Raw genomic sequence first — 107,027 nt, 5'->3', positions numbered from 1 at the left:
AGATCTCTCGTGTTCGTTGTGCCGCCATTTGAATCGAAATGAACTAAACTTGTAAAATGGTCGTATTTTATTTGTTCGTGTTTGTTGGATGATAAAAGTCCCACCTCGGCTCATTTAGAGAATGATCATTAGTTTATAATCAATTAATACTGTCTCCATTGATATGAGGCTTTTTGGAGAAGCTCAGCAAAGTCATGAAACATTATGCTCAAAGTGGACGGGTATTTAAATAAATAAATTATTATAATAAAATAATGTTGGATGATGGGCTTACATTCAAGCCCAATAGCTAAGGCATAGGCTTTGTCTTCTACTTAGTTGGGCCATAAAATCTAAGCCCAATGGGCTTTAATGAGAACGAATTTGTGGGCTTAAATTGTCGTCGTGGACGGTTATGGGCCCGTCAATGAAAAAGTTTCGTAATTCATTCACTATATTTTATATAAATTAATATAATAACATCAGATATTTAGAAACTGCAATTAAAAAAATAAAATAATTTCTTATTTTAATTTTATTTTATGCGTAATATAAAGGAATTTAATTTAAGCAAATATATATATATATATATATATATTTCCACGTATTAATTTCTCTTTCTCATATGGAATTAATTTTTTATTGTTTATATGCTATTTATATTTTAAATATTTATACTAATTTATAAATTTCTATTTTTCTTCGAGACCGATTTAAGTAGTATATTGATTATGTCATAGAATACTAACGAACGGAACAAAATCATGGATGCATAACGAGTCGTTGAAAGAGACAAATGACATATCTCTATCATATTAATCAACTAACTGAATTCATATAGATAAATATTTACTGTATGGATATTTTGTTCGACCTTAATTATGTCGAACAACAACCAAAAAGAACGTGTTTATCTCAAACAATCAGTTATTGAAAGCGACACATAACATATCTCATACTATATTGATCGACTAATCATATCCATATCGATAAATTTTCATTTTAAAAAAAAAAATATGTGTATAAAGTTTCAAACATCATCATCATCCATTACTCCTAGTCAAATTAAGCTCGAGCTTTCATCCATATCTCATTTAATAGACTCGTAAAAGAACATTCATTGAATATAAGTTATACGCTCGATCGAAACGTTGACTGCTAGATTAGATTGCACTAAATATATATAAAGGAAGTAAAAACACGGATATTAATAGATTCACATATGTAATGATATACGCTTTGATCGTCTCTAAATATACTCTCGAACACTGAATAAATAACCGAAAAGTAAGGGTATTATTGTAATATCACATCAAGTAGGCGTAAGGATTTTCAACTCTTTTTTTTAGGTTGCATGAGTAGGAATGACGCTGAAATGTTTTTCTTCTTATCCATTACTACATATCAAAGAAAGGCGATCCCAAATTTAGTTGTTTCGAAAGCCACATGACAGCTTCTCTATTAATCAATTGCACGTTGACATATGGCTCCACTCAGACAATGACACGTGGGTCCCCTTTAATTTAATTCTCTCCCCGTTTTATATTAAAAAATATATATTTATCCATTTCCATAATTGAAAATTACTAAAAGAGATAACTCATTAACAAAAGATTTATATGAATAAAGTTGTTTTTGGAAAAGAAAAAAAAAAAAAAAAACCCTTTTTACTTTTTCATAATAAAATAATTAGTGGGTAATTATTTTATAAAATTAAATTAAAAACTTTTAATTTTTTATTTTATTTTAGTCAAAATTGAAGAGCCCAATATTAAAAATAAAAAATTAAAAGAGCTTTTAAGAGAGGGAGTTGGACCATACCCAAACCCATATCACACCTCCATTTTTAGCGTTTGGGTAAAGAACCGAACTTATTCTTCGAGTTAGGTGAGAAGGTAGGCAGTTGATAAGCTTAACTGTTATACGTACGGTTATTATTTAAATTTTGATGAACGTTCTTAAAAATATTTCAGACATTAATTTCGTCGAAAAAAATGAATAGTCCACAAATCCTGTGCGTATAAACATAGAAAAAATGTTTGTTGTAACCTCAATTTCTCGTACCTAATATTGATCCACATTATTAATTAATTTCCATGCTAACACGTCCTCGGTCAATTATTATATGATTTTTGAAAGCAAAAAATAAAGGGAGAAAAGTATATGCTAATAATTGATGATATTTTAGAGTAAGGGTGAAGGATAGTTAAGATGGTAACAAGTTGCGTGTGGTATCGAATATTAGAAGGCCCTTTGTGGTCCTTTCATGGTCTACTTTTTCATTATTATATGCTTTCTACAATAAATAAATAAATATTTATTTATTTATTTATTTGGGTTATAAGATAATTTCCAAAATTAATGGTTTGTTTGTTTTAATAATCAATGATCGTGACATATCATAATCATTATCCATTTTCACATAAAATATATATATTTTATTATTATTATTATTAAGAGGAAAATTTTATTTTTATTTATTTGTTGGTTTAAGTAAAAAATGTGATTTGAGATATGGACACGAGTTGGGCTTGAGGGAATAAAGTAAAGGTAATGGGCCCAGCCCATATAGTAGAAGGGTAAATTAATAGTAAAAATAAATATAATATTATTTATTATTATATGGATAAGGAAGTGGGGCCCACTTTCTTAGGTGGCTGCTGAAGCACGCATTTCTCTCTTTTCCCAAAAAAAAAAAAAAAAAATTGATAATTATAAACCATCAAAGTTTAATTATAAAATTATTTAAAATATATTTTAAAAAATTGATGGGTAGAAATCAATGTAACTGACTTATGTATCAAAATTGGAGCATGACGTTAATTAATGTTTATTTTTAATTATTTTTTTACGTTATAATGATTACTATGATGAAATGTCGTCATCTTCATAATATATATTTTTTTGTGACGTTCAAAAAATGTCATTTTGTAAATAAATATTTTAATTAATTTGGTTTATACGTTCACTTATATTATTTGTATTATAGTGATTGTAATAATGTAAAAAATGGATGTTTAAGTATCATTTAAAATTTGTAATTATTATTATTATTTTTTCAAATTAAATGCTGGAAAAAATAAACCAGACTCATGTAATTATTATATTAAAATATAGATGGAATGTTGACCTTAGTAGCTATTTTTAAACAACAAAATTATATATATATATATATATATATATATATATATATATATATATATATATATTTATTTATTTATATTTTTAAATTATTGCAAATTTGAGATGTAATATTCTGATTTTATGAAATATAAACCTACGTATGGGCATGGCTATTGTGTTAGGACTAAAATTTTATTTATTTATTTTTCAAAATAAAATTAAAAAAGCATTAAATTAATTTTAAATTCTAATTGTGGATATTGCAATATTGCATTAGAGGGGGCGGCAGCCTAGGCAACCAAATAAAGGTTATAAATAAATAAATAAATAAATAAATAATCCTTTAACAACCGCCATTGTTGAACTTACCCACAAAAATCATCACCAAATTCATTATATCAATTATTGTTCTTTTTATAACACTTTCCAATTTCCCACTAATACATATAATTATTCCTCTCATTATTTCAAAATTATCAATACTATTTTTCATTTTATTTTAATCTAATGTATATAATTATTTATCGATAATTCTATTGATTTGATTGACTAATATTTAAAAAATTCAGCGATTAAAATATTTACCTTTTTATTTAAATCTCGAGATTCATTTTTCACTCGAGAGTATGGTAGTTTAGTAAGTATAAACAAAATATTAGGGATAATTCATATAATAATAATAAATGATAATTAAATTAAATTAAAACATTCAAATTAAATATAAACATTTTGTCAAATACATGTTGAAAATAATTCTATTTCTAAAATTGATTTAATATTTGTATAAATATGGAGTGTAGTTAGCTAATTAATTAATTACCTAATCATTTTTTTTAAAGTAAAAAGGAAAATTAAATTTGTTCATACTAAACCCTCGTGGATTAGTTGGAAGTTAGCGAGACTAATTTGAAAATTGGACCCAATAAGAACTTGCCACGTGTATGTCACGGTAAATTATAATTTGAACTTGATAACCTTCCAGTCAAAGCAGCCACGTCAGTAGGTCGTGCTGACGGTGCGGCAACTTGGCTTATCTGCAATTTTTTTGTGGTGGCCCCCACCTATTATCCTATTATCCCAAAACGCGTTGTGTGTTTTAAATTTTTAGTTTAGTTTCTATAAATTAAATTAAATTATTATTTTTATTTAAAATATTAAATTTTATTTTATATTTTAAATTAAATTTTTAGTGGGATAGTTTTTCAACTCAATTTAATCTTATTTCATACCGAACTAAAGTACGATTTAAGTAATGTTTGAAATATGTAACACCGAGAGTATAAAAGAAAATAAAATAAATTTAATATATTTATCATATCAAAGGTCGATAAGTTAATTTTCAACCGCGCAGTCGGCAACTGTTAGCTGTAACATTCTTGTGGAATGATCATAATCAATAAAATTCTTATGATATGATTTATTTAATCCAAAGTTTTAATCTTAGAGAATTACTTCTGAAAAATGCCACTTTGGCTAAAGGTAGTTGAAAATGGCAGACGCAGAAGCATTTCCTCAAAAAAGACGGTGAAAATGGCCCCACCCTGTTCTTCCCTTATGCTTCAAATGCTTATAAAGCAGTTGGCTCTTGTACTAACCCCCTCAATATTCCCTGAAAATCCTTACATTTCCATTACTTTTCTGTTTCTCTCTGTTTTCTTCCCCAAAGAATCAGAGTAAAAAAAGAAGAACAAAAAGAAAATAAACCCACCCTTTTATATGTTCTTAAGAATCGGTGTTCGAAATGTTCAAAATGTTCAAAATGTCAAAGATTATGGTGTTGTTTCTGGGTTTGGTTTTGTGGGTTTGTTCATCAGGAATGGCCTCTGTAACTTATGACCACAAAGCCTTAATCATCAATGGCCGGAGGAGAATCTTGATCTCTGGCTCTATTCATTACCCAAGAAGCACTCCCCAGGTTCGAATAGCTCCAATGTGAATCACGGGTTTGTTTATTTATCTCTCTCTAATCACTGTTCTTCTTTATAGATGTGGCCGGACCTTATACAGAAGGCCAAAGATGGAGGGTTGGATGTTATTGAAACATATGTGTTCTGGAATGGCCATGAGCCTTCTCCTGGACAGGTAGAACAGGGAGTAATTTTGTTTTTGCCATATGGGTTTTTCTGGGGTTGGATTGTATTGATTCTTAGTGTTGTTGGTGTAAAATTTTCAGTATTATTTTGAGGATCGATACGATTTGGTGAGATTTGTGAAGCTTGTTCAACGAGCAGGCTTGTATGTTCATCTCCGGATTGGTCCATATGTTTGTGCAGAATGGAACTTTGGGTAAGATCTTGTTAATAATTTGTGCTCATGTGGCTCTGTTCTGACTGTTTTAATGCTTCAGTGGATTTCCTGTTTGGTTAAAGTATGTTCCTGGGATTGCCTTTAGGACAGACAATGGACCCTTTAAGGTAGGAAAAATTCTCTGTTCTTTTACTCTCTGTTGAAGCAAATGGTTCTATGAGTGATGGGTTTACTTGTCTTTAATAAAGGCTGCTATGCATAAATTCACCGAGAAGATTGTGAATATGATGAAGGGGGAGAAGTTATATCAAAACCAGGGAGGACCCATTATTCTGTCTCAGGTAACTTCCCACAAACACATAAACAAGAGGGTTTTATTGGATTAAAAGCTGGGTTTTGAAGTTTTTGTTTAGTTCTTCATTCGTTTTTAATGTTTTGGGTGATAGATTGAGAATGAGTATGGACCGGTGGAGTGGGAGATAGGTGCTCCTGGTAAATCTTACACCAAATGGGCTGCTCAAATGGCTGTAGGTCTTGACACTGGAGTGCCATGGGTGATGTGCAAGCAAGAGGATGCGCCTGACCCTGTGGTATACTATTCTGAACCCTTTTAAGTCACGGGCTTCTTTTCTCTAACTGAGATGCTCTCATGTTAAGGAATATGTACTAGAATGTTTGTGTGACTGACTGTGGATGGAACAGTAGAGAGTTGTGAGATTTCACGTCGGCTGGAGAGGGAACGAAATGTTTCTTATATGGGTGCAGAAACCTCTTCCGAGTAGACGTGTTTTAAAACCTTGAGGTTGATGGTAATACGTAACGGGCTAAAACGGACAATATATATACTAGCGGTGGGTTTGGGCTGTTACAAATAGTATTAGAGCCAGATATCAGGCAGTTGACCCTCAGGTGGTGGATTGTGAGATCCCACATCGGTTGGAGAGAGGAACGAAACATTTCTTATAAGGGTGCGGAAACCTCTCCTAGTAAATGTGTTTTAAATCCGTGAGGCTGATAGCGATATGTAACGGGCCAAAGCAGACAATATCTGCTAGGCTGATGCTATATGTTTTATACACTTAACCATGCTCTCTTCTTTATATTCGTAACATTTCTATCTACTTGGTTCTGTTTCAGATTGACACCTGCAATGGATTTTACTGTGAAAATTTCTGGCCGAACAAGAAATATAAGCCCAAAATGTGGACAGAAGCCTGGACTGGTTGGTAAGCAACTTATTTGTAACAATCAGACTCCACATTGGTTGGAGAGGGGCACGAAGCATTCCTTATAAGGGTGTAGAAACCTCTCTCTAACAGACGCGTTTTGGAATCGTGAGGCTGACAGCAATACGGGACAATATCTGACATGTTTTTCATTTGTGAAACATTCAAGGTACACTGAGTTTGGAGGTCCAGTTCCTTACAGGCCAGTTGAAGACTTAGCCTACTCTGTAGCAAGATTCATACAGAATGGTGGTTCTTTAGTTAATTATTATATGGTAATGAGCTACCAAGACTGTTCATAAAGATTGGTTCATTAATGGAATGATATCACATCCTTAACTCTTTCAAACTCTTCTCTCCTGCCAGTACCATGGAGGAACCAACTTCGGTCGAACTGCGGGCGGGCCATTCATTGCCACTAGCTACGACTACGACTCTCCGATCGACGAGTATGGTAAGCATGTGAAACAGTAGCTTTCAGAAGTAGATTCTGAGATGTTTTGATTGCTAATATTTGTTGGATATGGCAGGTCTATTAAGGGAACCGAAATGGGGTCATCTAAGGGATCTGCATAAAGCCATCAAGTTGTGTGAGCCTGCTTTAGTGTCGGTAGATCCTACTGTGTCATCGTTAGGTAGCAACCAAGAGGTAGGATCATGATTTGGCTGATGAATGGTTCATTTTTGTTTAGAAGATGGTCTGATTTGACTCTTTTTATGATATCTAAGGCTCATGTCTTCAAGACAAGATCAGGGTCATGCGCTGCTTTTCTAGCCAATTATGATGCATCCTCTTCTGCTAGAGTCAGCTTTGGAAATAATCAATATGACCTACCACCTTGGTCTGTCAGCATCCTTCCTGACTGCAAAACTGCCATTTTCAACACTGCAAAAGTAAGACAAAACACTTTTCAAATCCTTCAGTTTCATTGCGTGGATATCTTTTTTGTGTTAGAGGATTGTTCGGGGAGTCCCACATTGGTTAATTAAGGGAATAATCATGGGTTTATAAGTAAGGAATACATATTCGTTTGTATGATGTTTGTTGGGGAAGTCATGAGAGCTTACGCTCAAAGTGATATCATTGTGGAGGGTCGTGATTCCTAACACGGTATCAGAGGCATACTCTCAACTTAGCTATGTCAATAGAATCCTCAAATGTCGAACAAAGAAGTTGAGACCCTCGAAAGCGTAGTCAAAAGTGTCAAACAAAGGGTGTACTTTGTTTGTTCGAGGGCTCTATAGGCATCAAGGGAGGTTCTATGGTGCACTTTGTTCGAGAGAAGGATTGTTGGAAGAGGAGTCCCACATCGGCTAATTAAGGGGTTGATCATGAGTTTATAAATCCTTACGGGGAAACAAAAAGCAAAACCATGAGAGCTTATGCCTAAAAGGATGAAATTTGATGAGATGATTCTTTACAGGTCGGGGCACCGAGCACACAGATTAAGATGACGCCGGTTAGTTCATTTTCATGGCATTCATACAATGAAGAAACTGCCTCTGCTTATGCTGATGATACAACCACCATGGCCGGGTTAGTGGAGCAAATAAGTGCCACCCGGGACACAACAGATTATCTGTGGTACATGACAGAGTAAGTAAAAGCTTCATCGTTTACCGCAGTTTTGCTCTCTATTGAACACTGATTTACTCTTCTTCACCCCATGAATGTCCTTCCCAGTATAAGAATCGATCCAAATGAAGGCTTCCTGAAGAGCGGACAATGGCCTCTCCTCACCATCTTTTCAGCAGGCCATGCATTGCATGTCTTCATAAATGGCCAGCTATCTGGTACATCAAGATAGATACTCATTTCTTTTTCCTTCAATATCTTCCAAACATCAACTAAATGATTCTAATATCATAATCTGTAGGAACTGTTTATGGGAGTTTGGATCATCCCAAATTAACATTCAGTAAATACGTTAATCTAAGGCCAGGAGTTAACAAGCTTTCCATGTTGAGTGTTGCGGTTGGTCTCTCGGTAAGTGTTTCAAGTTCTTGATTTCCCCGTTTCGTTTACATCGTCATTGATTGTAAACTCGACATATGTTTTTCGTTTGCTCGATGTCAGAATGTCGGCGTGCATTACGAGACTTGGAATGCTGGTGTTTTAGGCCCTGTCACTTTGAAGGGACTAAATGAGGGGACAAGAGACATGTCTGGATATAGATGGTCGTACAAGGTACATTACACTAAACCAAGAGACATGTCTGCAATAGTACTAATGTTGGTAAAAACATGATGATCTTAATTATACTGTTCTTGAGCAGGTTGGCTTGAAAGGAGAAGCCATGAATCTTCATTCTGTTAGTGGAAGTAGCTCTGTTGAATGGGTGACAGGCTCATTGGTGGCTCAAAAACAGCCCCTCACATGGTACAAGGTGAGACAACCTTAAATTTAACCTTAAATTTCTACAGCTGCTCTATGGACAGACTTTTATGATCTTAACATTACAGACAACTTTCAATGCCCCGGGAGGCAATGAACCGTTGGCTCTAGACATGAGTAGCATGGGTAAAGGACAGGTATGGGTTAACGGTCAGAGCATCGGGCGCCATTGGCCCGCATATACCGCACGGGGTAGCTGTGGCAAATGCAGCTATGCAGGAATCTTTACTGAGAAGAAATGTCATTCTAACTGTGGAGAACCGTCACAGAGATGGTAAAAAAAGTTATTTATAAGTTTCGTTTTACCTATTGTTTCTGCACGTTCTTAACGATTGAAACTTTTGAAATTTTAGGTATCATGTTCCTCGTTCTTGGTTGAAACCGAGTGGGAACATATTGGTGGTTTTTGAAGAATGGGGTGGCAATCCTCAAGGGATCTCTTTGGTTAAGAGATCCACTTCCCGATAATATCAAGAATCTTTCAATTGAGGCTACCTGCAGCTAAGCTCAACCGTGCCTCGTATTTCTCTCTGGTTTTACTATATACACTTAGATGTCTCAACATATAGTTCATCCCGAGTGGCGTAAACCGATTGCCAAACTTAGGTCGATAGCTTTGCGCCTCGGACCATATAGCTACACCGACATAGTGTTTGAATTCGCAAGAGAATAAGTGGAGAAGAATACCAAACCAAACACCATTCTTATGCCAAATGTAGATAGTGAAGAAGTTTGCTATGTACATAGAAAGAAAATCTATTCTTGAGTTGAAAACTTTTATCCCATATTCCGACCTCGAGTTATTTATCTGGGAACTCATGTAAATGATTCGATCATTGGTCGAGATTGTAATGTTTGAATACGATACAAATAATAAGTAAAGTACATCATCATTATACTTTACTTTTTACATTAATAAATTGAAAGTGACCCTATTGAATGTCTAACTTCTGATACCTCACTAAAGAAGCGATGAACCTTTGATCTCTTTGATGAGAGTATGTCGTATCTAATTGAATTATGCTCATGATAGTCGCTTTGATATAATTATTATGAGTTAATTCGTAGGTTTTCCTTTAAGTGAGAGCTTTGATCTATATTAGAATTTAGGTATAAATATATAACAGTTCAAGTCCACCGCTATTAGATATTGTCAGCTTTAGCTCGTTACGTATTGTCGTCAGTTTCATGATTTTTAGGATGTGCCTGCTAGGGAGAGATCGAGCTGTTACAAATGGTATCAGAGTCAGATATCGGGGGTGGTGTGCCAGTGAGGACGTTGGGCCCCGAAGGAAAGGTGGATTGTGAGATTCCACTTCGGTCGGAGAAAGAAACGAAATTTTTTTATTGAGGGTGTGGAAATCTCTCAGCAGTAGACGTGTTTTAAAAATCTTGAAGGTAGTCAAAAAAAGGAGCGGACAATATCCGCTAATTTCTTAAATAGTCATAAATTAATTAATTAATTAAACTATCGATTTCAAAAATTATCATAAATGGAGAATCGTTATTTGTAATTTTAAATTATTACAAAGAAAAAGTATTTAAAAAAAAAAAAAGTTATTTTAAACTTAAAATTTAAAATAAAATGAAAGCAGGTAAGAAGTCAAAATTACAACTTCACGGTCAAAATTGGTCATTTCAATTCGGACCAACTTCAGAGTCCCAAGTCTCCTCTCTCGCTGCATTTGATGGTGAGTGAAATTGATTATGATTCAATTGCGCGGCAGCACTTTCCTTTTGATTTCTATGATTTCTGCCATTTCGCATTTTGTAATTCGTCGATCATGCTTCTGCAGGCTCCGAAACCTGTTACGAGTCCCGTTCCTAAAGCGTGGTACTCAACCATTGCGCTCTCAGTGATCGCTCCGATGGCCTCTTCGTTGCCGCTTCGATTTTCATGTAAGTTCTATTGAAACCGTCTCCTGAAGTGTAATGACTTCTGTTTGATGTTAACTATTCTGTGTGAAACGATGGGATTGCCCTATACAAGTAGATTAGAGTCTGTTTACTTTCACGGCATGATAGGATCTGGAATGCTTCCTTTAACTTAACCATCACATAGCTTTGTCAAACCCTTTTTCCAATCTGAATAATCTTTCACATTTTCAACCAAAGTACTGCTCGGTTTTTCTCCTCTTTGGCTTCAAATGTAAATGCTCCGGTTAATATCAACTATTCAAAACATATCATAGCAACCCCATCCTAGCTTTCCTTATTTCAAATATTGCATAGCTTATCATAACATACCACCCTAATATCATTTGGCATATCATATAGCAACATATACATAACATCATATATCAAGGCTTATCACACGTATGACACGTGCAAGGCTATCGAACATGTGTCATCATACATAAAGTAATTCTTCAAACCAAACCGATAGTAGAGTCACTTACTTGGTTGGCCTAGGCTGAAGCTACTACGACTCCTCGATGCTAGCTTAATGTTGCTCTCTGAAATTCAATTCTACCTCAAAAATCCCACCATCATATACTAAAATTCTACTATGGAAATTGACTCATCTAATTTTACATAAAAATAATTTAAACTAGCAAAAAGGTAATCATACTAACCTTAAATGCTTCCAAAGAGTTGAAGCTGTTAGGAATCACGGATCTCCACAATGGTATGATATTGTCTACTTTGAACATAAGCTCTCATGGGTTTATAATCAAGGAATACTATGTCCATTGGTATGAGACATTTTGGGGAAGCCCAAAACAAAACCATGAGAGCTTATGCTCAAAGTAGACAATATCATACCATTGTGGAGAGTCGTGTTTATCTAACGAAAACAGATCAGTTGAAAGGAACTACTCAAGTTGGAGGAAAGGAAGTAATTGTTGTAACTTAGAAAACCGAGACCTCCCTTTTATAATGAAGTCCAACTCCCTACTTTCTCAACCTAAGACGTGACGGATGTTGTGTTCCTATTATTCCAATAGATTAAATCCTAACTATCATCTTCTCTTGGAGCCTATGTTTGGGGTCACTCTAACCATATTGAATATTATTTGCAGCCATGAAGCTACATCTTCTAGAAAAATCCGTATTCTGGCCAAGGAACTTACTGGAGGTGCAGTCGCCTTTGTCTTCTTGGTATGCATCTTTCTGTACATTTCTCTTATCAGTTTTATGCACATTTTTTCACCCACCAAACTTACTATACCAAACGACCTTTATTACTCTTTCTTACATTGCCTTTATTACTCCAAATCCACATTAGGAAATATTTTTATGCATTATTCAAAATTTCCAAATTGTCTGATTTTTTTAGTAATGATTTTTTATTAGTTTCTAGTTTCTTAAGTTTAACTTGTCTGTCTTTGGAAAATCTGATAAAATTTGAAATAAGAAAAATAAGTCAACAACACTAAAATTAAATCCATGAACAACCACAATACAATTATAAAACAAAATATGAAAGACCCCTAATTAGGAATTGAGGGTAATATGACAGATTTACTTTAAGGGTTGACTTTGATCAATTTTCTCAAAATTTCACTCTTGAGATTTTTCTAAACATTTTTCTCTTCTATTTCAGCTTGAAATTCGGTCTCTAAAACTCTGAATGAAATCATGTAAGTTCGACTTTAAAAGAAAAAATCAAGTTTTAAATTTTTCGTTCTCAAGTGTTACAATTGCAAAGCACAACGTTCATAAAATTACCAAAAACTGAGAACTTATCGATGAAAAATTAACTTGTCTATTGACAATTATATTTGGTGTATTTTTCATCTTTTGCAAATAATTTTAAAATTTTAAAAAATTAGGGAAGAGATGGATTATAAAATGAGAAAGTCATTAGTAAATAGCGTCACTTTTCACCAATCGGAGATGTTTAATGTAAGTCATCAGGTTTGGGGCTTTCTCTCTCCCCCCTTTTCTTTTTATAAATTTCACACTTCATTGAAATTGTTTCTTTTTTTTTTTTTTTCTTTAAAAAGAAAATACTAAATAAGCTTATATTTTAAAATTACTTGCAGTATTTTTTGAGTTACAAGCTTAAATACTCTATCTTACACAAACAAGCCTTTATTACAATCTTACACAAAAGAGTCATAGAAAGAAAGTGTAGTAGAAACAATGCTAGACTGAACGAAAAATTACCTTTCTAAATATTTCAAAGCACAAATTGATCGTTTTTTAAAAATATAAAATTAGACCTTTTAGATTTCAAATGAAAATTTATTATATCAGTATGAATCATACTAAAATTGTAAAGTCCAGGTACGTTCATATTAGACATTACTTAAACGTGCTCATTGTTATAAAAACAACTCGTACCTTTATTCTTATCCAAAAAACAATTGTTACCTGTTTGTATCCATGTGAAGTGAAATGATGATGATCATAAAATTTTAAACGAATTAAATTCATGGCGTTAGTTCTAAAAAAAGCCAAAAAGATTGGTTTGAAATATTAGGACAATAGCCCATTGCTGAGGCAGTTTTCTAAAAAAAGACAGCGACAGCTTACCATCCCTACGTTTCTCATGTTTTCAAATGCTTAAATAGCACCTCACCCTTGCAGTGGAGCTCACCGTTCCTCGGTCACAACCGTTCCTCGGTCAAAACCGTTCCTCGGTCAAAACCGTTCCTCGGTCAAAACATTGATATCTCTTCAGAATGTCAAAGATTGTGCTGTTGTTTTTGTGTTTGTTTTCATGGGTTTGTTTTGCAACGGACTCGGTGACTTATGATCGCAAAGCCGTGATCATTAATGGCCAGAGAAGAATTTTGATTTCTGGCTCTATTCATTACCCAAGAAGCACACCCCAGGTTTTGAATACCACCAGCAGGAATTATTGGTGCTTTCTAATTCTCTTTCTAAAACTATTTCTGGGTGTTTGTGATGCTTGCAGATGTGGCCGGGCCTCATACAGAAGGCCAAAGATGGAGGGTTGGATGTTATAGAGACATATGTATTCTGGAATGGCCATGAACCTTCTCCTAACAAGGTAGAATGGGAAAGTTTTTGTTTTTTGGGTTTAGATTATATTGGTTTTTTGATATTTTGTTTTGCAAATTTACAGTATCATTTTGAGGATAGATACGATTTGGTGAAATTTATAAAGCTGGTTCACCAAGCAGGCTTATATGTTCATCTCCGTATTGGTCCATATGTCTGTGCAGAATGGAACCTTGGGTAACATAAAATGATATTACCAGAATCTTAATAGAATTTGTTTTCATGTGTCTCTTACGCTCTGTTCTGATTTGTTTTTTTTTTTTTCTTTTCCTCTTCAACAATTCAGTGGATTTCCTGTTTGGCTAAAGTTTGTTCCTGGCATTTCCTTTAGGACAGACAATGAACCCTTCAAGGTTAGAAAATTCTGAAATGTCCATAAAATCATGGACATAAATAATTTTATGGTCCATTTTTCTTTAATATAGGAGGCTATGCAAAAATTTGTTACGAAGATTGTGGATATAATGAAGTTTGAGAAGCTGTATCACTCCCAGGGAGGACCTATTATTATGTCTCAGGTAAATTTCAAACATATGAACAAGAATCATTGCTTGCAATTTTAAAGATTGTTTATTTGTTTGTTTAATGTTTTATGTGACAGATTGAGAATGAATATGGTCCAACGGAATGGGAAATAGGTGCCCCCGGTAAATCTTACACCAAATGGGCTGCTCAAATGGCAGTAGGCCTTGGCACTGGAGTGCCATGGGTTATGTGCAAGCAAGAGGATGCCCCTGACCCTGTGGTAAGCCATTCTAATCCCTCTTTTATGGCCTACGGACCTATATGATTGAGTCATAAGTTCATTCCATACTGGGCTTGAGTCATAAGTTCATTCCATACCGGGCTTGCTTGAGTCATAAGTTGATTCCATATCGGGCTTGAGTCGTAAGTTCATTCCATATTGGTCTTGAGTCGTAAGTTCATTCCATATTGGTCTTGAGTCGTAAGTTCATTCCATATCGGGCTTGAGTCGTAAGTTCATTCCATATCGGGCTTGAGTCGTAAGTTCATTCCATATCGGGCTTGAGTCGTAAGTTCATTCCATATCGGGCTTGAGTCGTAAGTTCATTCCATATCGGGCTTGAGTCGTAAGTTCATTCCATATCGGGCTTGAGTCGTAAGTTCATTCCATATCGGGCTTGAGTCGTAAGTTCATTCCATATCGGGCCAGACCGGAATAGGAATAGGCTTACGAACCTATCTGATTGAGTCATAAGTTCATTCCATATCGGGCCAGACCGGAATAGGAATAGGCTTACGAACCTATCTGATTGAGTCATAAGTTCATTCCATATCGGGCCAGACCGGAATAGGAATAGGCTTACGAACCTATCTGATTGAGTCATAAGTTCATTCCATACCGGGACTGGAATAGGTGGAATAGACTTACGGACCTATCTGATTGAGTCATAAGTTCATTCCATATCGGGCCAGACCGGAATAGGAATAGGCTTACGAACCTATCTGATTGAGTCATAAGTTCATTCCATACCGGGTCAGACCGGAATAGGAATAGGCTTACGAACCTATCTGATTGAGTCATAAGTTCATTCCATACCTGGCCAGACCGAAATAGGAATAAGCTTACGGACCTGTTTTTTTACATATCTCTCGACCTTTGGGCTTCTATCGAATCAGACATAGGTTTGATTGTCCGGACTTATTATATAAATTAGTAAATTTATGAATCTTGTGAGGATAATTCTTCTAGTTCTGCTTCAGATTGACACCTGCAATGGGTTTTACTGCGAAAATTTCAAACCAAACCGGGATTATAAGCCCAAAATATGGACAGAAGTCTGGAGCGGTTGGTACGTAACTTATCCTTTGTGGATTAGAAGATCAAGGTCTCCTGGAATGGAATTGACATTCTTGTCATTTGTTTAATATTCAAGGTACGCTGAATTTGGTGGCCCAATACCTTACAGGCCAGTCGAGGACTTAGCCTTTTCTGTTGCAAAATTCGTACAGAATGGCGGTTCTATGTTCAACTATTATATGGTAATAAGCTACCAAGAGTGTTCTGTACAGATTGGCCAATTAATGCAAATTATATCATTTTTTTTTACTCTTTCAGTGTTCTCTCATGTCAGTATCATGGAGGAACTAACTTTGCGCGAACATCTGGTGGGCCTTTCATTGCCACTTCCTATGACTTTGATGCTCCGATTGATGAATTTGGTATGCTTGAGAACTTCTGGAATAGGTTATCAGATGTTTTGATTATTCTGATGAATCTTTCTTGGATGTGGCAGGCCTAGTAAGGGAACCAAAATGGAGTCATTTAAAAGAGTTGCACAAAGCTATCAAGATGTGTGAACCCGCTTTAGTATCAGTAGATCCTACCGTTACTTGGCTAGGGAAAAATCAAGAGGTAGCTGATGAAATAATATCAAGCTATAATTGTTTGAAACGGTGTCTAATATGATTATTTTCAGGCTCGTGTCTTTAAGTCAAGTTCTGGGTCATGTGCTGCCTTCCTAGGAAATTATGACACATCATCTTCTGCAATGGTCAGCTTTTGGAACACCCAATACCACCTACCACCATGGTCCATCAGCATCCTTCCTGACTGCAAATCTGTAGCGTTCAACACTGCAGAGGTAAGAAATATTCAAAATCATTTAACTTATGTGATTCTTGATGATAATATATTGATGCGATGGATGTTTACAGGTTGGGGTTCGAAGTTCGAATATTCAGATGACGCCAGTTACTTCATTTGGGTGGCAATCATACAAAGAAGAAATTGTTACTCCTTATGCTCAGGATACAATAACCATGAATGGGTTAGTGGAGCAAGTTCATCTCACCTGGGATACAACAGATTATCTGTGGTACATGACAGAGTAAGAACAAATACCCATTTTGTTGAACATTTTGTCGAGAACTGTTGAAAACAAACTCAATTGTTTATCTTTCTCAGTATAAAAATTGATCCAAGTGAAGGATTCCTGAAGGGCGGAGAGTGGCCTCTTCTCACCATCTTTTCAGCAGGCCATGCTTTGCATGTTTTCATAAATGGCCAGCTATTCGGTACATTTTGATACACATGTTCATAATTTAATAATCTTCCAATCATTAGCTAAGTCATTATTTTCTGAATTTAGGAACTGTATATGGGAGTTTGGAGAATCCCAAATTGACATTCAGTAAATACGTTGAACTAAAGGCAGGGGATAACAAGCTTGCCATACTCAGTGTTTCTATTGGTCTTCCGGTTAGTTTCTTCATTTCTAATATCTTTATTATTGATTCTGAATTAACTCAACGCTCAATGTCAGAATGTTGGCCTGTATTTCGACACTTGGAATGTTGGCGTTTTAGGCCCGGTGACGTTGAAGGGTCTGCAAGAGGGCACGAGAGACATGTCGGGATATAAATGGTCATACAAGGTACATTGCCACATTACCATTACCAAACCAATGTAGTAGTGCTAATTTTAGAAGCTAGAGAATCTGATTACAATGTTTTCTGAGAAGGTTGGGTTAAGAGGAGAACTCATGAATCTTCATTCTGTTCGTGGAAGTAATTCAGTTAGATGGGCAAACGGGAAATGGTTGGTTGAAAAAGAACCCCTCACCTGGTACAAGGTAAGTTAAATTTGTTTTTGTATGGTGAAAAACTTGCTGTAACGTACTAAATTGGCAGACCACTTTCACTACCCCGGGAGGCAATGAACCACTAGCTTTAGATTTGAGCACAATGGGTAAAGGTCAAATATGGGTGAACGGTCGAAGCATCGGTCGTTATTTTTCGGGTTATATCGCGCACAACGGTTGTAACAACTGCACTTATCCTGGAATCTTTACTGAGAAGAAATGTCTTACAAACTGTGGAGAGTCCTCTCAAAGATGGTATTAACAGTTACTCCTTGGGCACTGGTTTCTAACTTTTAGTGTACCTATTGGCAATGAATAAAGGTTTTAAAATCTCAGGTACCACGTTCCTCGCGAATGGTTGCTATCGAGCGGCAACTTACTGGTAGTTTTTGAAGAATTTGGTGGAAATCCTGGTGGGATTTCTTTGGTTAAGAGAACTACGGTGTGATGATACCCACCCATAAGCATAAACTTTTTGCTTGCTTGTGTTCATAGAAATAAATGTTGTTCTTGGATTCAAAACTTTTGATCCAAAATTCAATCCGTTATGCATTTATTTGATCCATTTGTTATGTTTGAATACAATGTAAGTTTAATATATAGAATATTTTATGTATTTTTGTTAAATTAAACTATGTATAATATAATGAATAAATGATAAATTTATTGCTTATGGCTTTGAATTTGTTTTTGTGATTCATTCATAGAAGTTTATTTAACATATTTTGTTATGGAGTTCTATAAACTCATAAAAATGTGCTGCTTCAACCTCTTCGGATCAACGCAATTTAAAAAAAATAATCGCTTTTTCCTCCGTCTCTCATATGGGTTTCATAGGTATTTGTTCTATAAGCTATATGAGACTCAATGGAACTATTTTACAAATAATCCTTCATGAATTTTTTCGCGCTGCGCTTCTTTTATTGGCAAGAACAAGTTATGATATAATGGTCTTGTTTATCGTGATGAAATAGACAAAATAACTATTCCAATTCTAAAAATATTCGCGAAAGTATTCTAATTTTTTAAATTATAAAATTAAAATTTAATTTTCTTTTTCCAAATTTATAATTTAACCTACAATATTGTAAATTATATAACAAATTATCTTATTTTGGTTAAATTAAAATAGGTTTTAATATAATGATTAAATGATAAATTTAGTGGCTTTGAATTTGTTTCATAGAAGTTTTGTAAAATCATAAAATGAATTTTAATTTTTAAAATTATAAATTAAAATTTAATTTTCAACCAAATTTGTAATTTAACCTACAATATATTATAAATTATATAACATTTTAAAGTAGAATTTTGTAGTCAAAATTAGCCTTTTCATTTCAGCAAAATAACCCTAAAGTACTCCGTTCCCCAAATCTCTCTTCCTTCAGTCGTCAATTCCAGTTGACTAGAGAGAACTCCAGATCTCTTTGGAATCAGTTCTTCGCCCCCCACCGGATTTGATGGTGAGTGAAATTGAAGTCGATGGTATTCTGGTCGAATTGCTTTGGCAACAATTCCTTTTGATTTCGATGTCTTTAACGTTTCGCGTTTTGTAATTCTATGGATCATCATTTTGCAGGCTCCGAAACCTGTTACGAGTCCCGTCCCCGAAGCCTGGTACCCAACCCTTGCGGTCTTGATGATCGCTGTTGGCCTTATCATTACCGCCTCGTTTTTCATGTAAGTTCTATTGGATCTGTCTCTCTGTTGCAAAATGAAATCTGGTTGATGTTAATTATTCAACGTGAAATGATTGGTTTTCCCCCTTTCTCGTTCTTTGCAAGTAGATCAGGGTTTGTTTAGTCTACTTCCAGGCATTTGTTACTTGCTTAATTCTCTTTGATTACAATGGAGTTGTTAGAACATAATTAGTTGTGAAGTTTACAAGTTTCTGATCTTTGGTTCGGAAGTGTGGGAATTTCTTGATCCAATCAAGTACCATTATATTTTTGTACCATCCATACTGAAGTTGAGAAACATTGTGAAATTTAAGTTTGAATGTGTTGACATTCATCTATTTCCTTCAGAGATGTTCTTTAGTAGGCTTCAGGCTTTTCATCAAACTCACGGTGGGTCTAATTTTCATTATCCAAGCCTTTGTTTATATCGTCCAGCAGAAGGCCATTGGACCATCGATAGGAAAGTCCACCTTGCTCTCTTTCACAAGAATTCCTCCATTTAAGGACAGACGTTCAACCTTTAAAAGTGAACAATGGAGGTTAATCCCCGACTCTAGGAAGGTAGACTCCGAACTACGAGTCCTTTGCTTGACGTAGAGGAAGATTTTTGTTGTTTCGGGGTCAAGAAATTGTGAAGCTTTCCCCCTTCCGCTAAATTTCTATTTCTGCCACACTTTCAGAATTTTATTTCAAAAGAAAAATGGGGATAAGTACTCCCTTCCTTCAACGAAAGCGATCCTCCAGGAAGAGAATTTAGAGATGGATAGAATTAGTATCTTGATAGTTATCTTTTCCCTTCTTTGGTGATTCATCCAAGGACGCTCTCCGCAACAGATTCCCCTTTGGACTTAGAAATCGTCGAGAGGAGCTCCCTTTTCCAGCGACTTTCTAAAACTTCAGCTAGAATTTTATAAACACTGGTTATGAAACTAATAGGCCAAAAGTCCTTAACCTTGTTAGCATTCTCCTTCTCTGAATTAAGGCAGACAAACATTTCAGAGATAGAACTATTCAAGATTCCCTCTCAAATAGTTCCTTAAAAACTCCTTCCAAGTCCCCTTTTAAAAAAGATCCCAATTGTTTCGATAAAGGGCCATAAGAAAAACCATCAAGAACTAGTGACTTTGCCCTATCACTTCCGAAGACTTATTGGTTGATCTCCCCTAAAGTGAAAGGCGCTACCAAATCATCCTTTTCCCTTTCAGAGATAGGGCTCCAATCAATTCAAAATAACAAAAGGTTTAGGAACCACTTTGAGATCGTAGAGATTAGAGAAGTAAAAGAGAGGACCTCTTCCTAAGCTTCCCGTTATCTTTAACTCAGGGCCCAAGTTCCTACTTCTTCTGCCACTAAGCCCCCTTGTGGAAGAAGGAAGTGTTGCAATCTTCTTCCTTTGCCCATTTAATCTTGGATTTTTGCCTCCAAGTACAAGTTTCTTTTCTGATCAGCTCTACAAATTCCTCTCAACTTTAAAAAAATCAACCAAACGACTGACTACTTCTGATGCTTTATAATGTAGTATGATTTGAGTGATGAGTAAAGTCCCATTTCTCATGGACTGCGGGAAACTAATATGGTTATTAATATTCGTGTTTGGCAGTTTGATGATTTTATGTTTCTGTTTATTGTCACCCTTGACTTGATGGTGACGGACTGTACGCCATCACAGATCTTGTTTGTTGCTTTATGTAGTTGTAGCAGTATGCAAAGCACAAATGCTTCTAATGGAGACTGATTATAGTCTCTCTATTAAGATGATAAGCAATACGAAGAGAAAATTATTGAACTTGATTGATTGGGATTTGTAATTTGATCAAATTGATTTTTGCTGTCAAGATCTATAATACAATCAACTTTCATAATTTTCTGTTATGGTAGGAGCTGGATGACATTTTCGTATCATTCCAATAGATCAAATGTTACTGTCATATCGTTATGGAGTCTATTGTTTTGGCGCTCTAACCATATCAGCTATCATTTGCAGCTATGAAGCTACAACTTCTAGGAAAAACCGTAGTCTGGCCACGGAACTTACGAGAGGAGCCGTTGCCTCAGTTTTCTTGGTATGGATCTCTCTGTAGATCTCTTTAATCGGTTATGCAGATTTTCTCCTTCGCACTGTCAGTGAGAGGAGATTATCTTTGTTTTGAGATTGAGTATTGTACATCTCTGGTTAGTTATTGCCAAATTTGATGATGGAGCTTGATGTTATATATTTACAGCTCTACGTTGTTGTCTGTTGCAGGGTTTTGGATCCTTGTTCTTGCTGCTTGCTTCTGGTGTTTATGTCTAACCTATTAGAAGAAGATGTTGAGAACTTTTTTTATTTAGCGGACTCAGTTTTACATGTATGATGCCTGGGCTAGGACTACTTCCGTAAAAACAGTGGTCTATTTTTCCAATGAGGAATGAATATTTTCGATATTTTCTTTCTTAGAATGGAGCATTATACTCATACAATGCATTATGATTGAAGGGATTTTGATTTTGCTGACTCGAAAATGGCAGTTTTATGAACAAATCAGCTTTCCCCAGAATAAGAGTCAATTGAAAATGGCAATTGGAAGTAGCAAGGTTGGGTTGATATGGGCTTGCTTGATTCCAGCCCATATGTAGGGACTAGGGAGCGTTCCCAATCCTTGCTAACCAGAATTGTCCCGTAGGTTTGATTTGAGCCCTGTTCGTTAACTTAGCTCGCTTTTTATTTTCATTTTTATAATCCTGCATTTTGTTTTTTGTGTTCCTTTGTTTTGTTTTACATATATATATATATTAAAAAGCCAATTTGGAAAATCAAAAAAATAATTAAAAACTTGTTTTTATTTTTTTGAATTTAGCTAAAAAATCAAATATTTTGTTAAGAAATATGAAACATATTATATAGAAATGATGAGAAAACGAACGCAATTATTAAAAACTAAACGTTTGTAAAGTGAGGTTTTGGTCTTTTAAAAAATAAGTTTTATCTATATCATAGATTATTTGTTTATTTGTTTTGGTACCTACTTTCTAATGTAGAGTTATGAGAACTAAAAAAAAAAAAAAAAAAAAAAAAAAAAGTTTTAAAAAACTTATTTTTTTTAATTTTGCTAAAACTTCAAATGTCTCTTTAGTAATTAAATTTGGTAGGAAAACTAGCCTAAATTTATAAATAAATAAATAATTGATTAGTTACCAAATGCAGTAGTAATTAATATAGTAGGTTTTCATAACTAATATAGTAGGTTTTCAACTTTAAATTTATTACTTTAATTTTGTTTGTATCAAATCATTTCGTCACATCATGTAATAGGAATATCTTAAACTTTTGATATTATATTTCGTAAGTGAAGTTTTTAGTTATATATATCTCAATCAATTATCATTAGAATCAAAATTGAAAGTTTAATGCGTCAACCAACCGAGAATGAATTTGTTATTCTTACCAAAATGTAAATACGTAAAACAAAACTATTTGAAAGTTTAATGCATCAACCAACCAAGAATGAATTTGTTATTCTTACCAAAATGTAAATACGTAAAACAAAACTATTTGACACAGTTAAAAGTTTGTTGGATCATTAACCATTTAGTAAGACTGGTCACGGATTCTTCAGAAACTTCATTTTATGAAATTTATGAGAGATAAAAAAAAAAGTGTGATGCTTTATTTATCACCAAGTCAAAATGAATATTATATGGTAGCCACGGGAAATTTTTTGACCCTGAAACCACGTATCCAATAAGAACAAATTGTTCCAGCTCCATAGAATTATTGACTACTGAATGGGAACAAGTTCATCTTTTAAGTATTTTTCCCTTCCAATATTTTTCTATTGGAACTTCCCTCATTCCTTTTATCGAACATAATGATGCGAATCGTGCTTTGAGTTCTAATATGTAACGTCAAGCAGTCCCACTTTTTCGCTCGGTTAGAACGCCACGTGGCTCGAGATTCAGGGATTGCCATTATAATCACTATAATCTATTTATTGTTTTAAAAAGTCCAATAATCTATTAAATACAAAATTAAACACTATTTAAAAAAAATATATATTAAAGGCTCTTTAAAAATTAAAACCATAATTAAAAAATTGACTAATTTACAATATTACCATTTTTTTTTTTTTTTTTGGCCTCTGGATACGGAATTTAAAGAGTTGACAGCAAGGCAAGAACTAGTTAGTCCCTTAAAATAATCTAGATTCTGACACGTGTCACGAAATGGAGCGTAGATGGTAAGGGATCATGATCATGATCGATCCATTTCCAAAATGGAGCGAGGCATGATTTTGTCTGAGATTAGTATAATTTGTGCGTACAAGTTGGGAGACTTGGGTGGGGTCGCGTTTAGCCGCGAGAGCAAAAGGATTTAAAGCGAGAAAAATCGGACCCAAGCTCCAGTTAGCTATGGACTCTTCTCAGTCGCAGCAGCAGCAGCAGCAGCAGCAGCAACAGCAGCAACAGCCTCAACAACAGCAACAGCAGCTGCAGCAGCAACCTGTTGTGAAGAAGAAGGAGACCAGAGGCCGCAAGCCGAAGCCCAAGGACGAGAAGAAGGACGAGCAGCAAGCTAAGAAGATGAAGGCTCAGCAACAACCCTCTGTCGACGAGCGCTACACTCAGTGGAAGTCTCTTGTTCCTGTTCTTTACGACTGGTTCGCCAACCACAATCTTGTTTGGCCTTCTCTCTCTTGCCGGTACTCTACTCACTCTTGTTCTGTTTTGAAGAACCTAGTGTAATGTAGATGATTCTTTCTTTCTTTTTTCTAGGGTTTTCTGTTTGGTGTTAATTTGACTTGGGTTTCTCGTTATTTTTCTTACTTGTTGGAGAAAATCGCCTCCATTGGGTTACTGGATCTGTTGGTTGTAAGTTTTTAGGGTTTTACTATTTGTCCCGCGTCTGCTACTTTGAGCTTGTAAAAACGGGTGGATAAGCTGCTATTGTTATCATATTGCATTGTGTTTATTACTTCGCAGGGTAGGGTTTTTTCCATTTCGCTACCTCTACGGCTAGTTTGGGGATGGGGGTGTTTATATGGCGTTTCTTTGATTTGAGTTTGACTCTTTTCTGGGTTTTAGGTGGGGTCCTCAGCTCGAGCAAGCGACGTATAAGAATCGACAGCGGCTTTATCTATCTGAACAGGTAAACCACAGTCGAGGTCAAATCTAGTTTTTATTTTATTTTATTTGGCTTTATTGTTTATATGTTGCTGTAATTGTGCTGGAGCCTGAACCTATTGGTTAATCATGAAAATTAGGACCGAAACATCATGTGAGGAGAGAAACTAGTTATTTATGAATTTTTGATAGGAGGCTAGAGGTAGAAATGTTCTACATTTAGTTGAAGATCGTTCTGTAAGCGTTGTTCATAGTTTATTTATTTATTTTTCATTCCTTGTCGCCAGACTGATGGTAGTGTTCCGAATACACTGGTCATTGCAAATTGTGAAGTTGTGAAGCCCAGGGTTGCAGCTGCGGAGCACATTTCTCAGGTGTTGATCAATTTCAAAATTTAAAGCTCTATGGACTTTTGTCATGCTACTTAATCAATTTATCATGTGTTATTATTGTATTTCAGTTCAATGAAGAAGCACGCTCTCCATTTGTAAAGAAGTACAAGACTATCATACACCCTGGTGAGGTATGGATATGAAAATTCTCGAATAATGAAGTATGAAACATATTAAAGTATGAGCTATAATGAAATTCATATAGTTGTTTGATCCCGTCAGGCTGTATTTCCATGTTTCCATGTGATTATTGTTACATTATTTTTTCCTATTTGAGTTTTAAGGTTTTTCTCAGTCTCGAACATTTATATTGCCTTCTTTGAATAGTTGTAGCTGTTTGGTTGGATGTGGAAATTGACTGAAAATGACGAGTTGTATTAAAATTCTATTTTATTTCTAATGGTCTTCGTTGAACATTTTTCCAGGTTAACAGAATTAGGGAACTTCCCCAGAATGCTAGAATTGTTGCTACACACACTGATAGTCCAGATGTATGCGTTTTTAATTTTAGTTTCTCCATTATTCCAAGGAGTACATATATTCAACCACTATTGCTTTAAATCTCTTTGGTATTCACCATTCAGGTTCTCATTTGGGATGTTGAGGCACAGCCTAATCGTCATGCTGTCCTTGGTGCCACAAATTCTCGCCCAGATTTGGTAATTCTGCTAAAAACTCAACCGCCCAGACAGTTTGTTGCTGTCTTTTACGTGTTGCTATTATTCTAAAGATCGGGCGCATATCTCTTCTCCTTCTTGTTACTACAACCAATGAAGAATACGTAACATTGATGCTGAAACTATGGCTTGCATTAAAGCAAAACTGATGTTACCATTTTACTTTTTGGGCTCTGCATCATGATGGCGACTTTCACAAATTGCTGATAAGATGGGAGACATTATTTATACTACATTGTTTTAGATTCTCATTCAAGCTCTAAACATGAATATGGTGTCAAATGAGAGAGATTCAACTCTGTGCTTTGTCTTTTTGGGACTCTGAAACTCTTGAAGCCTCTTAGATTAAAATTTTGGGCTTGGCTGGATCCCGTTGTAGAAGTATAGTGAGATATTGACGTATCCAATGAGTTTAGTTAACTTTCTTACTGTTAAATGCTGCAGTCATGGTTGATTTATAGGCTGCCTAATTTGTTGTCTTGCGTGTGTAAAAGGTCCAAGAATTTCATAGTTTAAATCTGGGGGAGATTTTCCAAAATTATTATCTAGAGCTGAGGTGGCTTTCCAACCCTGTGACAAGTCATCTATAAGTGTAGAACTTCTTGTCTCATGTTACTCTGCTTAATTATTGCTCAACCTGAAAACTTTAAGATAAATTCTTCTGGCGTTTGTGGCATGCACATTCTAAATTTTCTTATTGTGAAACCTTCATCGTGCAATTTTGTGTTAACTTATTGTTCATTTGCAGATTCTTACTGGTCATCAAGAAAATGCTGAGTTTGCTCTAGCAATGTGCCCCACTGAACCTTATGTTCTCTCTGGAGGTTGAAAGCTTTCCAGTTTTTTTTTTCCTCTTAAACTTGGTCATGCTAATTAGACCCACTGTCAAAAGTTTTTACTCATCTCTATCATTGTTTCAAATTTAGATGTCCCGATTTTTTTATTTTTTATTTTTTATATTTTTCAGAGCCTATCCATTTATTTGCTTTATGGAGTTATGACTATCTTATGGTTTTGGGATGTTACGAATGGGGTTCCATTTCTCAGATGCATTTAATCTTATGGCAGGGAAGGACAAGTTAGTAGTTTTATGGAGTATCCAGGACCATATAACAACTGCCGCCTCAGACGCTGCTGCCTCAAAGTCACCGGGATCTGGTGGTTCTATCATAAAAAAGGCAGGAGAAACAAATGATAAAACTGCTGAAGGGCCTTCTATTGGGCCACGAGGAGTTTACCATGGCCACGAGGATACTGTTGAAGATGTTACCTTCTGTCCGTCCAAGTAATATCTTAGCTCCAATTTACGAGCCATCCCCGTTTTTATTTTGAGAATTAGCCATATTTGGACTTATTGAGATGGTACAGTAGATGGTGATTTCTATCTGGGGTGGTAGGATTTTGCCTTGGGGATGAGGGTTGGTTTCTGAATAAAAGTAGTGCTCATAAATCTCGATAGAAATAAACCATCAAGTAGTGAATAACTTTTGCATTATGCTGTCTTCACAAAACTGAAAATTGTGGAAAAACATAAATAAAATTGTGCTGTTTTAAACTATTTTAATTCACGCCTTCATGTTCATGTACAATGACTTTATTTCACTTGAGTGGATGTAAGTCTAATTTATAGTGCTCTCTTTTCCAAGTTTAACCAACAACCCCCTCCTTTTATTTGCCTTCTTAAGTGCACAGGAGTTTTGCAGTGTGGGAGATGATTCTTGCCTGATATTATGGGATGCTCGTACTGGCACTAGCCCAGCTGTAAAGGTCATAATTCTCTTGTTTAATTTTCTCTTTAAAGGGTTATTCCTTCACATATAATGTGGAAGTTGAAATGCGTGTTATAGAGCGTGCATTTGATAAAATTACAAACTTGTCATTCTCCTACTATAAGTAATTTTTTTTGTTTAATTATACTGGCGGATGTTAATAGGATAAGATTTCCATCGTGCTTCTTTGTAGTCTACCAGTGTTGTGTGTGGGAAATCCATCCTGCAAGATGAAATGGATGTCCCATTTTCTGATTTTATGTTTCATTGTTATATTTTAGGAGTTTTTCTTCATGCTAGTATATCTTTCATTCTGGTTGGCAGGTCGAAAAAGCACATAATGCTGATCTTCATTGTGTTGATTGGAATCCCCATGATGATAATCTTATCATAACAGGGTAAATTTTAATGTCTTATTTTATTTTTAAATACTAATGTTTATTGGAAAATGAGGCCTCATTTATTTATACAAAAAATATAATAAATATACTGATATAGGGAGTGAGTAGAAATATCAAACTGTACTGTGGTCTTACTGCTTTTTGCCCCGACTTAATTAGGCCGTCATGTACCATTTGGTCTCATCATTTGATTGACATTGCATTTAGAATTTAGGAGAATGGAATTTGTGAGGTGATGTACACTGTTCACATATTAGTTATATGTTGACACAAATTTCTCTTCAGTTCAGCAGATAATTCTATTCGCTTGTTCGATCGTCGTAATCTCACTTCTAACGGAGTAGGCTCACCCATCTATAAGTTTGAGGGTCACAAAGCTGCTGTTCTTTGTGTTCAGGTATTCTTTTTGTTTTAATCTGATTATGTCTCGTCTTATTACTTGCTAGTTTTATTTGAAATGCTTTTGTTATTAGCTGAGATCATGCATACTGGTTCATGTGTATTTACTCAGTGGTCCCCAGATAAATCATCCGTCTTTGGAAGTTCTGCAGAGGATGGGCTGTTAAATATTTGGGACTATGATAAGGTACACCGTTTGAGATTAAAGCCATATTTTATTTTTTATTATCTTGGTTCTTGTGGATACCTGGGGTTCATTTGATGCTGGAAGTCAGGGAAGCAATATGTTAAACTTGAAGATCTGATTCCATAAACTTCCACTACATTTGGCTGATACTTTTTAGCATATGTGATATGGGGCTGTAGTCCATGTTTATTAATCTGTCTTTTGATTTCTATTGGATATTTTGTAGTACAGATTCTAATGTTCTTTGTGGTCTCAACATATATGCATTCCAGGTTGGTAAAAAGACAGAACGAGCTACAAGGACACCTGCTGCTCCTCCAGGCCTATTTTTCCAGCATGCTGGGCACAGGTTTAAAATTGTTACTGCCTTTCTTGGTTTTTAGCATGAACTTTTACCAACAAAAGAAAAATAACTTTTTTTTAAATACCAGTTTTTTCCTTTATGGGAACTGCAACTTTTCTGTCAACCCCCAACAACAAATCCCTGTTTCTGGGCTTCTCTTTTTCGTTTGCTTTTGGTTACTGCTTTTTGTCATGTACTAGTGGTTAATCCGAAAATATTGTACTTCAATGTATACGTCCTTCTCATACGACCTTTTTGTCACATACAGGGATAAAGTCGTTGACTTCCATTGGAATGCTTCTGATCCATGGACTCTTGTCAGTGTATCTGATGATTGTGATACGACTGGTGGAGGAGGAACGTTGCAGGTCCACTAACTCTCTCTTTCTCTCTCCCCTTCTCCCCGACACCACCACCCACCCACACACATAAACACAAAGAGAAAAGAAATAGAATTGTATGGTTTGTGAGGGTAGGATTCAAATAACGAAGTTAGCATGAAAAAGGTTTGCACCCTTTAAAGCAAATACAAGGACCATGAGCTTTTTTCTCTAGGTTGCCTACACTGGATAGGGTCGGTTTTATTGTTAGTTTGGGGTTGGTTGGAGGGGTGCTAATTGTCTCTTGAAATTTTTATGAGTTGCAGATATGGCGCATGAGTGATCTAATTTATCGGCCGGAAGATGAGGTGTTAGCTGAGCTTGAAAAGTTCAAATCTCACGTAATTGAATGTGCTGCAAAGCCTTGAGAACTTCGTGAAGTTTTCTACCTTTGTTTTCTTCAGACAACACACTAGGTTGTAGATCTTGTCGTTGTCGTAGGATTTGAATTCTAGTCTATCTTAGTGTTTTATTCCTTTTTTTTTCCTTTTTTCTCTCTACTTGTGTGCAAGTATTTGGAATATCCGGTTCTCTCACTACCATTATAGTAGAATGAATATGGCCTACCGGGTCACCATCAATGAATTGAATCATCTTGTTTCCTTAGAATACTTGGAGAATTCTTTAAATTGGCTGTTTAAACTCGTTATTTCGTGTTTAGAAGCTGGGATTCTTATTTTTGCCTGAACCAACTCATTTAGCCAATCTTTACTCCCTAATGTGTATGTGTATTTTAATTTTGAAGTGTAGTGGATACTATATATGATATTACAGGTCAGAATATGTGAAAAAAAAGGGGAAAAAACTGAACAACAATTCCAACAAGATGTTGCATATATCATTGCAAGCTGCTCAGGAAGCCAGTTAGTCCTAATTAGTATGTGTTCATGTTTAGAGAGTATGAGATAATCTAAGCATTCCATGTTCACTCATGCTACTTCTCATTCTTTGCCAAAAGTTTCTTTTGCTTTTCTCGATTCTAAGAGGAGCGGAACTGAAGCATCTTCTGAGTGATCTTGATTCTTGCATTCCCATATCAATGGAAGTATTTAACAAGTCTGAAATCGAGAGACGTGTATCGATACCATCAAGACCTGAAATTGCGTTAGGTACTAAATATTCGCTATGAAAAGAGTCTAGCACAAGTTTTGAACTCGAAGCTTCATCATTCATATCCACAGATGAGTTCTTTGAGCTCGAATTAGTTTGCGAGCTTGTTTCTCGAACCTCATCACATTGGTTGCAAACTAGTTTCAATGCTTGAACGACTTCACTCATGAAAGGTCGGTGTGACACCTCTGGTTGCACACACATTGAAGCAATGGCTGCAACTTTGGCAATGTTTTCAAACGGAACATTGGAATCTAGTGATTTATCAATTATAACATCTAGACCTTCTTTGCTGGTGAGGAGTGGACGAGCCCAAGCAACGAGATTTTCTTCACCGGGTGGTTGAGACATATCAATTGGTTTCCTACCTGTTAATAGTTCAAGTAGAACAACTCCATAACTATAAACATCACTCTTCACAAGTAGATGGCCAGTCATCGCATACTCTGGAGCCACATACCTGAGTACACGAGAGACAATAAGTCAAGGAATACAAAAACGAAAGAAAACAAATCCATACCAATCACATTATTATTATGCATATTTGGGGTTTGTTTCCACAAGTACATCGTTGATGAGGATATGTCAGAGTTGCTACTCCTTAAGTTGAAATCAAGAATAAACGTTTACTCTAAGACTTGAATGTAATTAAGTTTGCTATAATTCAAGTTTTCAACATCTATTCAAGATTTTCATGATTCAAGCAAAATGTTAGCCTAGTTTAACTTAATTGCACTTGTAATAACATGTTCCAAATTCTATTTTGTAGCTTTTTAGGGTGGCTCAAGTTGAGACTCTGAGATCCCACATCGGTTAGAGAGGGGAACAAAACCTTCTTTATAAGAGTGTGAAAACTTCTCCCCCGCAGATGCGTTTTAAAAACCTCGAGAGAAAACCCGAGAGAAAGAGTCCAAAAAGGACAATATCGGCGGGCGATAGGCTTGTGCTGTTACAAATAGTATTAGAGCCAGACACTAGGCAGTGTGTTAGCGAGGACGTTGAGCCCCAAAGAAGGGTGGCTTGTGAGATCCCACATCGATTAGCGAGGGGAACAACATTGATTGGAGAGGGGAACGAGTGCCAGCGAAGACGTTGGGCCCTAAAGGGGGGTGAATTGTGAATCTCACATTGGTTAGAGAGGGGAACAAAACTTTTTTTTTATAATGGTGTGTAAACCTCTTCCTAGCAGACGCGTTTTAAAAACCTTGAAAGGAAACCCGAAAGAAAAGTTCAAAGAGGACAATATCTGGTAGCGGTGGGTTTAGTTTGTTACAAAGACAACGTGCATACATTACAACAAGCATGCTTAAGAGAAGAATGTGAAAAGTAAATTAACTACAGCAAACTCAACTTGGCTCTTTACTATATTTGGCAGGGTGAAATCCAAAAGAACTTCTAATAACGTTCAAAAGGAAGGAATGCTATACCCGAAAGTTCCCATGACATGTGTAGTTATGTGTCTGCTTTCCTCATCTGTTGCAGTTCGAGCCAACCCGAAGTCGGAAACTTTTGGTGTAAAATCATGTTCTAGTAAGATATTACTCGATTTGAAATCTCGATGTATGACTCTAGGACTCGAATCCTCATGTAGATAGGATAAACCCCGAGCAGCGCCCAGCGCTATCTTCATCCTGGCACCCCAATCAAGTAGGCCAGTTTCCTTATCTATACCTGACAGAAAAGTATAGAGAAAAATGGAACCATGCTGCTTATACTACAAAGGAAACGCATGAACATCACTTTCTTACCATGTAAATGAGATTCAACACTGCCATTTGGAACAAGTTCATACACCAAGGAACAGTTATGCTCCTCAGTACATATTCCAATCAACTTGACCAAATTTCTGTGGTGGAGGCGGCTAAGCATTTCAACTTCAGCCAAGAATTCTCGACCGCCCCGATGATCATCTCTCTTGAGAACTTTGATTGCGACTTCGATACCATCTTCGAGCGTGCCACTGTAAACACGTCCAAACCCACCCTCCCCCAGTATTCTTGAAGGATCAAAATTATTCGTGGTTCTCTCTATGTCAGAGGCACTGAAGATCTTGGCTGATCCTGAATATGAAGCAATGCTATATCCAAAGGATAAAGAGGCAGAACTAGGCATGGTTGCCATAACTGATCCACCAGCACCTGCAAGATTGTATAAACTTAAAAATGCTACAAGAGGATAGAACCACCGTTGGAGGCTGCATAAGTTGGCAATCCATGTTACCTGATGGCTTATTGAGGGCGGATAACGAAACATGTGGATTTGGTTTTGCATCATTGTGTGTAAAGATCAAAATCCAAGCAGTAACAAGACATGAGCCCACTGCAACAGTAGTTGATAGGGTGATGATAGCAATCATACCATCACTTATTCTATCTTTTGGCTGTCTGTTGTGCACATCGACACCGACGGGTTTTACTGTCCTCGCATTGTTAGTATTAGTCAAATGAGGCTCATTATCTAGCCCTGAAACTCCAGGAGGGGGCGATCGAGGCAAACCTGGATATCGAACGTATAACACTTCATAGTTCCCAAAATAGTAAGCATTGATAGAAACTTTTTTATGCCAAAACCTTTGGTAAGTCAAAAAGGCTGTAGTATTGTCAAATTTTTCCCCAAGTGGGACTAAGTCAATAAGGGCAACAGTCTTATCTGGTTGCTGATAAGCTGCATTGGCCTCAATAACACGAACTTGACTTCGCTTAACATATACTCCAGCAGCAATTTCAGCAGCCAGTTCTGAAACTAGGGGGAAGAAGGTATAGAGGGGAACACTGAAACGAAGTCGAACTTGAATAGGCCAAACACAACCACAGGGGGATCCCGGGGGAGTATTTGTATACGGATCGGTGCATAGGGTAGCCGAACAATCTAGAAAAGACAGTGGAACATGTTCTTGAATACTAACTTCATCTGTCTGTAATCTAGATGAGAAGAAACTTAAGTGGAAGTGGACATATACCTTCATTTGGCTGTTCAACATCATGAGCTTCTTGTGGTGGAAGAATTGGCTGTTCAGCATCATGAGAGTGTCCCATGTCCTTGTGAGGGGAAGGAGCTTCATAAAAGACACTAGAAAATAAGCAACAGGGAGAGAGTTTGTTTGTTCAAGAACAATTTAACAGGATACCTTCTTCCGGGGAATGATTCAGAGGTGGTAATGCATTATTAGGGGAAAGAGCTACTGCTGGGGAGATATAAGGCTCTGGAACATCAAATTTAACCAATCAAACAAAGAGTTTCAAGTAGATAGGATCAAGCAACCATGAAAATATTCCATGAATGAAGTTCAAATTTGTCGAACTATGAACTTCATGATTCTCCAGAAGTTCAAAAACCTAGATCCAGACATATCACATTGTCATTTCTCCATGATTCTGTATATTTTCACTAAAATCTTCGGTGTTGTGAATGAACTAAGAATTGGATTAAACTTCAAACAAGAACAGCAATTCCACTAGATCAACTCAAGTTCATTCAAATGTCAACTACTCAGATTGTAAAATCCAAATGCGAATAAGGAAGAAATGTACCCGCAATTTCCCGAAGCTCGGAAGCATGAACAGTGACCAAAAGAATCAGTAGGTGAAGAATGGTTGGAACCAGAACCTCCATCTCATACAAACTCAAACGACCATAAATTTATTCAACATCGAAGAAACAGAAGAAACAGATTCAAAGGAATGAGTTAGGGATTTAAAAGTTGAAGAAGCAAGAACAATGAGGAGGGCGCTGTATTGAAAAACCCAGAGCTCTACGAAGCATCCGTTTTGAATGAACGAGACCAAAAGAAGCGTTTCTCTGAAAGAAACTGACGCAAAATCTCTAAAGAATGAATGAGACCCTGTTCTTATTTGCTTCTTTTTTTCGATTTTTTCAACTGGGAATCAAATTTTGTTTTGGGTTTTTGAGATTGGTGCTCTGATTTTGTGCTTGGTTTTCAGAGCTTCCTGTTCTTCGCCATTTTTACGGATAAAATGTTATTTTATTCTACTTTTTGTTTAAAAATGGTAGAAATTGCTACTTAAGTTTCTGCATCTTCACAACTTCAATCACCGACTTAATATCTAAATTGATGGGCTCAAAATTCCTCAATCAAAAATTTTTTTTTTTTTTTTTTTTTTTTTTTTTTTTTTTTTTTTTTTGAATGGAGAAAGAAAACGGTTTTGAATTAATGATCATTTATAGCAAGATTAAACTGGATAGAGTAGTTTGTAGTTTTCCTTTGCTTAAAAACTGTTAGGAAAATAAAAATTATTTCAAAATTCTAAAAATTTATTGAATCTTTTCAAAAATTCAGAATATTCTGTTTTAGTTTCTGTATTTTAATGAATTTTAATTTATGAATTTTTAAAATATACAAAATAGTATTTACTCTATCAAGGCAAAAGTATCTTCTCATTCGTGGCCACATCACACTCCCTATTTCAGACGTTGGTAGATCTCTTTTTTTATCATTTCGTTCGGTCAATGTTGTTCCATTTCAATGATGCTGTGTTAGTTCTTGAAGTTAGACTCGATTGGACAACTTTATAATGATAGCTAGAGCTATTCCATCTTTACTGTATAAATCTAAATTTACTAAAACTATAAATAAAAAATATCTTAAAGTAGTTGATAATGATATAAACACATAAATTGTCCAAATCAACTGGCTTTTGAAGCTCAATATAATCGAGCTAAAATAAATATAACTCAACAGTAACCGCCGTCATTTTCTCTCTCATTTTCTTATATTAAATGTTTGAATTCTCGTACATACAACAAAGAAATGGATGCAAAATAAAATTATATATTTTTTTAAAAAAAGAATTGCATACAAAAAGTTGAAAAAAGGGTTAAAAAGATGATAATTCAAACATCAGCAATAATGAATAAATTGAAGTCATTAATCGAATAGCCCAAACCATATCAAACAGCCCAAAAGGCCTGTTGGCCCAACTTACTTGAAATGGATCTGGGCTAATCGAATGGCCCAAACCATATCAAAGAGCCCAAAAAGCCTGTTGGCCCAATTTACTTGAAATGGATATGGGCTAATCGAATGGCCCAAACATATCAAAGAGCCCAAAAAGCCTGTTGGCCCAATTTACTTCAAATGGGTCTGGGCTAATCGAATAGCCCAAACCATATCAACAGCCCAAAAAGCCTGTTGGCCCAATTTACTTGAAATGGATCTGGGCTAATCGAATGGCCCAAACATATCAAAGAGCCCAAAAAGCCTGTTGGCCCAATTTACTCCAAATGGGTCTGGGCTAATCGAATAGCCCAAACCATATCAACAGCCCAAAAAGCCTGTTGGCCCAATTTACTTAAAGTGGATCTGGGCTAATCGAATGGCCCAAACCATTCAACAGCCCAATAAGCCTGTTGGCCCAATTTACTTCAAATGGGTCTGGGCTAATCGAATAGCCCAAACCATATCAACAGCCCAAAAAGCCTGTTGGCCCAATTTACTTAAAGTGGATCTGGGCTAATCGAATGGCCCAAACCATTCAACAGCCCAATAAGCCTGTTGGCCCAATTTACTTCAAATGGGTCTGGGCTAATCGAATAGCCCAAACCATATCAACAGCCCAAAAAGCCTGTTGGCCCAATTTAATTCAAATGGATCTGGGCTAATCGAATGGCCCAGCCCATTTCAATTCTGAAGCATCACTGTCCCACGAAAAAAAGAGTAAGAATTTTAAGTAAATATTAAAAAAAAGAGAGAGACAGAATATGGTAGGTGAAGATTTTAGTTGGTTTTTTTAGCATTAAAAAGGTAATTTTGAGACATTGTCAAAGATTACGTGTAGGATTTTGTTGTCCGACCATAGGTTGATATTATACTGACAAAATCTCAATAATTAATGTTTGATTTGATTTTTTATTATATGCTCATAAATCTACTTAGTCTCACCTCCCATAGTCAATAAAAAAGGTACCATATCATAAATATTTGAAGAAAATAATAATGTTTGTAATTTGGATAATATTGCAAATTCAAAAATCAAATTTATAGTAAACTCAAATATTAGTTAGTATCATAGTATATAAAGTGATATATATATATATATATGATATCATGAAAAAGTGGATGTTTGTGAAGAGACTCTATGTCACTTCATCTCTCAAAACTTAGGTCCAATATCTTCCGAATTCACGAGCTTAAAGATAATATCTTTATATGGAACTTTCTCGTTTCGAGTCTAAAACTAAAACTCAGCGAATTTAGAACAAACAATATCATACTATTACGAAGACGTTTGTGTACAAGCATAAAAAGTAAAAGTTAGGTTAAATTTGATGAGATAGGGACGGCCACATGAATACCAAAGTCATGCATATGGAAAATGAGTGAAAGTGATATTTTCTGTGAGATCCCACGTTCATTAGAGAGGGAAACAAAACATTTCTTATAAATTTGTGGAAACTTCTCTCTAGTAGACACATTTTAAAAATCGTGTGGCTGACGATGATATGTAACGAACCAAAATGAATAATATCTACTATCAGTGAGATTGAGCTGTTACATTTTCAAAGATACAAAAAATAAGACAATATCTTAGATTTGATTTTACTACTCTATTTACATAAATCAATGAATAATATATACTTCAGGTCTTGTTTGTCATATCTTCAGGTTCTTAATTAATTTCTTCTTGAAGAAGAAGAAAGATATCTTGATAAGTCTTCCACAAAATCTTGTATGTTTGCCATTATTTTCTAAGAACATGCACATTGGCCTCAATCTCGTCCCTACCCTAATAAAGTAGCTAGCTTATAGAACTGAGACAAAGACAACGACAACGACAAGACTTGGGATTGCTTCGTAATCTAATCCATCTTGTTTGGATTTGAACCAAATGGGTATTTTACTTTCGTTCTAGATTCCCTACCAAGATTTTCTAACCCAATAATCTCCATTTTTTTCAAATATCTTCTCATTGTTATGATACGACAATCTTTTTTGCTACCCCAAGCAACCGTATGACTTTGACTTCAATTGCTTATCCCATACGAGTTAGTCTTTGAGGCAATCGAGTCAATGCTATAAACCTACTTCCAACCACTAATATCGGTCAAAAGTTAAGTTAGGTATAGCTTTTATAATATATAGTTTAGTTAGTCATTTCGTTCTTAAAAAATGCAACTCGTGAAAAAAGATACGAATTTGATGTCTTAAATATGAAATAACGTCATACTTTATCCAAAATAATAATTGAATCCCTAGTGTCACGATATCTTTATGCTAATACTAATACCCAATAGAACCTGAATATAGGCTCACGTGTACAAATTACTTTAGAGGGATCGAAAAACGAGAAAATAAAAACGCTCGTGATCTCATAACTATGCCTAAAAAAAATATATGCTATGAATATTCTTGAACTATATATGTATATATTAATGTAAGTGGGTCAACTTATTATATAAAAACGTTTTTCATGCATTATTTATTTATTTATTTATTGGGTGAAACATGTGACATAATTTAAGGATATGAACTACCCCTATTGATTTAGGATAGGTTTGAGACAGCCTAGTTTTTAAACTGGTTTTTTCTTTCGTTATTTTTAATAAAAATGGTGTGAAAAATGTGTTTTTATATTTATTATAAACTTTTAATTTACTTATTTTATTTGGGGAAAAAAAATTAAAATTTCAAAATTAATATGATTTTTCATAGATCAGATATGGGTTGACATACAGACATCGGAATAATACACATAACCAAATACAAATCAAAACACTAAAAAGACTAACGCCCCTTAAGAACTTTCATTCCCAAAAGTTAACTGTAATAGTTCGAGACCACCGTTAGTAGATATTGTCTACTTTTGCTTACGTATCATCATCAACCTTCACAGTTTTAAAACACGTCTATTATGAGGAGGTTTCCATACCCTTATAAAAGAATGTTTTGTTCATCTCTGTAACTGATATGAGATCTCGATTTAACTTAGTGCTCTACATTCCATCACGTGTAAAGAGTCTAGGGCATGTGCAGAGCTTAGAAACATAAAACATGTCTTACACGACATTTAAGTTGAGGGATACTTCTAGCTTGTAGCTACACGAATATTCTTAGACCCGACAATCTCACATTTAGAGAAGAAGTTAGGCAACACCGAATGAAAAGCTAGAAATTGGGTTGGTCGGTCACGCATGTTCGAAATTATATATAAATATAATTTTATTAAAATAATATATTGATTATAACACTCTTTTCCCTAATCATTTTGTTCTTCCATAATAATTAATAATAATTAACGAAACAAAATGAAAACAAAATGGCTCCAATTGACAACATCCTTTTTTATAATTTTATAATTCTTAATTTCGTGGACATAATCACATTTTTAAAATTAATAATAATGTTTTTAAAAATAATAAAAAAAGAACATTAATAAACTTTTTAGTATTATACGAATCATGATTTTTGTAGGGCATAAATGTACTAAGGGGACAGGCCCCCCACGTGCCTTCTTAACTTACTATTATTATATCCCACATTTATACTTTTAATGCAATAATTACGGCTGCCACCTCACATTTTAATTCTAAAAAAGATTATGGGTTAAGTATATTATTATTATTATTATTATTATTTAATAATCTAACAAAATTTATACGAGGAATACCCTAACAAAAGACAGACAGACAGACAGACAGGATATTATAATAATAATAATAATAATAATAATAATAATAAAAGAGTTCAAGGGTTGAAAATGTTCTGTCCTGGAGACAGAATCATTTTGGGATCAAACTCGTTCTTCTTCTCTTGAATCCATTTCCATTTTGATCCATAATGATTCGCCCAATCTTCTTGTGTTTTGTAATGAGGAAGATACTGCTTGATCTTCATACCAACACTGTTGCAGAACCTTAATATCTCTTTGTTTTGCTCATCCATGGATTCCCAATCATCGAACCCGCTTGAATACAAAAAACTAATCGTGTAAAACACGTCTTCGTCTGGTATAACCGCTGACATTTTGTCATCCCACCTATTTTTTTTTTTTTTTTTTGTCAAACTTTAATTAGTCGATCTTGTCGATAAAAATCAAGAAATTTGAAGAGATTTAGTAATTACTTGCTCCGATTCATCGGGTAGGCGAGTATAGGTCCTGTTGTAACTTTTCGTTTGAGAATGATATCCTTGAAAACACCTGAATCAAATTCGGCAATACCGGATTTGGGTACGAAGAGATTTAGCCATGGATGAGGAACATCCCATAACCCTTGAGACCGAAGACTCAATTCTCCGTGTCGAACCCTATTTAGGAAATCAATGAACGATACATCCTTCTCGAACTTGTACCCAGGTAAAAAGTTTAGCCCGTCAAACAAATCATCGAGTTCCTACATAAGCGAGAAGAAACTAGGGTTTAGATCAAAACCCTAAACGATGAAAGTAGTATGGATGCGAGGACGATTACGATGAGTACCTTATCGACTGTATCGAGAGAGGGATGATCGTAATATTTGGCGACTTCCAAACAGTAAATAATGGAATGTTGATTAATCAAAGAGACGATTTTGGAGTGATGAGAGGTTGGAAAAAAGGAGGATCTCCAACTGTTTGGGGGACCATCATGCATTAGAAGCACACCCTCTAAATAGTCCAATGCTCCCTCTTGTTCTCTTCCGTTGATTGAGATTAATCGTTCTTGGTCTTTTGCAAATTCGCTAAAATTACTGTAGAGAATTCTAACCCACTTTACCTAAAAAAAAATGACGACAGACAGACAATACAGTACAATTATTAGAAACATACAGATTTTTGAATTCACATCCAATGATTATTAAAAGACAGAGTCGTACCCTCTTTCGAGCTGGGAATAAGGAAATCCGAGCTCGAACAATGATTCCAAATTGACCTAAACCACCGAGGACGGAATGGAAGAGCTCGCAATTCTTTTGTGGTGAACAGTTTACAAAATCTCCTTTACCTACAAAACACACATGCAAATAATATCAAATTATGTCCTTTTCTTTGTCCCATTTGAACCTATTTTTACATACACAACAATACCTGTAATGATGTCGAGTTCACTAACATTGCAAATTTGCGGGCCGTATCGAAACGTTTGGCCGCTAATACCAGCGTTCGATAACGTCCCGCCGATGGTGAGGTAAAGATAATCAGTCCACGACACCGGTGCGAGTCCATGTTCGAGAGCGGCGTTGAGGACATCAATCCAAAGTTGCTCACCACCGACATCGACGTAGTATCCCGTAGAGGGGTTGCCGGAGATAGCAATTCGGGTGTTGTTGTTGCTGTTATTATTATTATTATTATTATTATTATTCATGGAAGTCATCTCGACAACTACACCGTTTCCGGCCATTGCCTGGCCGCGGACGGAGTGGCCACAGCCCTTGGCGGCGATGTTGAACGGAACGGGAATGGAATTGGCAAGTTTGATTAAGCAAACGATGTCGTTTATAGACGAAGGGAAGAGGACGGCAGCTGGTGGGTTGGAGAGCATGTGGCCGAAGTCGGTGGCAGCGGAGGAGAGGGCGGCGGGGTCGTAGCTGAGATTAGTGGCGACGGTGAGCTCGTGGTGGTCGGGGAAAGGGGATGCCGGGAGAAAGTTGATCCAGGGTTCGGATTTGTCAATGGAGGACTTGAAACGCATGGCTAAGGCACGACCCATTTTTAGACTGAGATGTAATTGAGTTGGCGAGGGAAAGAAGAAGCCGACGCATGTACTTATAGGTAAAGTTTTAGCCACTATGGGGTCCATTTTTAGCCAATTATAACCGTTGGATTATGATCTACGGTCCACATCAAATCAAATTTGGTCAATCTGCAATTCACCCAATAACTCAAAAATATTCTTTAAATATCCCAAATTAAATAATAAGGTTAAATTAATAACTTGTAACCACCCATATTGATGTTTATCAAATTTAACTAAATGGTAAAAATAAATTTGAAATTGGATTAGACAAACGGAGGAGGTCGGATGGAGCAAAATGGATCAGACTCGATGCGTTCACGTACAACCCCACACGCAGGACGACACAGACAAAATTGTTGTTCTTGGTCCACGATTCATTTTTTTATTTTTTTTTAACTAAAATGAAAGAAACTTCTTATAACGAATCCAACGAGATGAGAATCATGGAAAAGGACAGAAGTTTATAAGTAAAAACCTCTTACTAAATTAATTACGGGAACTTTAGGTTATAATAGTAATAAAGAAAAGAAGGTTATGGGAAGTGTATAATGTGAAAAAGGGGGGAGACATGGAGAATATTATTGTGAATTGTTGGATGTTTTGGGGGCTAAAATGGGACTAAATAAAAAAAATTTAATTGGATGTAATTAACTAACATTGCTCCCTCTATTATGAGCTATCCCATATCTTGCCCCATGGTTTTCAGTTAAAATATTACATTAAATATTATTTTATATTGGGGACAAATTAGGTTGTCAGTCCCATGCTGTCGGAATTGCAACATAATCCATCTTTACATTATTAATATGACTAAATATATATGATTTTTAAAGGCATTTTTGCATGAACTAAAGTGCTTAATAATATTATAAATGTTTTGTTTTGGACTTTTATGTTTCTCCACATGCAATGCTGTTGAATAATGTTTTTTTTTTTTTTTTAAGGTGTTATTGAAGTGAATGAATGGTACATGAATGAACTATGATCACATTCGAATGAGAGCTATCATGAGAATAGAGGACTAAGAAAGGATTAAAAGAAATGAAAGTTACTACCTTGTTAGATACTAACAAGGTGCACCTTCTTTTTTACTAAGATGCATGTGAGTGAGGACAAAACATGTTGTAAGAACACGTGTTGGTTTGTTTGACTCTTAAGAAGTGAGGAGTAGGTAACGTGACTATGTAGCTGCAAATGTCAAAGCCATCAAATGTCAAGTTCGGTCTCTCTCTGCATGTGAGTGAGGACAAAACATGTTATAAGAACATGTGTTGGTCTGTTGTACTCTTAAGAGGCGAGGAGTAGGTAACGTGACTATGTAGGTGCGAATGTCAGAGCCATCAAGTGTCAAATTCGGTCTCTCTCTTCATCTGAGTGAGGACTGTAAGAACACGTGTTGGAGGTACCGTGACTATGTAGGTACGAATGTCAAAGTCATCCAGCGTCAAATTCTCTCTCTCTCTCTCTCTCTCTCTCTCTCTCTCTCTCTCTCTCTCTCTCTCTCTCTCTCTCTCTCTCTCTCTCTCTCTCTCTCTCTCTCTCTCTCTCTCTCTCTCTCTCTCTCTCTCTCTCTCTCTCTCTCTCTCTCAAGTAAAGGTACAATTTTAGCACATGCACGAATAGTGATAGTTTGGTTGTGTGCCTAACTAAGTGAAAGACAATTGTACGCAAGGAAAGCCATCCCCCTCTCCCTTTCCCTCCCCCATATAGCGAGAGAGAAAGAGATAAAGGGGGGCAAACAAAAGCTATACAATGGTTGAGAAAGATAAGCCATGGGGGGGGGGGGGGGGGGACTAAATATGTAAAAGATACTCAAATCTTTATGGGGATCCAACCCAAACCCATCAAAAAGGATATCACGTGCTCCTACAATAATATTATATAGTCCTTATCTATACGTCGTTTATCCAATCAAAAAACATCTCATATACGCCTCGTAATGATTGAAGATTTGAGGTCGTAATAAGACACATAAAGTTCAAAGACGTGTAGGTTTAAGTTTAAGAACCTTCAAACTTCTCAACTCGTCGTACAAAAAAAACAAATAAATTGATGTCGAAAGTCATGGATTCGGTATCACGCTAACAATCTTTTGTGTTTTTATTCTATTATTACGTACTCTGAAAAAACTTTTGAGGGCAGTCCATGGATGGCCTCAACTGTTCACATACATAACTTTTCCTTCTTGCTTATGATTTGGTTTGGTACACATACCCAAAAAGTCTAATACTGAGGGCAGTCCATGGATGGCTTTTTAATATCTTAACTAGTTAAACTTGTTAGGAATCACGATTCTCCACAATAGTATGATATTGTCCACTTTGAGCATAAGCTCTCATGGCTTTGCTTTGGGCTTCCCCAAAAGGCCTCGTACCGATGAAGATAGTATTCCTCATTTATAAACCCATAATCTTCCATTAAATTAACCAATGTGGGACTCACCTCCAATAATCCTCAACAAAACTATCTAAGGGAGTTTTTGTATGGTAGCTAGTAGGGGTCATTTATGATGTAATAAAAAAAATAATTAAAATTTGGAATTTTTATGGTGGTGTCAGTTGGGCATTTTTGGAATCACTTGTGTGAACAAAGGGACAAAGAAGGCGCCGTTGAATTTCACGCTTTGTTGAGCTGTTCCATTCCAACTGCTTTTCGCACACTTATCCATCCACTTTTTTACTACTCACTCCCATAATAACCCAATCCCTAAATTATACATACATATACATATACATACATGTATATGTATGTATGTATACATAGATAGCATTTGTCCGAAACGTTGAAGCAAATAGTGGATAATCCAACGCTATAGGAAAGTAGTATGTATTGAACTGAACTGGCAAACTGCAGGAAGGAGGACACGGGAGATACTTCTGATTAGTGGCTCCCATTCTTTCTTTGTAAAGTGGGCTCCCTCGTCTTTTCGGGATTGTTTCCTCGCACCTGGGTTTTCAATGGTGCGTATATAATATAGGTGTTTCACTTGCTAGTTCGTGTGTAACAGAGGGTTTAGGGGGTTAGTCCCTCCTTAGATTGGGATACCTTTTTAGACCGGTTTTAAAATTTTTTTCAACCTACACAATTATTAAATAATAAACTCAACCAATTATCTTTTCTTCTTCGTATTTTTCAATATAATATACTTGTCAATTTAGAACGGTTGTTTACTTCCCATTTCTACTAACAAGTTCATTACGAGTCCCGTTCGTCTCGTTCGAGTTGAAGTAAGATCGAAACCTAAACCGAAAACGACGCGGGAGAAGAAGAAAACAAAGTGTGTGCAAGTAATGATGGAGCAAAAGTGGGCACGTGAAGCAAGTTGGGTTACTTTTTGTGGGTTATGTCTGTACGATGGGGTGCTTCAAAATGGGAGAATTGAGAAGACTAACCATTATCCACATAGTTCCAAACCAAATGGACCCCTATTCCCCTCCTCCTCCCCTTCTATTTTAGCACACCAAATCTCCATCACAATCATACCACCCTTCATCCTCCTCCTCCTTCCTATTCTAAATTCAAAATATGTCCACACACGTCCTAATATTGCTCGAGAGAGGATAAGGGTCTTATTTTGATTGGTTGAGAAGATTTGAAACGTCTACACTTGTGAGAACCTATATCGGTTTGAGAGAAAAACGAAACATTCTTTATAAGGGTGTGGAAACCATTCCCCTAGTAGATGCGTGTTAAAACCGTGAGGCTAATGGTGATACGTAGTGGGCCAAAACGAACAATATCTACTAGCGGTTGGTCTGGGCTATTACAAATGGTATTAGAGCCATACACCGAGTGGTATACCAGTGAGGACGTTGGGCCCCTAAGGGGCTGGATTGTGAAATCTCATATAGGTTAAAAAGTGGAAATAAAGCATTCCTTATAAGAGGTGTGGAAACTTCTCCCTAGTAGATGCCTTTTAAAATCGTGAGGCTGACAATGATACGTAATGGGCCAAAGCGAACAATATCGGTTAGTGGTGGGTTTGAGCTGTTACAAATGGTATTAGAACCAGACAACAAGCGGTGTACCAGTAAGGACACTCGAACCCTAAGAGAGGTGACATTCATTATAAGGGTGTGGAATCCTCTCGCCTAGTAGACGCACTTTAAAACCGTGAGATTGATGGGGATACGTAACGGGCTAAAGCAAACAATATCTACTAACGGTAGACTTGAGCTGTTACAACTCTAATCTCGAGAGATTGGTCAAGATGGAGTCGAGATAAACAAGTAAGAAAGATTCGAAGACATTTTGAGGAATAGAAACAAGTAAAGGAGAAAGATGGGTGCGATTGGATTTGGAAGCAAGGGAGGGGCCTATAATACTTCCAATGGAAGAAGAATTTGATAGGACATATCATAAGGCAAAAAGCTGATCTTTCTTTTTGAAAAACAAAAATTGTTGTCCCATGGGAACAAATTGCATATGATATGCGACACGATAAAATATTATTATTCATCGCTCGATCATTCAAAAAATTTGTACTCTCTATTTATGTCGATTAATACGATTTTTATCTCGAATTGTTGTAATCTTAAATATCTATTAGGACATGTTTTGTCTACCGTGTTACATGATTTATGAACATGACCCATCACAAAGAATTAGTTTAGGTTTTTCGTGAATAATATCGTACTATTATATGAATATCAATAGATTCTTTGTCCCGTCATTATTATACCCGGGTCGTTTTTCTAATTTCTTTACAAAATTGTCCTTTTTCTTACGATAACCGACGCTTTAAACGTCAACATCGTAAAAAGAAAATGTAGGGGCCCTTTCATAAAAAATATTGATGTTGACGAATATTTTTTTAAATATATAAATAAATAAAAATTAATAAAATATTCTTTTGTTCGTAGTTTGGGCTTAGCCCGGCCCACTAACTTGAAAATTCTCCAAATTATAATAAATTAATTAAAGTTGACTATATTATAAAAATATGAATATGTATTTTAATTAATTATATATATCGTAATCATTTAAACTGAATTAACTTAATTTTATATATCAATTTTGAATAATGGAAAGTCAATTATTTTTTTATGTTTAGAACATAATTTTCGTTATCTTTTTTCAACACGTGTATTATAAAATAATTAAGAGATATGGTATCAATCTAAATTAATTATTTAAAATTCATTTAGAAAAAAAACCTTAAAATATGTTGTTCAAAATCATGGGATTAATTTAATATTGAATTTTAAACTTATAAATAATATTTTATATATTATAAAGTTGATTTAAATAATTAGTGAACTTGACACATTTAATTAGGTTCATCTTATAAGTTTATAAACTGTACATCATATTTTAATTATTAGTATGGAAATTAAACGTAAAATTTATGGTGTTTTTGAAGTGTTGAAAATTTTCTGGCCAGGAGAGAGCAACTTCTTGGGGTCGAACATGGCCTTCCTGCGCAAGAAAGTTGGCCATTTTCGGCCAAAATGGTTCATCCAATCTTGTTGGGTTTCATAATGGGGAAGATATTGCTTCACTTTGATCCCAGCTTCAGCACAAAACTTTAAAATGTCTTTGTTATGACCATCAAACGTTTCCCAATCCTTGAACCCACTCGAAAATAGAATCGCTGCCGTATAGAACATGTCTTCGTCCGGTATCACGGCAGAGGTCCGCTCATCCCACCTGCAAAAGTTTTCAGGTACAGTTCATGATGTTACTGCTGTTGAGAATCGTTGGGAGAGAGTCCCACATTGACTAATTTAAGGAATAGTCATGGGTTTATAAGTTAGCACAACCACGAGAGCTTATGTTCAAAATAGACAATATCATATTATTGTGGAGGTTCTTGTGAACCTCGAAGATGTAGTCAAACAAAGAATGTACTTTGTTCGAGGGCTTTGTAGGTTTTAGTTGTTTAAGGATATGAGTAGGTGAGAACTTACTTATTTTTTAACATAGGGTAGATGAGGAAGACGCCGGAGGTGATATTACGCTTTTGAATAATGCCTCTAAAAACACCGGAATCAAAATCAGCAATTCTCGACTTCGGAATGAAAAGATTCAACCATGGATGGGGAACATCCCACAACCCTAAAGATCTTAGAGCTACTTCGTCGGTGTGAACTCGATCCAAAAACTGTTCGTATGAAGCATCTCTAACGAATTTCAACCCTTCCTCGAACTTCAACTCTCCCAGTAACTCGTTGAGTTCCTGAGAAAAACCCTAAATTATTCAACAAGACTATCACAGCCGATAATTTGAGAGAGAGAGAGAGAGAGTATGAAACCTGGTCAACGGAAGAAGCAGAGTGTTGGTCGTAATATTTGACTACTTCAAGGACGTAAACGATGCCGTATTGGGAGACAAGAGAGGCAATTTTGGGCTGGTCGGCGAGAGGAAAGAAGGAGGAATTATCAGGTGTGTGAAGTTGTAGCAAAAGCAAACCTTCAACGAAATTAAGGCCGTTGGATTTCTCATTTCCGTTGTTGGAGATCAAAAGCTCTTGATCACTTGTAAAGGCAGAGAAGTTGGTGTAAAGCATCCTCACCCATTTAACCTTAAAAAACACAAAAAAATAAAAAAAAATAAAAAAAAATAATAAAAATAATAAAATAATCTTTTATTAACCTTAATCCACAGATAAGGTTGACCCAAAAAAAAAAAAAAAAACCATTTAAAAAGTCAAAGAAACCGTTAAGTGTACGTAAGGTCGTTAAAAAAGAAAAAAAAAAAAAAGGATTTTCCAACGTCATTCAATAATTAATTATGGGAAATTAAATTTGTAGTGATTAGCCGGCGGAGGCCTGATTAACGCATTAAATGTGTTTTAATTATTGTAAGCTAATCAAAACAAATGGGTTTTTATTGTTTAGATTCATTATCTATCTCTCCGCCGTGTTTGACTGAATAATCAGAGAGAGAGAGAGAGAGAGAGAGAGAGAGAGAGAGAGAGAGAGAGAGAGAGAGAGAGACAGAGAGAGACCCTTGTGGGCGTCGGAGCTAGAGCAATTTTAGCTCTGGTAATCACACCGAACTGACCCAAACCGCCGAGCACGGCGTAGAAGAGCTCAGGGTTGGTCGTAGGGGAACACGTCAAGGATTCACCTTTTCCTGTACACCCAAAAAAAAAAAATTAAAATTATAAAATTTTATTATTTAATAGCTAATTTATTAAAATTAAATTACAAATAAATAAATAGATAACTCAAAATTTTAAATTGAGTTTAAAAAATATTTAAATTCGAGTTAACTAAATCCACGTCCAACCACAAAAAAAAAAAATAATAATAATAATAATTGAATTATAAAAAAGGATGACACGTGGCAGTCATGCAAACAATGAAAACCCTATTTTTCGGGGACTTTCAAGGGCATTTAGTTGGGTTTTTGGTTTGGATAAAAAAATTTCTTTTTTGATGTCATTAACGTTGTCCAAATGAAAAAATAATTTCCGGGTATTGTAAGATTGTTGGTTTAATTTTGAATCCATAATTAAATTATAAATTAAAAATTAAAAATTAAAAAATTAAAAAAAAAAAATTACCAGTTACGACGTCAAGTTCATAAACATTGCTGATCTGAGGGCCGAACCGGAACGTCTGGCCGCTAATTCCGGCGTTGGACAGCGTCCCGCCGACGGTGATATGCAAATAATCCGTCCACGACACCGGGCTAAACCCCTTCCGCATCGTCTCATGCAACACATCGATCCATAACTGCTCGCCACCCACGTCAGCGTACGGACCCAACGACGACGTCGTTTTCACCACAATTCTCCCGCCCCCTTGCCGGGAATTAGCCAGTGACGTCATGTTCATGACCACTCCGTTCCTGGCCAAGGCCTGCCCGCGTACGGAATGGCCTTGACCCCGGGCAGCGATATCCAACCGTATGGGCCCCGCATACATGACCCGGATGAAGAAGGCGATGTCGTTTCCGGTCACCGGGAAGAATACGGCGATGGGGTTCTCTTGAATTATCCGGCCGTAATCTGTGGACGCTAAGCTTATGGTTTGTGGGTCATCTCTGAGCTTCTCGGCGAGGGATTCCGGTAGAGATAAGTTGTCAGCCGCTGCCCAAAACGGTGCGTTTTGAAGAGAGAGAAAAGAAGTGAAAATTATTAAGAGAAATAAATTGGGAAATACCATTTTTTTTGTTTGAAGATGGAAGAATGTAAAACATGCATATTTATAGTGATTTTAAAAAATTAAATAATAATTAAAAAAAAAAAAAAAGATTAAATCTTTTTATTTTTTTTTTAAATTAGTAATGTGTTGTGTGGAGAATGAATGTATTGGCAACGTAGAATTGACTTTTAAATAATGGTTAAATATTATAAAGTTTTAAAATGGAATTATTATTTTGTAAAATATATTACTTTCCTGGTGGATATTAATTACGTTAATATTCGGTTTTAAAAAAAATTGAGAAATGTGATTTCAAACGTGTTACTGACTAAGCTAACCAATTAATAAATTAATTCCAATTTTGAAACATGATTTTAAATGTCACAACAATATTGGTTTCAATAAATAAAAAATATTGTTTGTTGAGTCAATAAAGCAATAAACTAAATTAGTTTATAAACCCGAATCCCCGAGTCAATACATCATCCAAATCCAACGGGTTCTATAGGCACCATGCTCCCTCGCTAAAACCTGAGATATCAATTGATGATGATGGTATAAAGATTTAGGTGGCGGACTCGAGTCACGTATTAACTTAGAATATATGATTTTCACTGAGGTTCAAATTTATATATCTTTTTATTTATCTTTGAAAACCCACTTTTTTTTTCTTTAAATAATACATAACGTGTGGAAAATTATGAATAGTATTATTGTATTTTTGTTCAAAGATACGTTTAGATTTTGAGAGAGGTATTTTTTTTACTTTGTATTAATTTATTTAATATATTCCAATAGTCAACCAATTAGATATGAGTTTTCAGATTACACAAAGTTTCAACATATAATTAAAATTTGAGTGTTCCAATTGTATTGTGAGCTCTACAAAGTTGCATGCATAATGTTTATCTTCTCTAATTTTTTTTAGATAAATATAAATAATAAATTGTAATAAAGTCATAGCAATTATAATAATAATAATAATTATTATTATTGTCAATAAAATTAATGGAGAAGTGCCTACCCCTGTTAATTTTATTTAAGAGTATTTACTTGAAATTTGATTATGGATTATGAATTAATTAATTAATTAAGTAGAAGTTATAATTATAGAATTGGTTTTGATGTGGAAATCACTTAGAAGTTAAGAGTCAACGATGAGCATAATAAGATCTTTGAGTTTGAACTTAAATTTGTTGGAGACTTATAACCTATTGCTCTCAAATTACACTACAACATTACATAGCTACCTTTTTTGTTTCTTTATTTATCTTACCTTTTTTTATTTTTTCTCTTTTTTTTATTATTTTTATTATTTTTACCTTCGGGTTTTTGTATAAATTAGTCTATTAGTCCCTAAACTTTCAAATTCTTATCTAGAAGGTCCTTTTAACTTTCAATTACACGTCTATATGCTTAGTAGATTTTTGATATTTTAAAAAAGTTTATAAAATAATTTATTCATTAATATATAAATTGAATTTTATGTTTAATATAATTGATACCATTCTAAATTAGGAATATTTGAAAATATAATGCTAAGTCCCCCAACCCCATACCATTTCTCCAATAAACAGTAAAATCGAAGATTTGGGTGAAGAAGTAGGAGATTTTATGAGAATGACATGAAATCTTTGAAAAAGAAATGTCATATTGAGAAACCCAGATGGGATTTTCTTTTATTTTATTGAAATTAACTTAATAATTTTTTTTTTTTTTATCATAAAACTATTCTTCTTTTAAAAAACAAGATTTTGATGATCAAATCGGATCATATTTTTCCAACCAAAAAAAGAAAAAAAAAGTCACCGTCCAATAAGATTATGTTAATAAAATCCAATCTCAAATGATGGTATCAAAATATTTAATGATGAATACACACCAAATTCTTGGTCGATCATAGACTAAATTTGTAATTTAATGGAATATTAAGTTATTATTTTATGAAGATATTCGGACACATGACATGCCACAAGGAACAAATAAATTAAGAAAACAATAATTCAAAATACAACAAAAATCTGCCTATTGAGAATCGCTTAAAAGATAAGAGAGCATTTAGGATATTAAACCTAAATTAAGAAAGAGGGGCTTGGCCTCATCCAGTTTCTTCAGGTTCAAATAATACACAAACTACGCTAAATGTAAAACACTTTCGGTAGCTTATTAGAAAGGAAGCAAAGGGAAGAGAAAGGGGCACTCACACCCACAGACACACACACACACAGACACACATACACACACAAATACCACAAAAGAACAGTATTATAATAAGACTTGTTGTACCAATGCAATGCCAACTCTGTAGCTTGCAATGGCAACCACAAGCAGGCGCCGACCATCCATCAGCGCACAGCGCCCCATAATAACACACTCAACACGCACGCAAAAGGGCCAGAAGAAGTCAGCTTTCTATATTCTATTCTATTACCTAATCGACAACACGCACACACAGACAAGTTTTGATTGTGCTCTTTTGTAACAAGGCAGACAACATCCGCAGACCTGCACTATCCTATCAAATCAGGGCATTTTCCAAAATGTGACCCTCACACCAGGATTGACTTTCTCAACATCCTACCTTAAAGGGACACTAATTGAGCTAAGGGTTTTTCAGAACTCTACCTTGGTTTTTGACCACGCAATGTGTCATAATCAGATGGGACTTCAAAAGTTTCTTCACCAGCATCATCTCCTTAGTGCTCCTCCATATGCTAAAAGGCTAAGCAAAGCAACCAATTGAACATCAACATATTAGGTTCTTATGCACAAAATATATGCCACAATTAACGAATCAAGTTCGACCATAATTTGTTTTGTTGAATTTCTAGTGTTACACTCCCCTTTACCCATAAAGCAGAGTATAATGATACAAGCTGTCAAGTTTTACTGTTCCTGAAAACAACGCTTTGACAAGTTCCCAACTGCAAAAGAGACGATATCAGTTTGCACTTCGAATAAGTGGGGAGGAAATATGGAGAGACACGTGTCTTGAGTTATTTCTGTGAAGTGTATGAAAAAAAATACAAGATTAGGATAGACCTCTATACAGAGAACTCATGAGTTAGAACAGCCATTGACCAAGATTTTTTTTTCTTCTTCTTCTTTTTAAATAAATAAAAAGGACAAAATCAATAAGCTTATCTCCTGAGGAAACGCTACAACGATTGAAGAAAGTGGGACAAAAAGTTCATGATCCAATACATAGCTTTTTGGAACTTTAACAAAAAAAAAAAGAACTGTAATGGCCACTTGTCGAATCTTAGTAGGACTCGCACAAGTAGGGAAAAGGATGTCAAAAGTCCCAACTTTTGTTTGCCATGATTTCCTTGTCAAGCAGCAGGAACCTTTTTCCCATCTTCGATGAAGAAAATTGCAGTTTCAGGAACCTGTTACAACAACGGATTAAGAGGCATTTATAATATTTAAACAAGCTCACTATCCCACTGGATTCCACCCTAAAAATTTCCAAATATATCTTATGTCCTCGTAATTATGACTGGTAAAAAATGATGATGAAGGAGGACGGAAAAATGAAAGAGGAACAACAGATAGTACAGTTAGCAAGGAGATAAGGTAAGCAATAAAATACTAAAAGCAACGTTGACAAAACTTTTTCAAAAAGAAGTCTCATCAAGTATCAAACATATGAAAGCAAATATAAAGGGCACCATTTTTTACATTAGAACAAAAAAAAAAAACACACAGTTGCTTTTAATTTCACTGTTACTTATTGCTTGGTAAATGACTGCAAAATGGGTAAAATACTAGGTTCAAAAAGTGAAGTTCAAGTTGAAGGTGGTGTTCAAAAAGAAGACATTTACAGAGGAGCTATATGTATCACTAATGAAATGACTAGTTAATCTATGACCTAGTTGATATATTATAATTTCTTCTGAACGATTATTTGTTTGCAACTTCTAATCCAGTAATATGCAAAATTGTCTAAACCTCATCAGTGACAATCCTCCATCATGACAATTCCAGGCCCCATGTAGATGGAAAAGACCATTAAAAGTAAATAATAGTTGTAAGACTGGGGGGGGGGGGGGGGGGGAGGCAAATAACCAAGTTAAAACCTACTTTATGGTTAAAAGACAAAAATTAAAGTACCATCTATTTAATCTACCACACTAGACCCAAGCATAAGTGTATGTACAATCAAATAATCCTTTGACTCACCCTGTGTTGAATTTTAGCACTACAAGAAGGTCTACACAGCACTACCCAATTGAAAAGGGAAAAAGGAGGAACCCAAATCCAACAATTACTTGGAACAAAATGGATAGGCCTTCCAGGCCACCAATATGGTATACTAATGCTATATTAGTATAGAGGGGCCCAAAATGAGTAACCCATCAAGAAAAGAGTTTTGGTAAGATGGCCTTGAATGTGATTGTAGAAATGTGATGCGTAAGGCTAAAGGTCCAATAATAACTCTAGTTAGTTTTATGGATGGGACATTCGGAATTAGCCAGAGAGAAGGAATGGGAGAAGAAAGTGAAGGAGAGACGGACGTGGGTAGTTGAAAGCCAGCATTCTTGGCACACAGAACAGGCCTCCTGAATTTCCTGTATCATCTTTCCCAAAAGAATTAAATATAATGTCTGTGTGTCAAAGAACATAAAAAAGAGGAATAATCTTGTTTAAGTCAATTTGGTGGCAGGAGCGATGGAAGTGAAAGTTCAATTCTGACCAACAGAAGCTACCAGCTACTAACGAGAGTGTAAATATCATTGACAAACCTGAGAAATTGTTGTGATTGAGAAATTTGTCTCCAATTTAAAATTGAGGTAGAGTGTGAGGTGGGAAAACACCTACCCCTAACTTCTCGGCAGGGACCAAAGGAATTGTGCAACGAGTTGTGAATACCTGAATCCCAGTGCACTAAAGGAAAGATTGGAATTCTTCCGTTCAAAAGGACAATTTTGAATGCTGGATATCCAAAGCCAATCAACTCTGCCTCAAACTGCATGGTTGAGGTTGAGAAGCTAAAGGAAGCCATAAGATTATGGATCCGATGTGGTTTGAATGGGCAAACATATGGTCATCACTACAAGGTTAACTAGAACCCAAGGTATCATTGCTATCACAATTCAACTCTCCATAAGGGCCAATGTACAGGGAATTTGCAGACACCAGAAAGGAATCTGTGAGACTATCAACGAAAATTTTGAGATTTTTATTTTCTAAAAGACAGAAGTTTTCATTAAGATTTAAGAAAATGAAACTGCTGGTAATGCATCTAAAACAATAACCCTAAAAAAGATTGTAGCACATAACTACAAACCAGATATCAGGGAGGTAAGAATAATTAACTCAACACACATGGCAGGGTTATGAAAATACTCTTAAGTACGGTTGAAGATTAAGGCCTAAAGCTCAAACAATTATTTTTCCAATGAAGTAAAAAAGGGTCAAACTAGATTTTTGAAGGACCAATCTACAAATATTTACAGTCCCAGTCCACTCAACCAATTCTTCAAGAAGAATCAGGAAGGAGCCTACCCATTACCCATTCACAAACTGACACCAACTTCAATGCTTAATTGATGCCAAGGTCCAGCAAAGATTTAGAGAGAGAGAGAGAGACAGGGTGGGAGAATAGGACAGGCGTAACATTGCCACAGTGGAGGATGAGCCTAATGGGACTATCTTTGTCTCGCGCAATGAAAATGAGAGCCAAGATTTTCTTTGGTCCAAAGCTTAGTGAATTGGACGGAGATTTTTCTTTATCAGAAATTGGAGGGAATTGAGAAAAGAATTGTGGTAATATTGCAAAAGGATCATATCTACAAAGGAATTTCAACATGTACAACCAGGAAACTGCAATCTAATATTGGAAGTGGTGCTTATTGGTTCGAATCACCAGACATGGGAAACACAATCTATCTGAGACTTTTGATGAACTCACTGACAATCATCACTGGCTACTCAATTATAGCGTAGCAACTTGATACTTCGGACCCTGCTCTGTATTGGAGAGAATTGGGGGAATAACTGACAAGCATCAATGTCTAATAGCAAACCCAAGATCTCCAAGTTCGTTTTATGGTTAGGCAGACGGGGGGGTATGATGTGGTAGCTATTCAGTTGTACCCAAGTGGCTAGTAGATGGGAATTAAGGGAATCAAATTGGTGGGAAGATAGGGCTTTGATTTTGTAGGAGAACACATGACTTTATATTTGTTATTACTACCATTATATACAAACATTAGAGCTACATTAATATACATAGACCCAATTCAACATTGAAGTCCTTAACTGGGTGTCTCTTGTGCATGCAACAATAGTTTTATATCAACGAATGGCTGTGAATGCTAAGAACTCAGGATACAAAATACAGTTGCACCAACAAAGCTAAATCTTCAATAAAGTTGTTTCTTTCGTTTGTTTTTTTCTCTGTGTTAAATCACTATATAATCGAGAAATATAATTAAATATAGACCTTTTATATAGTAGTTTCAGAAAGGAAAAAAAAAAAAACAACAAAAAAAAAAAAATACCAACCTTCTTCTTAGCATTAGAAGTTGAAAATGTCACCATTTTTTAAAACTGTCCAGAATCCACTATAATTTATGTGCAATTCATATCAGAAATAATCAAACCAAGTTCAAAAACATAAGGTAAAGAGTAAAAGAACAACATTCAAGTACGGTTTTGGAATGAGTTAAGAGGCAATGGGGGGCACGTATATGCTTTTCTCCCTAATATTAATGATGAATTAGAATCTTACATCAGGCCAAGTTTCAGTAATGAAATCCACAATGTCATAGAATATGTCCCCTTGAACATCGATTTGATCTTTCTCAGTTGGCCCCTAAACCAAGCATTAAACAGATGATAAGATATCAAGAGGCATCTAAAGTAGAAAAAGATACTTATGTCATGGCACCAGAAGTTAATAACCTTGACCACAGAGGCCCCCGTAGCAAACTTTTTCCCAAGTTTCTTCGAAGCATCACTAAGTTTAACTCCTAAATCCAGTTAGAGAATGTTATTGGAAACTATTGTAACAATAAAGATATGGCAAATAGGGAAAGAAAACAAAGTATTGCTCACCAAAAAGGTCTAACCCTTTAACAGTTGTAATACACTTTCTCTTATTTCGTGTTACCTTCTCAATTACAACTTCTTGTTTCTCCTACATGCAAAAAACCAACAAAGTAGATTCATCACGTCTTGTTGTGGAGTGACAACAGAACTGAGTTTAAAACTTACTTTTTTCTTTATCTTGCCACCAGGAAGACGTTTCACTTCCTCTTTCTTAGGTGCTGCAGTTCTCCACCAAAAGAGAAAAGAGTAACTAGAGCTATAAGTCGTACATTGAGACCAAACAAATATAAAATTATTATTAAACAATAATGGAAAAGAAAATGTTGGTTAAAATACATTACAAGCAGAAGATGTCAGACACAAGACAATCAAATCAAAAGTTACATTGAGAAGAGCCATACAAACGCAACCCAACTGACAAAAGGGTAAAAATGTTTAATGGGATTACTTTATTAATCCTGCTGATCTTAAGTGTTCTATTTTCAACTATCCGCAAAATTCCAATATCGGGAACACTAACTCTAGGCAGGTAATCATATTATTATATCTTTCCTCACATAACCAAATAATGGAAAAGATTATTTATTTTTTAGAATTCAAGGACAGAGTTGTACAAACTATAGAACATACCATGTTCGAGTAAGGTCGAAATAATGGAAAAGATTATTCAATGTTCTAGGGTCTCAAAAGTGCTTATTAAGTACAGCCAAAACCATGGTGGTCACCTTCTTAGGAATTCATATCCTATGTGTTTCCATGTCAACTAAATGCAGTAGGATCAATCACTTTTTCGTGAGATTAGTTTAGGGGCATGCACAAGCCCGGACACTCATCGATATCAAAAAAAAAAAAAACCCGCCTACAACCTAGTACTGGAGAGTAAATCGAGGGTCCACTACCCTACATTGCAATGCTAAAAATGGGTTTCTCAAACAACTAAGTAGAATTAGCCTGGTAAGAATTTCACGACAAAGTCAAAATAAAAAGGAAAACATTAACGTTGAGGGCAGTAGCTTCCAACATATTCAAGTAAAAACTATACACATATAGATACAAACACGCATAAACACACACATATATATAAATATATTTGACAAGCTAACCTGAAGAAGCGGCTCCATCGCCAGCAGCAGATGAGATACAGGTGGACTGCAGTTGATTAGAAACTTCACCAACTTCCTTCCCATTGGCCTCTACACGTAGAGAAAGAAAGAAAATTTAGTCGATAAACTCGGATTTGAACTAACAATTAATACATTGAGAGAAACTAAATAAGAGACTCTTAGGGTTTGGGAATACAAATGACCTTTGAGGAGATCGGGATAGAGATCGGGGGCATTCTGGATCAACCAGGGCTTGCATTTTTCGAAATCGGGACCGAATTCACAATACTCGGCCGGAAAACTGCAGATTGGGCAGTACAAAACGCGTATCGGTTGGGGTTTATCCGCCATTGGAGCACCTCAAGCACAGCCTCTCAGCGCCCTTTCGGTGCGGACAGGGTTTTTCGGTCTCTTTCCCTTTGTTGCCTGAATGAGATTCGAGAGGCAATGAACAGTGAAGGAGTTGCGTTGGAATGTTATTTTCTAAAATATATAATATTCTAAATATTCTAAATTACATTAAAGTATATACATTATCTAATAATCATGTCTTTTTTTCTTTTTTTAATGGAAAATCATAAATATCAATCATTTATTGAAATTAATATATTAAATTAATATATGCGGTCGAAGTTGTTATTGTCTACTCGCTTTTAGTTTATAACATTGTTTTTTCTAATATTTTCTTTCAAACGTGACTCTAGACTCGAGCATACGTCTATATTGTCTGCAAAGTCTAAATTTCATATGAATGACCTATTCGCTGGAATAGTACAAGTGCCACAAAATCGTTATCCCGCTACTGCAAGAGTGTGATTGTGACACTTATCATGTACAGAGAACCAAAAACAACATAAATTTGGCTCGAGGAGTAGCTACCGTGATTTCTAATTATCCCATTTTAATTTTTATTCGGTGGGAAAGGAAATTTGGTCACCTCGTCCTCCTTGACCATCTTAGGGTTGGCCAAAATGCTCCTGTTGTGTCTTTGAAAGTCACTAACTATACCAACAAATTATACCTTCATTTTCAGTGGCTCAATTATAGGAATTTTGAGCTGTTGAGGATTGTTGGGAGTGAGTCCCATGTTCACTCATTTAGGGAATGATCATGGATTTATAAGTAAAATACATGTCCATCGGTATGAGACCTTTTGAGGAGCTCAAAACAAAGTCAATATCATACCATTTGTGGAGAGTCGTGATTTTTAACAGCCCAAAACTTCAAAAGGTGATTAAAGTGTCGAACAAATTGTGTATTTTGTTCGAGGGCTCTAAAGAAAGGAGTCGAGCCTCGATTAAGAGGAGGCTGTTCGAGAGCTACATAAGCCTCAAGGGAGGCTTATAGTGTACTTTGTTCACACCGCTCCATATAATGCATGTGAGTCAAGATAAAGTCGGAGTGTAGTAATTTAAAGTAACATATAAAAAGAATATTGTAACATAGAATTGGAATATGAGAGTACCAAATAAGTACATATATATAAAAACAAAGGTCAACGTCACAATATATAATAAATATCTGGTGACATTATAGTCTTTAAAAGATATTAAATAAAAAATAATATTCGCCATAGTAATTCGACCGACCAATTCTAAATAAATTGAGAAATATCCAATAATTAATAATTTTTCCAACAATTATATTTATTTATTTATCAACAAACAGCTTAATTTTTTTTAAAAAAATTGCAATAATAAACCCCTAGCCTATAATTAATTTTACTTTTAAATATATTTTTAAAATAAATATTATCAATTATATTTTATTAAATTTTAAAAGATTTAGAAAATGACATTAAAACTAATCCATTTTATTAAATTGAGTGAATTTGAAAAAGGTTATAATAGTAAAATGCAAATTGATCGAATTTAATTTTTATAAATGCAACCCAATCCAGTCCAACTCCGACCACCGGAAGGACCAAAATTTCGCTAATTTTCGTCGACAACGACAGCTGATAATTAATTCGACATCCGATTTCTTTCCGCCATTAATGGCGGCTGTGTTCCATTCAGACAGAAAAACCTACGAAATCAGACCAACAAACCTCACAAAACAGAGTTTGTACAAGAAAAAAAAACAGAGAAGGGGGATTTTTTTTTTTTTTTTTTTTTTGTTTAAATCAAGAACTGAAATGAAAAATTCGATCAGATGTGAGAAGATAAAGAGGGGGTTTAATGTTTTTTGCCTTTAATCATGTCTCTGTAACGCAACAGAGATTCCAGCCTCTGCAATTTCAGCTGCTGCTTGAATTTGTTGATGAAATCGTCAGCTCTCACATCCACCTCCTCCTCCTCGTCAGCAGCTTCCGGCGATTTTGGTTCTCCAATCTCCGCCATCGTTGTCGCCGGACGACGCCGTTCAATTTCGCTTACTGATTCCTCTGTTTCGTCCTGCGCCGCTGTATCCGCCCTAGTGAACGACGTCCATGACAGCTTCTCGCTCAGCGATTTCTGCAATTTCGCCCGGAAGCTCGTCGTTGGAGCGTGGGGTTTGGTGTCGGATTTGCTCCGGCTGACGGAATGGTCGTGGTGGGTCTTTTCCGGGCTCTGTTCTGCTACCGGCTGTGGCGTTTCCGGTTCGTGATTTGAATCGGATCTGTAGAGGGTGATGGATTTGAGGCGATCCAACACCGATGGAGCTCGGTCGAGTCGGGTTGGAGGGTCTGGATCCGGGTGGTGGTCGGAGTGGTAGGGGTAGAGGTTGAAGGACTTGACTCTGTCTAGGAAGGAAGGGTGGCGTAGGAGGGCGGGGCCGTCGTGGAGATGGCGGCGGGAAGTGATGACGATGGTGGCGATGACGACGTTGATGAGGATGAAGAGGGAGGTGGGGGTGACCCAAGTAGCTAAAGAAGTCCACATGTCGGAATTGCGATGGTAACGGCGGCGGCGATGGAGGGTTTATGGTGGAGAATGGGGGAGGTTTTTATGATTGAGGATGAGAAATTTTGTTGTTAAGAGTACTTTTCTTATGTGCCTTTATTTAAATTTGTCTGGAAAATAATTTGGGTTCGTTGGATTTGATGGACATGAATAAAACATGCTTATTTACTGTTTATATATATATATATATATAATGTGTGTGTGTTAATTATTGTCACTTTAAAACAATAATTATTTTCTAATGAAATATTTATTGTGTGAGTAATTTTTTATAAAAAAGAATTACATACAATACTTTAAATTACTTTTTCTAATTTATTTTTCGATTTTTTAAAACGTATTTTATTATGAAAACTTTTATATCTTATTTTAAAGTTAATACATTTTGAAAGATAAATATATTTTTATTTGAAAATGTAGACTTTATCATTTCTAGTCGATAAACAATATATCTTAATCGTCTGAATTATGTTTAAATTGATCCTTCAAAGATCATGTTGTATATTTTTTATGATTTTAATGTTCGAAAAAAATGCTCAATTGAGTTTGTAAATCTTAAAATAGTTTAATATCTAATTATTTTTCAATATCTTATTGCAGGAACAAACCATTTCATTGTTAGAGATGATTATTTTATTAAACAAAGATGAAGAATTTAACTTCACTCGAAGAACCTTTTATTCTCAAAGTGAAATTCAGATACACAGAAGTTGCAATCAAAAGTAGAAGGAATATCAAATATAATTTAATAACAAAACACTAGAACCAACTTTCTAAGAGTGATTCCATGGAGGGCCCTTTTTGAAACTTTACCTAAAATGCAATGTTTTCACATTTATTAATTGAAAAGTCTGAATGATCAACTCTAGAATCAGTATATAGCGAAAGACGTAAAAGATCTTTTGATCAAAAGTTTAAAGGTCTGAATCTCACTCCAGATTTGATTGGATAAATCCATTGTATTGGTGAGGAACGAATGGAAGGAGATTAGCTTTGGTCGATCGAACCACAGAATTAGAAATCAGTTGAACTTAATCAGCAAAACATAAACGTAATTATTCATGGGCGCAACTAACAAAAGATCCAGCAGGAACCTGTATGCAGGCTGGAAGAACTTGCTCAAGCACCATCCTTGCAATGCGGTAGGCTTGTTTTAATGAGATTCAGAACAATTGAGGCTAACTCTGTTTGATGTGAGGTGTAGCAATGATTGGCGCCTTCTACAACATGTAACTTATGGTTCGGTATGATTTTATCGAACTCAAATGCATCTTCCACAGGGATTACTTCATCAGCAGATCCATGGACTGTGAAGACCCTATCAAATATCATTGTTAATCAGTTAATGTTTTCTGGGTTCCCACCAAATATGGTAAAGATGGTTTAGACAAAGATATGTAGCCTGATCCAATAAGAATTTTCTCATAAACCAAACAGTTTGGAAAAAATTCCAACAGATCCCAAGATAGATTTGCCTCATCTCAACAACATATTCATACTTTCTAGAATTACTTTTAAGAACAGAGGAAGATTGAGCATTTATCTAGCAAAAAAAAATCCTTGACAATTATATTTAGGCCAGTGAGCCAACGAGTCTAACTGCTTAGCTCATTAACAAATGACTGGTGTGTTAGGAATCACAACTCTCCACAATGGTAATGACATTGTCGACTTTGAGCATAAGCTCTCATGGCTTTGTTTTGGGCTTTCCCAAAAGGCCTCGTACCAATGGAAATGTATTCCTTGTTTATTATAAACCCATGATCATTTCCTAAATGAGCCAATGTGAGACTCCCTCCCAACAATCCTCGACATGGTACCTCAAGGCTCAAAATACATTAATCAAGAAACAGTTGTGCTCACTTTACACAGAAACCCAATCTCCATAATTTGAGCCATCCAGAGAGTTCAGCAATGACACAGTAATGAAAACGTCCAAAGGAAATATCTCAACAAACTTTTTGAAGTAAACAGGCAACTGATTATGCAGTAAGGCAAATATGAGGAAAGGAGCCGTAAAGAGAATTGATCGACTCGCCCATACCTGCATTCTTTGTCGATTAGAAGACAAGCTTCAAGCATATCGGTGTTTAGGCGATCCTTCAAGCTCTCCCACGTCACTTGATAGTCTACTTTTCCTGGAAAAAGAAACGATGTTAACCAAATAGTGATTTAAACATGCAATGAGACTGTTTCATATGTATGGAAATGCCCCAATTAAAGTTTTTGAGACATAAGTTTTACTGCAGAAAATATGACTGGAGAATAACTCAACCCAGAAAATTTGAAAATAATTGCAATATAGATACCTTTCTTATTCTTGACATCAATATATCCTTCCTTTTCAATTCTTTCCATAAATTCATCCCCCAAGCGTTCTTTTATACCTTTTTTCAGATCATAACGTCCAGAAACATTGATAACAAAATTGATATCTTGATACTTGGAAGCATATAGAAGCACCACGTCACCCCCTGCATTTAATTTATTCATAATTAAAGCACTTATTTGAAAGAAACTGCAAGAACTGTTAATTTAGTAGCAGAAATATTGCGTTGGTTGATCTGGGTATTCCATACTCTGTTAAACATACTTGAACAAAACAGACATTCAACTACAAATTTCACTTCATGCTTAAAACAATGCAACTTCCTTTAAATATCAAGACTATTTTGGTGAAGTTCATGATATCCAGTGAAGGTCATATAGTCTATGGAAAAAAAGTTGAAATAATAGTAGTGTTCTGAAACGGATCATTTTTTTATAAGCACCTTTAGAAAATAAATAATAATAATAATAATAACAATGTTAAATGATGACCCTTAAACATTTTAAATTGCTTTCTTAAGTAATTTGAAAACCTCAAGCATTTGTGTTCAATAGCCAAACATCATGGAAAAATAGAAAGTTTAGGAGTGATTTTAATTAACTAAAAGCAGGCATTTCATGAGTCCAAAAGTTGTGCCAAATTAAGAAAACAGCGTAACAATGTGAACTTTACAACGCTTCTATACTAAATCAAGAATCCTTAAATGCTAACAATGTGAACTTTACAACGCTTGAAAGTTCAAACTGCATCAATGTCAAAATAAATAAGTAATGCAAATATTCTAGTGCATGAGAAATAGAGCAAAGCATCTCCTAATGCCCTTGACATTGTCAAACAATACTAATCCACGGACTGGCTACTCTGTTTGCAACACTAGTATTCCCCTGAAGGAATGGGAATTTAAAAGGCAAATAAAACTTAGTCCCAGTACTCTGGCAATGACTTCATAGCCTTTTCCTCTATTATTTCGTAAGGGCCTGGATTCAAATTATTATAAAAACACATTCTACCATATAGATGCACAATGCAATATGAACCTATCATTCAATTCCTAGCCTATGAGATAAAAAAAAAGTAATTACTAAATCACAATCTAGCTTGGAAGTTGAGATGGATCCCTTTCAACTTTAAATATAATTTTGGCCTCAGATATTATCTACAACTTATTTGGTGTTGAGCACAGAGAAGGAATTGGCAACCTTTACTATGCCCAAGGATTCCACTTATGACACGGCCTGCTGCACGCCAATATTGGATTATTGCATGCAAGTCATCAGCCTCTCCATGATAATAACCATACTGAAACGAACCTTCGCTTTCTCTGTAAGAAAATATTCACAAGAAAACCAGTTCGAGAAAAGGTTTGGTGTAAAAATTTACAATACTGCATTCACGGCCAATATATTGTTTGATGTAGCGAATATATACAATAAAAAATAAAACTCCAACTAGGAGTTGACGCCATTCACAGCATTAGAAGAGGTTTGACGTATAAAATTTCCATTCACAGCCAATAGATTGTTTTGTGACGAGCAACATTTGGATTGATGCAAAAAATATATACAGTAAAAAAAAACTCCACTAAGAGCTTAGAGAATATCATACCAATCTGAACCAACTAGAGTATAATTATGAAAGGACTTAGATAAAGAACACCAAGAAGAACAATGTTTAGCCATATCAAACACCTCTTTCCACACTGCATGCTTCTCATTGAATACCGTTTTATTTCTCTCAAACCATAATCCCCATAGGATTGCCATAGTAGTAAAAAATCATCTTAGAATTTTTCAATTACCGATAGATTCCCTTTTGCTGATCTATCCATAGCCCATGAAAAATTAGGGTGCTCAAATAATGAACACCAACAATGCCTACTGTAAAAGAACACTGAAATAACAACTGATTTTGATCATCGTCAGCTCACCATGCATAACATGAAAACTTGGTCTCAAGGTCATATTTGGACATTTATGCTTTATTCTATGCCTCTAGATCAAAGAGCCAAATGATAACTTTAGATTAAATTGCAAGTCTAGTCCCTAAACTCCGATGGTTGAGTCGGTGTCTAAATCTATAAACTATAAAAAAAAAAAATGATTGTGCTATTAAATTCTGAATTACGATTCTATTTTATGAAATTTTTGCTGTTAATGGCATTAGCTAAATGACAATATGACATGACATACAATTAGCAAATAAAGAGGACAATTGGACAACATAAAGTGACACAGTCTATAAAAGGGTGATAGAGGTGGCAAATTATTACCTTGATTGACGATACAATTTTTTTTTTAAAAAAAGCTGCCAACACTTTAAGGTGCTTTAGATACCTTACCAAAAAATAAGTGCTGGCCTCTTTCCCTTATAGCTATTCTATACTCCTACCCCATTTTATGTAGCCAGTAAAGTAACATTCAAAATGCAAAAACTATTACAGGAAAAATTCAAGGATAACTGACCATATGTAAGTTTTTCAAGGAGAAACTACGCATTCATCAAGCAAAATGAAAGAATATCCAAGAGCCTAAAAAAGGCCAACAAAATGAGGCACGAGGCATTTAATCTGATAAAATTCCAGACAAGAGGAAGAACAGGAAAATATTACACTAAATATACACCTGGCTTACCCATTTCCAGAAAAGTCAAAACGGAAGGCACTGATTCCTTCATTTTCTAATGTCTTAGCAATGTTTACACTTATATCATTTTCCTGAAAATAGAAACCAAAAGCTTTTAAATGATTATCAAGGTGACGCCATATAAGCAAGTTGGATCACCCAGTGTAATCACCAAAGGCAATAATTTGATGGTTGTAAAATTAAATGTGGCTTGCACGGGAAACACACATTATTTCCATAATAACTGTAGCTATGCATATAAGAACTTCAAAGAATCCAAATTTTAACTGGAAGAGCAAAAACAAGTTTGATAGCATGGTTTTGAAATTAACCGAACTAGGAAAAATGTATTACAAGTCCTTAAGCAAACCTTGTTCGAACGAAAACCATGGCACAAAATGACAACCTCCGCTGATCCCGTATCATGAAGTATGCCCACAAGTTTTTCACCCTTTTTGTTGGGTACTATGACTTTCTGGTGCTGAGCCACTGAGAAGTCCAACTCCCATGTTAGTATTACTATTATACAAGCACAATCAGAACTTACAAGTTAACAACCTTGCAATGTAAATTGTAACAATTGCCTAATCCTGGTTTTATCATTAGTTAGTTGTTAATCTTTGTTTTATCAGAACAAGCCATCAGCAATAAGAACCAATAAATGCAGGTCACGTTTTCCTCTCTCTCAAACTCCAAAATGCTGCAATAAATCTTTAATCAAAGCAACTCAAGAATCATACTTCCAGGCCTATGTTCTATTGATTAGTTATGATCATCAGAACTTCAATTCGTCACTTTATTGCCGTCCCCCTCATGTCAGTAATGAAATGAAGACAAATTTCAAGCAGAATTGAATACAGTAAAGAAACGAATCAATAGGGTTAAAAATCTACTCGTGTCTTTGGTGCCACATTGCGGGAAAGTAAGAATGTTCCCTTACCGGAAGTTTGTACATCAGAGTGGGCCATCTTTAGGGCTCTTGCGAAGCTCCGACAGCCAATGAATCGCGCCTGCGGGAAAGAAGATGTGATCCTAGAAGGTCTAGAGATCCTTGAAATTGTCCATGGATGAAAATTACAGATCAGTGCTTCCATTTCTACTTTTTTGGAATTCAAGAAATTTTGGATGGGATGAAAATGGAGTACTTACTCGTCTTCTTGTGCTGTTTCTGCCACACCAGTCAATTGGAGACAAGAAGAGTGTAAGGATTAGGACCTTTTATTTCCCAATTAAACAGTAATGATAATAGTTAGCCAAAATTAACACGATTGTATTTAAAAAAAAACATTTTTAAACTTTTAAAGAAAATCTCAAAAATATTTTGTTCAAATAATATTTTGTTTGAAAAATACTTTTAAATTTTTAATATTATTTCAAAAATACATTAATAATTTTAAAAAAATACGAGGTTATGTTCGGTTGGATTGTGAACTTTATTTAGATTACTTAGATGAACCAACCCAAAATTTAACCTAACTCGTTGTTGTTGGAGTTCTTGAGCTATTGAAGCAGCTTCCAAGTTCTATTAACCACCAAACTTTGAGGTTAATCATTAAGGTACGAAGTTAATACAACCACATGAAGAAACGCCCACTCCATTATGAATAAGAAACATTGTCTCTTACTTGGTTCGGTGACAACAAATCCAATGTTCCCAAAAAGCAGAAATGTAATAGGTGAAGTCCATCGCTAGTCGATATTGTTTTATTTGTGCTTTCTCTTTTGGGCTTCCCTTCAAGGTTTTAAAACGCGAAAATTTTCCACATCCTTATAACGAATGTTTCATTCCCCTCTCCAACCGGTGAGAGATCTCACACAATTCACCTCTTGGAGGTCAGCATCCTGGTTCGAGAGAGATCTCACACAATTTACCTCTTGGAGGTCAGCATCCTTGCTGGTACACCGTCCGATATTTAGCTTTGATACCATTTGTAATAGTTCAAGCCTACTGCTAACTGATAGTATAAATCAATGGTTGTTCGAACCTTCTATAAATACGTCTTTATGATTCCCTCAACATACAAATCTAAGTTTACTTATCATACATGAATAAATTTCATGTTAATGTTGATTAGTAGCGTACTTAAATGAGTAGGTTGAATTGTTTGCATACGTGCATAACCGTAACTAAGTGATATAGTGAATATGAGTTGAACATTATGAATAAACTAAGAATTTTGAAGATTGAGCAAACTTAGTATGAATTCCTATATATTTTAGTTCCTTGTAAAGGAAATTGTTAATACGGTTCGGTCTGTATATCAGATCGTTCGATTCTCAAATTGAAAAGTATTTTTGATTGAACATCTAGAATCATATAAGAAAACAAGTAGAAACCCAAGTCAAAGATCCTATAAATTATCACGTGATGGCCGTAAATGAGAGAATAAGAGAGACAATGCGAAGAAAGTTATCATCAAACTCAAACTCTTTAATCACAAAACCCTAATGAAGCTGCTACCATTGTCTAATGATAACTGATATTTCAAGAAAATCCATAAATCATTCAACTCGAAAATCGGTCTAAATACCCGTAATTCTTCTTCTTACCATGTCGATTAGAAATCTCCAATCAACATCAAAAGAAAAATGTACCCTGCCATCATCTTTCGGCTACACATCAACATTAAGTACGAAAACAAGGTTGCCCAACAATTTTTGTTGATGCCCTTTGAAACAAAGTGGGTACACAATTATATAGTTGAGTTTAAAAGAAACAGAAACAAGCTGTGGAAACTATAGCATAAACGAAAAGAAAGAACCCTAAACCCACAAGGAAATGTTCCAACTACATGCGGAATTGACGATGCTTGTATGCTATTTAAAAGGAATCAAGGGCCAAGGCTTTCAGGTTTATCAGCACAAGGTAATTTAACACACTTTATTTGCTGAAAGCAAAATATTGTCTCATATGCATTCTAGGGGAGTAATCAGAGTCGCAAAGAGACGACAGGATTGAAGAAGATAGTTCAACTGAGAAAACAGTGCACATACGGGCAAACGAAATGGTTAATAGTTCACAAAGATATGTTTTCAAAGCTACCCCGGAAGCAAAATCATAATCCTATCTCATTTTAATTGATACAACAACACGACAATGTTTTCTCGAAGTAATGGAATGGCTAACCTTCAATAAGATAGCCAAGTCCAACGGCCCTATACTTGGCACTGGGGATTGGCTATTGATCATATCTATAGGCTCATCTTAGTATTTCAGAATAAACTGAAACTACTCGGCCTTTCATAATTTCCCATAAAAAAACCATTCATCTTGCAACCTAAGTAAATCGACCGATTTATTGAACTCTATTACCTGAACAACGGGGCGTTTCAGAGGCTTTTCTGAAAAAAAAAATTACGAATCAGCGTTCCCATCTTTGGTGCTATTGGAATCATCAGTTGCCTTCTGTGGAGTCGTGAAGCGTCCGCTAAGAGGATCAACAGGACGAGTATCACGTGGTCCACCTTTACGTGCCATTGCAACCATTGGGGGTGGTGGAAGTACCCCTGCTCTAAAAAGAATTCGCTGCACAGGATCTGAAGGTTGAGCACCAACTGAAAGCCAATACCTGAAAGGGAGGGAGTAAATGGTTACTCCAAATTTTAAGATGCTATCGTGCTGGATGAGTTTTAAATTGGAGACTAGCACAGTCAATGTAGTATCTGATTTTTTTTTTTAATAAAAAGGGAATAAATAAATTTTCAAAAAACGTAAGAGTCGCCGGCTGTAATCTGTGATCAACAACAGGTGGTAGAGGTAACAGAACAGTGGCATGCAAGGGAGGTTTTGGTCAGCTTCAACCCTGGATTTTTGCTTGAAATGAGGGATATGGTGAGTTGGGTACCTTAAGAAGGGAGTGGGAGGCCGATTGGAAGGGGAGGAAAAGGAAAAACGAAGGAAATCGGCTGCTGAAACTCGAAGCAAACTCACGCTCGCTGAATAATCTGGAAAATAAGTGGAGGTTCCCCTTTTAATTGGATTTGAGGGTGAAGGGGTAGAAACACTTGGAAAATGAAGGGGTAGAAACGATTTAGAGAGAAAACGCTGAATGCTAAAGACTTGTACATGATGGTTTACTCTTATGCATTGCATGATACCTTCATATAATAGGAATGATATCCTAAGATAAAGATTTATCTTACGAGTTTCATCCTCTGAGATCTTTACTAACAATTAAATAGAACTTGAAATTAGGAATGCAATGAAAGCAAACAAAAGATTCTACATTCCTAATGAGAAAACTGATTGATATTTGATAAAATTTTATAGATGCTCTACAAAGTAAAGATTTCTCATTGTCTCCATCATCTCGATAGTCAATTCCTTGATCATTGAATTTAGGTATCTAGTTAACTGGTGCACTCCCTCTACTTTATCATTTCCTATTGGCTTAACCAATGGACATGCCCATCAGACAATCGCACACTTGGCTACTTTGTGACAAGTTGGTGCCAGCACCATAGTTCAATTCCTTGCTCAACTAAGTTGCTTCCTGACATAACTTTAGCTTACAATATGAAGTTCCAGCCATTAACATGTAGAAAGAACCACCAACTTTTTTCAATTCTTTGCCGCCACAAGAAAATAGAACCACTTCTCAAACACCTAATCAACTAAACTACTGGGGCACTCAAAAGCTTACTTTATTTAACTTAAGTTGTCGAGTAAAGATAAATTTAGTCAATTGACACTTTTTTTACATTTTCACTCAGGTGTAGCCAAAATTCTAATTGGACTCATACAGTACAATGTGTGACTAGTTGCTATAATTGGACGGAAAGTATCATAACATGAGCTTGAATTTAGGACCTTTTTTTCTATTATCAAATAGGACATCTTCTTTTTTTATAGCATGTTGATTCACCACTAGACCTAAAAGTTTCGACCACTTTGTATATTGTAATTAAAAGCCTAAATTGTTAGACTAGACAGAATTTAACGTTTTAGTAATTCTCTATGTAACCACAGGTTGAATCATTCAAAGAAAGCATATTAGCCAAAGAAATGGTTCCCTAAAAGTCCATCGAAGAAACATTGACGAAATAATCCTATTCTGACAAAGGAAACTAGTATTTACAATTGCAATGCACTATTTAAATTCGGGAATCGTAGATATTCAAGAATAAACAAGCTTTAAATCAAAAGAAATCACTTACTTCACTCTTTCAAAATTAAGACCCATTCGTTTACCGCCATCTTGACCTGCACAAAATTACTCAAATCAATGGAGGAAAAAAAAAACGAATGTTTTCCAAATCGAGAGTCTAAACTCCAACATGCAAGCTAGCAGAGGAGTAATCAATCACATTTTCGAAATAAACAAACAAAACAAAAAAAGGAAATAACAGAGGAATTAACCTGGCAGGGGATTATAGTAACCTAGAACCTCGAGATGCTTGCCGTCTCTAGGAGATCGGCTATCGGCAGCCATCACCCTATAAAACGGCTTGTTCTTACATCCAAACCTCGACAATCGAATTCTCACCACCATTTTTGAGCTCGTAAAACCCTGTAAATTCGCCAAACTGAAATGACACAGATTTATCCGAAGTCGCGCCTGCCGCCTCACCTCCCGAGGGGGCTCCTGGTTATCTATCATTTCACATTCGGATCAATTGAACCGAACCGGTTTAGGCCCAATAACCTATCATGTGGCCCATGATGATGCAAGCTTATTTCCATCTCGTAGGCCCAAGAAGATGAGACATACAGCCATTGGGCCTATCAAAAACAAGCCCATAACCTCTTAGCGTAGAAAAGGGGTGATTTGTTCTCCTCCACAACCAACGTGGGACATCACAATCCACCCCCTTCGGGACCCAGCATCCTCACTGGCACTCATTCATTTATCCAATCGATGTGGGACCACTCTCAAATCCATCCCCTTTGGGGCCCAGCGTCCTTACTAGCACACCACGTCCCTCGCTGGCACTCATTCATTTATCCAATCGATGTGGGACCGCTCCCAAATCCACCCTCCTTTGGGGTCCAACGTCCTTATTGGCACACCACCTCGTATTTACCCCCTTTCGGGGAACAGCAAGAAGGCTGGCACATCGTCCGGTGACTGGCTCTAATACCATTTGGAACGGCCCAGATCCACCGCTAGCAGATATTGTTTTCTTTAAGCTTCCCCTCAAGGCTTTGAAACGCGTCAGCTACGGGAAGGTTTGTTCTCCTCTCCAACCAACGTTGGACGTCACATTTAAAGCCATAATATAAATGTTTTTTAGGGAATTAAAAATTGATTGATATATTAGAAAAATAAAATTAAAATAATGTAAAATAATTGGAATTGTTAGATATTTAAAGGGCACAAAGACGTGGAAATTAGGGTCCGTATTGACCGACCCTAAAAAAGCGAATGAAAAGACCACCGACTCCCCGTTGTTCCACATTTTTACATTAGCCATCTAACAACAACTACTACACTTTGAATGGAGAATTCAACGCATATGTAAGCAACCAACGACCAGACCTTTTTTTTTTTTTTTTTAATAATTTTGCTCGTAATTCAACTAGTTAATCTCACTTCGGTTGAAGAGGAAAACGAAACGTTCTTAAGAATGTAAAAATCTCTCTCTAGAACACGCAGTTTAAAACTGTGAGACTGACGACGATACGTAACGAGCCAAAACATATAATATCCGTTAGCGGTTAGCTTAAGCTTGAGAATATTTGCCGAAACCATGGCAGGTAAATGATGGGTAAAAGTTCTCTATTTATAATTAAATTAATTGTAAAGATATGGAAATAGTAATAAATAGGAAGTGCTTATGGTAAAAAGGTAAATATCTAGATATTTGACTTATAATAAAATATCAAATATGATATATTTGGTAAACTATAATTCTTGTTCTTATATGTTGATCAAATATAATAATATTTCTTTAAAGCGAACAAAATTTTGCATACACTCATTTCCGCTCTTGCAACATCGTTCGAGCAATACAACTTTCATAATACAGTTGAGCGAGTAATAGTTACTCGATCACTGTATTCTTAGATAGCAAACGGATGGTTGAAACTCTAAAATAATGTCAATGGGAAGGTCTAGATCGAAAAAATCTCTTGGAGACAGTTCATAAATCTCGAGAATTGAAACTGTCTATTACCAAATTATATTTATTTCCAATACATATAATAAGTATCAAACATTTATAAGTCACGACACATCATTAACATCTATTACCAAAGTCAAACATTTTTAAATTTCAAAACAATCGTTAAAGTAAAATATGATAAGATTGGGTTGATTGGGTTGACTCGTTTGATAGTCAAACTTATTTGAATCATCGAGGTATTTAATCACGAAATATTAATTAATTCTATTGAGTAAGAACGAGATAATATAGTTTATTAAATGTAGAGTATATAAAATCACTTAAATGAGAGTTGACATTCTAAACATATTCAACTTGATGAGTGAGGAAATGAGAAGCACATGAACTATACGCTAAAAATATAATATAATGTAACGCAATATATTTAAATGACTATTTTTGACGACGATAATATTTATTAAAAAAATAGGCCATCATTTAATTTAAAATAATGTAAATTGAAAAAATATTTAAATATCCAAAATGAGAGGAAAATTGATTTTCGAGTCGGTGAAAGATGTTTATTTTACCTGTGGGCTATCCGAGAATATGCCCGAGACCTGAGAAGATTCTCGATTTAAACGATAAATGAAGAAGTGTTATGAAATATATTGAATTATTAATTTTTAAAATTATATTATAAAGCAAAAAATTGAAAATAATATTTAAAAAAATGATTGGATGGTAACAAAAATAAATGTAAAATTTATGATGGATGGGTCTGTGTGTATCTATATAATCGGCTGTTGGATAAGTACTGGGATGTGAAATCATACGACGTGTCGTTTTAGAATGGAAAGTCAAGGTCAAAGTACCGACAGCTGTGTGAGAGGGGAAGCCACGCGGTTCCTTTTTAATTGTCCTGTAAATCTGTTTATTCTGATTTACGGCGTAAACAGCTAAACGGCTTTGGACCTACTAGTCTACCGTTTACATCACTTGCCCTTTTTATTCTTTATTTATTTATTTATTATTATTTTTTATTTTCTTTTCAATTCAAAACACACGTGGAGATAAATAAATAAATAAATAAATAAATATATATATATATATACCAACGTAATTTTTTAAATTTTAATTCTACAACACTTTAAATAAAAAATTTATAATATATATAAATATAAATATAAATAAAATATGTAATGAGTAGGGACATAGAAATCCTATTTAATTAAAAATTAGGATGTTCTATCTCGATTCGCCACCTCATTTAGAGAGAAAATAGACGGTACAGATTAAATGATTTATTTTTTATAATTTTCATAATATGTTTAAAGTTGAATTAATTAATTAATTTATTATTATTTGAAAAGAATTATTAAAACCAAGAAAATCAATTACCTATTATTATGGTTTATATAAGTCTCTTAATTTTTAAATTTATTAAAAAGTACGTGACTTTAACTTTATAAAAAAGATGTCACTGTTTATTAGACAACTTTCTTGAATTCACATAATTCATACACGTGATCAAAGTTTATTTAATTTTTTAATAGTTTCATAAAGGAAAAAAATCTAAACTAAATTTAAGTCTTTCATTTTCAATCTATTTTGATTTATATAAATTATTTATGTATATATTTTTTGGTTTAAAGAGTTACTCAAATATTTTTTAAAAAAATATTATCGTAATTTTGTATTAAAGGAATTCGACATATTCATAATTTAAAATGGATAATACAAATAAGTTGAATATTAGACATAGGTTGAATATTTGATGCCCCTATTCTAGTTGAAAGTCAAATGTTTTTTAATGAGTTTTTGGTCATAAAAATAATATCAAGTAGAATAATTTAATTTGTGCTGTTTTTGTAATTATTAAATATTTATTACAAGAATATTAAAAAGAGAAAACGACCACATACCACAACTAACCAATTATTTAATACACTTAACCAATTATTTACTACACTTGACATTAAATTAGTCGGTAATTTATTTTAATTATATAAGTCAAACGTATAAATTAAGATTAGAATACAACCATGTACTTGAGACGTGAAATTATGAAAACATTAAATACATTAACTTTTCGAATAAATGAAAAATTAATATGATTTATATAAAGAAGATTGAGATTGAAATTTAAATTTTTAAACCATATGATAATAAAATTTAATAAAATCTATACTTTGTAAAATAATTATAAAAAATGGTTTTTAAGCTTTTTTGAATCAAAAAATAAAAGATCAAAGAACACAAAGATTCAAAGCTTAAAAAGGTTTGAACTTTGAATGAATCAAATAAAATCAAACTCGTGGTTTTGATTTTACCTTCCTTGTTTTTGACACGCCATTCAATTTTTCAAAGCTTCAGTTCTTGCTCTGTTTTTCGTGCACTATAAAAACAGAGCTCAAGAACCCATTTCGATTCATAATTCCATCTTGTTCCATAATCACCTTCAAGAAAAAACCTACCCTGTTTCGATTTTGATCGATTAAACTTCTGGGTTTTGATTCATGGGGTTATCCCTGTCACTCCTCATGTCATCCTGGAAAGGAATTATAGATCAGGGGCTTGTAATCCTCTGCAAAGCTCAGAGTTTCTCTTATGAAGAAAGATCCTTGGCTTTGAAGTCTAACAGCTTTAAGATTACAGATCAAGAACCCATCACAAACAGAGCAACGAGAAGCAAACCCAACAGTCTGAAAGGGAATAAACCAGAGAGAGTGATTCTTGAAACGAATCTTTCCTTTAAATCGCTGGTTGAGGACGGAGGATTCAGTTTCTCTGTTTCCTCCGGGAAAAATGGCGGATTGCAGGGGGTAAAGGCGGCGGCGACGACTCCAGCAGTTCCTCTGCCGGAGCCGGCGATTATGTACTCTCCCAGACCGGTGAGCGAGCTGGATGCCGCAGCAGTGAAGCTACAGAAGGTTTACAAAAGTTACAGAACAAGAAGAAACCTTGCGGATTGTGCGGTGGTTGTGGAAGAATTGTGGTGGAAGGCGATTGATTTTGCCAATTTGGAACGAAGCTCTGTTTCGTTTTATAACATTGAGAAGCCGGAAACCGCCGTCTCGCGGTGGGCTAGAGCCAGAACCAGAGCAGCCAAGGTAGGGAAGGGTTTGAGCAAGGACGAAAAGGCTCAAAAACTTGCTCTTCAGCACTGGCTTGAAGCTGTAAGCTCATAAATTCTAACCCAAATCTCTGCTTTTCATTGCACTTTAGCTTAAACATTCAGAACTCAAGTGGCCTTCATTTTCATTACAGATTGATACCCGCCATCGCTATGGCCACAATCTACACTTATACTACGACGTATGGTTCGTGAGTGAAAGCAATCAGCCATTCTTTTACTGGTAAGCTACGTTTTAGTACTCAGAAAATTGAAGAACACCCACTTCAAATTGCAAACCCATGTCTAAAATTACCTCAAATCTTCATAAACGCAGGCTGGATATCGGAGACGGCAAGGAACTAAGCCTGGAGAAGTGCCCAAGAACGACTCTGCAAAAGCAATGCATCAAATATTTAGGCCCAGTCAGTGTTCTTTCTCCACCACCATCACAGTTCCATTTGATTTTGCTTCTTCTAACAAAAGCTTTCAATCTTAATTTAATTCTCAGAAAGAAAGAGAAGCCTATGAAGTAGTGGTGCAAAATGGGAGACTGGTTTACAAGCAGAGTGGATCCATAGTGGAAACTCAAGAAGGTTCTAAGTGGATATTTGTTTTGAGCACTACAAGATCTCTATACGTTGGCCAAAAGAAGAAAGGGTTATTTCAGCATTCTAGTTTCCTCTCCGGCGCCGCCACCACCGCCGCCGGCAGATTAGTGGCACACGACGGCGTCATTCAGGTACCCAAATCTGAATCCACCGATTCCTATCTTTAATTCTTCTTCTAAATTGAAATAGGGATTTATAATGCTTTGTTTTATAGGCGATTTGGCCGTACAGTGGTCATTATCATCCCACAGAAGCTAATTTCCAAGAATTCCTCAGTTTCCTTAAAGAAAACGACGTGAATCTCACCGACGTTAAGGTAAAATTCCGATTCAATCGAACTAATTTCATATCAAATTGAGAGAAAATTGTAATGTACTTACATTGGTTTTCTTACCTTCCCCCAGATGTGTGCGATTGACGATGACAGTCAATACAAGGCCATCGATGAAGAACAGAAGCCGCAATCACGCGAGGGTTCCTTCAAATCTACGCCATTGGATGAAGCCAAATCATCACTTGCCATTGATTCAGTAGAGGAGAGGATGGAAGCCGCCGTGCCGCCGGTGGCGGAAAAGACGGATGAAGCGACGGCGGTGGCGGCGAAATCACACAATCTGTCGAAACGGTTGTCGTGTAAATGGTCGACAGGAGCTGGCCCTAGGATTGGGTGCGTCCGGGACTACCCAGCCGAGCTACAAACGAGAGCACTGGAACATGTGAACTTGTCGCCTCGAGTGGGCTCTGGGCCGTTGGTTAATTATGGGCCCATTCCATCTCCACGTCCAAGCCCAAAGATTAGGCTCTCACCAAGGCTGACTTTTATGGGCCACCCAAGCCCAAGAACTCCAATCTCTGCAACAAGTTAAGCCCAAAATTGGGGTTGGTTATGGTTTTGCTAGCTCGGCCCAACAATAGGTGGAAGTGCTTAACCCAATTTTTTGATTCCTTGGTTTTTCTTTTTTACTTAATTTTTTATTTATTTATATTCTTCAATTTTTGTAAAGAGGGGCTAATTGCAACAATTCTTCTTTTATAAATAATAAAGTTTAAAGGAAATTATGAAATTTTTATTTATTTAAATTCTCGTTTACAATGCATTTAAAAATACTTCTTTCTCATATTAAACTCAAGAAAAACGAAAAACCTTATATTACTGAACCAATATATGAATTTTCTAAATAAAAAAAAATGAAAAGATGGTGAAAAAAAATATTAGAGGTTAAATTATCAAATTAAGTCAATATATATATATATATATATATATATATATATATATATATATATTTGAATTAATAAATAAAACTTTAATGGTGACTTAATTATGTAATATTAGGTTACATAATTATCTCAATATACGGCAAGTCATTGTAAAATATATAATAATTTTCCATGTATACAAATATCAATATAAATATCACAAATTTATAACAGTATTTTAAGCAATTTTTCTAATTAAACAATCAAAATGAAAGTTCACGTAAGCTAATTTAGAAAGCCATGAGATCTTATGCTCAAAGTAGACAATATCATACCATTGTGAAGAGTCGTGTTCGTCTAACATGGTATCAGAGCCATGTCTAAACTTAGTCGTGCCAATAGATGGGTAAATCATCAAAAATCGAACAAAGAACTCTAAAAAAAAGAGGAGTTGAGCCTCCTCGAAGGCAGTAAAAAATGACTAAGACTCCAAAGGAGTCGAGCCCCAATTAAAGGGAGGCGCACTTTGTTCGAAGGGAGGTGTTAGATGATGAAAGTCCCACATCGACTAATTTAGGTAATGATCATGAGTTTATAAACAAAGAATACTCTCCCCATTGGTATGGAGCCTTTTGGGGAAGCCCAAAGCAAAGCCAGCGAGAGCTTATGCTCAAAGTGGACAATATCATACCATTGTGGATAGTCGTGTTCGTCTAACAAAGATAATAAGAAATTGATAATTTAATTTATTTTCCCTTCAAACTGATAGAAAAAGTATGGCAGCAGATAAATCTTTCTGAGACTAAACAGTAAGATTATTCTTGTCATGGCAATACAAGACTAAGAACAGCAAAACATGAAGAAAACATTGATGCAAAACATGATGCTGTGAGCAAATCCAGAAAAGGAAGCAAATTTAATCATAAAAAGAGACTTTAATTCTCAGTGATCTCGTAGATATATTCTCGAAATAAAGATAAGATTCTTAATTTCGTACGAAAATAAAATTCTCACGTAAACAGCAAAAGAGACAAATTAAAGAGATCATAAAGAAATCTAAATGTCCTATAAGTTTTCTACCTCTAATGTTGTTGGATCATGCTACTATGACGTTAGATTAGTCAAGGTGCCTGAAAGTTGGGTCGAACACAAAAGGAGTCATTAAACACGAAGAAAATATTGATGCAACATGAAAAAGAGTTTTAGTTCTCGGTGATCTCAAGGATATATTCTCAGAATAAAGATAAGATTCTTAATTCGTACGAAAATAAAATTCTCATGAAAACAGCAAATCTGAAAAAGAGGCAAATTAAAGAGCTCATAAAGAAATCTAAATGTTCTATATGTCCATATATGTCCACCAAACCTATCAAATATTTTATAAGTTTTCTTTGATATCTTTTAAGTTAAGGCATGCTCGAAAAAGATACCTTCCATTCTCTTGTCTCCAGTGTAACCTATTTCAGAGCAATCTGGTGATTATAAGTTTTCTACGTCTAATGTTGTTGGGCCATGCTATATGACGTTAGATTAGTCAAGGTGCCTGAAAGTTGGGCCGAACAAGGACTATTTTCAATGTATATTTGATGGTAATGAAGTGTCAAAATAACCAACCAACCCACTAACACGAAAAGTTATTCAATGAAGTTGCCACGATTGGATGCAGATTCAAAAATTTGCATACGTTCCAATAACCTCTAGATACAAATTTGACTTTTTGCCAAATTGACAACCACACTGTGGTAGTCTCCCCCAATAATTTCTCAACTAAAAGGGAGTGGTTGGAGCTAAAGACATAGAGATGACAAACAAGTTTGTGAATGATGAGGAGCACAGCAAGGGATCCAAAGCTCAAATAAAAGGGCAGTGATATCATTCTTCAGCAAGGAGAGGGGAACAAGAAACCTCTCCCTAACCAATGTGTTCTAAAAATCTTGAGGCAAAATCTAGAAGGAAAAGCCCAAAGAGGACAATATTTGCTAGCGGTGGATTTGAGCCATTACCTAATATTTGCTAGCCGAGACATATATAACTAGTGCTAATCCACCACCTAATATTTGCTAGCCGAGACATATATAACTAGTGCTAGTAAGTCTTAATGAAGATGAGGCATTGTTTCCCCTCATTTTTACACACCCAAGGCATACATACAAGTGAAAAGGAAAGAGAATGACAACAAAAACAAAAGAGAGGCATGTCTTTACAGCAAATTGTTTCATACAACAATTCTTATCAGACCCATCATGGAAGCATCAAGATGTCAATTCTTAGCCACGAAAACCAGAAATCCTCAAGTTGAAACATCAGAGAAGACAGGTCCTACAGTAAGCAGACAAGCAACAGTTCTTTCCAAGAAAAGTCTATTCTAAGGCTCTTCTATAACTGAATTAAGTTTCAGCAAGTGCAACACAAACAATCCATATCTACTCATAAAGCCATGATCTCCAATTCATTAGAAAAAAGAAGAAGAAGAAAAGAAAAAAATCTGTACTTCCAACAATCGTTACACATTCAAAGAGATTCATAATAACATCAAGAAACAGATTCTTGGATTTCAGAACTATAAGCTAATTAAACAACATAGAGTGGAAAAAAAAAGCTTGGTACCAATTTAAGCCGATCGTTACCATCCAAAGACCATTCGAGAGCATCTTTCCTTGAGCCACCTGAAGCTCTTTCTAAAAGACCCTTTGACTTTGCCTTCCACAGTATAAACCTTGTAGCTAGCAACCCTCCTCTTTCTCTGCATCTCCGGATCGTTGAAACTCCAGCTCTTCGACGAGAATCCATTCGTCGATTTCCCTTTCTTGAGCTTCAAATCATTCCCCATCTGAGTTGGATTCGCAGACGAAGCATACGAAGCACTGTAACAACGAAAATCTTGCATACCCATTCCGCCGGAACCGTTCGGTCCTCCTCTTGATTCGTTTCCATAGTAGTTCTCAATCTGCATTCTTCCATCCACATAGGAGTTGGATTTGAAATCCTCCATTGTCAAGATACAGGATCCGAGAATTTGAGCTACGATACTCTCGAGGAACTCTCTCACAAGGGACAGCCCCGAAATTTACCTCATGTACAACTTTTGCAACAGTGGAGCTCGAATCGAACGCCTTTTATGACTTTTCTCAAAGGAGGAAAAAGAAACGTAACCCTCGTCCGTGGCCAGTGAAGATTTGAGGTTGCGACGGCTGGTAGCGATTGTCTGGTAGCGATTAGAGAGAAATTGGAAGCGGATTCCCCCAATTAAAGGTCATCAAGGAGCCGAAAGTTCATAGTTGACCAGACTCCAAGTCCCCAAATTTTACGCAGTTTTGTCTTCTTTGATATATATACATAACCATTTTTTTCTTTTAGGGTTTTGATCTGAAGATTCTGAACCCAAATAAATATTTTGAGAAGAACAAGTTCATTTATTACCCTACCAATTTATTTATTTATTTTATTTTTTTTTGTTCTCGGACGATTTTAATAACACGATAGAGTTACCATTTAAGTGTATTGATATTTTAGACAGATAAAATATCATAATCAATTCAACTACGTTTAGGTTGAATTCATGCCCGTATCTCAAACCAACTCAATTTATATACATTAGCTATAAGGAATTTTCTACGACCACATTGTCTCACAAATGATTATATGGGGTTGGTGGTTTACCGAGCTTTTTCCTAGATCAAAGCAAATCAGCTATCCAAAAGTCGATTGAATTGGGCAAATCCCCACCTCCAATCATTTTATTTCTTGTAGAGTCCATTTGTCAATCATGTCTATTCAAATCTTCGATGTTTATACTAATTATCATATAATCAATAGCTATTAAAAAACAAATCAACAATTTATAAGAGTGATAATTCAAATATTTGACTTTATCGTTGTGTGAACACTCTCCATGTTATTTCTAACATCTCTTAGACTAAAATCCTCGAGCGGGATCAATTACGTTACAAAACAAATCAAAGAGTACAAATATTTTTGTCAAATCTAAAAATATCAAAACTGATGAACGGCTAACAGTGCATCTTTCTTGAAAAAAACTAAGGACAAGAACTTCATAATGGCAGTTAGAGATTAATTACCTACATCCCACAAGAAGAAAGTTTCTGGATTGCAGCCCCTTGACAGGCAAATCATGAAGCAAATACAGGCACCTCCAAATTTCCAACACATCCTCAACTCCTGCGGTGAAGCAACGCATTATATATATATATATATTCATCTGTATTGACAGCAGAATGTACATAAATGGCTTCCAAATTGTGAGATAACGTCCACGAGACCACCATAGCCTCCGACTGCTGCGACCTGAATGAACAAATAAACCATCCAAGAGTGAGAGAAGCATAGAGAAATGAAGCACAAGATCATTTTATATGCATTATCAGCCACAAGTTGGTAAGCGTAGTTATAGGATAACCTAAGCAAGTTGCTTGAATTCAATTTATCCCCACAGGAGTTCTATTTAAAGATTAGATGAAAGCCTAAGGAAGATATGCATCCGATATGCTTATACAGTTATCGCATGATTCACTAAGATTTAAGAATGAAATATGAACGGATTGTGGAATGACTGAATTAGTTAGTTGCTCATTGGTATAAGATTATAAGATGCATAAAACTAAAGTGAACACCAAGGTCGGTATAAAAGGGCCTTGACAATTTTAGGTCCCGTTTGATAATCATTTGGATTACTAACCAAATTTCATAAACAAAAACAAGTTTTTTGAAAACATATGTATAAAAAAATTCCATAGGTGGAACTAGCATTTATGATTGATTAAGTTGGCTTCAAGACCAATAATTGATTAAGAGGAATTCGTAATTTCTAATCTTCCTATAATGGAGAGCAATGAAGAAGTTCCAAAGACAAGACTGACAGAAAACCAAAGGACAAAAGGAATTATAAGTTGAACATACGCCAGATGGATGCACAGCGACAGAAAAGGCAGATTGAGGGGCACATTGTATTTCTGAGAGAATTGATCCATGTATGTCGAATCGAGTTAGTAATGGTTCGGCTCCAACGCCTAGTATCTGCACAAGGAAAAGCAACAATTAACATAAAATGGTGCCAGAAAAATCTGATCTAACACGAGATATTCAGATGACAGACTTTGATATATTCACGCCTTAATTTCTAGAAACTCCTGGCTATGCTCCTGTCGTATTATGGTGTAATAATATGCACGCTTCTCAACTTGTATCTCAACAATAATTATACCAAATGACTTCTCTGTTACATTAAATTATACAAGTACCTTGGAAATCTATATATATTTCTCGTGTCTAATCATCTAATAGTTCAAGAAGGAGAATCACTCACTTGATTATCACAAAAAACCATATCCTGCATTGAAGAACGGGTTAAAGTTCTTGAAATGAAATCTGAAGCCGGAAGGTTCCAAACTGAAAAACTCCGACCATCAGCACAGGCCTAAAATAAAATACAGCAGATGAATATCACTCCATTGTACCCATAAATACAGCAAGAGATATATTCTCAGCAAAAAGATAGTCAACCTTACATCTATAAGTTTTTTCATCTATTTTGCATAGAACTGAAATTTAAATTAAAAAAGTTGGAACACTATTACAAGTGCCATGCTCAAAGTTAAACCAAGCAGTTTTTCAGGATGGGATCCCTAATTTGTGTATCAACGAAAACTTCATTTGTTTGGTTCCCAAATGGTAAAAGTCCTGTAGAATGGAAGTTCTGACCAGTTAGCTTGGTAACTAGTGTGTACACAATCATATCCAAAAATGAGCATGGGAGTGTTGATGAATGGAGGATTTCTAAGGGCTGGAAGTTGAAGATTGATTTATAAAAGGCATGTGGCTTGTGAGTTGAAATGAATTCAAGTCATCTTGAAGAAAAAGGCAATTCGGAAAGAGTGGGTGAGGTTGTTTTATGGCTGTATTTCAAATAGAAAGTTATTTTTTCTTTTTCTTGAATGGAAAACCAACGGAAGGATAAGAAAATAGAGGCAAAGGTAAGGTCAGTTATCTTCCTTTTCTATTAGTTATTTGCAACTGGTGAGTTTAGAGGTTAGCTGGAGAAACAAAATAAATATAAGCCACTTGCATTTGCTGATGCTCTTTTATAGTGTTGCTAAAGAGGAAAAGCTTTTCAAGTTGTTGAAAATGAAGTATTTGCTCGAAAAGGTCTCTGATTTGAAGATCGGCATGGAGGCGTTTACTCTAGCAAGAATCAACAGACAAATGAGATCGAATCGCTAAGCAGATAGATGGTCTCACTCGACTGGATATTGGACTGTCATTAGGATGTTCTTTTGAAGGAAATCTGAAAAGGTAGAAAAATCGGAATCTAAATGTGGATCCCAACAACAACGTTTTTTTTTTAAAAAAAAGAACGGGAGACACAACATTATAATACAAAACCATTATCAAAATATTTTCCTTCAAGAAGAAAAAATGTTTTCATTAAGAATGATGAAGAATAGAAAACAGGCCAAACAATAAAATAAGACAACAGCGGTGCAAAAACCCATATTCAAATCTATAAGCAAACACCAATTATAGACAATACAAGAAAAAGAGGGAATATCCAGATCATCGAGTAAATACTTACCAACCAGCTTTCACTTGCATCAAGAGCAATGCATCTAACACAAGAAAAGTTCCCTTTCTGCTTCTTATTATCCTTCGCTGGGTCGATTAGTTGAATGCACTTTCCAGTCTTGCAATCTTGTTTGATAGTATAAACATGTATAAAATACAATTTTTTAAAGACACGTATAAGATACAAATTTTTGCTCTTATAATTTCTATATTTATACCAAAAAAATGTCCCAGCTTAAATTTAACAAGTTAGAAAGTAGAAACTACAAATTGATTGATGACAGACAATCAAAGAGAATTCAAACCCGTGTTCTCCTTGAGAAGCTTTAACCACTACGCTAAACTATGTTCTCGCTCAACAAATTTATGGACTACGGTTGTTCTAATAGCATTTAACAATAAACATGACACAAGTGCATGTAGAAAATGACTAATGTTGATTCACGACCTTCTGCTTAAGATCAATATATATATATATATGTATGTATGTATGTATGTATATATATAAAGAAAGAAGTAGTTTCCCTACCCCATATTCGTGCTGTACCATCTTCTGAACCAGTTATGATCTGGAATTCAAGGGGTGAAAACAATAAGGTGGAAATACATGAAAAGTACAATTCAGAAAGCCAATGATTATCACATGTTTCAAAACATAAAACAAAAACAAAAGCTTAACCAAATGGAGCCATAATAATTAATAGTAAGTCTCAAGAATTTCATGCTTTCCATTGATGTATAGGAAAATGTCATACTTTACCACTTGCATACCTAGCTATTATTCAAAGAGAAAACAGGCGGACACAGCAATAGACCCCCAATTCATTAAGGTGAAATCAAGTTCAAGATAAAAAATCTATTATATAACCAAGCAAAAGAAGGAAAAACGTACTTGATTGACAGTGTTTCGGGCAACTATACAGTGCAAGTAGTCAGAGTGCCCCTTAAACACCATCTTAATTTTACCGCTCTCCTGAAAATTTTAAATCCAAGAAGCCAGAAACTAAGCAAGTGTTAGAAGGAACTTAATTCTTAGCTGTAACAAAGATCTGTTGACTGCACCATCCAGCTTAAAATACACATACCAAATCCCAACAATACGCACAAGAATCTCCAGCAGCAGAAAAAATGGATCCACTCTGTAAAATAAAATAAGATATCACCTCATCTGTTCCTTCTTCTTCCTACACTTTTTTTTTTTATCTTAATGTAAAGTATAGAATAAGAGGGGGAAATAATAGTTTTATTAACCTGCGCATTGGTAGCAATTGCATTATTTTCAGGGATGGGAGAAAGAGCACCCCAAGGACCTCTAGAAGAAAGCAATAGATACATATAAAAGAATAAGAGTATTAGAGAGATAATCACATGCACAAAGGGGAAAAAATACATATCTATTCTAACCTCAACTTGATTTTATAAATCTGATATAGACAAATATAAAGTTGTCATAAAATCTATAGAAAAGAATAAAGCATCCTTGCATTATATGTTGACCATTTTTAAAAGAATGGCTGCTGAATTAATAGTCAATAGATTATAGATGATTACATAATTTTTTAAAGTTCTAATTGAGATGTCAAAAAGACAATGCTTGAAAGTTGTGTGTGTGTGTGTGTATATATATACACACAGAAATATAGATATATATACATATAGATATATAGATATATATATATCATGAAACATAAATCCAGGCAAACAAGTGGTTTTCCTTTTTGTATAATATCAATAACACTATATTGAAGTTCAGATTTTAATATTACTTTGGACTTTGAACTACCTTCCAATCCAGGTTAATGATGTGAGTGGTGTAATTACAAATAATAATAATAATAATAATAATAAAATAAAAAATAAAAAAGTATTGGTTACTCCAATTAGAGGTCGTGTGCTGTGCAAGATCACAAAAGATCCATAAATTTACTGTTGACAATAGAATATCTATCTATCTATCTATCTAAAAGTCGCAGGTTTATTGTGGGAAAAATATTTGATTGTGTGAAGACACCTAGGTTGATCAAATTCCATTGAAGGCGAGTTTTTATGATCTTTTTTTGTGGTTTCCAATAGAAAAGAAGGCTCGACTTTTTAGTGTTGGGACAATGATAATCAAGCTTGGAATTTTGGGTTTAGAATCGGTCATTTTGATAAAGAGCTTTATAGTTGAGTGGCTCTTGCGAAGAAGTATAATTTGGTGTAGTTGGGGAATGGAGTAGATAGAATCCTTTGGTCCCTTGAGGGATCAGGTGGCTATTCTAGCAAGTCGGCACTCCAAAATCCCTATTCTTGGCCTACTAAAGCAAATATGGTTCTGACTACCATGGTTTGGAAGCATCAAAGTCCTAAGAAGTAGAAGTCATCCTGCAGTCCTCACCGTTCAGGGGCCTAAACATTGATGATAGATTGCAAAGAAAGTTTAGGAGACGGTATCTTTCACCTTCGGGTTGTAAGTTATGTTTAAACGAGGGGGAGTCTCTTCAATCACTTAATCCTCCATCGCGATTTTGCATATTGTTCATGGAACTACATAGCCGGTGTGTTGAGTATTTCTTTTTGCCTCCCTGAAATGGGGAACGATTGGCTCAAGGAAGAGCTTTATGCTTGGAATTTGAAAGGAAAATCTAAGGAAATGGGCAGTTGTGCCTCTAGAGCACTTTTATGGCACTTGTGGAAGGAAAGGAATGCTAGAGGTTTTGATGATAAGCCCTTACGCCTTGACTTCTTTTGTAACTACGTACAAAATATGTCCTCTGGGTGGATTTCTTTATATATCTTTTTGACAACCTAATCACTTGGAAGATTCACCAAAGAATGCTAAAGAAAAATAAGAAACGAATACAAAATATTTCGATAACCTACTTGTATTGAGGATTCATCAGGTCTATTACAGGCTCAATATGACTACCTGGAATACAAAGAAAGGAATGAAGTTATTAAAACAATTGAAAAATAAAACGATACACAAAGTCAAAACAAAATTTTTAAATGAATGAGAAAGCAACAAGAAAAGAGAATGTTCAAATAGCCAAAGAAAACTAAGGCACATGAAAAGCCAGCCCTTACTCACGGGGTCATGAAACCTACACTACTACCACCACTACTACTACAGACAATACGTCTATAGACTATTACCTTGCAAATATATAGGCACCTCTATATCTGTGCATTCTTTCCACTTCCATCCTCGAATGTGACCGTCATCCCCGCAGCTAAAAATGTTGTACACAACTAGTCAGATATTTCGAACACGTCCATCTTACCGTTTAAGTTGATTTTACAGGTTGTAGGTATATCTTTACTCTTCAATGAATGCAAATGCAATAAATAATCAAAAGCATTTAGGTAGTTGTTGAAGCTCAAACAACTACAAGTCAATTAATTCAGGAAAACTATGAGTGCAGCCTGTGGAAGATTAATATACAAAAGATCTGATAACCATTCAGTCTCAACAGAATTAATCTTCAATTGGGTCTAATTTTTCTCAAAAGTAACATTAAACTGGTTCTGCACCCAACTATAATTTTACCTACATATACACATTCGTAAATACATGCATAGATATTCAAATTAACTTTAGAATCAGCATTGAGATAATTACGATGGAACGAAAAATGCAATTAATGATATAGTACTGGAGTTGAGAGAAACCTCAGTAATAAAGTATTGTCGCCAGCATCAAAAAATTTAACATCATATGCAGGTCCATCGTGCCCTTGTAGAAAGCAATGAGGCTCTGCTGCCAGCAAACTAGAGAAAGGCACAACGTGAACCATTAGTACAAGTTTGCAGCCCCGAATTTTAAAATAAATTGAGACTAAGATAAAATGTACTTGCCTTTTAGTATTGCCATAACCAGAATGCTGAAATAGGCATGAAAAAGAGGTGTAATCAGGTTAGGAATTCAAAGTACTAAACTACAAAGAAGAAGACGCACACCACCCTAGTATAGACTACTAATCAAGAAGAAAGAGGAACTTTTCAGGGGCACAAACACTGAACACCATAAAGTAAACTTCTTTTGCTTCTGTAATTGAATATCTGTTTAAATCAATCAATTGTAAGAAGTGGCAAGTATTCTACAACTCATGATAAAACTCTGAATGGTAGGACTAAATTGGTCATAAAACAAACCACTTCTTTCAAAACGAAGTTTTAATATTGGAAATGGAAAGAATTTGAATCCTAGAATCCTAATTCCTAAAGAATTTGATTCATCCTTTATAACTTCATAAATATCTCCATCGTGCACAAGAAACGAGCGTGAAAGCAATGAAGCTCTTTGGAGGAAGCTCATTATGGCCAAGTATGGCATCACTTTACATGTCCATAGGTCCACAGTGTGCTATTTATGCTCTCAAAGATTTGATCTCCTTCAGAACCAAATGCTCAGTTAGCAATGTTATGCATACTAGTTCGTGAGGAATTATTGGGCTGGTTCTGACCCCCTTTATTTGGTTTTCCCCAGACTTTTCTCCCTTTTATGTAAGGAAAGTGTGCCCATCAAAGAAGCTTGGAACCCAATTTCTCTCAATGGGGATCTCAATTTTAGAAAACGATTTTTGGAACATGGGACCAATGCTACCAGCCTTTGGTTGAATTTCTCTTTCACCAATGATATTGAGAAATGAATGTGGCAGTCGATCCTTATGGGATTTGTCTCTTAAGAAGAATTTGAGATATTGGAGGCCTAGATATCTTTAATACCTCAAATTCTTCTTAAGAGAGCTTGATCACAAGTCACAAAGGCATCAACATTCACGATAAGATTCAAAGGAGATTTCTTTCGTGTTCCCTCTCCCACGATAGGTGTTGCATTTGTAAATGCGCTCATGGGTCGAATGGCCACCCTCCTACTTATCGCTTCGACAATAAGAACTTCATGCTTCTAAATTTTAAGTGGCACGCAGCTCTTTTCTAGGATATGAGGGGCCTCCTCTCTTCCCCTCTCGATGCTCAAGAAGAATTAGATCCTTTCATTGCAACTAGCTAGCGCCTTTTGTAGCCATTTGCGGATTATAACAAACAATTGCCTCTGGAGCCACTTGAAGAAGTCTTTTGGACAATCTTATTCTAGTAACTCCTATTAGATTATTCACTCTTTATGATCCTTTCTGTAATCATCATTCATGGCCTCTTCAATTCTCTTTCTATCATCTAGAAGAGCATCTCGTAACCTTCTTTGGCTTGGGAATTCGGTATTTCTACCCCACCCTTTAGCAATCCTATTAGTTCAGTCTAAACAAAGAAGCCCTCGAACAACCTCCTTAAGGTTCACTATTCTACGCCCTTCAAATACTGATTGAATAAGCAAAAAGCAAACAACAAACAACAAAACGAATATCAATACCGAAAATAAGAAAGATTACCAGCTTAGAGATGCAGGAAGCGATAGAATAAGAGGCAATGGATCCATCACTGGAGGCGACCACGATGGACTCAGGGCAACCACTTAAAGACGGCGCCCACGCAGTTCTGAACACCGTCCGAGTTTGTACCTCTCTCTCTTTGTATAGACTCTCTCTGTAGGCATCCTCGTCCCAATTCGTCGCGTCCCCTAACATTTTACGACCGCTTGCTATGGCTCCTTTTCCAGCCTCTCAAATGTTAGCTTAAAACGATAATGGCGAAGCTATGAACTCTGTTGCAGCGGCGTTAGAGCTAAAAATAGCGTCAGACAATCAGAAGACGGCCTTCGACGGCTCGCCGGAGGAACTTAGTGAAGCAATTGACTGCCTGGATCGTGAAGGCAATGAATGCATTGGCTTGAAAGCTGTCGTGTCGTTTTTTGGTGAACGATGGATGGCAAGTAACAAACGACATATCGTTCGCAGAAAATTGTTTTTACTGATTTTTTCCCCCTTAATTTCACCCAAGTCTATAAGAAAGTTGGCTACAAAATAATAATAATAATTATTATTATTAGTTTAGTTATTTTTAAATTTGTATTAAATTACTTCTCAAATACAAATTTAAGCTAAATTACAAATAATTTCTACTTTTCTTTTCTTTCCCATTTTAAATCGGGGATTAGTTTGAAGGCTCCGCTACCAGTAGTCCTTTTAGTATTACTGAAATTGAAAGGTTGGATAGTCGATACTTACAACAACATACAGGTTCTTTGCCCAAACGTTGGCTTCCCGAGACAGTGTTTTAATATCGTGTAGAGATTGTTGGTAACTGCAACAGGGACTAATCAGCAATTTTAAAAATAGAGATACTCCAAGTCTCGTAAACAATCGCACTCAAACACAATTATACTACGAATCTAAATTTATAGTCAAACCGAACTACATAAACACTCATACTCAAAAAATAATTAGATCCGAACAGTTTTAAGTTATGTTGATCCGAGCCGCACAATTACCTCGTACTGGAAAAACAAGTGAAATCATCATCACAATACATATCACAAGTTTTGTTTTTAAGGCTTAAAAAATGCATTATCAATAAGAATGTTTGCTTATTTATGCGGTACGTGAAAATTCTTTATTTATAATCAAATAAATTACAAAAATATGAAAATAGTAATAAATGGAAAGAACAAAAGATATCTATCATAAAAAGACAAATATTAGATATTTGGCTTGTAATAAAATATCAAATATGATATTATAATTTATAATTTAGTACTGAATCTGGAAAAAAAAAATATTATTAATTATGGTTATTTCCATTGAGGCCCAAACCAGAAACGTACAAAAGCCTTTCTCGCAGTTCACGAAAGCCCATCGGCATCTCCGATGCCGAATTTGGTAGAGGGAGCCAACCATTGTATTAAAGCAGGGAAAAAAGAGTTGGACTTTGAACCGAGGAAGAACCCTAATATCCATTTCCGGGCACGACCAAATTCCAGCTCTGCCTTCCGGATCTGATGCTCTCTACCCACAAGGTTCTCGCACAGCTCAGGTGCTTCATTTTTCTTCTTCTTCCTTCTCCTCCTTTTCTCATTCCGATTACTTGTTTTCTTTCCTAATCTGTCTTACTTAGTCCCTTTCTTCTTTTCCTTTATTTGGTTTTTGACTTTCATTTCGTTTCGTCCACCATGCGACTCATGGAGACGACGAGATGGAAAAATAGCATTTGTGGATCTGCTGAATCTCCTTTTATCTAGTGTGCTGTTTTTTCTGTTCTTAATTTGACTCCCCCTCCCCTATTCTGGCTTTGGAATTTGTGTTGTTCATGTCATCGGTGTTTTCGAAGGATTTTAAGGACTGTGGTTTGACAGGTAATTCAGATCAAGTGAAACGATTGTGATTGACTGTCACAGTTGAAATATTTTGTCGAGATGGACGATAACAATACTTCTTCAGGAGATCCCAAGGAAAACGCAGTTCAAGAAAATGAAGCAGGCCAAATTACCAAGGATGAGAGCTCATTGGGGAACATGGTTCGTAGGCTTCAAGATTCTATGTCTATTGGAAAGATACACAAATTCTGGGAAACTCAACCTGTTGGTCAATTCAAGGACGTTGGGGATTCTAGTTTGGCTGAAGGGCCAATTGAGCCACCAACCCCATTATCTGAGGTCAAACAAGAGCCTTATAATCTTCCTAGTGCCTATGAATGGACGACATGTGACATGGACTCTGAAGAGACCTGTCTCGAGGTGTACAATCTCTTGAAGAATAATTATGTTGAAGATGATGAAAACTTGTTCAGGTTCAACTATTCCAAGGAGTTTCTAGGATGGGCTTTGAGACCTCCGGGCTACTTCGCAAGCTGGCATATTGGAGTTCGTGCTAAGGCTTCCAAGAAGCTGGTTGCTTTCATCAGTGGTGTCCCTGCTAGAATCCGGGTGCGGGAAGATGTTGTGAAGATGGCAGAGATCAATTTCTTGTGTGTTCATAAGAAGCTTAGATCAAAGAGACTTGCACCAGTTATGATCAAAGAGGTTACAAGGAGGGTTCACCTGGAAAATATATGGCAAGCGGCTTATACAGCTGGAGTTGTTCTTCCAACACCAATAACAACTTGCCAATATTGGCACAGATCTTTAAACCCAAAGAAGCTCATTGATGTTGGGTTTTCAAGGCTTGGAGCAAGGATGACAATGAGTCGAACCATAAAACTTTACAAGTTACCTGATTCACCGGTTACCCCGGGATTTCGAAAGATGGAACTTCGTGATGTCCCTGCTGTTACTAGGTTGCTTAGAAATTACATGAGCCAGTTTGCTGTTGCACCAGATTTTGACGAAACCGACGTTGAGCATTGGCTTCTTCCCAAGGAGAGTGTAGTAGACAGTTTCTTAGTCGAGAGTCAATACACTCGTGAAGTCACTGACTTCTGCAGCTTTTACACTCTTCCTTCATCCATTCTTGGAAACCAAACATACTCAACTTTGAAGGCCGCTTATTCATATTACAATGTCTCCACCAAAACTCCATTGTTACAGTTGATGAATGATGCTCTTATTGTTGCAAAAAAGAAGGATTTTGATGTCTTTAACGCATTGGATGTCATGGAGAATGAGTCCTTCCTGAAGGAACTAAAATTCGGTCCGGGTGATGGGCAACTTCACTATTACCTGTATAATTATCGGATTCGCCACGCATTGAAACCAAGTGAACTCGGGCTTGTACTGCTATAGTTGGATTTATTACTGTTTTGGTTTGAACTGTGAACCACAAAAATTGGTCATTTTTTAATGGTGGCTAGGTTTGATGATGCATTCTTCCTCTGTTTTGTTCTTCTGTGTCAACAGCAAAGCACTAAGCAAGCACTAAACGTCTGGAGAATTTAGAGAAAAAAAACATTGCCGGATGATGTAAAGTGTTCTGCAGAATTTTCACTCTGCTGGTTTTCCAATGTCTGTAGAATTTTAATTTCCTTCTTTTTTTTTTTTTTTTCCCATCCTTGCAGGGTTTTGCAGATGCAGCCTGTTTGTACCATGGACAATTGCAGCATTTTCCTATACTTGTAAGTCCCAGCATGTGCTTATAAGCTTAATCAGATACTCGTTCCATGTTCTTCATTGAATAAAGAAATTTCCCCTTAGAGTAGAAGAGAGGATCAGATCATTTAAGCTTCGGTGGGGGAATGGATTGTTCAAGTGAATCATTTCTACTAACACGATTTTGTTCTAAGCAAGAGTTGTTTGAATAGATTGTTATTTAACTTGAAGTTTCTTATTCATGTAGTTGGCTAAATCTTTATCCTTTAAGATGTCTTTGTTTTTGTTTTGTTTGAACTCAATTAATATAACTTTGTAAGCATTCGGTCCAAGATTTGGTTAGAAATGTTTGAACCCTTGTCTGAGATTTGCAAGACTGGGGAATGGAATAAGTAAACTGATGCATAATTGAAGTTATGAGTCGTAAAAATCCAATTATAAATTTGAATTGCACAAAACTGAATTGGTCATTCAGGAAATCTACAAATTTGACTAAGAAGATCGACCAAAATCCCACTTGAACTGAGTTCATTTAATAACAGCATGTGACAAGGCTAGCTAGCCACACTTGAGCTTTAACATCCTTTCAAGAACATGAGGTTATCTAAACTGTCCCAGTGGACTAGCTCGGCCAATTAGCTTATCTGATGGATGAGCGTCCACACTCTTTCGAGGGCATGAACTCATAAGGCAGTCTCGTGAGCTCATCCTCATGTCAACCCAACATGGTAAGGTTAGGTCGCTTCTTCCATAGCGTCTCACTTACTTTATTTGCAACAGTTCAATTAGTTCATTTCAACACTACTTGAACAGTTCATTTCAACGCTACTTGAAAGAAAACACTTATTTGAGAAATCGGACAGAGTATACAAGCTCATCTGCCAAGCGTCATCAAGCATGTAGCTTTTAGGCTCTTCATAGTGTAAGAGTTCGCCCAAGATTCATTCACAACAATCCTATGAGTTCATGTCAAGGCTATTTAAAAGCAAACACTCGTTTGAGAAATCCGATGAGCTTATCCACTAACCTCATTGAGCAGGTTGCTTCTAGGCCCTTCAAAGAGTAGGAGTTCATCCAAGCTTTATTCGCGCACCAATGAGTTCATTCCAATGCTATTTAAAAGCAACACTCTTTTGAGAAATGCAAAACAGTGAGGGCCTCATCCACCAACACTTGTTGAGCAGGCAACTTCTAGGCTCTTCAAAGAGTGGGAGTTCTCACCGAAGGAACCTGGCTAAGCCTAAGGGAAAGCTCATAAAAGCAACTCAACTGAGTAATCCAGCTCCTTTCCCTCGACAGTTTCGTACTGGTGTGGTGTGGTGTTTTCTTCGATCTTTGATGCGGTTAAATAGATTCTTTTATGAACTCATCTGATTCAGCAAATATTGTGCTCTTTAGGTTTTTCCTTTCAGGCTTCTCCTCAAGGTTTTTAAAACACATCTGCTTGAGAGAAATTCCTACACCCTTAGAAAGAATGTTTCGTTCTCCTCGCCCTCTCCAACCGATGTGGGATCTCACAAAATCCAACTCTACCAATCAAAGGTAAAAACATGTCACTACTTACAAGGGACCTCTTTAAAAACTAATTATCGTTCCTCGCCTGTATAGGAAGAAGCAAATCACCTCAAAGACAGTTGATATAAAACGGGCAATAATGAGTTTCCATGTGGTACCAAATGCTCCATCCAAAAACTTGAAGGCAGGCAATCAGAAAGATGATTTCTAAAAGAATAGGAAATGGTAATTAGCAAATTTACCTGCTTTATATCCCAAAGCATAAATGCTGTCTCCCCCTTTCTGTCAAAGTTGTCTTAATGTGACATCTAAGTTAATTATTCTCTCTAAATTCTAGTGACTTGATTGCTATGTGTCGACATTGCATTGGTTCCATAATACATAAACTATAATTTTCTATATCACTATTCTTTATTTATTAATTTACTTTTACATAGTCTTTCAATGTGACAATCAATAGATTGACCATACAAAACTACCCAAATTCTTTGTTTAATTCTCTACTACAACATTAGACCAACAGTACATCGAATCAATAACATTATAGTCTAGAAATACCTTTCCCAATTCCCTTCGGACGATTGGGTCTCTGAAATCCAATTCCTCTAAGCTTGAGCATTTTTAAAACTAAAAGTTCAGATAACATATCAATATCCCACAGGATTATGACAATAAATACTATGAAACCAAATAATACTCTGAGATAAGTAGAGGGTATAAAGCCTGAATTAGAAAGAGTATTGCCTATTCTTTCTTATAGAAACGTTAGTAGTATTTGTAAATGATTAAAAAAAATTACTGTAAGGACACCGCCCAAGCCCGCTAGCAGATATTGTCCGCTTTAACCCATTACGTATCACTGTCAACTTCATGGTTTTAAAACACGTCTGTTAGGGAGAGGTTTCCACACCCTTGTAAGGAATATTTTGTTCTCATCTCCAACCATTGTGGGATCTCATAGTTTCAGTAACATTTTGTTACTTTCTTCCGATTCTAAACTACCCTTTCAAAGTTAAAAACAATTACCCACAGCTTCTTCTGTATCCATCAAAGGAAGCCTCAAAGATTAAATCAGTCAGTAGAACTCCGAGACATCACTAATATTCTGGCTTAACAAAAGAAGAGAAAAATACATAAAATCTTTTAAGAACAGAAGATGCTAGGTCTATACATTCATAGCATACTACTGCCTTATTTATACATGACATGCATACTTACAATCATATTCTTGTTTCCGTGCAGTAAGATGATATCATGATGTTTGATCTCAAATCCTAGTATATTGCAACTGACCTTTTCAGTGATCTCAAGATCCTGAGGTGCTTCACAGACAATTGAAGCTCGTAGATGTTAATAAGAGTTTATTGGATAAGAACTAAATTAGCCATCCACTTGAGTAAATTCTAAAGCATTTGCATCTGGATCTCTTGTAAAGATTGCTGGCCTTCCTGACTTGCTAAGCGTATAGGGAATACCTACATGACCCAGCAGGAAAATATGAAACCATATTCTTAATATGGCATACAAAATAATTACCATTTATGTCTTGTAACGTGAAAAGTAACAAACTATTCAGCTTTGTTAAGGGAAGATTGTTACCAGCTTTATCAAGGATCACCTTCAACTTCGATACATCCCGAATTCCAATACAAGCATGATGGTCCCGACCTCCGGGTTCAGGTCGTCCAGACAAAGGATCAGGATTTGGAAGTTCCAACAAATGGATCATCTCAGCACCCACCCACAACCAAGCACCTCTATAAGGAAGCTTGCGTGTGGCCTCGCTTCGTTTATTTTAAGACCTACAGTTGAAATTCATCATTTAAATGTATATTTCCGATGAGTATTCAACATTACTGATGACAAATAGTGATCCATGGAGAATTGACTTACCTAGAATGTTTAAATAAAAGTGAAGTGACCTCTCAAGATTCTCACAAAGCACTCCAACATGATGAACCCCAACAGCTCCATAATCTATAGTACATTAGAACTCAGTAAATATATCTCCAAACAAAAGAAAGAGGAGACAATGTACACTAAAAGAGAGTCAAACGGTACACAAATATCATCTTATTCTTAATCTAAAACCATTGATAGTACTCTTTTTCCTTCAAATTCATGAGCTCCTCCCCATCCAAACAACGCGTTGTTGAATGTTGTAGATATCACCACAGGGATGAATTGTGGTTCCCAGAAAGAGTTAACCCAAAAGTGAGCAGAACTAGACATGTAAGCTTTGAAAGAGTACAAATTGTTAGGATAGTTGGGAGGGAGTCCCACACTGGCTCATTTAGGGAATGATGATGAGTTTATAAGTAAGGAATACATCTCTATTGGTATGAGGCCTTTTGGGAAGCCCAAAGCAAAGCGACGAGAGCTTATGCTCAAAGAGGACAATATCATACTATTGTGGAAATGTGTGATTTCTAACATATTAAGCAGTCGAATTTGTCCAGAAAAAGTGATTAAGTACTTGAGCATATGTGACACACATGATCATGTAGACAATAGATAGGCAAATCTTTAGAGTATGAAAGCTACCATTATGAACATCAACTTCAATTGGCTCTTTGTCTTTCTCAAACACGTCTGGTTCAATACCCCCCTTGGCTCTTGTTGTAAAGCAAATTCCATGACAACCACCAGTCCTTCCAATTTTCCCATAACATTTGAATGATGAGTTTCTAGATACAGAACTGAAATCGAGAAGACTCACCTGTTCTTCAGAAGAAAAAAAAAAAAACAAGAATAATGAAACACATTAGCCAAAAAAATTACAATCCATTCCAAATTAGAGAACTACCAACTCTGAAAATGAAGAGATTGTAATTGTTTTCACTAATTTCCTCCCGATTGGTGCACGTTCTAGCTCTACAAAAATTTCCACTACTAAATTCGCACTCATTTTCATTACAATCTACAAACACTCGACAATCTACAACTCAATTACCACGCTGTAAGTAGCATAAACACAATCAAAACAATTAGAAAACAAGAGATAAACGATAAAAAGACACTAGTTGAAGTTTTCGGCTTCAATACAACCGGAGAAACTGGAGTAGAAAAGGAAACCTTCCGTTTCAGAAGACTGGCGGACGGTAGCGTTGATGGGCTGAGAAGGGACGCCATTGTAGAGCAGAAATTAGGCCGTCGCTGTATCTACTCGATGTATAAAGCCCTAAGAGGCCCAAAATAAATAAATAAATCACAAATTTAAAATTTTATAAATTAAAAAAAAAATCACAAATTTAAGTAAATTTACTCAAATTAATTCTTATTAAAATAGGATATTTAGAAATATATTTTAATAATTAGTTAGAGAGTATATCTCAGATATTTTAAGAGTAGTTAGTAAATATTTTATCTTAGATTTGAGTAACAGTATATTTTATCTTATTTACCAAATTTAATTAGTTATATATTTTTTCTTACCAGATTTAATTAATTATATATTTTTCGTGATTTTTAGGTATAAATTGATAGTTTGTATCTTAGTAAACATGAATGGAGATCGTACTTTGATCTGCAAAAAATAAACTAAAATAAAATTTTAAAAAATGATTAAAATGGAAGCAAACAAAGGAATTTATTTATTTAATTAATTTAAAAAGTACGAACGATAGTGAAATTTGAGGACAAAAAAAAAAAACAAGTGGACAGATAAGGATAAATAAAACGACAAAAAAAAAAACATTTTCCACGTGACAACTTTTTTTTGTCAGTTTTTCAATTTTATGATCACGTTTTAAATGGGGGCTTGCCTTCTTTTATTTCCATATTTTAACCGTTCCCTAATTTGAAAATTAAAAGAAAAAAAATACATTTCATCATTAAGCTATTAATGTGGGTCCAAAATTCCTTTTTTCTTTTTTCACTAAGTATTTTATTATATTTTTATGAGTTTGAATTCATTAAACACGTGTTTTATAAAGCTAAATTATGGTCTAATCAACTATATAAACTTTAAATTAACACTCTAATATTTAAATTTTAATTCCTTATATTTATAATAATTTAGACGCTTTATAATAATTTTGTTTGTCAATGGTCAATTCCCCTTCAAATGCCTTTTTAAAATTACATGTTAAAATATAAAATTTTATTTAAATGTATTTATGACGTAAGTATGATTGCTTTATGACCCCAGCCTCTTGCGTCAGCTGTGATTCCTTCACGTTTATTCTTATTTAAATTATAAATTTTGGTTTTTTTTTAATTCCATATATTAGATGGAAAATAATTAATTCGTTTAATTAAACTCAAATTGAAAGAAAGTCAAAATTCATTTATAAAGTAATTAGTCTTACCAACTGTCGACCATTTGATTAATTCCAGTCAAATTATTTAATTAAGACTTCATTAAATATTAACCATCCAGTTGAAAAATTAATTAGATAATTACTTTTTTTTTAATTAAGCCTATAATTGATTTGTTTATTGTAAACAATGGATGAAAAAACAAACACGAGATTATAAATATTTCAATTTTTTGGAGACACTTATAATTACTGAAAATAAATGATTAACTGTAAAACAGTAATATTATTTTAAAATAAAGTATTGTTTGTATCCATTTGACTTTTTTAAGTTTACTTTTAGATTAGTTTTTACAAGAAGGTTGGTCAAATGGCTGGCAAGTCAACTAACTGTCCGCACTATATAATATTTTAATTAAATTTATCTCAGACATGTTTGACTTTTTTTTTAACTTAGGTTAAAATCTATTACGGTAGCAATGTGATTAGTACTCGTATAAATAAGAGAGAATGCTTACACGAAAAATTACGAACTCCCGACTCAATTTATCTTAGCATGATTGATGGTTATTTTCAAATGAGAATTTTCAGTTGTTTGTTCAGTTTTGGTGTGCGGTATTTGTCCAAGTCTGATTTACTTGACTAGATTTATCTACTTTCGTAATTGATAGATAGAAACCTGTAATAAGTCAAACCCACGGTTAGCACATATTATCATATTTGAGCTTTTCCTGAGCAATGCGCATTCTTGCACGAATCTTTTGTGCTGCTTCGTTGGTAACTTTGACTAATTCGGGACCCACCAATTCACTTTCCCCTACTTCATCTCAGCATAACGGAGTCCTACACCGTTTTCTAGACACAGATTGGTGTGCCAACGAGGACGCTGGGCTCGAAGGAAAGTGGATTGTGAGATCCTACATCGGTTGGAGAGGGGAACAAAACATTATTTATAAAGATATGGAAAGCTCCCCTTAGAAGACCAGTTTTAAAATCTTAATGGGAAACCCAAAAGAGAAAATTCAAAGAAGAGAGTATCTACTAGTCATGGGTTCGAGCTGTTACAAAACATACGGGAAGAGAAAACCATAATTTGTTTAGTTTTCTTACTAGTTCTAAAAGTGATCACAAAGTTTCCCGCTCTCGAGTGTCCATTCCACCTAGAGCTATTCGCGATCTCCCTATAAAATAAGGCTTCTTTGTTTGGTGCCGATGGTAACAACTCAAGCCCAAATAGTAAGAACCCTAGACAGGATTCCCCCTGCTCCATGCTACTTAAGTCCGAGCTAAGCTAGCGATACTTTCAGCTAACAGACTCTCACCATCTAGAGTACAACATTCAACCGAAAAAAAAAAAAAAATAATTTCATAAATGAAAATTCCACGTGTTTTTATAGCAATCCATAGAAACAATATAAAAACAATAGAATATACGCATAAACAAGGAAGAAGGTTCGTGGATCCCAAGCCATTTCCAGCCCAACGCGGCTGGGTGGTCCGCGTGAACGCGTTCCCTGTGTGACCAAAAGTAAACAAAACCGGAACCTTCGGCTCCATCTTCCACAACCCAGCCAAATCCCTTAACCCAATAAATAAATAAATAAATAAATAAATATATATATATATATAATAATAAAAATAATAAAAGAAATGGGTCCCACTCCCCAGTCGCCGTCAAACTATCCTTTACGCGTCCCCACTCCCCCACACGTTTCCCAATTTCATTTCCTTCTCCGTTCATATAAATAACATCCATTTCCCCCAAATCTCATACTCACTTCCTTTTTCTTCTGTTCATACCCAATTCCAAAAAATTTAATCTTTCATGGAAATTAGTTCGTTCCCATTTCTTAATCAGGACGATTTGTTGCCCATCTTCAACCTCTTCTCTGAAATGGACGACAATTTCAGTGTGAATCACAGCCCCAAGAAGCGGCGCCGACAAGACAACGACGACGACGACGACCAGACTCAATTCAACAAGACTTCTTTCGACGACGACGGGTTATTAAAGCTCCCCTTCTGGTTCGACGATGACAAACAACAACACTGGATTATGGAACAAAAGCCCGAATTCCAGGTTTCCGATGAGAATTTGACTCAATTCGTACCTAAAAAGCCCCGCCGTGCAACGCCGGAAAATACCCATTCGTCTCCGGCGAAGGGTGGTGCTGGAACACAGCACCGGCGACTATGGGTCAAGGATAGATCAAAGGATTGGTGGGATCAATGCAATCACCCGGATTTCCCTGATGAGGAATTCCGGCGGGCTTTTAGAATGAGTAAAGCGACATTCGATATGATCTGTAAGGAATTGGACTCGACGGTGATGAAAAAAGACACAATGCTTCGTGTTGCGATTCCTGTCCGGCAGCGGGTTGCGGTATGTATATGGCGGTTGGCTACCGGCGAGCCGCTCCGGTTAGTGTCGAAACGGTTTGGGCTTGGAATCTCGACCTGTCATAAATTGGTTCTTGAGGTTTGTTCTGCAATTCGGAAAGTTCTAATGCCGAAATTCCTGCAATGGCCGGAGGATTCGAAATTAGCGAAAATCAAGCAAGAATTCGAGTCGATTTCAGGAATTCCCAAGGTCGGTGGCTCAATTTACACGACCCATATCCCAATAATCGCACCCAAGAACAACGTCGCCGCTTATTTCAACAAACGCCACACAGAACGCAACCAAAAAACATCATATTCCATCACCGTGCAAGGCGTTGTCGATCCCGCCGGCGTGTTCACCGACGTATGTATTGGGTGGCCGGGATCCATGCCGGACGATCAAGTTCTTGAAAAATCCGCCCTTTTCGAAAGGGCAAACATGGGTCTTTTAAAGGATGTCAGCATCGTCGGAAATTCAGGGTACCCATTAACGGATTGGCTTTTGGTGCCGTATACAGCGCAGAATTTGACATGGACGCAACACGCATTCAACGAGAAGGTATCGGAGATTCAGGGAGCGGCGAAAGCGGCGTTTGGGCGGCTAAAGGGGCGGTGGACTTGCCTGCAGAAGAGGACAGAGGTGAAGCTGCAGGAGCTGCCGGTGGTGCTCGGAGCTTGCTGTGTTCTTCATAATATTTGTGAGATGAGGAAAGAAAGGTTCGATCCAGAGCTGAAATTTGAGTTTTTTGATGATGAAATGGTGCCGGAGAACAATGGGGTTAGATCTGCGAGTGCCATTCAAGCTAGAGATCATATTGCTCATAATCTTCTGCACCATGGGCTCGCTGGGACTGGGTTTCTTTAGGGAGTTCTAGTTCATCCTCGTACACTGAAGCTCTGTTTTTTATAAGCTTTTACATTGTTTTTTGGCTATAGATTGGCATAGTCATGTTTAAAATAATGAAATGGTGCCGGAGAACAATGGGGTTAGATCTGCGAGTGCCATTCAAGCTAGAGATCATATTGCTCATAATCTTCTGCACCATGGGCTCGCTGGGACTGGGTTTCTTTAGGGAGTTCTAGTTCATCCTCGTACACTGAAGCTCTGTTTTTTATAAGCTTTTACATTGTTTTTTGGCTATAGATTGGCATAGTCATGTTTAAAATAATGAAATGGTGCCGGAGAACAATGGGGTTAGATCTGCGAGTGCCATTCAAGCTAGAGATCATATTGCTCATAATCTTCTGCACCATGGGCTCGCTGGGACTGGGTTTCTTTAGGGAGTTCTAGTTCATCCTCGTACACTGAAGCTCTGTTTTTTATAAGCTTTTACATTGTTTTTTGGCTATAGATTGGCATAGTCATGTTTAAAATAATGAAATGGTGCCGGAGAACAATGGGGTTAGATCTGCGAGTGCCATTCAAGCTAGAGATCATATTGCTCATAATCTTCTGCACCATGGGCTCGCTGGGACTGGGTTTCTTTAGGGAGTTCTAGTTCATCCTCGTACACTGAAGCTCTGTTTTTTATAAGCTTTTACATTGTTTTTTGGCTATAGATTGGCATAGTCATGTTTAAAATAAGTGACTTTGAATGTATACTTCTAATTTTTTATAACCCTACTCCGTTTTCTTATCCATCGACACAATGCACCGGGCTCATCTCAAGCCAAATTTGAGTTATAGTCTTGTTGTTTGCCGCTTCGATGCATTCCCTCGTCTTACACATAAAGAAAGAGTGCAAAATCTCTGACTTCTCGTCTTCTCACAGCTCTTTATCCATCATGCTAGCGAAAAAAGTGAGTGGGACGGGCTCCTCCATGAGAAAAGGGATTCTTAGGAAGATTGAGCATACATTGTCCAGCCGTAAGTGTCACGAATCCAAATTAGCCCATCGATGTTAGAAGTGAGTGTCACATAATCGCAAAGTCCACTACTAAACAAAAAGTGAATAATTTGTTACAAATGATTACGATGTCAAGTGAGCTATATTAGATAAACATTCACGTTAATTAACCATCCTATAGTCCGATAACAATCCGAATAAATCTTTAAGAATTATTGTGACATAAGTTTTTGACTCATGGAAATTAGTGTGTATTACCATATAAGTATTTAAAATGTAATGAACTGAATTGAAAATTTAAAAAGTTATTAAATAAAAATAAATGAGAACATAGTAAAAGAATCAACCTAAATTCTGGTGCCACTCTGTGTCTTGTCCGTCTCGATTCTTGGCTAGAACGGCATTGAATGAAGAACGCGAGCGGAAATGGGGGAATGCCACCTGCAAGACTGTGATGGTTAGAGCCATTCCATTGCAAAAACTGGGAAGGAACCAACGAATCCCCATTTCCCACTTGTCAGGTCGACAAAATGGGGTTTCAAACGAACAAAAAACTCGTCCGCTTTGTTAATTTTGTGAGGCCCCCTTCTCCTCCTCCTCCTCTGCTTCCTTCTCACCCCCAACATTTTCACCAAATTTCACACAAACCGAGACAGAAGCCTCTGGTTTTGGAGACCCATCAAGAGGAATCGAGAAAGAACAAGAAAAGGGTTATTATATGGAGAATCATCAGGAGGTTGAAAGCGAGGAAGAAGATGGAGTGGCGGAGGAGGAGGAGGAGGAGGAAGAAATTGGAGTCGTGGGTTCGAGCTTGACTTTGGAGAAGGTCGCTGCGGCTAAACAGTATATTGAAAATCATTACAAGGCTCAAAAGAAACATATTCAAGAACGCAAAGAGAGGTTTGATCGCTTTCTGATTTGATTTGATTTCATGGGTTCTGTTAACACATGCAATGATTTTGAAAGCTTATACCCATTTGTGCAACACGTTGTGATAATGATTTTGATCATGTTCTTCATATTTGATGCATTTTGGGAGATGGGTTTGTTAGGAATCACGGATCTCAATGATATTGAGCATAAACTCTCTTGGCTTTGCTTGTCGTATACTTATGAACCTATGATCATTCTTTAAATTAGCCAACGTGGGACTCCATCCCAATTCCTAGCTGGTTTTCTGAAATTGTTTGTTATTTGTAGGCGTTCCTTGCTAGAAAGGAGGTTGGCATCTTCAGATGTCTCAGAAGAAGAACAAATTAATCTATTGAAGGATTTGGAGCACAAGGAGACTCAATACATTCGGCTCAAAAGGAATAAGATTTGTGTTGAGGATTTTGACCTTTTGACAATTATTGGGCGAGGTGCTTTTGGGGAGGTAGGAAATAGAAATGATTTTGAAATGATCTCTTTATACAATCTCATAGATGGATGAACAGTGTTCTGTTCTTGTCATTTCATATTGATATCTCTTGAAAGCTATAATGAGTTGTCTAATTCTTTTTAGCCAATCTGGGAGATGACATTGTTTAATGTATATTAAGTGTTGTTTTACAGGTTAGACTTTGTCGGGAGAAGAAAACAGGTAACATATATGCTATGAAGAAGCTGAAGAAATCAGAAATGCTCAGCAGAGGACAGGCAAGATCTGATGTGCATATGATAATTTCTATTTCTAGATGTTTTAACTTCCATGAAATATCTTCTTTAAATTTTTGTCATGAATGATCTTCTTATGCTTTGTGAGATCCCACGTTGGTTGGAGAGGGGAATGAAACATTCTTTATAAGGGTGTGGAAACCTCTTTCTAGTAGACGCGTTTTGAAAACCTTGAGGGAAAGTTTGAAAGGGAAAGCCCAAAGAGGACAATATTTGCTTGTGGTGGGCTTAGGCTGTTACAAATGGTATTAGAGGTAGACACTGGGCGGTGTGCCAGCAAGAACGCTGAGTCCCGAAAGGGAGTGGATTGTGAGATCCCACATCGATTGGAGAGAGGAACGAAGCATTTTTTATAAGGGTGTGGAAACATTTTCCTAGCATATGCGTTTTAAAAACCTTGAGGGAAAGTCCAAAGAGGACAATATCTGCTAGGGGTGGACTTGAGCTGTTACATGCTCAGATGAGAAGAAAATGGTGGATTGTGAGATCCCACATCGATTAGAGAGGGGAATGAAGCATTCTTTATAAGAGTGTGGAAACATTTCCCTAGCAGATGCGTTTTAGAAACCTTGAGTGAAAGTCCAAAGAGGACAATATCTACTATGGGTGGACTTGAGCTGTTACATACTCAGATGAGAAGAAAATGGTGGATTGTGAGACCCCACATCGATTAGAGAGGGGAACGAGTGCCAGTGAAGACGCTGGGTCCCAAAGGGGGATGGATTGTGAGATCCCACGTCGGTTACAGAGGGGAACGAAGCATTTTTATAAGAGTGTGGAAACCTCTTCCCAGCAAACGCGTTTTAAAAATCTTGAGGGAAAACCCAAAAAAGACAATACCTACTAGCGGTGGGCTTAGAGTTTACGTGCTCTCAGATGAGAAGAAAGTTTAACAAAACAACTTCCATCTAATCGCGAATTGTAATCTTTTAAGATGTCTAGTTGCATGCTTTATCAAGAGTAATGTTATCATATCCATTTAACTATGCAACATTATAGCTTCTGCGCCATGAGAATGTTCAGTTTACCTTCTCACACTTTTCAGCTATCTATTACATAGGTTGAACATGTCAGAGCTGAAAGGAATTTGCTTGCTGAAGTTGCAAGTCATTACATTGTGAAACTCTATTATTCCTTCCAAGATGCTGAATACTTGTATCTAATCATGGAGTATCTTCCTGGAGGTGACATGATGACTTTACTGATAAGGGAAGAAACTTTGACAGAAACCGTAGCCAGATTTTACATGGCTCAAAGCGTTCTAGCTATCGAGTCGATTCATACACATAACTACATTCACAGGTTAGTTGATTATGTCGTGGAAATTCACCAACAAACTAGATTGCATCTGTACTAATGTGCTTCATGCATCTGTTCATCTAACTTTTCAGAGACATAAAACCGGACAACCTTCTTTTGGACCAAAGGGGTCATATGAAACTGTCTGATTTTGGTCTTTGCAAACCTCTCGACTGTTCAAATCTATCTTCTATAAATGAAAATGAAGTCCTTGACGACGATAACTTGCACGACACGGTGGATGTCGATGCGAGCGTTCCAGGGAAGAAAAGTGGGAGGCGTTGGAAGAGCCCCCTTGAACAACTTCAACATTGGCAGATTAACAGAAGGAAACTGGTAATGTGGAGCTCAAGGCATACTCAGTGTTAACATAAACTAAATTTTTAACTACCAAACACCAGCATGTTCTGTTCTTCTGGCTTTCGAGATCTCGGAGTGTCGGATTATACTTCATGTTCTATGTTCTTGTTTGTTAATGATAGGCATTCTCCACGGTTGGCACTCCAGATTATATAGCTCCAGAAGTGTTGCTTAAAAAAGGATATGGTGTTGAATGTGATTGGTAAGTTCAATCCTTTTTGAGCCTTTTCCATTGAAATTTCCCAACAGTATCATTAGAACAAGTTCTTGTACCTATCCTGGATGCAGGTGGTCTCTTGGTGCAATAATGTATGAAATGCTTGTTGGTTATCCACCATTTTATTCCGATGATCCAGTAACGACATGCCGAAAGGTTAACACTTCTTGAACTTGTTTATGGATAGGACATCTGATTTTCTTGTTGCTTTCTTCCTCGAACGATGTGACTATATGTCTAAACCAATTGGTGATGCTCAGGTTGGTTGTTGACTATTCTCTTTAAAAATGAACGAGCAACATTTAACTAAACCAACGAAGAACGATCCCTAAAGTAGAAAGGGGCAGAAGCATCTGACACCGTTTTGAATGCAAAGGGGGTGACAGATGTGATACGTCAAGTATGAACGGAGAGATATATGCCAATTGTGACGTCCCACATTGGTTGGGGAGGAGAACAAAAATACCCTTTATAAGGGTGTGGAAATCTTCCCCTAGTAGATGTGTTTTAAAGCCTTGAGGGGAAGCCTGAAAGGGAAAGCCCAAAGAGGACAATATCTGCTAGCGGTGGGCTTGGGCCGTTACTATGGGTAAAAAGCAGGAACCACTATGTAATGAATTTCGGGGGGTTACAAATCTCTTATACTACTATTAATCGACAGAGCGGAACAACCAAAATCCAATGAAGAAGTTTCAAATAGGAACCAAAAGACATGAGTGAGGCAAACGTTTGAAATACTATATAGAACAAAATCTTTCATCCTAGTTTCGAAATAAGTTTTTTGTGTCGAGAGTCCTATAAAAGCTTTCGAGTTCTTTCATCGCTATCAAGGGAACTTTATGTACTAGTTTGTAGCCCTTTTGCTACATGATCAGTTCTTAAATGTTCTTTCCCTTCTATCTTGTACTATCAGATTGTGCATTGGAAAAATCACTTAAAATTCCCTGATGAGATAAGGTTATCACCTGAAGCAAAGGACCTGATTAGTAGGCTGCTTTGTGATGCAGACCATCGGCTTGGGACCGGAGACGCCGACCAAATAAAGGTCAGTATCATAGTACTTTCCGACAAATAAGATAAACGTTCATGTTCTGTTCTTAATGTTTTATAAATTGACAAGCAAACCTACTAGACTCATCCTTGGTTCAAAGATATCGAGTGGGACAAACTCTATGATATAGATGCAGCATTTAAGCCTGAGGTCAATGGGGAACTTGATACGCAGAACTTTATGCAATTTGATGAGGTGAGGTCTTCTACATAACTTTTTGTATTTGCTTAAATCATGACCAACTTTTAGTTC

The 107,027-nt window shown here is 35.9% G+C and overlaps 16 protein-coding genes, 1 long non-coding RNA gene and 1 pseudogene across 25 annotated transcripts in view; 7 read left to right on the top strand and 11 right to left on the bottom strand.

Moving 5' to 3' along the window:
- Window positions 1-4,678: 4,678 nt before the first annotated feature.
- Window positions 4,679-9,873, top strand: LOC111792924 (beta-galactosidase). Its single transcript, XM_023674551.2, has 18 exons — window positions 4,679-5,017; window positions 5,089-5,184; window positions 5,276-5,388; window positions 5,450-5,516; window positions 5,598-5,690; window positions 5,796-5,939; window positions 6,487-6,575; window positions 6,745-6,850; window positions 6,942-7,029; window positions 7,106-7,224; window positions 7,305-7,469; window positions 8,000-8,172; window positions 8,260-8,369; window positions 8,453-8,562; window positions 8,653-8,763; window positions 8,852-8,962; window positions 9,039-9,244; window positions 9,324-9,873. The coding sequence occupies exons 1-18, from the start codon at window positions 4,844-4,846 to the stop codon at window positions 9,436-9,438; spliced, it is 2,190 nt and encodes a 729-aa protein (XP_023530319.2). The 5' UTR covers window positions 4,679-4,843; the 3' UTR covers window positions 9,439-9,873.
- A 648-nt stretch (window positions 9,874-10,521) lies between these two features.
- On the top strand, window positions 10,522-18,232 carry LOC111792920 (beta-galactosidase). Of its 2 annotated transcripts, none has more exons than XM_023674547.2 (20): window positions 10,522-10,661; window positions 10,767-10,869; window positions 11,994-12,072; window positions 13,838-13,933; window positions 14,009-14,121; window positions 14,231-14,297; window positions 14,370-14,462; window positions 14,546-14,689; window positions 15,670-15,758; window positions 15,843-15,948; window positions 16,041-16,128; window positions 16,203-16,321; window positions 16,386-16,550; window positions 16,624-16,796; window positions 16,874-16,983; window positions 17,058-17,167; window positions 17,232-17,342; window positions 17,430-17,540; window positions 17,599-17,804; window positions 17,886-18,232. In XM_023674547.2, the coding sequence occupies exons 4-20, from the start codon at window positions 13,838-13,840 to the stop codon at window positions 17,995-17,997; spliced, it is 2,013 nt and encodes a 670-aa protein (XP_023530315.2). In that variant the 5' UTR covers window positions 10,522-10,661; window positions 10,767-10,869; window positions 11,994-12,072; the 3' UTR covers window positions 17,998-18,232. The 2 variants fall into 2 exon arrangements, with proteins under 2 accessions (XP_023530315.2, XP_023530314.2); XM_023674546.2 differs by having other exon boundaries at window positions 11,994-13,754.
- Window positions 18,233-18,867: 635 nt separating this feature from the next.
- Window positions 18,868-21,652, top strand: LOC111792923 (uncharacterized). The gene is made up of 4 exons (XM_023674550.2): window positions 18,868-19,012; window positions 19,129-19,229; window positions 21,213-21,291; window positions 21,474-21,652. The coding sequence occupies exons 1-4, from the start codon at window positions 19,010-19,012 to the stop codon at window positions 21,519-21,521; spliced, it is 231 nt and encodes a 76-aa protein (XP_023530318.1). The 5' UTR covers window positions 18,868-19,009; the 3' UTR covers window positions 21,522-21,652.
- Window positions 21,653-23,529: 1,877 nt separating this feature from the next.
- LOC111792921 (WD-40 repeat-containing protein MSI4) lies at window positions 23,530-29,485 on the top strand. Its single transcript, XM_023674548.2, has 15 exons — window positions 23,530-23,907; window positions 24,290-24,353; window positions 24,616-24,702; window positions 24,789-24,851; window positions 25,146-25,211; window positions 25,305-25,379; window positions 26,146-26,221; window positions 26,466-26,682; window positions 27,083-27,164; window positions 27,491-27,564; window positions 27,853-27,964; window positions 28,079-28,153; window positions 28,426-28,502; window positions 28,765-28,864; window positions 29,143-29,485. The coding sequence occupies exons 1-15, from the start codon at window positions 23,618-23,620 to the stop codon at window positions 29,242-29,244; spliced, it is 1,560 nt and encodes a 519-aa protein (XP_023530316.2). The 5' UTR covers window positions 23,530-23,617; the 3' UTR covers window positions 29,245-29,485.
- Window positions 29,222-34,004, bottom strand: LOC111793819 (receptor-like serine/threonine-protein kinase ALE2). Its single transcript, XM_023675869.2, has 7 exons — window positions 33,517-34,004; window positions 33,114-33,188; window positions 32,946-33,041; window positions 32,207-32,854; window positions 31,735-32,124; window positions 31,414-31,657; window positions 29,222-30,446 (listed from the first exon to the last, which is right to left on the bottom strand). The coding sequence occupies exons 1-7, from the start codon at window positions 33,596-33,598 to the stop codon at window positions 29,768-29,770; spliced, it is 2,214 nt and encodes a 737-aa protein (XP_023531637.2). The 5' UTR covers window positions 33,599-34,004; the 3' UTR covers window positions 29,222-29,767.
- Window positions 34,005-38,580: 4,576 nt separating this feature from the next.
- Window positions 38,581-40,640, bottom strand: LOC111792967 (cytokinin dehydrogenase 3-like). The gene is made up of 5 exons (XM_023674602.2): window positions 40,008-40,640; window positions 39,797-39,924; window positions 39,421-39,696; window positions 39,066-39,334; window positions 38,581-38,979 (listed from the first exon to the last, which is right to left on the bottom strand). The coding sequence occupies exons 1-5, from the start codon at window positions 40,630-40,632 to the stop codon at window positions 38,688-38,690; spliced, it is 1,590 nt and encodes a 529-aa protein (XP_023530370.2). The 5' UTR covers window positions 40,633-40,640; the 3' UTR covers window positions 38,581-38,687.
- A 5,279-nt stretch (window positions 40,641-45,919) lies between these two features.
- Window positions 45,920-48,774, bottom strand: LOC111793941 (cytokinin dehydrogenase 2-like). The gene is made up of 5 exons (XM_023676025.2): window positions 48,171-48,774; window positions 47,610-47,737; window positions 46,914-47,183; window positions 46,569-46,837; window positions 45,920-46,308 (listed from the first exon to the last, which is right to left on the bottom strand). Exons 1-5 carry the CDS (start codon window positions 48,772-48,774, stop codon window positions 46,005-46,007), a joined length of 1,575 nt encoding a protein of 524 aa, XP_023531793.2. The 3' UTR covers window positions 45,920-46,004.
- A 2,954-nt stretch (window positions 48,775-51,728) lies between these two features.
- LOC111793938 (translation machinery-associated protein 22) lies at window positions 51,729-57,388 on the bottom strand. The gene is made up of 7 exons (XM_023676021.2): window positions 57,116-57,388; window positions 56,913-57,002; window positions 55,975-56,027; window positions 55,816-55,897; window positions 55,663-55,730; window positions 55,490-55,573; window positions 51,729-52,142 (listed from the first exon to the last, which is right to left on the bottom strand). The coding sequence occupies exons 1-7, from the start codon at window positions 57,261-57,263 to the stop codon at window positions 52,086-52,088; spliced, it is 582 nt and encodes a 193-aa protein (XP_023531789.2). The 5' UTR covers window positions 57,264-57,388; the 3' UTR covers window positions 51,729-52,085.
- Window positions 57,389-58,773: 1,385 nt separating this feature from the next.
- Window positions 58,774-59,795, bottom strand: LOC111792966 (pathogen-associated molecular patterns-induced protein A70). The gene has a single exon (XM_023674601.2). The coding sequence runs from the start codon at window positions 59,774-59,776 to the stop codon at window positions 59,090-59,092; it is 687 nt and encodes a 228-aa protein (XP_023530369.2). The 5' UTR covers window positions 59,777-59,795; the 3' UTR covers window positions 58,774-59,089.
- An 810-nt stretch (window positions 59,796-60,605) lies between these two features.
- LOC111793992 (uncharacterized) lies at window positions 60,606-65,982 on the bottom strand. Of its 3 annotated transcripts, none has more exons than XM_023676087.2 (8): window positions 65,897-65,982; window positions 65,688-65,797; window positions 65,118-65,236; window positions 64,757-64,839; window positions 63,326-63,447; window positions 62,107-62,271; window positions 61,842-61,935; window positions 60,606-61,115 (listed from the first exon to the last, which is right to left on the bottom strand). In XM_023676087.2, exons 2-8 carry the CDS (start codon window positions 65,713-65,715, stop codon window positions 60,917-60,919), a joined length of 810 nt encoding a protein of 269 aa, XP_023531855.2. In that variant the 5' UTR covers window positions 65,716-65,797; window positions 65,897-65,982; the 3' UTR covers window positions 60,606-60,916. The 3 variants fall into 3 exon arrangements, with proteins under 3 accessions (XP_023531855.2, XP_086979723.1, XP_023531854.2); XM_087123597.1 differs by having other exon boundaries at window positions 65,688-65,757; window positions 65,899-65,968; XM_023676086.2 differs by lacking the exon at window positions 65,897-65,982 and having other exon boundaries at window positions 65,688-65,890.
- Window positions 65,983-67,715: 1,733 nt separating this feature from the next.
- LOC111792202 (small ribosomal subunit protein bS16m/bS16c) lies at window positions 67,716-70,318 on the bottom strand. Its single transcript, XM_023673546.2, has 3 exons — window positions 70,107-70,318; window positions 69,905-69,950; window positions 67,716-68,316 (listed from the first exon to the last, which is right to left on the bottom strand). The coding sequence occupies exons 1-3, from the start codon at window positions 70,237-70,239 to the stop codon at window positions 68,103-68,105; spliced, it is 393 nt and encodes a 130-aa protein (XP_023529314.2). The 5' UTR covers window positions 70,240-70,318; the 3' UTR covers window positions 67,716-68,102.
- A 3,914-nt stretch (window positions 70,319-74,232) lies between these two features.
- LOC111792588 (IQ domain-containing protein IQM5) lies at window positions 74,233-76,593 on the top strand. Its single transcript, XM_023674100.2, has 6 exons — window positions 74,233-74,970; window positions 75,062-75,150; window positions 75,244-75,331; window positions 75,418-75,648; window positions 75,732-75,833; window positions 75,922-76,593. The coding sequence occupies exons 1-6, from the start codon at window positions 74,311-74,313 to the stop codon at window positions 76,381-76,383; spliced, it is 1,632 nt and encodes a 543-aa protein (XP_023529868.2). The 5' UTR covers window positions 74,233-74,310; the 3' UTR covers window positions 76,384-76,593.
- Window positions 75,028-76,039, bottom strand: LOC147793005 (uncharacterized). Its single transcript, XR_015420537.1, has 2 exons — window positions 75,898-76,039; window positions 75,028-75,298 (listed from the first exon to the last, which is right to left on the bottom strand). It is a non-coding gene; the product is annotated as an uncharacterized LOC147793005 (long non-coding RNA).
- A 1,018-nt stretch (window positions 76,594-77,611) lies between the features above and the next one.
- LOC111793547 (DUF3511 domain protein (DUF3511)) lies at window positions 77,612-80,034 on the bottom strand. 3 transcript variants are annotated; one of them, XR_002814944.2, is made up of 3 exons: window positions 79,322-80,034; window positions 78,145-78,257; window positions 77,612-77,844 (listed from the first exon to the last, which is right to left on the bottom strand). XR_002814944.2 is itself a non-coding variant. In XM_023675477.2 (2 exons), exon 1 carries the CDS (start codon window positions 79,704-79,706, stop codon window positions 79,338-79,340), a length of 369 nt encoding a protein of 122 aa, XP_023531245.1. In that variant the 5' UTR covers window positions 79,707-80,034; the 3' UTR covers window positions 77,612-77,844; window positions 79,322-79,337. The 3 variants fall into 3 exon arrangements, 2 of the variants coding, with proteins under 2 accessions (XP_023531245.1, XP_023531244.1); XM_023675477.2 differs by lacking the exon at window positions 78,145-78,257; XM_023675476.2 differs by lacking the exon at window positions 77,612-77,844 and having other exon boundaries at window positions 77,975-78,257.
- Window positions 80,035-80,625: 591 nt separating this feature from the next.
- DWA1 (DWD (DDB1-binding WD40 protein) hypersensitive to ABA 1) lies at window positions 80,626-89,091 on the bottom strand. The gene is made up of 13 exons (XM_023675475.2): window positions 88,663-89,091; window positions 87,131-87,156; window positions 86,945-87,043; window positions 86,429-86,505; window positions 86,156-86,201; window positions 84,545-84,605; window positions 84,379-84,432; window positions 84,186-84,266; window positions 83,823-83,862; window positions 83,304-83,419; window positions 82,038-82,148; window positions 81,632-81,748; window positions 80,626-81,019 (listed from the first exon to the last, which is right to left on the bottom strand). The coding sequence occupies exons 1-13, from the start codon at window positions 88,855-88,857 to the stop codon at window positions 80,930-80,932; spliced, it is 1,113 nt and encodes a 370-aa protein (XP_023531243.2). The 5' UTR covers window positions 88,858-89,091; the 3' UTR covers window positions 80,626-80,929.
- A 953-nt stretch (window positions 89,092-90,044) lies between these two features.
- LOC111793131 (glycylpeptide N-tetradecanoyltransferase 1) lies at window positions 90,045-92,431 on the top strand. 3 transcript variants are annotated; one of them, XR_002814884.2, is made up of 3 exons: window positions 90,045-90,202; window positions 90,522-92,063; window positions 92,159-92,431. XR_002814884.2 is itself a non-coding variant. In XM_023674873.2 (2 exons), exon 2 carries the CDS (start codon window positions 90,582-90,584, stop codon window positions 91,884-91,886), a length of 1,305 nt encoding a protein of 434 aa, XP_023530641.2. In that variant the 5' UTR covers window positions 90,045-90,202; window positions 90,522-90,581; the 3' UTR covers window positions 91,887-92,431. The 3 variants fall into 3 exon arrangements, 1 of the variants encoding a protein (XP_023530641.2); XR_015420744.1 differs by having other exon boundaries at window positions 90,051-90,202; window positions 90,531-92,063; XM_023674873.2 differs by having other exon boundaries at window positions 90,522-92,431.
- A 2,367-nt stretch (window positions 92,432-94,798) lies between these two features.
- LOC111793133 (uncharacterized) lies at window positions 94,799-96,891 on the bottom strand (annotated as a pseudogene). Its single transcript, XR_015420745.1, has 5 exons — window positions 96,780-96,891; window positions 96,249-96,423; window positions 95,598-95,681; window positions 95,304-95,506; window positions 94,799-95,179 (listed from the first exon to the last, which is right to left on the bottom strand). The product of XR_015420745.1 is annotated as an uncharacterized LOC111793133 (transcript).
- Window positions 96,892-102,508: 5,617 nt separating this feature from the next.
- The window catches only part of LOC111792211 (AGC (cAMP-dependent, cGMP-dependent and protein kinase C) kinase family protein), a 6,566-nt gene continuing 2,047 nt past the window's right edge, over window positions 102,509-107,027 (top strand). Inside the window, exons 1-9 of the mRNA XM_023673555.2 lie at window positions 102,509-103,092; window positions 103,393-103,567; window positions 103,747-103,830; window positions 104,909-105,150; window positions 105,240-105,483; window positions 105,630-105,709; window positions 105,796-105,880; window positions 106,638-106,769; window positions 106,857-106,970. Coding sequence (XP_023529323.2) covers window positions 102,911-103,092; window positions 103,393-103,567; window positions 103,747-103,830; window positions 104,909-105,150; window positions 105,240-105,483; window positions 105,630-105,709; window positions 105,796-105,880; window positions 106,638-106,769; window positions 106,857-106,970 — 1,338 coding nt within the window. The 5' untranslated portion in view covers window positions 102,509-102,910. The remainder of the gene's footprint in view (window positions 103,093-103,392; window positions 103,568-103,746; window positions 103,831-104,908; window positions 105,151-105,239; window positions 105,484-105,629; window positions 105,710-105,795; window positions 105,881-106,637; window positions 106,770-106,856; window positions 106,971-107,027) is intronic.

This window comes from Cucurbita pepo, chromosome 4 (genome assembly GCF_057944985.1).
Source record: "Cucurbita pepo subsp. pepo isolate OVF chromosome 4, ASM5794498v1, whole genome shotgun sequence".
In the NCBI taxonomy this organism is placed as follows: domain Eukaryota; kingdom Viridiplantae; phylum Streptophyta; class Magnoliopsida; order Cucurbitales; family Cucurbitaceae; genus Cucurbita; species Cucurbita pepo.
This window is presented reverse-complemented; position numbering and strand designations above follow the sequence as displayed.

What these genes read in the sequence shown, in the direction of transcription:
- LOC111792966 (XM_023674601.2), bottom strand. Translation starts at nt 59,776, where the DNA reads ATGTGGACTTCTTTAGCTACTTGGGTCACCCCCACCTCCCTCTTCATC.
- LOC111793992 (XM_023676086.2), bottom strand. Translation starts at nt 65,841, where the DNA reads ATGGAAGCACTGATCTGTAATTTTCATCCATGGACAATTTCAAGGATC. An exon ending in TTTGACTTTTCTGGAAATGG is followed by an intron (nt 63,448 to 64,756) that starts GTAAGCCAGGTG and finishes ATTTTCTTACAG; the next exon opens with AGAAAGCGAAGGTTCGTTTC. An exon ending in TGATGTCAAGAATAAGAAAG is followed by an intron (nt 61,936 to 62,106) that starts GTATCTATATTG and finishes TTCTTTTTCCAG; the next exon opens with GAAAAGTAGACTATCAAGTG.
- LOC111793547 (XM_023675477.2), bottom strand. Translation starts at nt 79,706, where the DNA reads ATGGAGGATTTCAAATCCAACTCCTATGTGGATGGAAGAATGCAGATT.
- LOC111792921 (XM_023674548.2), top strand. Translation starts at nt 23,618, where the DNA reads ATGGACTCTTCTCAGTCGCAGCAGCAGCAGCAGCAGCAGCAGCAACAG. An exon ending in CTATCATACACCCTGGTGAG is followed by an intron (nt 24,852 to 25,145) that starts GTATGGATATGA and finishes ACATTTTTCCAG; the next exon opens with GTTAACAGAATTAGGGAACT. An exon ending in ATATTTGGGACTATGATAAG is followed by an intron (nt 28,154 to 28,425) that starts GTACACCGTTTG and finishes TATGCATTCCAG; the next exon opens with GTTGGTAAAAAGACAGAACG.
- LOC111793941 (XM_023676025.2), bottom strand. Translation starts at nt 48,774, where the DNA reads ATGGTATTTCCCAATTTATTTCTCTTAATAATTTTCACTTCTTTTCTC. An exon ending in CTGCTTCTTCCGTTGACCAG is followed by an intron (nt 46,838 to 46,913) that starts GTTTCATACTCT and finishes GGTTTTTCTCAG; the next exon opens with GAACTCAACGAGTTACTGGG. An exon ending in TACCCTATGTTAAAAAATAA is followed by an intron (nt 46,309 to 46,568) that starts GTAAGTTCTCAC and finishes AAACTTTTGCAG; the next exon opens with GTGGGATGAGCGGACCTCTG.
- LOC111793131 (XM_023674873.2), top strand. Translation starts at nt 90,582, where the DNA reads ATGGACGATAACAATACTTCTTCAGGAGATCCCAAGGAAAACGCAGTT.
- LOC111792202 (XM_023673546.2), bottom strand. Translation starts at nt 70,239, where the DNA reads ATGGTGGTGAGAATTCGATTGTCGAGGTTTGGATGTAAGAACAAGCCG. An exon ending in TTACTATAATCCCCTGCCAG is followed by an intron (nt 69,951 to 70,106) that starts GTTAATTCCTCT and finishes AATTTTGTGCAG; the next exon opens with GTCAAGATGGCGGTAAACGA. An exon ending in CTTAATTTTGAAAGAGTGAA is followed by an intron (nt 68,317 to 69,904) that starts GTAAGTGATTTC and finishes CCTCCCTTTCAG; the next exon opens with GTATTGGCTTTCAGTTGGTG.
- LOC111792967 (XM_023674602.2), bottom strand. Translation starts at nt 40,632, where the DNA reads ATGGGTCGTGCCTTAGCCATGCGTTTCAAGTCCTCCATTGACAAATCC. An exon ending in CTCTCGATACAGTCGATAAG is followed by an intron (nt 39,335 to 39,420) that starts GTACTCATCGTA and finishes TCGCTTATGTAG; the next exon opens with GAACTCGATGATTTGTTTGA. An exon ending in TACCCGATGAATCGGAGCAA is followed by an intron (nt 38,980 to 39,065) that starts GTAATTACTAAA and finishes AAAAAAAAATAG; the next exon opens with GTGGGATGACAAAATGTCAG.
- LOC111792920 (XM_023674546.2), top strand. Translation starts at nt 13,602, where the DNA reads ATGTCAAAGATTGTGCTGTTGTTTTTGTGTTTGTTTTCATGGGTTTGT. An exon ending in ACAGAAGTCTGGAGCGGTTG is followed by an intron (nt 15,759 to 15,842) that starts GTACGTAACTTA and finishes TTAATATTCAAG; the next exon opens with GTACGCTGAATTTGGTGGCC. An exon ending in CTATGTTCAACTATTATATG is followed by an intron (nt 15,949 to 16,040) that starts GTAATAAGCTAC and finishes CTCTCATGTCAG; the next exon opens with TATCATGGAGGAACTAACTT.
- LOC111792588 (XM_023674100.2), top strand. Translation starts at nt 74,311, where the DNA reads ATGGGGTTATCCCTGTCACTCCTCATGTCATCCTGGAAAGGAATTATA. An exon ending in GCATCAAATATTTAGGCCCA is followed by an intron (nt 75,332 to 75,417) that starts GTCAGTGTTCTT and finishes TTTAATTCTCAG; the next exon opens with AAAGAAAGAGAAGCCTATGA. An exon ending in TGAATCTCACCGACGTTAAG is followed by an intron (nt 75,834 to 75,921) that starts GTAAAATTCCGA and finishes ACCTTCCCCCAG; the next exon opens with ATGTGTGCGATTGACGATGA.
- LOC111793819 (XM_023675869.2), bottom strand. Translation starts at nt 33,598, where the DNA reads ATGGAGGTTCTGGTTCCAACCATTCTTCACCTACTGATTCTTTTGGTC. An exon ending in GAATCATTCCCCGGAAGAAG is followed by an intron (nt 33,042 to 33,113) that starts GTATCCTGTTAA and finishes TCTTTTATGAAG; the next exon opens with CTCCTTCCCCTCACAAGGAC. An exon ending in TGTTGAACAGCCAAATGAAG is followed by an intron (nt 32,855 to 32,945) that starts GTATATGTCCAC and finishes TGTCTTTTCTAG; the next exon opens with ATTGTTCGGCTACCCTATGC.
- LOC111793938 (XM_023676021.2), bottom strand. Translation starts at nt 57,263, where the DNA reads ATGGCGGATAAACCCCAACCGATACGCGTTTTGTACTGCCCAATCTGC. An exon ending in CTATCCCGATCTCCTCAAAG is followed by an intron (nt 57,003 to 57,115) that starts GTCATTTGTATT and finishes CTCTACGTGTAG; the next exon opens with AGGCCAATGGGAAGGAAGTT. An exon ending in TTACTGAAACTTGGCCTGAT is followed by an intron (nt 52,143 to 55,489) that starts GTAAGATTCTAA and finishes TTGTTGTAACAG; the next exon opens with GTTCCTGAAACTGCAATTTT.
- DWA1 (XM_023675475.2), bottom strand. Translation starts at nt 88,857, where the DNA reads ATGTTAGGGGACGCGACGAATTGGGACGAGGATGCCTACAGAGAGAGT. An exon ending in GACAATACTTTATTACTGAG is followed by an intron (nt 86,506 to 86,944) that starts GTTTCTCTCAAC and finishes CAACATTTTTAG; the next exon opens with CTGCGGGGATGACGGTCACA. An exon ending in TCGCTGTGCATCCATCTGGC is followed by an intron (nt 81,020 to 81,631) that starts GTATGTTCAACT and finishes TTGTTCATTCAG; the next exon opens with GTCGCAGCAGTCGGAGGCTA.
- LOC111792924 (XM_023674551.2), top strand. Translation starts at nt 4,844, where the DNA reads ATGTTCAAAATGTTCAAAATGTCAAAGATTATGGTGTTGTTTCTGGGT. An exon ending in ATGAGCCTTCTCCTGGACAG is followed by an intron (nt 5,185 to 5,275) that starts GTAGAACAGGGA and finishes TAAAATTTTCAG; the next exon opens with TATTATTTTGAGGATCGATA. An exon ending in CTTTAGTTAATTATTATATG is followed by an intron (nt 6,851 to 6,941) that starts GTAATGAGCTAC and finishes CTCTCCTGCCAG; the next exon opens with TACCATGGAGGAACCAACTT.
- LOC111792923 (XM_023674550.2), top strand. An exon ending in ATTACCGCCTCGTTTTTCAT is followed by an intron (nt 19,230 to 21,212) that starts GTAAGTTCTATT and finishes TATCATTTGCAG; the next exon opens with CTATGAAGCTACAACTTCTA. An exon ending in CCGTTGCCTCAGTTTTCTTG is followed by an intron (nt 21,292 to 21,473) that starts GTATGGATCTCT and finishes TGTCTGTTGCAG; the next exon opens with GGTTTTGGATCCTTGTTCTT.